Source organism: Euprymna scolopes, chromosome 36, assembly GCF_053919585.1.
Source record: "Euprymna scolopes isolate OS-2025 chromosome 36, ASM5391958v1, whole genome shotgun sequence".
In the NCBI taxonomy this organism is placed as follows: domain Eukaryota; kingdom Metazoa; phylum Mollusca; class Cephalopoda; order Sepiida; family Sepiolidae; genus Euprymna; species Euprymna scolopes.
Genome location: NC_136517.1, coordinates 12,056,921 through 12,201,099, shown reverse-complemented (window position 1 = coordinate 12,201,099; position 144,179 = coordinate 12,056,921). Strand labels below are relative to the sequence as shown.

The window sequence follows — 144,179 nt, the reverse complement described above, 5'->3', positions numbered from 1 at the left end:
AAAATAAAAAAAGTTATAAAGTTGCTGAAAGTAAACCGAATGTCCACTTTCTATTCTCTCCAATTAATAAATTAATAAATATTTCATCAATTTCAATTTCTTTGACGTCTTTGAAATTGTTTTAGGAGTCATTATACACAAGGAGTCATTATACACAACCTGCAATTTGAGTGTTCAAATTTCAGATTTGCATTAAATTTGGTTCATCGTTATCAGACACTAATTAAGGAAGATTCCTTGAATTTCAATTTCTTCTTAAGACCTTTTAATCTTAAACCTTAAATTTTAGACACAAGGATTCTAGACATAAGATTTAGCATAATTTTATCTTGATTTTAATCTTTCTAAGGGGATATAAAAGTGGTGCTGAACTGTTGGGATCAGATAATTCATTTTATCTGTTCCTAGATTCGTATACTACTTATATTTAATTTAAAAAAAATGCAAGGAGGAAAAGTACAACAATTCGAATCGGTCATGTGGATTGCAGAAAGAACATTTCATCATATTAATATGGCCGATATAAGTAAATGGTGCATTACTTAATAAAAATAAGTATGTTTGTATTATACAACAAGGGGAGATAATTCCCACATCGTAATAAAAAAAAAACAATTTTTTTGTTTCAATTTTGTAAAAAAATGTCAAGGAGCAGAGTTTATTTTACTTTGTAATATATCATGAACTATTTTATATTGTTCTGTTCTTCACCATTTATTTATGGCAGCCATATTAAAAAATACAACTTGACAAGATGGCATTTTAAGTATTTTTGCATGTTCCGTGTGTTTTGTTATAAATTACTGTTTTTTTTTAACTTCCCAAAACATTAGATATAATATGTAAAATCGCAAATTTATATCTTTATCTACCTTGAACGTATATATATATTTTAGGGAAGAGGTATTGAAGAAAGATTCATGACTGAAACTTGTTGGACATGTCAGGCATAAACTGAAGTTTATTTGTACAAAACATGATTGGATTACAGAAATGATTTTGAATTTTATTATCGATTTCATGGATGCCAAGTTTTTTTTAGGGTGGAGAGTGGAGGGTGGAGGGTTGGTAGTTATGCTTAGTTATTTGTCATACATATAGACGTGTCTGTTTTACGATTATGAGTTGATTATCAGGGCATGAATTGACAAGCAATAAAGTGAAACATGGTAAACAAATTGATTGAATGGCAGATCACCAAGGTTATCAGTGTCAGGTGCGAGAGGATTACCTGGTCTTGCCCAGCTGTGAAATCAGCATAAGTCGGCAGCATCGTGTTGCACAGCATTTCAACTCTTAGATTCGCTCACACGTCTCTATGAGGTTCTATGCGTCAATCGAAAGATCTGTATGTCCATTTGTACTTCAGTTTTAAATAGCATTTTAATTGCTACATAAATCATCATCATCATCATCATCATCATCATCATCATCACCACTACCAGCACCACAGGTGTCACTACCGTCAACGTTATTGTCATCGTCATCAATATCATCAGCATCATCGTCAATATCATCATCAACATTTAAATGTCTGTTTTACAGGTTGGCATGCATTGGACAACTCCTCCATGTTTTCCTTGATCTTTCTCTGCTAACTGACTCTGCCACCTCAACTCTTCTCCATCTACTAACCCAAACACTCTCACCCATGGTTTCAATGTGACCAGAATAATGAAATCTCCTGTTTTGCATGCATCGTCTTCTACTGCCCAGTTACAAGTCCATTGTACATACTGGCATGTGTTGGGCGGCTCTTAGAAATTGACTTCCAAACAAACCTATCTTTGGCCAAGTCTTCCTTGGCTTTCCTCTGCAAACAGATCCTGATATCTAAACTGTTCTACATCCACTAACCCAAGAACATTCATCTATTCTTGTAAAATGACCACACCACCAAATTCTCCAGTTTTCCACACACATCTCCCCATACTGTCCAGGTTTAATCTTCCTCTGAGGCCATCACAGCTAAGTCTGTTTTTGAAATTTCCTCTAAAAGTCTGTCTTTAGCATTTACAGTACACATCCATCACGCTGCAATATTTCATAATGGGGTATGATCCCGCACAGTCGGGAGATTCTATTTATAAACGATGCTGCTAGGAACTGACAAATCAAATTAATTCACGTTCTGCTATCAACCAATCAGAAACCAGAATTGCTCCATAAATATTAAACCTTTCTGTAGCAATTTCGCATATGTTTTCTTCTTCGTGTCAACACAGGAAGAATCTTTTGCTCTGTGGATTACAACTCAAGAACTGTCTACTGCGAACCAGTCACCTCCAGGACTTGTGTAGAACAACTAACCATCGAAAACTGTTCTGTCTACTGCGAACCAGTCACCTCCAGGACTTGTGTAGAACAACTAACCATCGAAAACTGTTCTGTCTACTGCGAACCAGTCACCTCCAGGACTTGTGTAGAACAACTAACCATCGAAAACTGTTCTGTCTACTGTGAATCAGTCACCTCCAGGACTTGTGTAGAACAACTAACCATCGGAAACTGTTCTGTCTACTGTGAATCAGTCACATCCAGGACTTGTGTAGAACAACTAACCATCGGAAACTGTTCTGTCTACTGCGAACCAGTCACCTCCAGGACTTGTGTAGAACAACTAACCATCGGAAACTGTTCTGTCTACTGCAAACCAGTCACCTCCAGGACTTGTGTAGAACAACTAACCATCGGAAACTGTTCTGTCTACTGCGAACCAGTCACCTCCAGGACTTGTGTAGAACAACTAACCATCGGAAACTGTTGTCTACTGCGAACCAGTCACCTCCAGGACTTGTGTAGAACAACTAACCATCGGAAACTGCTCTGTCTACTGTGAACCAGTCACCTCCAGGACTTGTGTAGAACAACTAACCATCGGAAACTGTTCTGTCTACTGTGAATCAGTCATCTCCAGGACTTGTGTAGAACAACTAACCATCGGAAACTGTTCTGTCTACTGTGAATCAGTCACCTCCAGGACTTGTGTAGAACAACTAACCATCGGAAACTGTTCTGTCTACTGTGAATCAGTCACCTTCAGGACTTGTGTAGAACAACTAACCATCGGAAACTGTTCTGTCTACTGCGAACCAGTCACCTCCAGGACTTGTGTAGAACAACTAACCATCGGAAACTGTTCTGTCTACTGCGAACCAGTCACCTCCAGGACTTGTGTAGAACAACTAACCATCGGAAACTGTTCTGTCTACTGCGAACCAGTCACCTCCAGGACTTGTGTAGAACAACTAACCATCGGAAACTGCTCTGTCTACTGCGAACCAGTCACCTCCAGGACTTGTGTAGAACAACTAACCATCGGAAACTGTTCTGAAACTAAACATGGCTTACACTTCTAACCATCATATTATTCTTATATCATTTCTCTCCATGCAACGTATGTCCTCAACCCTCACTGCCTATGTTTCGTTTCCATATATCATCATATCGCATGCACATGCTTGATAGACTCTGCTCTTAGTTGACAACAGTAATGCTGTGCTTGTTCACTTAACTTATGTCATCCACTCTGAAGATAAGAGAATTAATAAATATGCATAAATACACATACTAACCAGGGATCCCAGCGACATTTTTTTGGATTCCTCAAGAATTAATCAGGAAAGTAAAAAAATTCCCAAGATTAATAAATAAAATAAAAAATAACCAAAATACTAACTTAATTTACATGCATAAAAAATACTTACAAAATTTTATTATGCTTCTTTGTTCAAAAAATTAAAGTATATTTAAAAAAAAAAACTTTCATCTTTGCTCGTTTTATTGCAAAAAGAAATGCATTTTTCATGTAGTAATGTGCATTGAAATATCGCCCGTGAAAGGAATTTTAATTTTTTAATGTCCATTTCTGAAACTATTAAAAAAATGCCCATTATAGAACTGGTTTTAGCTAGGTAAAGATATAAAATGGTAAGAACCAATCCAATGACTGTGTATATAGCATATTTCCCCAAAATCTCTGGCCTTGATAAAGAGGAGACTGAAACTTGTTGCTATGGTTTCAAATGATCTGAAATAACAGCAAGGGGAAACTTGATTCCAAATCTTTCTCATATGTTATATCTCCCCTCTTTTTTGGAAATAGGGTACAATTATGAATATCTCCAATATCAAATAAGAATTATACACTGTGAAATTTACTTTATGTATGAAAACCAAAGAGGGGAGATATAACATATGAGAAATATTTGGAATCAAGTCTCCCCTTGCTGTTATTTCAGATCATTTGAAACCATAGCACCAAGTCTTAGTCTCCCCTCCATCAAGGCCAGAAGTTTTGGGGAAATATCAGATATTTTGTCATTCATATGCAAAACTAGGAAAACAAATGACTTTGATTGAAATATTGGTAAAGGTGCAGTATCTTTCCACCCACAAAATAATCCTTTAAAAATACTACTATTAAAGGTTTTCAGGGGTGATGAAAACGAAAATAACAATTAAAATCCTAGGAAATGAGTAGTTTCCAAGATATGAAGAAATTATAGTTTTAAAAAGTGGAGGATCACTTTTCTATATTAATTGAACGAAAAATGGACACCCACTTTATAGCCACTCTTTTGGGGAGGGGCGTCTGCTATTTTTCTTTTAGAGGTAGTGTTTATTAGGTTATTGTGGTCTGGTAAACCAACACAAAACCTACCTTATAAAATTTGTTTTCCATTGGGTTTTTGGGTGTGCTGAAAACGATTATAGCATTTAAATTTTCTGCAAATAAGTATTTTTGCAATTATTAAGCAATGTAATTCTTTATGTTATAAGTGGTGGCCATTTTTGTATGCGCAAGTGTGCATATTTTTGCTTAATACCTGGAAACATACTTAGTTGTGGGAAATTTAAATGCGGTATTTATTTTCAGCCCACCCCAAAACCTATAGAAAACAAGTTTTTTAAGGTAGGTTTTGTATTGGTCTATCAGGCTACAATGAACACCACCCCTACAAAAAATAACTAACACCCCAAAAAGGTGGCCATAAAGTGGATTCACATTTTACGTTAAATTAATATGGAAAAGTGATCCCCCACTTTTTGAAACAATAGTGTACGGCCTTAAGGGCAAATATCACATAGCCCACTACACAATTCAGCTAATTAGCTTTCCAATGAGCTTTTATTTATTAAATTTTGATTAATAGTCGCTGAGATTTTGAACTTATAAAATTGCTAAAGGTGGTATATATATATATATATATATATATATATATATATATATAAAGCTGAAGGTCTGTGTGTGTGTCTGGTCACAAATAGGCTCCTATATGGTTGACTATTATAGAAAACTGATCACATATAATGATAGAAGATGTATCAAGACACAGGAAGGGGTATGTTTGATCTGGCATAATGATGATTCATAACAATTGTGGGGTCTGCGTACACGCCTGGTCCACAAAGTATGGAAATAAAAAATTAAAAAAAAAAAAAACGTTTGCAAGTGTTTTTGATATAGATGTACATAATAATCCTTTGATAAGTATGTTTTAACTTAATAGGGATGGTATAATAAAATTGTGGGGTCTGCGTTCGTGCCTGGCCTCCATAGAATGGAAATATGTCCCAAAGTTTAACAAATTTTTTTAATATAGATCCACAGAATATTGTGATAAGTATTTCAGTGTGAACAGGTATGGTATAATAAATTATGGGGTTTATCTATTTTATTTTTGCTTTCATCATATTTTGCTTTGGTTTTGATTCCAATCCCCAAATTCGAAGCTATCTCTTTACAACCCTTCCTTTTCATAACCTATCATACTTTCATAAATCAGAATCCATTTTCTGCAGGCTGTTTTTGAACCCAGTCAACGACGGGTACTTTTGCTAGTCTATGATATAAAGCTGAATGTCTGTGTGTGTGTCTGGTCACAAATAGGCTCCTATATGGTTGACTATTATAGAAAACTGATCATATATAATGATAGAAAATGTATCGAGACACAGGAATGGGTATGTTTGATCTGGCATAATGATGATTCATTTAAATTGTGGGGTCTGCATATGTGCCTGGTCCACAAAGTATGGAAATAGAAAATTTAAAAATTAAAAAAAAAAACGTTTGCAAGTGTTTTTGATATAGATGTACATAATAATACTTTGATAAGTATGTTTTAACTTAATAGGGATGGTATAATATAATTGTGGGGTCTGCATTCGCGCCTGGCCTCCATAGAATGGAAATAAGCACAAACTTTAATAAAGACTTTTCATATCTATCTGTGTAAGTATACCTTGATAATTATGTTTCAGTTTGAAGAAACATGGTATAATAAAATTATGGGGTGTTCGTTTGTGCCTGATCTCCATAGAATGGAAATATGTCACAAAGTTTAACAAGGTTTTTTAATATAGACTCACAGAATATTGTGATAAGTGTTTCAGTGTGAACAGGTATGGTATAATAAATTATGGGGTTTATTTATTTTATTTTTACTTTCATCATATTTTGCTTTGGTTTTGATACCCCCAAATTCGAAGCTATCTCTTTACAACCCTTCCTTTTTATAACCTATCATACTTTCATAAATCAGAGTCCATTTTCTGTAGGCTGTTTTTGAACCCAGTCCACGACAGGTACTTTTGCTAGTATATATATATTAGTCCTCACGCAAAAGAGCAGGACACAAAATGTTTTAAATAATAATAATAGAATAACAATAACAAAGACTTTCGCTCGTGAGGACTACTATTGAGCGTAACCAGTTATACAGTCCTTTTGAAATTTTCATCTCTATTTTTCTCGTTATCTACTGAATATTTTTAATGAAACCTATATGAAATATGTTCCTTATTAAATTGTAAAGATTTTCTATTCTGAAAGAAGTTTTTAAAAATTTAATCTAAAAAAGTTATTTTAAAGTTTTTGTTTAAAAAATTCAGATTTTCTCATTATTCAGACGTATGGCAAAGAAGGAGTTGCAAAAAATGAGTTATGGTCTGAGGAGAAATACAAACTGAAACAGAGAATATTCAGACCTGTAATAATATAAAGAGAGGGTTGCAAAAATGAATTGTGGTGTGAGGAGAAATACAAACTGAAATAGAGAGTAGGAGAGTTTTTATAAATACATGCAAAACCACATTCATTTTTTTAAAATCCAAATTAATAAATTAAATGAAATATAATCTTAAAAAGATACGATACAAGTTAAAAAAAGCATTTCATCCAAGCCATGAAAATTGTTAAACAAAATGTTTTTACTATAGGCTTTAAAAATAAAGGTGAAAGATTCAATTTGAAATTTATCTTCAAAGTTCAATTTTATAAATTTTACAAAGTAAGGTATTAAATTTTTATACCTTACTTTGTAAAATGTATAAAAGTGCACTTTGAAGATCAATAAATTTCAAATTGAATCTTGTACCTTTATTTTTAAAGTCTATAGTAAAAACATTTTGTTTAACAATTTTCATACCTTGGATGAAATGCTTTTCTAACTTGTATATATTATGGCAGTAGAGTTTAGTTTCCTAGAAGTACATCCAATGAAACAATATGTGTCTACCAAAAAGTTCTCAATGAGTAAACAGAGCAGGTATATGAAATTTATTTATACAAACATTGATGACTACATATGTGCATACATGTTTCTGTAATCACCCGTTATTGGGGAGATTACGTCTTCAGGGTAATTCTTGGCCTGAGGACGTAATCCCCCCCCAGCAATGGGTGATTACAGAAACATGTATGCATATATGAAATCATCAATGTTTGCATAAATAAATTTAATATATATATATATATATATATATATATATAATCTTGCCAGTGTGTGTGCAAAAAGTCTCTACCAAACTCCTCTCTGAATAGTTGGTCTACAAACTTGAAATTTGATGTATAGGGTATTTGCACACTTTGGATTTGTTTTTTATCTGGTAAAATAACTGCTGGTCAAAATAGAAAAAAAAACATTGACATTAGTCTGGCGTAATTTGATTGTATGAGTTTTTTTTTCTATGCATGCGCTAATTAAAAATTACAGGTTAAACAATATTATTTTTTGTGTATGTATGCTAACGGTTAAGGCTAGAGAGCTATATGTTTTGATTTCGATTCTAGCTGATGGCAGACAAGTATTTTTTTTTTACTTTTGAAATCATTACTATATATTACAATATTAGGTTCAATATAATAATCGATAGAGAATTGACGCTATAATAATAAATATAATACAATATAATAATACAATATAATAATACAATATATATAATAATACGATACAGTATAATAATCATTAGAGAATTGGCTGTATAATAATAAATGCAAAATATGCATTAATTAAAATATAATATTTTAGCGTATTTTATGATCGGGAAATGCTGGGCAGTCTGCTAATATATATATATATATATATATAAAAATGTAACTGTTGGTTCGTTTGGAGTTAATTGTCTAAAAAACCACTGGACAGATGGCTTCCACGTTTTGGTATAATATGTTTACTATATCCATGTGTGTTTTTATATATTCCTTTTTAATTATAACATTATACTTAATTTTTCTATGATAAATAGGTGGATTTCTTTGTACCGAGAGGCCATTTTTTTATTTAGGGACAATTATTTATTACCGCTTCCTGTCACGTGACCAGTGTTACAATTTAGCGGTTTTTCTGCTAGATCTGGAGATTTCGTTTACAATCTAGCGGGAAATTCTAGAAAATCTGGAGGTATTTGGCACCCAGACACCCGCATTAGATTGCTTGAAAATACTTTAAAACATAAAATAAACTCATTCATGTAAGTAAAAAAAAGTAGCATTTATTGCCTTTGGTAACAATTATTTATTGATTATTTGTTTTGTTTTTCACCTTTTTTCGACTAACCATTCTTAAATCTCACTATAAAATCGATTTTTCCAAGTACATATTAGGTGGGAGGGGGGCATTCCAATCTCCCCGAAGGGGTTTGTATTACTGTACACGGATTTGTATTACTGTACACATAGATTCGAAAAAGTTGTCAAAAAACAAATATATAACAAATAAATGTTATCAAAGGCAAGATAAGTTACTTTTCTGCCAAACTGGCTAGCGATTTTCTGGACATTTCTTTCTCCTGATCTCGCGGGTTTTTTTTAAATCTCAGTTGACAACATTGCATCACTAAAAAAACACCACAGGCTTAATGTAAACAGAATGTGTTTACAATATCGGTAAATTTTCAATGGGTTTAATTACATGATTATTGATAATGTAACCATGTGATTGAACTTTAATTTAAATTAACCACACGTGATCGCACAATGAATGCCGACGCTCAAAGTGTATACACATTTTGACTCCTGCCTTTACTTAAAAATTCACCAAAAAGCAGGAAATTAACGAATTTTAATGAAAATTGCAGTATTTTTCAAATAATGATCGCAGAATATAATGAACTAATTATTTTTACTTAACTCTTGGTGAAAATGTTTTATTTTGTTTAAACAAAAAATACCTTTACTAAACTTATGGTTTTCAGTAGTAAATAAAAAACGCAAGAATTTATTTTTGCTTTTTTTAAAGCATCGTAATTTGTAACAATAAAAAATAATTTTAAAAGTAACATTACGAAAAAATCCCCTAAAGTCCGTATTAATGTATTAGATATAACTCGAAGAAAAATGAATTATCGGATACCATTCAGGAAATTAAAGATTCAATTAGATTCCTATTTCAGTCACCTAAATTATTTAGGGTGAAATGAGTTTAGGAATTTATAGCCAAACCTAAATATTTTTTTTTTTTTTGGTAAATATCCAGATACGCTACTACAGAACACCGACCACTCTTTGTTTGGGCGGGGGGATGTGATGTTGGGGCGCGCGTGCACCAACATCACATCCGCTCCCCCCCCTTCCCACTCGCGTCCCCAATGTACAAAGTAAAATCTTCGGAAAATGTTAAATGGTGTTCCAATTGGTAAATGTCGGTGCGTTACTTACAGAAAATTTGAAAATTCGATGTTCCAGGTAAAAAAAAAAACAGATAAATTACCCCCCCCCTACTCCAACTTGGTGTGCTTTCCTTTTCTTATTTTATTTCTTTTTCAGCTAATTTTAAATTTTCCACCCAAAAAGCGCTATAATGTATTTTTGAAAATTAGAAAATTCTATGTCCTGGAAAAAAAAATCCCCTCCCCCAACATAGTTTGCTTGGTGAAGCCGTCGTTTATGCTACAGCGTGCATGCGCGTAGCATAAACGGATGCTGCAAAATGGTGCAAAGAAGTTTGTGGGTTCAGGGGTAAATACCATGCAAACGGTAAATTTGCCCCAAGTTTGACTATCAGATTCGTTGTCAGCGACCTCAATTAGCTATAAAAAAACAAATTAGAGTGGTCGGTGTTCTGTAGTAGCGTATCTGAATATTTACCTTTTTTTTTTTTCTTGCTTAAAAAAAATAGCATTAATACAGTAAGTTAGGTAAACTGACTTTTTCGTTTAAAAATGGAATTATTTCCCTTTCGTTATTAACTTTTTTTTTTTTAGTTTTTTTTTAATAAATATTTTGTGTTTATATACATAAAGTACAATTGTTGAATGTTACTGTTTTGATTATATTCGTTTGGGGGGGCACAATTAAAAAATTAAGAAAGATTATATGAAGCAAAATTTAAGTTTCCGTTCCATTTTTACAACAACCGTAAAACAGTGCATACTCAGCAAGTTTTATCATAATTTATAAGCATATTGAAACACTAAATCAACATTTTATTTATTTTTTTGCATAATTAATGATGGAAGTATTGTTCTGTTTATTTTCTTAACATCTGTTAAAAAAAAAATAATTTGTACATTCTCTTGAAAAAAAGAATCACACTTTTCTCTACTTTCACATGTGTTCCATTTTAACAAACTGAGCCACAGCAACGCATGGCCGGGTACAGCTAGTATATATATATATATATATATATATATATATATATATATATAGTAAGTTATCAAATGTATATGGCGATTAAGCTACACTGATTATTCCGCGTTTCATCCACTCTAGGATTCTTCAGGCTTTTGCGCATAAGCCTGAAGAGTCCTAGTCTAGTCGCAGAATATTCAGTGTAGCTTAATCGCCATATATATTTTATAAATTACTAACTAGCTCTACTTACGTATTGAGCACTTTTGAAGTATATACTTAAAGTTTATGCATAAATCTATACTTTCGTATATTAATTTTATGTGAGTAAATTAAGTAGTTATATATATTTATATATTTTTACAAGGTGGTCACCACTTATCAAGGCCTGTAAGCCACTCAGGGATTAGGGTTATTACATGTACAGTACGTTAGTGTTGAGATTTGATAAAGTGTCTACTCAAGGGGGCGGTTCATCAGGAATTTGTTTATGTTGGACTTGAAGACATCCAGGTTGTAGTCATGTAGTCATATATATATATATATATATATATATATATATATATATATATATATATATGATTCTCGTTTTTTTTTAAATATGTTTTACCAATTATATTTCTCAATTTGTGTATACCAATCTTTTTTTGCTTAGAAGCTCAATGTATGTTAAATATAACAATAGAGCATAAAAAACGGATAACAGCATATCTAAATTCCAAGATCCAAATATTTATTTTTCATGCAAAACAGCTCTTTCAGCATGTTAAAATTTTGGTATATCTTTTACAGATCATTTCGTTATGCAGAAACAATCAGTTATTATTATGTCACTGCCGACTCTTCTAGTGCATATAATTTTCAGAAAAAAAGAGAAATTCTTTGCTTAGAAAGAAAATATAATATTTCTGTGATCTGTTAACTAGGGTCATATCTAAAAAGGGTCTACTTAAGTTGAAAATACGAAACTAATTCTTTACATTTTATAAGTTGTATTTTTTTTTTATTTAATGCTCCCTAGAAAGTTAACTTGTTTTGTAATTTACTAATATTTATAAAGTTTATGTATATATGTATCTATGTATGTATGTATTTAAAAGCAAATTGTATATCAAATAAATCAATATACTTTAAGTTTATATGGCCTCAAAAAGTTATTTTGTATTTAATGTTAGTAAATTACTAAATAATTTAACCTTATAGGAGGCATTAAAAATATAATTTATAAAATATAAAGAATTAGTTTAGTGTTTTCAACCTATGTTGACTCTTTTTAGATATAATCCTAGTTAACAGATCACAGAAAATAAATAAATCTTAGCAGCCCAGGCAATATTTCATGCCTTCTCTCAATGCAGTCTGACGTTGGTCAGGTTGCATGCAGTCATATCATTTCTTAGACACTCAAACCAGAACTTCTTCGGCCTTCCCTAATGCCTAGGACATGGTCAATCCATATGTATCATTATTTTTATAGTAGGGGCTCGACTGAGCTCTAATCCCTGCCCTCACGTTCGTAAAACACTCACAGCAAAAACTCGTCTTTCTACAACCATTGTAAATAATTTTCCTTTCTCCCTCTGCATACCTAAGACTAAACAGAACTTCCATGAGCAAAATTTCTTTCTGAGAACTGCTTGTCTGTAGAACACAATACTGCGAGGCTGTTTCCCAGCTGACTATAACATGGTCGCTTCCAAGTCCAAAGATGACAAATTCTTGTTGAACTCGTCTTTTAAATAATCAAATTATTCCCAATTTCAACCATCATTACCAATCATCACGGTGTTGTTTCACTCTTCAACTGACACTTATTAAACCTTATCCTCGAGTGGCCTTTTGGCTTTGATAAGTGATAGCTCGGTAGTACATGAATCAAGATAAGCACACCTGTTAAATTGTAGTTTTGGCTTTGAGATTTCTTGATGCATAAAACTGCCACTTGACACTCATAATCATCTGATTTTAGGTTGTCTGTAATGAAATAAAGAATTTACCTGCAAATAATCGATGTTAAATGACTCAGGTGTTAATCAGCATTCTCTCACCTGCATCAAAATCAAATTATGAGGATATACTTATAAACCAGGTGTAAGGCAAAGGCCAATTAAGAGCTAGGAATGTTAGAACAACACATGATCGTCTCAGAGTAGAAAGAAAATGAGCTCGAGAAAATAATGAACCGATTTTGAATTATGAAACAATCATCTCTATTTCCGTCCGTTACACGTTCGGAACCCTACATCAGTAGCGATTAAGTTAGCTAGTGTGAATTGTGATAAGAGTCACATTTAGTGTAGGTCACGATAACCCAGATCAGTGAAACAAAATCGTTGTCAGAGTTAAAAGAAACGTGGATGACAAAGCAGGGGAAATTTTGCCCAGATTCCCGAGTTCGACAGAAACAGTCCCACGTTCAACAAGATATACCTGAAGAAGGCCAAGGGTTACATCGACCAAAAGATTGTGAAAATGATATTCAAGATGAGAGCGGTTGTTTGAGAAATACAAATAATATGAAACGTAAGTCAGCACAAGTTCAGCTCTGTGAACTGGATACGCCAAACCAGATATGAAACAGACAAAGCAGACACTTTAAAAACGCATATTTCCAACTTGGTGAAGCATTTTCTTTCTCCCTCCCTCCCCGATCATGTGATTTAAAATAAAGATTTAAACGTTTTACGCAAGGGGCATTATCAGTCATAATTTATCATGGATTTAAAGAAAATGCGGCAACTTGACACCATGAATTGTCTCATGGATGAAGCAATATTGAATTAGAGAAATTTCAAGATTGATTTGAAATTATCAGAAAATCATATGCATTTTATTGAGTGACTAATTTTATGGTGTGGTCCTGGTTTTGGTAGAGACCATTTTTATTTGTTTTATCTTATTTTCTAATGGGTTCATCGTGATATTCAAAATTCAGTCATAGGAAGAATTACTTTATGGCGTATCTCCTAAACGATGGATCATCAATTTGTGGTGTGGTCCCTGGCGTTGGTAGATCCCGTCTTGAACAACGATAGGGTCTTTGTATATTGCCAAGAACCACACCAATAGTTAATATAAATTATTTATAAAAGTCTTTTATTGAAGGAAGCAAATGTATGATATATACGGAACATGCAAGCATAATAAAATGGAAATAAAATGAAACTTTAAGAGGATAAAAACGGTCACCAGATAGCAAGTGTCATCTAAAAAACATAAATAGACTTTTGTAAATAAAAAATGGGAAAAGAAATTTAATAACAAAACATTTTTATACAAGAGATAAGAATATAAAAGTTATTTTCATATAATTAAATGCTCATAGTGTTTGGTAAAGAAAGTTCAGTAAATAATCACAAAGAAATGTCTAAGTCATTATATTTATAGTGTGAATATGTGTGTATAAGTGATATACATATGTAAGTGTTCGGCAGCGTGGCATTGTGTGTGCGTGTGCGTTGCTTTTAGTTGTTCTTGTTAGTAGGTGTATAAATGTACACAAGTTGCTGAAGATCGGTAGGTACAACCCTTTTCTTTTGTGACTTGCTTAAGTTGGCTCAAAGAGCACGACGGTTTTTTTTTTTTTTCGTCCGGCTGGTGTCGTCTGTGTTTTTAGATGTTGACTGTTTGTTTTATAGAGGTTTCTAACTTGGCATTGGCTTACCATTTTCACATAGATTTGGCGGGGGGCGACAAATTTCATTGGGTGAAAATACTTTGAGTTAACACGCTCCTGTGAAAACTTACTTGATTTAGGAAGTGACAAAAAGAGTGCATCAAAACGAAGCAGAGAAAGAAAGAGCGTAGCAATTATAGCCCTTTGCTTTTTAGTGTTCTTAGAAATCACTTCGAGATTAAATCATCGAATTTTATGCAATAATTTGAAAAGAGGATTCTAAAATATTATTAACTGAACTGTTTGCTTCCATACACATATTGTTGATACGATAAACATTTCTGAATGCTTGAAAAATAATTCATCCTTATTCGATGGATTACCAAATAAGCATATAGCCATCTGCACCATTCGATTCACGATTCACGTTCTCCATCAAAGGGACTCTTGCTGCAGTACACATTGCACACGTCGGCGTCTTCAGGCATCGTCTCTTTCATTTGCTTTCGTTTACGCTTGCTTTTCAAATAGTTTCTTTTAACCCCGGGTCCTTATTTCCCTTAGTCGTTGAAATCGTATTTCATTCCACATTAATAGATCATCCACTATAATGAGCCAATTATTAGACAAAAAGATTATTTGTGTAATAGGACACAAGGAACACCTAAAATATTACTTATCATACTTTCGCTTATATATATATATATATATATATATATATATATATATATATATATATATATATATATATATTTATATACACACACACACATACACATGTGTGTGTGTGTGTGTGTGTGTGTGTGTGTGTGTGTGTGTGTGTGTGTTACTCACGTTTACCAATGTTACATTTAAAGTTCTGCATATCAGTACAGCCAGCAAAGCAGGCAGCAGGAAAAGTCTACCTACTTGAGGGAAGAAATTATTAAAGTAGAAAGCTTTCTGGTATTAGGGATCCCAACAGAGAAGGGTTGATATTGTGTTGCTAAGCGGGTTTGTCGGGGATATGTATGTCGAGGGGGCACAAGTAGAATGAGTTCATCAGAGCACATCCCATTAAAATATTTGTAAAACAGGCACAGAGATGCAACACTGCGGTGATGGGACAGAGGTTGGAGCTTACTTGACAAAGTGGGATCTATTAGATTAAAAACTCTTTTTTGGACCCTATCCAAGAGGGAAAGGCTAGTGGTAGACACACCGGCCTAGATGTGGCAACAATACTCCTGCATGGGCGAAGGGTGGCCTTGTAGAGGTACACGTATCTCTCATGTTTGAAAAATCTTCTGGCTCAGAAGAGAGAACCCATTTTCTTTGCAGCAGCCTTTGCAATGTCCTCATAATATATATATATATTAACGAAGATAAATTCTTGAAGAAGGATCTTACTTTTTATGCAGTTATGTGTACCATCTTGTCACTAAGAGAAATTTATAAATTTTATGTAAAATGATCCCCCATTTTAAATTCTAAAAAATATTTTTTGTTTTTTTTTGTTTTAGTCTTTTTCTTCTTTTAACAAGATTTTGGGGAGTTTTTACTGATTATCGTCTAAAAAATAAAATCTCACTTTTTAGAGAGGAAGTGGGGGGGGGTGATCTACACGTTTACTCATTTAGCAATCTCATTAACGCTTATCCCGAAGAGATCAAAGTGTAGTATCTGTTCTTCAAATGCTACACTTCAATTTCTTGTTCTCTCTCAGAAAAGGAGGAGAAATTCTTCACAACTGAAACAATTTTTAATTTTTGTTCCTTTCTCCACGTTAAAAAACGACCCTGGTGTCTAACTCTGTCCCGTGGGGAGGCATTGTGAATAGGTACCCTTATCCTCGAGAGGTTTTTGGATAAAAATGATCACTCATTAAAACATTCTTTTTTTTTTATGTAAAAATGACAAAATATTTCTAATTAAAAAGCACACCAACCTCCCCATGTTGAGAACGGCGTTTGGAATAAACAACCCGGATGGGGATTTACTCCGAAAGCCGTTCTTAACATGGGGTGGTTGGTGTGTTTATACTACGCTGGGGCAAGTTGTAAAAAAATACCCAAAATATTTCTAATTAAAAAATTTTTCCATGTAAATCAGAGGATATTATTAAAAAAGAAAAGTTTGAACTGATATAAACCGAAAGCTGACTCATATCGCACATGACTAAAAATAAATACCTATCCGCCTCCCCCCCCTCTCTCTCTCTCTCTCTCTCTCTTTCCCTCCTACTCCACTGATCATTTTGTTCACTTTCCTTTGCACGGCATTCAATATTATTCAGAGCATGTTTTTTAGGACAATGTGCGATACATACCGTTGTAAAAGCATCCCTTACCCACCCATCACACCCGCCCTCTCCACTACCACCGCCACCACTACGTCACATTGTTAATTTTTGTCCGGGTAGAGAGCCAGAAATTCAACGCTCCCATTTTCTCTCGGGCCAACATACATAGCTTCATTGTCTTACCTGCCCACCCACAGGTGACACAACAGTTGTTACTAACCCCGTCGGCCCGTCCGATGACATTATTTACTATTGTAAATAAAAGAATAACTCCATCATGCACCCTCCCCCGCCGCCTCCGTTCGCATGCGGTTTCTAGTTGTACCTATTTACTATGCCTCCCCACGGGACAGAGTTAGACACCAGGGTCGTTGTAGTAAACGCCACAGGAGTACGTACGTTTTTAGGTGTTTTTTGTGATGCGATTCAATCTCTAATGACGACCGTTTGTAAAGATTTGCGCTGACCAGACATTGACCGATTACAAAGACGAACAGTCCTGGGTCGTTGATATTTACTTTTCTCCCACCCCAGAAAGGTGTGACACAAGGTCGGAAAGTAGAGATTGAAAAGCCAGCGCACTAGAGGTAGTGCACTCTGACCTACAAAAAATGCTTGAGCAGCCCTGTCGGATTTATTTATTATTATTATTATTATTATTATTATTATTATTATTATTATTATTATTATTTGTTTTTACTCCTTTTCACCGTAAATAAGGTATATTGCCACTTAGAACATAAGGTGACTACTATTTGAGATCATGTCTAATCGGTAACTACGGTGAGTTGAGCAGCGAGATGTCTGTTCATAGTACATTTAAACTTCTGCAGGTTAGTACAGCCAGGGAAGCAAGCAACAGGGGAAAAATTCCAAAGTTTTGCAGTCCGAGGGAAGAAACTATTATAGTAGAAGGCTTTCTGGTGTCTAGGAACCTCTACAGTGAAGGGGTGATTTTTTTGTTGCTTCTCGGGTTAGTTGGCAATATGCACATTAAGGGGGCACAAGTGCTATGAGCTCATCAGAGTTTTCTTGATAGCGTGCATCAAGCAATTAGCAATAAACTAGCCCCTTTTCATAGGATGAGAAGGTACAGCCTGGGAAGGTTGACCTCCTAGAACTGCACAGGACCATACCTTCGATCAACGGAAGCAAGATCATCACCAACTCAAAAATGACCCAGATTATCGAAATGATTGTCAAGAATGTATTCTCGGCTTGATTGTGATTTGCACCAACCCATCACTGGCGAGCAATGATAAATGAATTTCAGATTTCAGAAATAATAATTTAAACTTATTTTTAACCGCAGATCTTTTATGTTGAATGTAGAAAACAAAATTTGAAAATTTTTTTTCGGTATTAGCGTCCACGTTTTTTCGATGAATCAAATCAAACATTCACCTAAAAATGATTGATGGTAGAAGTATTAAAAATTTTGTCCCACCTCCTTGCAACTTTTGTGAGTTAAAAAAAAATGTCTTCCTGTTTTAAGTACAGTCCTTAAAAACCCTATCTGGTCAGGAAGTGGGTGATCATTATTGCCTCGTAGCCCAAACGTAAATTATCATTTTACATTAAATTTATAGGCAAAAGTCATCTCCCACTCTAAAGTCCAAGTTATTGTTGGTGCCACTTTCGTTTGTTATCTACAAGGAAAAAATATCTACACCATATCCCTCAGTTTATTTCTCTTTTGTTTCATCTTAATTCAGTCAGTTATCACAAAATCAAGGGGTCCCTTCCTAAGAGCTAACACTTGATTTCTATATGAAATACATAGAAATTTGAATATTCCATTAAATTTTCTTCATGTCTCAAATGTTGAGTTAATAAGAAGTTAAGAATATTAATTTTCTCTCCCCAATTATGGAGTATCCAGCTTAATGCTGTTATTATAAGCAACATCACTTGAAAAAGATGCACGATTCCTTGTATAAACCAGTATGTCTTAGCCATACTGAGAAGATCTTATTTATGACTAGCCTGGGTGCCTGGATTTGCCCGGGTATTTGGAAGTGTGTGTTGAGCAAAAAAAAAAAAAAAAAAAAAAAGAAGTGGTAGTAGGCAAGCAGGCAGGCTTGAACCTGTATTCTGCAAAGGAGGAGAAGAATGTGAAAAAAAACAAAAAAAAACGTCATGTGCTTGCTGTTGCACCCATCGCCAAACCGGAAGTGACGTAGGTTTAAAGCTAGCCAATCAAAAAAGATGCGATGACTTTCGAAAATATCGGCAAAAAAAGCGACCCCTCCCTGTAGAAAAATGCCCAGTTGAGGGTAAAGAAATTAATGTTTTTGGCCAATTTTTCGATATTTGTTGTCCAAATGATCGAGCTTCAAAATGATACCGATCTCATGACAATCCGTCGCCTCTATCGAAAGTTTTAAGCAGACATACAAACATACATTTAAACAGACAGGTGAGATTTATATTATAGACTGGTCTGGGTGCCCGGCGTTGCCCAGGTGTTTGGAGGTGGTATTAGACAGGCAGGCTTGAACCCGTACCGCGAAGGACAAAAAGAATGTGAAAAAAAGTAACATCTTTGCTGTTTCACCCATCACTAAACCGGAAAAATGTGCTCAGTTGAGGCTGAAGGAATTAATGTTTTTAGATAATTTTTCAATATTTGTTGTCCAAAGGGTCGAGCTTCAAAATGATACCAATCTCGTGAAAATTCGTCGCCTCTGTCGAAAGTTTTAGGCAGACATACATACATACATACATACATACATACATTTAAACAGACAGGTGAGGTGAGCAGGGGGTACCCGGCGTGGCCCGGGTGTTTGGAGGTGTAAAAGAAAAAAAAAGTTTTAGTAGGAAAGTAGACTTGAATCCCGAACCTTTGACGTGGAGGTGGAAACAAAATGGAAAAAACCCTGGAATCTAACCATCTCGGCCACGAGAGAAGAGGAATGAAAAGCATCTTAATTTAACGTCTATAAAATGAAATTGACAGGTGCGAGAAACTTATGTTGCGTGATGTTTGATCTTGAAACATGACGCGGCTGCAAGCTAGTTTTCGTTTGTTTTATACTGAAAAGCGAAAGAAACATGCGGCGATCAAAATATCTGAAAAAAATAGTGCGTGAAAGTCGGGCAAATTAAATACACACGCGACCCACGTTCTTAAGTCGTAGATATTATCATTTAGACGTGATATAAAAAGTTTTAAGAAGAAGCGAGCCAAGCGAGAAGGCCGATGAAAAAAGCCTTTTGCAGACATACACAAAAAGCGAACATAGATACATACATACGTACATACACACATTTTCGCTTTTATATATATAGATTATCGCATGTGATTTGGAATAGTTAGGGTTTAATTGTAGGGAAAAATATCCTCATGCAAAGTTGTTTTGACAAATATTCAAAATATTCTGTACAGGGAGATCTTAGACACTAGAGTACAGTATCTAGTAGGCATTCATGTTCTCCTCTGTAAACATTTTTAAAAAGTTTTCTCCAGTAGGAATTCAAAGAACCTTTGCATCTAGCCATGATATTTCAATTGCTTTTGCATGTGTCTTGGTGTGGGAATGGACAAAATTTTGCTGATGACATAAGGAAAAATTACAAAAATTGAGTTGGTTTAAATTAGAGTAAATAAATTCTCCATTCATCCAAATATATAACTGAGGCTTCAGCGACTTCTGATAAAACTTAGGTCAGCTCAAGACGTTCTTCTTTACTGACCTAAATAGAAACAGGAGCTTAAGCATTTCATAAAAATTAGCATTTCACTATTTATCTTCATACTTCGTCTATCATATAACCAATTACATGTGTTCCCCGGAAAGAGCTTGAATTTCTACTAGACGTCATCCGCGAGAGTCTAAGGTTTCAGGACAACTTGGCATGAGGATACTTTCCTACAAGTAAATCTTGATTAAATATTCAAAATCCCATAGTATTAGAATTTAGCAGGCGTAAGTCGACTAAATTTATTTGTATGCATACACAAATGTATAGATTTATACTTTATAGTTGGTTCATTTTTAACTATTCCTTATCCATCTGATGATAGCTCAAACAGTTACAACTAAGAATGGAACACTATATGTTTTGGTTTCAATTCTAGCTGATGGCACCTAAGTTGTATATATTTTTTAACTTTTGAAAGCACTACTATATATTGGGTACAATATAATATATAATAATCGATAGAGAATTGACTCTATAATAATAAATATGAAATCTGCATAAATTAAAATATCATCTTTAAGCATATTTTACAACCGGGCAATGCCAGGCAGCCAGCTAGTGTGTATATATATACATATATATATATATATATATATATATATATATATATATATATATATATGTATGTATGTAACGTCAACCGTCTCTTCATTATCATCTTTTTTTTTTTCTTTCCGCCTCTTGTGTGCATAATCAAGAGAACACACCACATTAAATGACGGACTCGTGTTTCGGAAAAATAAGCATATGCATCGCTATTACAGTAATCTTCCCTCTATCGTTATTCTCAAGGCAAGTGCTTATGCCCCCCCACCCCCAACCCCTCCGCAAAACATTCGCAACAAATACTTATCTATCTACAACTGTTAATAATTTCCCTTATTTTCTATCTTTCTGCCTAAAACTAAACGAAAATTCTATGAGCAAAGTTTCTTTCTCAGAACTATTCATATGTAGAACACATTACTGCAGGGTTGCTTTTCAGTTGTCTATAACATGGTCGTTTTTAAATCTAATGTAAATAAGTTCTTGCTCAGCTGTCCTCTTAAATACTCAAACCCAATCATCATCACGGTGTTGTCTCAATATTAGATTGTCCGAAGACCCATTAACCCTTCTTTGAGTCTTAACAAGTGGTGATCCCTTAGTAAAAAGAAGAAAAACTTAGAATATCCAATATTCAACTCAATAAAAATTTTATTCTCATGAAATCTTTTAATAAATAAAGGTGAAATAGTATTGCACACATGTTTTTTTTTTTTATTTCACGAGTTATCAAGGCCTGATGCCACTCAAGGATGAAATTTAATTAGATGAAATGATTGTAATGACCAAGTTCAAATACTTGTGCAGCTACTTCTAGATAGGAATCTTTTGATATTGGTTTTGAAAATGACCAAGTTGTAATCCACAAGGAAGCAGTCATGTGGCACTGTGTTCCACAGACGGGAAGTCCTTCCAAAAAAACTTGATTGTATTTGCATGATTATTCATTTTTCTACTTATTTTTCCCCATTTTGTCAGATTTGATCCAAATTATTTCTTTTGTGTGTGTATGGATATGCGTTTTTTTTCCTTCTAATTCAATAATAAAAAAGTTGTATGTTCTTGAATTTTTTTAGATGAGGACTGATAATAGTAATATATAAATATATATATATATTTTTTTTTTCAGTGGAAATATGTTTTTTTTTTTACAATTATATTTCACCTTTTATTTATACCACTCTTATATGAAGCTCAGTGTAATTACAGAGTATATAACAAATAAATGACAAAAGTCTATATTCCAAATTTCATGATGTTGACCATCTTACAATTTATTCCTTTAAGCACATTGGCATTTACAATTTTTGACATCACCTGTTTTGTAGTGCAAAATCATTCATTTAATTATTATATCAATAAATGAAAATCTATTCTGCCCTTAACTCCTCAGGAGAAATTTTATATATATATATATATATATATATATATATATATATATATATATATATATATATAAATGTAATTCTTGGGTCGTTCAAAGTTTATACAACCATATTTCTACATTACCAATTTAATTGAAATTTTCAGAAAATCTATCTGTAAAGTCAATGAATGTTTGCATGTTATTAAAATAATTTAACATTGCGAATTATAAAAATATTACTTAAAACATAAATATTTTTCGAAGTCGTTTCTGCGAGACTGCCCACTTTTATTTCTGGTAACTTCCATTTCAACTACTCTCGAATTACAAGATAAAAAAAAAACAAACAAACTTACTCATGCAGAGAGTGATCCGTGCTGAAATAATAACGTTATTATTTAAAAAGCCATTCTTAATATGGGGAAGGGAGGGTGTTTTGTACCTATTCTGTACTTTAACCTTACAATTGAATAAAAACATATCATAAAAATTTAATTAAACGTGGAAATACGATTTAAAAAATAGCGCGGATCACTCTCTGCATTAACACAAAAAAACAAAACAAACAAAAAAAACCCCATATTTTAAAAATTTAAATTCATTTATGTACCTACCAATTTTTTAAATTTTAAATTCCTTTATTTATGTTAAGGCTTTTCACTCATGAAACGAAACATTACGTTTTAATTGTTTAGTTTCTTTCACGGCATTGTTTGCATAAAAAAAATTGTTTTAACTGTTTCATTTTTACGACATGCCTCAACGTATTATAAAGACCCTAACCTCCTCATGTTAAAAAAAAAAACACGCCTATCCATAAACCTCGAAAACCGTTCTTAATATGGGGAGGTTGGGGGTGTTCATTCCGAAAGCCGTTTTAACATGGGGAAGTTAGGGTGTTTATAATATGCTGGGGCGAGTCGTAAAATTAACGAAGTTGCTATCTATTATTTATTGCAAAAATTGCTTGAAATTTATTTATTTGACAAAAAAAATTACATTTTAGTACTCCTTGGGCGTTGAGTTCCATATCGACCAGCAGAAAAAAAATAATAGTCGCTCCCTTAGTCCCCCCCACCCCACCCCGCACGTAACATCTTTTATTTACTGACGTTGCCGTAACTAAACGATTATTTGTCACATTTCCAAACATTTATTTATTTTGAAAAAAAGTTTTATTTTTTATGAATATTAAAAGAAAAATGGGTACTCATGGAGAGAGTGATCCGTGCTGAAATAATAACATTATTATTTAAAAAGCCATTCTTAACATGGGGAGGGGAGGGTGTTTTGTACCTATTCTGTACTTTAACCTTGCAATTGAATAAAAAAAAAAAAACATCATAAAACTTTAATTAAACGTGGAAATACGATTTAAAAAATAGCGCGGATCACTCTCTGCATTAGCACCGAAAAATGTTACTAAACATTTATTAATAATTTCTCACTTTTACAAACATTTGATTTTAAATTTCTTTTTAAATGACAACTTTTATCGACTTTTTTTTTTAAAAATAGTATTTGCGGATGGGTATGTTGACAGCAAATATCAGTTAAATTTTGTAAATATCCCCCCCCCAATGGTGTTTATTCCGAAATCCGTTGTTAACATGGAGAGGTTTAGGGTGTTTATTCTGAAAGCCGTTCTTAAAATTTGTGGAGGTGGACCGAATGTAAAAAAAAAAATAATTAATTAAAAAAAAAACTAAATTATTTACTGATAACTTCTCACTTTTACAAATATTTTTTAATTTACATGCGCGGATGAACAAATTGTTGAATAGTGCGAAAATAAAACGTTTTTGTAATAAACTTCGGGATAATTTTTTGGGTAAATACTTACATTTAGGTCCACCTCCACAATTTTCTTTTTTAAATGACGACTTTTATTGATAAATAAATTTACTTCTCCGCAACTTTTATTGATAAATAAATCTACTTCTTTGCAACGGGCACTGAACCCCTCCCCCCTTTTTTTAATAGTATTTTCGGGTGGGTATGCTGACAACAAATATCAGTTAAATTTTGCAAATAGTCCCCCCCCTCCAAAAGTGGTGTTTATTCCGGAAGCTGTTCTTAAGATGAGGAGGTTGGGGGTGATTATAAGGTGGACCTAATCTAAAAATAAAAAAAATAAAAAAAGTTTTTTAAATTATTAAAATAATTTCTCACTTTTACAAGCATTTTTACATGCGCACATAAGCAACTATTTTTTTATTAACTTTTTTTTACTTTTTTATTGAAAAATTAGTAAATTTCAATGAATAGAATAATAGATCATTTATCATTAATATGTGTTTTTGGTTTTGTGTTGAATGAAACTTTTTTTTTCATTACAACAATAATGAACCAATTTAAATCTTCCGGCATGCGTTTAAGGGTTACGAAATTATCAATAAATCGTTTAGTTACTAAGCCAACGTCAGTAAATGAAAAAATCTTACATGCGCATGCATTAGCCTTGACTAGGGGGGGGGGCTAAGGGAGCGACCATTAAATAATTATGCTGGTCGCCATGGAACTCAACGCCCAAGGAGTACATAAAGTGGCACTTATGCACTTATGTTATCGTGCTATTTTTTAAAATAGTATTTTCATGTTAAATTCAAATTTTACAATATCTTTTTCTTTTATTAATTTGTTAGGTGAAAGTACAGATAACCCAGTCGATTTCTGATGTGTGAAAAATCTAGCCCCCCCCCCAAAAAAAAGGGGTACTCTGGATAGTAACAAAAAATTAAAATTACCTCAGTCTCGAAAGATTTCTTTACTGAACGAGGAAAAAAACCTTCTGTTTCTCTCCTCCTCTCTTAATATCTCTCTCTATCCATCTCTCCCTTTCCCTCTCTCAATCTATCCTTCTCTCTATATTACCCTCTCCATCTCTCGCTAACTCCCTCTATCTCTCTCCTTTCCTGTCTCATCCCTCTCTGTTTCTAACTCTCCCCCTCTTTCTATTTATCTATCAATCCCTTTATCTCCTTCTCTTTCTCTATTTTCCTCTCACTTTCTCTTTTCTATCTATATATCTTCCTCTCTATCTGTCCATCTCTAATCCCTCATCCTATTTTAGTTTCCTAAATTAATTACCGTGAATAAGGCATTGTCAAAACATGGATAAATCCTATTTTAGTCACCTAATTTACTGACTGTGAGAATAGAAGTTATTTGGAAATTACTGCTACCTTGAACAGCACCAGAAGTAACTGATAAAACCTTTCTAATTAAATTGATTTTGGCAGCCATTTGGTAACAAAATGACATAGCCTTAGCCCTTGCTGCATGAGTAATACCTGCGACCTTGCTGCCAAGTAGAAGAATTATTTATTCTACTTTAAAACATTCAATTTATCTCCAAAACATCCAATATGAGGAAAAATATTGCAGAAATGCAAACTTATTGTTTAGGATGAATGCACAATAGTACGCAAAAAAATCACTTGAGGCTCTTGGTCGATCCTTGCAAGATTTGCATGATAATGTCAGACCATTTGGGAATGTAGTAATATTGCTTGCAGGAGATTTCAGACAAATGTTACCTATTATTCTTCAATCAACACTAGCAGATGAAATAAATGCTTGCCTCAAATACTCTATTTTTTGTTCCATGTGAAGACATTAAACTTAACTCAAAATATGCATGTCCAGTTGCAGACTGTTCGATCCGCACAAAAATTTTTGCATCACTTGTGGGAAATTGGGTACGAAAAAGTGCCAACTGATCAGAGTTAAGGGCAAAATTCTTTGACTTTTAATTTCTGTAATTTTATTTCATTAAAAGAAGAGTTAGTTTAAAATGTTTTTGCAGATATTCAAATTATAAGAATTCCACTTGACTGAGTGAATGAGCTATTCTTGCAGGTCAATACAAAGACGCCCATGAACTTAACGCTATTATTCAATGTAAAATTCCAAGTGAGGTAGTCAAATACAAATCCATCGACTCTGTTGTGAAAGCAGATAAAGTGGTTAATTATCCAATAGCTATATTTGCCAGGGATGCCACCGCATGTATTGCAACTGAAATTTGGCGTACTAATTATCATGTTGTGAAATATAAACCAATCCAAGCTTTGCAAAGGCAGATGGCTTGCAGTAAAAAAAATTAACAAACAATATCATAGAAACAACAATCATAACAGGACCTTTCACAGATAAATATATCTTCATTCCATGCATTCCTATGATTCCACCGGATACATCATTACACTTTAGGAAATTGAACTTTCCAATTTTATTGTCATTTGCAATAACCATCAACAAAGCACAGGGAATAATCTTTACAATCGTGGGTCTTACAGTTACACACTGACTTTTTTCACATGGACAATTTATGTTACGTATTCAATAGTCACCAAACCAGAAAATCTCTACATCAGCTAAGAAAATGGAACAACAAAAACTGTGTACCCATACAAAATGGAAAATTAAACCTATAAGAAACATGCTTTTTCTCATTTTGGAACTTTTTCATTGTGCCAATTTGAGCCACAGCAACGCGTGGCAGGGTATAGCTAGTATATATATATATATATATATATATAACCTTCTTAGTGACACACAATATGGTTTCCGCTCTGCAAGATCTACCGCAGATGTGCTGACGGTTATATCCCACAGGATTAGTGAATCTCTTGACAAAGGCTTCCTTTCTAGGGCAATTGCTCTTGACATATCAAAGGCCTTCGACAAAGTATGGCATAAGGGTCTACTTCACAAGATTTCCAGCTACGGTATAACTGGAAATGTTTTTTCAATCATTAAATCATTTCTCTCCGATAGGCTCATAAGAGTAGTGGTAGATGGTCAAAAATCGGAGGCCTCCAATATAAATGCTGGAGTCCCTCAGGGGTCAATCCTGGGCCCAACTCTCTTCCTGATCTACATCAATGACCTCCCTAAACACATACTTAAATCATTCGTTGACATCTATGCTGATGACACGACCATCTATGGCAACACATCAAAGGCTGTAAATGACGAAGTTCTATCTGATTCTCTCTCCTCTGATCTCGAGCGCGTGGTTCAGTGGCGGAAGATGTGGCTAGTTACCTTTAATGCATCCAAAACCAAACTTCTATCCTTACATCATCAACGCTCTGATCCCCAGCTGGCATCAATTGTGATGGATGGCTCTCGTCTGGGTGAGGCCCCGTGTTTTGACAAGCTTCTGGGTTTGACCTTTACTCCTGATCTGAAATGGAACACGTACATCAAGTCTGTTGCTAAGGTCGCTGGAAAGATGGTGGGATCCTTCTACCGCTCCAGAAGATATCTCACTACTGATGCAATTCTCTATCTATATAAAAGCCAAGTACGGCCAAGGATGGAATACTGCTGCCATATCTGGGCAGGAGCTGCCAAAAACAGCCTATCATGCCTTGACAGAGTACAAAATAGACTTCGTGGTTTAGTGGGGGATGCCCTTTTCTCTACCCTGCAACCCCTCTCCCACAGAAGAGACGTTGCAAGCCTATCCTTGTTTTATCGTTATTTCCATGGCAGGTGCTCGTCTGAACTCCAATCCCTGGTCCCCCCTCGCCAATCTTTCACAAAAACACCCGTCTAGCTGAATCCACTGTGAAAAATTTCCCCCACTCTATATCTGTGCCTAAATCAAAACGCGGATTTCATGAACAAAGCTTCTTTCTTAGAACTGCACGCCTGTGGAACTCTGTTCCGTCTGCCTGCTTCCCTCCGGACTACAACTTGGATGTCTTCAAGTCTAATGTTAACAAATTCCTAATGAACCGCCCCCTTAAGTAAACACTTCATCAAATCTCCTCACTAACGTAATGTACTTGCAATAACCCTTATCCCTGAGTGGCTTCCGGGCCTTGATAAGTGGTGATCTCTGTGTAAAAAAAAAAATATATATATATATATATATATATATATATATATATGTATTATTTATAAGAAGGTAAACAGTTACATTTGGTCGCTACAAACAACCATGTGTTTCAGTCAAGAGACTTCATCAGGTGACCCTGGACCCTGAACCATCTGACGCTAAAGAAAAAAGTTATCTAACAACCTCGTTGAGTTCATTAAGTCCTACTTTTGAATATCTGAAGCCTGGATATATATATATATATGTGTGTGTGTGTGTGTGTGTAAGTAGTAAAGTAAATACAGGAAGTAAGTTCTTCTCTATGCTTCTTTTTATCACATCATTACATGGTCAAACATTTTTCTTTCTAAGAAAATTTCTGTTTTTTCCGATGACTATACATAAGGAAAAATTCATTGTTAACATAAACATATTGATTGTTCTATGTCCCCGAAACAGATCTGTAAAAAAGTATACCACAGTTTTGATTGTTGAAAGAATGTTAAGCTAAATAAAACCTTGGTATTTAGAATATAGCGAAATTGTTACTCATTTATATATGCTCTGTTGTTATAGTTAACAAGCATAGATTCCCGCGTTCAGCAGAAAGACTCTTGGCACATCTGAAGAAAGTCGGATGTTACATCGGTCGAAATATTGTGAAATAACACTAAAGATGAGAGCAACAATCCAAATATTAAAAAAAAAAAAAGTTTTATTATTAAAAGTTAAAAAAAAAAAGTTTTATTATTAAAAGTTAAAAAAAAGTTTTATTATTAAAAGTTAAAAAAACGTTTTATTATTAAAAGTTAAAAAAACGTTTTATTATTAAAAGTTAAAAAAACGTTTTATTATTAAAAGTTAAAAAAAAGTTTTATTATTAAAAGTTAAAAAAAAGTTTTATTATTAAAAGTTAAAAAAAGTTTTATTATTAAAAGTTAAAAAAGTTTTATTATTAAAAGTTAAAAAAAAGTTTTATTATTGAAAGTTAAAAAAAGTTTTATTATTAAAAGTTAAAAAAAAGTTTTATTATTAAAAGTAAAAAAAGTTTTATTATTAAAATTTAAAAAAAGTTTTAATATTAAAAGTTAAAAAAAAGTTTTATTATTAAAAAGTAAAAAAAAAAAGCCACGGTAAATAAATACAGATTCCTGGAATTTGTTGCTTTTATTGTTTTTTTAACTCACTGATAAAAAGGAAAATGTTGGTGACATCATTTTTAAAGAATCGTGTCAAAGGAATTAGGCACTTGAATAAATCCATTTGATGACAAAGGATTGGTGATTTTGCTGTAATTTAAACAGATGACTTTTGTTGAAGGCGCGAGAATTGTATAAAGTAGATGATTAGAAATTTGATTTCAAAGGAAGAAAATATAATTGTAATAAATATAATAATACCTTTTGTTTCTCTCTTTCAATATCTATATTGCCATTTTTTTATCACGAGGAATGAATCCAATATAACTATGTTGCTGCATATGGTGTTTAGGTTCTTATTTAGAATTCAACCTAATAAAAAAAATACAAAAAATACAGAAAAATATTTATGATGTACATACCTATCACGGAATGAAGATGTCATATTCCAAAAATCACATAAATTGATCAAGTAGTTTTATTTTTAACTAAGAAAATTAAATTTTATGAGTAATCAAAAAGGGATTGTCTCACATCGCTATCTTTGAAAAATAACAATCTCAGATAAGTCCACAATAATTCTAACTTACGAGATCAACCTTGTAATGCTAACGTTTTCAGATTAATCGCTTTAAATCATTTAAAAATGATTTTCTTTGTAAAAATAAAACTACTTGATCAATTTATATGATTTTTGGAATATGGCATTTTCGTTATGTGATGAGTACGTACACCACGGGAATTTTTCTGTAGTTTTTTTTTTTTTTTAAATTAGATTGAATTCTGAATAAGAATTGGAGATTTTTTTTTTTTTTTTTTTTTTTTTTTTGTCAGACTGCAGTGTAGTGACAGATCCAGGATTCTGTAATACAGACTCTGACTTACCTAACACATTAGGTTGGAAGATTTGCTGAATTCTAAGAACGAATCGTTTGTGCTGGTATGACCATGTGACACATTCAACCGTTGTAGAAAGTTTGGAATTGTAGGAATACTAGGAAGCAAATGATTCGACAAGACCGTACAGAGTTCAGCTTGGAAATAATCAACTTTCTGAACTTTAAAGACTGAAGAGTACGCTTGTAAAATGTGAAAAAATCCTGATTTCTGGACGAAGGAAAAATTATGGTAAATGAAGAGAGAGACCGGATAAGACCACTAGACATTCACAAAAAAAAAAAAAAAAAAAAAAAAATATCTAATCACCACAAACATCATGTTCGGTTTAACATCAGTTTTACATGTAATATTCTTAGGAAATTCTTAGAATTATAAAAATAATGCATAATTTATATCAGTGCTTTTTTTTTTCTTTCAAACAATTACTGATTTCTTTCACCTAGTCTGATGGAGTATCAAGATTAGTGCTAATTTTTTTTTCAATTTTGACCACTTCGTAGCTATTTTTACCAGCTAAAAACCCATAGAACAACGGTTCACAAAAAATGTAATCATTTGACCAGCTTCTTGTCACTCTGTGACCTTGTGTCTCGGAGGAGATGCCCTTTGAAAAAAAAAATGGAGACACACACACAGTGAGTTTTATAAATTATATTTATTCTTACATAAGCAGTTTGTTAGGAATCTGACAAATGTACAAGGAAAATACAAGACATAAGAAAAGAAAAGACATAAACACTATAGGGTGAAATACATCTATATATTAATACGATAGCGTGTGTGTTATTTTGTGTGTCACACTTACATCTTTTTTCTTCTGAGTGACTGTCGTTTAATTGTTATGACCTTTCATTTCTTGTAATAAATAATTTTACCAATGATTCTTCATAAGTTTTGGTTTCGATTATAGCTGTAGGAACTCATGTTATATATATATATGTATATATATATATTTTTTTCTCCATAAGTTTTGGTTTCGATTCAAGCTGATGAATCCAAGTTATATGGATATATTTTTTTTATTTTTGAAATAACTTTATAATATATAAGAATCGATAGAAAATTGACTCTATAATAATAAATATGAAATCTACATAAATTAAAATATCATATTTAAGTATATTTTACAACCAGGCTATGCTGGGCGTCCCTGCTAACTTAGATAAATACTTTTGCAGTTTTAGCAAAAGAGCTACAATAATATCAGGGCATCTCCATTTACGCTGAACATCTACAGAATGCCAACATCACCTGCTGTGGAATTTCCACAGGTTCCGCTAGTTAAAGTATTAATACAATAGAGAAACACATGTGTTGCCAGGGTTAGAAGAGAATGATGCAAGGATAATCTATGCATAAATGTGACTTGCATTTTCTTAATGATGTCTTCTGAGAGTTTAAGACTACTGCAAGCAGTGTTAATGGAAGACATACTAACATGGTAATCGGTCGAACCACATCTGATTGCTGTCAAATCTGAGTCAGAAAGGGGATGATATTTTGTTTTATATTCCCAACATGAGTGAAATCGGAGTTTTTTACTTTTCGGAAGAGGGGGAGTGGATGGCGTAAGTTCAGACAGAGGCAATGACACCCCTGTATGAGTAGCTGCGTGTGTAATTGTGAGGTAAGGGTTGCACAATCCTCAACCACACTTCTCCTGAATCGGTACTGCTTGTGTCCACTAGCAAAGAGAGGCCCAAGACAGACTGGAAACAATACCGAGGTAAGAGGAGAACACATACGGCACCTGAAATTTACATAATCACTGCATAAACATGTCGAAAGACTGGTTCCCATCAGATCACCGAAGTTAAGCAATGTTGGGCCTGGTCAGTACTAAAATGGGTAACCATTTAGAAATTTCAAGTGCTGTATATGCTCAACATGTAAGTTCAGATAATGTAGATGATATTCAGCTTCCTAAAAAAGGGTCAATCTGGATTGGGACAAAAATAAAAAAAATTGCCTTAAAGAAAAAATTTTTCCTTCTCTAACTAGGACAGAACAGATACTACAATTTGATTCCAACCTGGAAATATTTTAGCTATTGCAAACAAAACAATTTTGAAGACAATAAAGAATCCGACTTTCAATGGTAAGATAAACGTATTTGGAATCAAGCAGCTATGCTCCAAAGTATTACCTTCTCCTTTCTGATGATGCTGGTGGATTTACTGCCTGCTGCCTGGAGCATCGTCAATCTTGAAGGAGTATTGATGAGATTATACATTTTTTTGTAATATTTAACCCATAATACTCTTTTTAAGGAGCTGTGTTTACCCTCACATTAAAAAAAACTTACCTTGTATTTAGCTTTGCCCTCATGGGATGGAGGAGGGAAGTACACCGGGTGGTTGAATCATTCTAATGCTCCAAAAATACCTGATTCCTGATAATTAATGCTATTACCTACCTGTATAAGAGTCAGATTCGGCTCAAGATGGAGAAGTGCTGCCACATCCGGGAAGATGGCACTCACAGCTCTCTTTCTTGCCTTGAGAAAGTAAAAAATCGACTTTGCAATCTAGTAGGAGACAATTTTTTTTCTTACTTGCAGCTCCTTTCACAAAAAAGCGATGACATTAGTTTTTACCAATTCTATTGATATTACCATGGTAACGGGTTGACGAAGCTTCAAGCTCATTCTCCCTTCTCTACCACAAAACCTTCTCAGCAAGAATATGTTCTGCTAACGACACAAACAGAGTTTCTTTCCAAGAACTTCTCACCTGTGGAACACATTACCATGGGAATGCTTCCTTACAAACTACATGGTCGTTTTCAAGTTTAATACATACAAATATCTGTCATATCGCCGTGTGAATTAATTACATTTCTCCATCCTTTAATAGTACTGTTCCATCATCCCTTTGAAAGTTTCACTAACTCCTATCCTTAGGTGGCTTTTGGCCTTTGTAAGTGGTGATCTATTAGTGCATATAAAAAAAGAATGATGATTAACCTATAAAAGAAAACAACTATTCAATATTTCGGTTTTTCTGATAACCAAATTATGAACATAGTAAGTAAAACATTATCTTCTCTGGACTTTTAATACTTGATATAGATACTCAACCGATTAATTTCAGAAATACTGATAAAAAAATTTTATGCAATATTAGTGGGCTTGCAAGTTGCATGGGTAATTTGGGGCAAAGTTTGCCTTCTGGTTAGAAGCAAAGTCTGGTATCTGTTCTTATGTTGCACTTCATAGTTTCTGTTCTTGGTCACTGAAGGAGAAATCCTTCTAGATTGAGGCAATTTTTTTTATTTTTTGAAAAAAAAAAAAAAAAAAAAAAAAAAATCCAAGATGCCCTTTTTTAGGTAGCTGGATTTTCCTAACATTAAAAACTAGTCTTGATACTGATCTAGAACTTCACCCGAGGCAGCACCGGCGTTCTCTGGCAGTTTACGGTATGCAGTCAGAGAAGTTACTGGTATATGACGATGTGAACACTGCCAGACGATAAATTCTAAACTATGAAAGCAAAACTTTTATGAAAAAAATTTAAAAAATTTTTTTCATAAAAGTATATCAAAATTCTTTTTCAACAAATGTTTCATTTCAAAGAAATTTATTTTCTTAAAGGGAAACCTGGAAACAACTATGTAACTTTTTTTTATGAAAAGTATTTAAGTTTTCTTGTGTTTTTTTGCAAGAACAATTTCAATAAAATAAGATTTTTTGTAACGAGAAAACATTTTCTTTTATAGAAACAACTAAGATTGAAAAATATTTTTTTTAAATATCAGATAAGTGATTTCTTTTCTCCTATTAATGAAAATATCGTCTGCTGACTGCCAATTGGCTAATCACATTGACTTTTTTTGGCTGCTTTACTGGTAACTAATCGGAATCTGCTGGAAGATACTGACGCAACCTTGTGTCAAGTTCTGCATCAGTACCAAATAATCATTATAAATGTGGATGGGTCGATTAGGGCCCTCTGACAGTAATCTTTCAGAAATAATAGAAGGCTCCTATCGCTCTGGGGATTTGTATACAACTGGCCAACTAGTAGATGGTCTGCAACAACAAAAAAAGAAAACTGGTTTTCATCAAATGGAAACAGAATCATGCCATCTTTTCTATGGTAACAATTTTATCATTCCACCCTGTATAGATGATGACGTAAGGAAAACCTTTTTTCATTATTAACCACGGAATTTCCACAGGTCTCTCTGGTAGTGATAACAATAACAATTTATACAATGAAAAGGATAGTAATAACAATGGCAATTCATCGTGTGAAGTAAAATGTCGGAATTTGTAGCAAAATGCAGGTGGCAAAGTAGTTGTAAGCGAACATCTGGTTTTATTCTTCTTTTTGGAAGATCTCGTATTGGTAGATAAGGCGAATAGCATTTGGAAATTGCATGGTGGCATCAGGGGAAAAAAACGGAAGACGTCTTTTGTTTAACCGCCATTATTAGATTACCCAACCCCACTCTCTATTCAATATCGTTTCTTTTCTTTTTCTTTTCTTTTTTTCTCCTTTTTCTTTCTCTTTTTTCTGTGCTGTCTTTTCACTTGTTCTTCCCTTTCCTTTCTTTTTCCTCTTCTTTCTTTTTCTTTTATTCTCCTTTTACAATTCTCTCTATCTTTTCTTTCTTTTTTATTTCACCTTCTTTCCTTTTGTTCTTCATTTCTCTTTTTCCTGTCTATCTTTCCCTCCATCTTTCTTTATTTTCTCTTCTTTCCTTTCCTTTTTTTTACTTCATTTTTTTTTCGTTTTCTTCTCTTTCTTTTTCCCCTCTCTCTCTCTCTCTGCTCTGCCGACACTTTTTCTTTTTTTCATAATTTCGCCATCTTTGTAATTAGACAAAACCGATTTTTCTGTCTAGTTTTTTTCAATTATTTACATAAACAGCCGAAGATGTCAAAGCATTTATCTAATTAGAAGGCAAGAAAAGCAAATGACAAATTAAATTGTAAATTGGCGATTGTCAAAAAATTTCCAACAAAGAAAAAAAAAAATAAATAAAGAGATGAAAAACAAACAAAAGCAAAAATAAAAAAAAAACAAATCCAAAAAACTGTTACCAAAGGCAATAAAAGTATGTTAGGGTTAGGTTAGGATTAGTTCAGTGTTAGGGTAAAAAGCAAACGATTCGGGGGGGGGGGGTTGTTTGATTCAAAGTTGAACCAGTACCCCCCACTCCCATCAATAAACTGGTCTCATTATTTATTTTTTGTCACAAAAAAATAAATAATTTGACAAGCAGAAAAATCTCATCTTTTCACCATAGAGATCCTTGGATATTGGAAAGCCTTCTACTCTAATAGTTTCTTCCCATAAACTGATAGACTTTTGAATTCCTTCCCTGTTTCCTGCGTTCATGACTGTACTATAGAAGTGTAAATGTACTGTGAGCAAATGTCTTGTTGCTCAACTCCCTACAGACCTGTTAGACATGATCCCAAATAGGAGGCCCTTAAATCCAAATATCACTATGCCTTGTTTGGTGTGAAAAAATGCATACAAATAACCATACGATGATTGAGGCATTCTTGCTTTGACTGTTGCTTCATTATTTTGTTGGAACACTCTCTCGTTTTGATTTTAACGCTGGCTCATTTTTATTTGCCTATTTCCGGTTACTTAATTCTGCATTGTAAAAGGTCAATTTTGTCTGATTCAAAAGCTGTACGGGTTTCATTATTTCTTTCTCTTCACCTTTTCTCATCCCCTCAAAAAAAGTGTAACTCATGTGATATAATGAATATGAGTACATCCGGGTTCTTCCTCACAAGAATATGATTGGCTGGTCAAGTCATAAATATGGACTGGTAAAGCCAAAGTCAACAGCTGCCTTTTTGGCTGAATCTTCTCCTGGTTAGAGCTGTCGGGTTTGCTTTGATCAGATCCTGACAAATCTGTTTCTGACAAGCCTCAACAGGCCACCAGCATTTTGTCATCTTAGGATGCTCAGCCATGGCTACTCTGTGCAGAGGATGGCCATCTTTAATGTGACATGCCATCCTGTTGACAAGGACTGAATCTGTGCTGTAGACCGCCATTACTATCCTTTTCCAAAATGAATTGTACATGGCTCATATGGAACTGGGAGCATGCCTTTTCTACAAGCACTGACAGGAGCTCAGCAAATACTAGGCAGACAGTGGCGATCAGGCTGGCTTTGGTGTTGTGGGAGGTCATGTTGGTGATGTTCTCGATATATGATCAAACAGCCACCTGATTGCACCAAGGGATCACCACACTCTTCGGCACCCCCAGGTATACTTTAGTGTTTACTTTCAAGCGGACTTTGAAGATGTGAGGTGGGATGATGTGCCCCTCACTTTAAACCACACCAAAAACCATAACCGTGGCCAGAAACGTTATTTTCATCACCCTGGGCATGTCCCTGTTATTTGTGACAATCCAATGATGCATTTTGAGGGTGCTGGCAATGGTCCTGTTGTTATAACTTGGATCGGTAGAAAGCATGAAGTGTACAGTGGTGCATTTTTGAGCTTGCTTGTTGAACGTTATGTTACTTTTTCAGATATGATCGAAGCTCCTATCGCTCTTGGGATTTGTACATAACTGGCCAACTAGTGGATGGTGTATGATAAAAAAAGTAAACCGGTTTTCATCAAATGGAAATGGAATCATGTCATCTTTTCTAGGGCGACAATTATTTCGTTCCACTCTGTATTAAAATAAGAAGCGAGCATGTAGCCTGGCAACATCAGTCACCTCAACTGATATCAAATATGAGACTCATAAATGAGAAGAACGCATTGTAACATTGAGTTGATTCCAATCTCACATGGACATCATCACATAAGTTATAATCACAAAGTCTTAAAGTATTATGGTTCATGTTTCTAAATTTTTGAGATGACGATTAATTATTCGTATTATTTGGATTCTTTCAAACTACTGTTCTTATCTTGAATGTCATTTTAATATTTTGGTCAATGTAACCTCTGACCTTTTTTTAGGTGTGTCTTATTGAACTCGGGAATCTTTCCGTGAAACTTGAGAATCTGCACAAGATTTACAACTATGATTGAGTAAAAGTCTTAAGTAATTCACAATTTCCTGTTGACTGTTTTCCTCTTACCTCGTTGGTCTCATTTCGAGACTAAGGCCAAAAGGTATCCCCTGTCTGTACGATGATCATTTTTCGTTCTCGCTAGCTTCATACATCAAGTTGCTTCACGCCTTGTCTGAGTGACTTCCATTACAAAAAAAAAAAAAAAAAAGTCACAATTTATCAATTTTCGTATGAAATCAAAATAAAATAGTGACAGTGGTTATGACCCATCGGGTTACAAGTACGTCTAGTGTAATACTAAAACTTTAATGATCTTGCTTTTCACTTTGCAATTTCATTTGTACATAGGTGGTGCGAGAGATGGCGAAAGAAGAACCGATTATCAAGATATAGTCCAAAGAAGCTTTATATCTGGAAAATAGATGACGTCATAAATGATCAGAGGTAGCTTTATGAAGTCATCAATTTTCAAGTAAATATAAGAGGGCAAGAGAGGGAGAGGGCGAGGGGTCTCCCCCTCTCCCTCTCTCTCTCTCTCTCTCTCTCTCTCTCTCTCTATATATATATATATATATATATATATATATATATATATATATAACCACTTAATTTACTCACATAAAATTAATATACGAAAGTATAGATTTATGCGTAAACTTTAAGTATTTACTTCAAAAGTGCTCAATACGTAGGTAAAGCTAGTTAGTAATTTATAAAATATATATGGCGATTAAGCTAAACTGAATATTCCCCGTTTTATCCACTCTAGGACTCTTCAGGCTTATGCGCTGAAGAGTCCTAGAGTGGATGAAACGGGGAATATTCAGTGTAGCTTAATCGCCATATATATTTTATAAATTACTACTATATATATATATATATATATATATATATATATATATATATATATATATATATATATATATATATATATATATATATATATATATATAATACTGACTTAAAGGACCACAGGTGGTTTAGTAATAAAAGAATTCAATGTGTATTTATCAACATTATGTGTAGGTGAGAACTAACTACACTCACACGAGATCTTGTCTAACAGTTTTATTAATCAAATATTACTATTTTTTAAATAAACAAAATATATTACTTATAATTTTGACAAGCGTTTGTTGATTTAAAGGAAATTTTTAAGAAGTTTGTTTTACTTTTCTTTTACATATTTCTTTGGATTTTTTTCTTCTCTTTTACTTAATTAACTCCCCTCTCTATTCACCTATTTACCTATCTCTCTCTATAAAGCTATCTTCTCCTTGCTTTAATTATCTCTATATCCGTTTGGCCTCTCCCGCACACAACTCTTCCATCCCTCTCTCTATATATTTACTGGAATCTTCCCCGCCCTCCGTCTTTATATATACATATATTTACCGGGATCCACTTCTCCTCCTACTCTATATATTTCTCTATACCCCTCCGCCTCCGTCTCTCTAGTTATCTGAGATCCTCCTCCTCTGCGTCTCTAATTATCTGAGATCCTCCTCCTCTGTCTTTCCCCCTCTCTATTTAATCGATCGCCTCTCCTCCCCTCTATATATTAGTACATATAATTTTCCTCCGCACCCCCCGTCCTTATTATACCTCTTCTTTTCTTCATTTCCTTCTACCCACCTTCCTTACATTGTTAATACACGGGAGCGAAACTGCCGCTTCCAATAGTGTTATTCTTTTTTTTTTTTTTTAAAATTCTCTGCCGTCGTTTCTGTCTTTCTCTCAGGAGGAGGAGGGAACGAGAGCTGTGACACACCGTTTTGGTGGAGTGAAACTCGGCTTATTTGTTCACCAACTTCGACATTTCTTCTCTTGATAATAATAATAACAACAAATAATAATTATTATCAACTCGTTGGGCAACCATGGCCTCTACACAGGCACCTACAGTTGACGGAGATCTTCGAAAGAAACCGCCACACAAAAACGGCAAAACAAATGGCTTTAGTAATCCGACGAAAAATGGACATTCAACTACTTCGAACGGAATATCTGTAAGTCCTTCTTTCACTGTCATTTTGGATAGATTTTATTTTTCACTGTTCGGTATTATTGTCACATAAAAAATATTTTCTTAGTAGCACGAGATTAGGGCGTGGATGCGTAACATTATCTGCTTATTTTTAAACTCTTCATACTTGTGGCACTTTATTTAAATCTGTTTCTTCTAAGTCTGACTTGAATCGGATCTGATCTTTCCACATTTCTTGGCTTTTTATCCTCATTTCCCCTAATTGTATTTACGTACCTGTGGCTCGGCTCAATACACGCGCTACGCCGCTACACCCAGTTTAACTGGCTGCCGTATTGAACGCCGGCACCACTTAAATTCTACGCACTGGTTACTATATTGAACAAAACGGCTAGCCACTACCTTGCGTTTTATTATTTTATTTATTTTAAATAGTTTAATACATAAACAAATCTATTACAAGTTTTAGCGTATTTGTGCTGTTTACGTTTTTTTTTTTTTTCCAAGTTAAATTCAATTTTCACAATATTTTTTGTTTAGATTATTAGGTGAAGGTACAGAATATTTAACAAAACTTCCCCCCTCTTCATGCTAAGAATAGCTTTCTAAAATAACATTTCAGCATGGTCCGTGAACTGAACAAGTGCCAGTTTTAGTGATGATACACTGCACTTAAAATAATATCAACTGTAAGCCACATTTTAAAAAGCGTTATTTAGATCATTCGGACTACTATTCTCGTCTTGGTTGTTAGTAATTTATTCACATTTCGGCCGATGTAATCTCCGAACTTCTGTTTTTTGGTCAAGTTTTACGACGTGCCCCTGCCCCGGCGTATTATAAGCACCCCCCCAACTTCCCCATGTTAAGAACGGCTTTCGGGATACCTCCCAACCTCCCCATGTTAAGAACGGTTTTCGAGGTTGGGGGTTGTGTTTATTCCGGGGAGGTTGGGGTGCTTATAATACGCTACTGGGTGCTGGGGCACGTTGTAAAAATTGACTTTTTTTTTTTATGGTAATCTAGTTGAAATCGGTAAACCTGGACGGAAGTAGGTAGTTATCACCAATAGTAATGATCGAACCTTCAACCACCAGAAGAGTCTTCTGGTGGTTGAAGGTTCGATCATTTATTGTCACTTATAACTGGCTAACCAACGCTTATAACCGTTACACTACGAGTCCATGTGAGCAATTCTTAGTGTGAATTTTGGGAGCCTTAAACCAAATCTTGTTTTAAAGAATAGTAATTATATAAGTATTAGTAGTAGTACTACTACTATGTAGACAAGATTAGGTTGAAGATGTGCGAAGGGGGTAAGTTATCCACAAGTTGTAACAATTAAAGCGTTGGTTAACAATTAGTTCGAATTGACAATATTGTGACGGTTCAGTTCCTATTATGGGCGAAAATGACTAAGAAAGACAATTCAACACTTCTACCCTGTCATGGCTGGCGAATGGTCATAATTTACTTCCATTGATTTTAATAAACGGTTCACTGTCCAGTGTCCAAGTTCCCGAGTTCGACTCGAAAATTCGAATAGAAGCATCCGAATAAGGTCGGAGGTTACACGGACCGGAACGTTGAGAGTATAACGACCAAGATGAGAATAGTAGTCCGAACAATTAATATAAATTATTAATACTCCACAACATTCCCAAACATCTAGCTACCACTTTGTCTTTAATTGTTTATATTATTTAACGAATATACAAATTTAGTAACGATATGAACTCGTTTTCAAAATATGTACTGCAAGTTTTAACCACACCTATACTTTTTTCTTTTTCTTTTTGTATATATTAAATTTATCCAGCAATTTTCGCAAAAATATAAACTCGCGTATCGGATATCCAATAAAAAAACAAGCCAACGAATCTTTTACTTAACTTTTGCACTAACTTTCTTATTACTTTCACCATACTTATTATTCTGTCACTAAAACAATACTTGCTTATGCTTCATATTTATCAGGTTAGTTATAAAATAAATAAATTTATAATCTGTTAAGTGTTATTTTTCTATTTTATTAATCAGGGTGTGTACCAACCAAACTATCTATCTGTTCTATATTATAGCCAGTGGGTGTGTGCAAATCTTACACGCGTTCTACGTTATAGCCAGTAGGCGTTACACTCAACTAAGTGAAGTTAGGTCGGCCCGACAATTCCCCCCTCTCTCCCCGTTTATTTTATTCATTTTGTCGCTAGACAAGTAATTCTGTCTTGGTGACATATCTACATTTTTGTGTATACTTATCCTAACCCCCCCCCCCCCCCAGGTCTGTGCCTTTTTTTTTATACCAGTCATTCTATCGAATCGAACACCACGCAGGATGGGTGGGTACCTATTTCAATTAGACATGTGTTTAGGAACAAATTCCGGCGTGAAATACATTTTTATTTAATACTTAAAAAAAAAAAGTGGAATTTTTCACGTGCAAGTAATTATTGTAGTATATTTTAACATTTAGAATATGATGCCGTTTAGACTATTCGGATTACTATTCTCATTTTTGCTATTTTCGGCCACTTAAATATTCTACCTTTTACTGTGTATCTTTCTGAATTTGGAAATCTGATCGAACCCACGAGAGTAGATTATTCTCATTCCGACAGCGACCACAGAGTAGAAGTTACAATTTTAATTATTCTTGTAATTATTGCCTGTAGTAAGGATTGAACTTTCAACCTGCAAAAGACAGTCATCTCCAACTGATTACAGCAAAAAGTAGACATGAGATCAGTTTATAGCGGAGAATCCAGCCCCCCCCTCCAAAAAGAGGGCGCTTTGAATGGGTGCAAAATTTACTGTGATTGGTTTTGTCGGCATTCTCTGTTGGAGGTACCTCGACGATCGGTAATACCTGCCCCCGCTTCCAAACAAAGAGGTAATACCTCTGAGCTCTTTGACTGAATAGAATTTATATTCTATTCTGATATAATCCCAGAGGCCAAAAAGATCCCCTCTCTCATATTCGACTAGAAGTTCTCAAAGTTTGAAAAGACACCCCTAAAGAAGGTCGAAGGTTACATCGACCGAAATGTTTGTAAATATAGCAACAAAGATGAGAGCTGTAACAAAAAAAATCCGAAATATATATATATATATATATATATATATATATATATATAAATTTTTTTCAAATCAAAATTTTTTTAATATCGCTACTTAAATTTGTAAAAGAAGGAACTTGCATCACCTGAGGAGGTCATTAGTTATTTATAACTAATCGATGAAAACATTGTCATAATCATGTAGCGACATTAAAAAGATGTGTGTGTGTATTTTATTAATATTTTGGTACTTATACAGAATACAAACCGTGCTGAAATAACGTTATTTAAACTCCCTTTAACATAGGAAGGCGAGGGGGGGGGTAGCTTATTCTGTACTTTCACCTTACAAGTTAATAAACAAAAAGTACAGTAAAATTTGAATTTAATTTGGAAGAATACATAACATAATTAGATCCTTCTTAGATAAGAGAAAAATCCAGGTTGTCCTTGACGGTCGTATATATAAACAATATGATATAAACGCGGGAGTGCCTCAGGGGTCTATCCTTGTTATTCCTAATATTCATAAATGACCTCTCTGACAAAATTGTCTGAGCTGGATATGTATGCTGACGACACCACGCTCTGTAACAGACACGACAGGAAAACAAATGAACACTTATCTAAAGAAATAATAGGTCCTGAACTATCATCCAAGCTTCAGCCTCTGTCTCATCGACGCAATGTAGCATCACTCTGCCTGTTCTACAAGTACTTTAATGGTGAATGTTTTGACGAGCTGCAAGCACTTGTACCCCCTCTACGTAAATACCCCGACAAACCCGACAAGCAGCAAAATCCCACCCCTTCAGAGATCCCTAGATGTAAGAGAGCCTCCTACTCCAGTAGTTTTTCCCCAGAACCGCTAGACTTTGGAACTCCCTGCCAGGTTCTTGCTTCCCCAACTCTACTGACATGCAGAAGTTCAAGTGTAATGTGAACAGACATCTTACTGCCCAACTCCCCACCTAGTACCCCTGTAGCCTGTCCCTAATAGTAGCCCCCTACATCAAAGTGGCAATGTGCCTTGTTAGGGGTGAAAATGTAATTAAAAAAAAAAAAAAAAATGGCAGAAACACTAGAGGAAGACCTCCGATCCGTAGTGGAATGGGGACAAAAATGGATGGTCACCTTCAATGCTGCCAAGACTAAACTTGTTTCCTTCAATAATTACAAGAAACCTTCCCTACCGCCAATAACAATGGCCAATGACTCTTTTTCTAGTACATCTTTTAAACTCCTCGGCCTAACGCTTTCAGGAAACATGAGTTGGAAAAATTACATTGAGAACATTGCCAGGACCGCTGCAAAGAAGGTGGTTTCTCTCTACTGTACTAGAAAGCTATTAATGCCTGAAAGTATCCTATACCTCTATAAGGCCCCCATTCGCCCATGTATGGAGTATTGTTGTCATATTTGGGCTGGTGCATCTGCCACTAGTCTCTCGCTTCTAGACAAGGTTCAAAAGAGAGTTGCCAATCTGATAGGTCCTGAACTGTCATCTAAGCTTTAGCCTCTGTCCCATCGACAAAATGTTGCATCCCTCTGCTTGTTCTACAAGTACTTTAACGGTGAATGCTCAGACGAACTGCAAGCACTTGTGCCCCCCTCGACGTAAATATCCCCGACAAACCCAACAAGCAGCTAAATCCCACCCCTTCACAATGGAGATCCCTAGATGCAAGAGAGCCCTCTGCTCTGGTAGTTTCTTCCCCAGAACAGCTAGACTTTGGAATTCCCTTCCGGGTCCCTGCTTCCCCAACTGTACTGACATGCAGAAGTTCAAGTGCAACGTGAACCGACATCTTGCTGCCCAACACCCTACACAGTACCCCTGATGCTTATGTCCCTGATAATAGCCCCCTACAACAAAGTGGCAATGTGCCTTGTTCGGGATGAAAATGTAAAAAAAAAAAGAAAAAAAAAGTCCTATCTAAAAATAACACTGCCCTTAAACTGCATCAATATCAATATTTTTAATGAGTGGGTCTAGGTGGAAAACGTTAAACTGAAGGTGGCCGATGGAAATAATAATAATAAAAAAATAAGCTCCTCGAAATGTTTACAATCTTACAACTCTCCGTCGTCATAGAGACGGAGGAAGCCATCCTTTTCAGCAGATTATTTTGTGTTAACCTCGTCAGAGCAAGGCTAAATTAGATAAGGTCGGTTCACTCTGAATGGAAACAAGAATACCCTAGTTTCATCGGTATACCAGGGTTCCTAGAACAACAAACCCTCTTACATCCGAATGGAAGCGATAATGATGGGGAGGATGGTTTCAAGTTGAATATCCCCATTATATATATATATATCTTTACTAAGAGATTCGCTCACTTTTTTTTTATCTCATAATTTAGGACGCTCAAATCATGATATTTTTTATTAAATCAAAATATTATTAAAAAGAAAGCTAGGGCGATTGTTTTTTATTATTGTAACAAAATTTAGGACGCTAAAACCAACAGAACAATGACAAATTGTAAAACAGCGCCGGAATAGATTGGGTACTTATGCAGAGAACGTACTGTACGTTTTTTATATAGGATTTTCAAGTTAAATAAAAATTTTATGGTATCTTTTGTCTATTAAATGGTTAAGTAAAAATACAGTAATTAAAAAAAAAAAAAATACATCGGTGCTTATGCAATATTTTGCTTATTTAATTTTTTTTATTTGATTAAAAAATACTTGATCAAATTAAATGATTTTTCGGGGGACCTGAACGAGAATCACCCCCCTCCCCCAATTTTAACCGATATTCTGAACTTGGTATTTTTTTATGACCTAACCCAGTATAGTATAAATACCTCCCAAACTCCCTATGTTAAGAACGGCTTTCGGAATAAACACTCATAACCTCGAAAACTATATTACATACTACAACATAGAATAAAAATTGTACTTGAAAGTACTTCTTTCAAACTCCTCGACTTAACGTTCACAGGAAACATGAATGTTTCATGAGAGCATTGCCAATGCTGCTGCAAAGAAGGTGAGCTCTCTCTACTGTGCTAGAAAGTTACTTATGCCTGAAAGTATCCTGTACCTCTATAAGGCCACCATTTGCCCATGTATGGAGTACTGTTGTCACATTTGGCTGGTGCATCTGTTACTAGTCTCTTACTCATGGACAGGGTTCAAAAGAGTTGTCAACCTGATAGGTCCTGAACAGTCATCTAAGCTCAACCTCTGTCCCATTGACGAAATGTTGCATCCCTCTCCCTATTTTACAAGTATTTTAATGGATGCTCAGAACTACAAGCCCTTGTACCCCTTTGATGTAAATACCCCCAACAAGCAGCAAAGTCCCACCCCTACATAGTAGAGATTCCTAGATGTAAGAAAGCCTTCTACTCTAATAGTTTCTTACCCCCAGAATTGCTAGACTCTGGAATTCCTTTCCAGGTTCCTGCTTTCAAACTTTACTGACATGCAGAAGTTCAAGTATAATGTGAAGACATCTTGCCACTCAACTCCCTACATAGTATCCCTTCAACTTATATCCCTGATAGTAACCTCCCACATCAAAGTGGCACTATGGCTTGTTTGGGGTGAAAATGTGAAAAAAAAAATTGTTCCTGTTGATTTTTATTTTTTTATATCGCTTGTACTATAAAATGGACCTTCAACTCTAGGCGATTGTCGTCACTTAAAACTAATTGTGGTGCTTATGCACTTATGTTACCGTGTTATTTGTTAAAAAATAATTTTTTCAAGTTTAAATTTAAATTTTGCGACATCTTTTTTATTAAAGTGTTGGGTAAAAGTACAGAATAATTACAAAACACCCTCCCCTCCTCCATGTTAAGAATGGCTTTCTAAATAACATTATTTCAGCATGGTAACATAAGTGCATAAGTACCCTAATTGTTAATCAACACGTTTAACTGTTATGTCACGAGTCTGACCGAAATTCCGCATGAGCTCGAGTTGGATAAAATGCATCTGCAGAAGGTCGAAAGCTTCATCGGCCGAAACATTGCAAATATAACAATCAGTATGGGAAAGTAAAGTAAATAATTAATAAATATTATATTATATTGATAAATAATTTAAGTGACTGAAATAGGAATTAACTATTATTTACTTAGAAAAACATTTTTTTTTTTTTTTTTTTCCTCGGGTTTTTGCCTTCTATCTGGACAGTTAAACTACAACTGCTGCCTTTCTACTACTGGTTTGGATTTAACAACCTGCCATCCAACTGTAATTATGCAAGTTTAGAAAGAAGTCTAATTAATTATTCAAATAAACGCTTTATTTTTGTTTAGTCTGATCAACCTAATTTCTTAATGAATTAGATGTGACATATTGCGCTCGGTGAACCCAATTAATTTACTAAAGACTTGTTATCACATGCGATTAACTTTAAAATTTTACTTTTGGGCTAGTCCACTCTTTGTTTTTCTTTATTACTATGGTGAAAATAACGATGATTGTTGAAAACATGCAAGCAGAAAATGGGGGAGGTGGGAGGAAACTTTTATTAACTTGACTTTAATATGATTATTTTATTATTTCTGAATTTTTAAGATGAAGCTTGATTATTCGTATTCATTTAGATTCTTCAGACTACTGTGCTGATCTTTAGTGTTATTTTTCACAAGTTAGTTTTGGTCGATATACCTCTAACCTTCTTGAACCATGTAATATCTTTGTTGAACTTGGAATTTTAAACGCAACCCTTTATTTAGTCCATGGGGATAGCATTCTTTTTTCTATCAGCCATGACTGGGTAGAAGTCCTAAGTAATTTAGTTATATTTTGAGTGTTACCCACACTGAGGAGTGAACGTTGAACCTCCAGAAAGGTGCAACTTACAACCAAATTTACTCAAGTACTTTATCCACTACGCCACACATCTACTCCCCCCCCTCTATTATTGCTGATATTCTCTTGTTTCTATTCGACTAGTCCACTCTTTACATACTCTTTGACTTGGCCTTTTGGTCAAGATCAAAGTGTAGCATCTGTTCTTCAGATGCTGCACTTCCATTTCTTCTCTTTCGGTGGAGGAGAAATCCTTCACGACTGAGACAATTTTTTATTTTTGTACCTTTTCTCCACGTTAAAAAAACGACCCTGGTGTCTAACTCTGTCCCGTGGGGAGGCATTGTAAATAGGCACTCTTTACATTTTTCCTTTAACATGTTGAAAGCATACAAGCATAAAATGGGAAGCAAAAAAATGTTTAACTTGATATCTAATTTACTATTTTGCAATAAAATTTGTGATGCTTGTAAGATTTTTTTTTTTTTTAAATACTGAAAATCCACCCCCTCCCTACCCATAAAAAAAGTGTCACTCTGGATGGGGAACATAATAAACTGCATAATACCTCAGATGATGGCAACATATCTTCCTCCAGAAGAAGGATATAATGCTGGGGAAAATTGCCTCCAATCAAATATTGTGGGTGTCAACTGTGAACTGTTTACAATCGCCACTCCTTAGTAACAAATCTGATAGTGTTAATTGACATGACCTTCATCTTTTCTGTTGAGTTGGCCTATTAGTTCTTAGAACTGCTAAACAACTTCAGCAGTGACTTAACAGAAAATTGCCTCTACCAGCTACTTGGCACATATTAGTCAAAATGAAAGTGTAATACCTGTTCCAGATATTACACTTTCATTATAAGAATAAGAATTCTGTCAATTGCATTTGAGATTGTCGTCTCGTATTTGATCTGCTGCCCTGGGACCATACTACTGACCTGATTTATTGTCTGGCAACCGAACTTTTGTCCGAGTTTGACAAACTAAACTAGGCCACATGGTCAGGCGCTAGTTATGGTTGTCACAATTTTGTCCGGTTGTTAACTAGCATCGTTAGTCCAACTATTGATTCAATCAAATGGTTCTGCAGATGATTTTGTTAACTGTCTATTTCCATTTGTCCAGCCAAGACATCATCTAACTTCTAAGTTGCATCCTGGTCATCACTCTACTGCCTTTTAACCTAAACCATTAATATTTTGTCCTGACAAGATCCTTGCAATCACTCTGTCTTTCTCCAAACAAATTCTGTACTTTTGAGGACAATCCAAACACTTTGATCTACCTGTCCATTTCAAGACAAAACCTTGTCCTTTTCAGGACAATTTCTCTTTTGGTCAACAGTTATTTTTCAACCTTGATATGACGTCCACACCCGATCAGCATCTTTTGGAGAAGTGACTAGACATGCCAAGCTGTTGTTCCACCTTGGTGTGGCGTTCACACTTTAACCAGCAAAAACTGGTTTATTTTCATATTCACTTAATTCCTTCTTTGCTCATTGCTGTCCATTATCTCTCAAAAGTTGTATGGATGACCATTACAACCCTCCACCTTTGCAGTAGTCTATTTGGGCTATACTATATTTACTTATGGTTCCCAAAATATAAGGTGTTTTTTTTTTGTTTTTTTTTTTTATCCAGGCGGCGAACTTTAAATTGACAACTCTAATAGCAGCTTTGGCAACTATCGTTTATTTTAAGTTTAGCTTGGTTTGGCAATTCATCATATTGTTTCAGTAGGACTGAGCCACATATCATACAGCATGCGATACAATCAATTTACTGACAGAAACATTTGAACAAATAATTTCATACAACGAACCTTATCAACAACCTCAAATTTGTATAATAAAAATAGTTTGTTTTTTTTATGATTTATTTTAAAGTTTGATACCTCTAAAAAGAACACCCTGTAGTAAATTTGCAATCTATGCTCATATTTTAGTGAATTAGACTCTGGTTTTGTTTTGTTCCCCTTTACTTTTTCCCCATAAGGGTAAAATTAGATAAAGTCATCTTTTTATGTGGGGGAAAAATCCAGAAAAAATATTTGGAGGCAAAAATACTTGTTCTGTCAGCACTCCCTTATAAATAATAGTACCTTAAGCGATAGGCAATGACACCCATCTTCCTTCCATGAACCAGAAAGAAACTACACTTTGATCTTAAGACAGCTAGGCAATATTTTTTCTCTGAACTATGCTTAAATGGCTACGAAAGTACCTAGTGAATTCGGGTTTGTTGAATAATCCTGAATAGTATTAATATTTGAAATTAGAAGCTGGTATCAACTTTTATTTTCCGATATGCACCTTCTCACAACTTGTTTCAGTGTTTGCCTTTTTCTTCATTAACCAAAACACTAATCCTAATTCTCGGTTGATAATACAAGAAAAACAATCTAAAATAAACTAATAGTTTTCATTAAAAAAAAATTAAATAGTAACCACTTTTGGTTCCGTCCTATGCAATGTGGTCAAGAGGTGGGTGATCCTTTTATGTTAAATTTAGATAGTAAAGTAAGCCCTGCTCTAAAGTTCAAAATATTTTATTTAAAAACATTTTATTTCATGTATGTGTGTAATTACACACATGCAAACAAAAAATCTCATTTTTATTTTTCTGTTAATATGGGGGCAAAGAGTAAAATTTAGACCATGTGTTCATCCAGAAAGTAACTCGTGTTATAATCTATATAACCTATGCTGCAAGTGATAAGTGCGTCCGTTACATAATCAGAATCTGAAGAATTGTGTATACATTCTTTCCCTATAATCTTTCTTTTCACCCACCTACATGCCACTGGAATTCTTTTGACGAAAATGTCTACACGTTCTGGTTTTAATAAAATATTTCTACAGATGGCTGTTTTCCAAGTTTTCTGCCTCTCCCCTATTGAAAACTTGTCTTTAGGAATGTCCGATTAAAAACACTTGCTAAAAACAAGTGAGGTGCTGTTGTTAATCTGGTCGGATTTTGACTTAAAGCGTTTTTATTTAAAACTTTTTATTTAGAAAATCTCTTTTTGACTCAACCCTTTTTACAAGGGCAAAGTTAGACACAAAGTCAGTTTTTAATGTGGAGAATAATCCATCTCTCCCTCCTCCAAAAAAAAAAATGAGGCAATTTTTATTCAAATTGTCTCAGTCTAGAACAGATACTATCCTTTGATCCTGGAACAAATAGCTAGTTGTCTCTTTTCTTATCTTATGGGGTGTATTTGACACAAGGTTTAGCTCTCTTAAAAGGAACAAAAATAAGTTTTCTTTTCTTTAAAAGGATTCCACCTGGGGTTAAAATAGATACTACACTTTGATCCTAACCTGAAAGGTAGAAAAAAGGTCAGATGTCTGTCATCAAATTAATATGAATAAAAAATTGAATTGAATTGAAATTATAATGCAATAAACTGTGCAGAAATATGTTTGCTTGGTGTGCATGCGAGTAGGGGGGGGCATCCTCTCGAGCATTGTCTCCTCTTTTTGAAGTGAATGGGGAGGCATTGATATAGTGCACTAGTTACATGAAAATTTGGTCAGGAGAAAAGGAGGGAAATCAATTGGACAGGTAACAAAATGAAACCACTACAAAACACAGGAAAGGAAGAAAATTTAACTGTAAAATATTTAGCTACATAAAATCAATGGCGTATTTTTTTTATTTTTCTTGTGGAATTATAATTTTATACAACTTTGATATTTATTGACGATTTAACGTTTGCTGGCATGTGTTGAACAACTTTTAGAAACTGACTTCTAAATTAACCTATCTCTGGCCAAGTCTTTATCTCAAAGTCATCCTTATTATTCCCTCCCCTATTTTCCTTAAACCTTTCCCTATTAACTGACCCTTTTACCTCAATAGTTCTAAGTTTACTAATTTAAACATTCTCCTCCATTCTTTCAACGTGGTTGAGCAACAAAGTCTCCTTTTCTGCATGCATTTCTCCGTACTGAAAAAAATTATTCTTCCTCTGAGGTTATCAGATCCAAACCAGTCTTTAAGACTCGCATTATTCATCCGTCATATCATTCTCATATTTCTCTACATGCAACGCATGTCCTCAACCCTCATGTCAACTTTCTGTACACATGAGTGATAGATTCTTCCCTTGATTAACCTTGGTAATGCTCTGCTGCTTTGTAATGGCAAAAGTTTCTGAATTTGCTCCATCCACTCTTAACTCTTGTAATCGTACCATCCTCAGCTCCAATGGCATCACAAATGCAGCAAAACGTCCGAACATTTGCAACAGCTTTTCCATAAAAATATACTTCCTCCATATCCGAATGTTCATCCATCTCCATTGCATTACACTTCTGGCACATAAACTGGTTATCCTCTCCTAACTTACCAGTAATTTCAATGCACATCTTGTTGTTCTTGTACAGTGTTTACCCTAGGTGGGTTGAATCGGCTTCCTTTGAAGGAAAAAGTGTCAAGGGAATATTAAATTTACATGCGACCCCTGGTCATGTGGAATGTTTGGTGCATTTTTGACGAGGAAACCAGTATCTTCAGACAGCCTCATCTGGTAGCACCTCTGTAATCTATTATATAAAAGTCAAAATGTGTGTATGCCTGCCAAAAACTTTCAGCACACACGACAGATCCTCACGAGATTGGTATCATTTTGAAGCCTGATCCTTTGGACGACAAATATTGAAAAATTGGGGAAAAAAACATTCATTCCTTCACCCTCAACTCTGCCGTTTTTTACAAGGAGAGGTCGCTTTTTTGTCGACATTTTCTCAAGTCATCATTTCCATTGGATTGACTATGCTTAATTTCAATGCTCTCAACTTCCGCCTGCGCCATGGACACATTGACTAAAACGTTACGTGTTTTTTTTTTCTTTTTTCCTCCTTCGTGTTACAGGTTTAAGCCTGCCTGCCTAGTATCTCTGTTTTTTTTTTGTTGTTTTGTTTTCACACCTCTCTTCACCCAAACTGCCTACTGTTGTTTTGATTGCCCCCTCGCTGCTACTACCACATTTTTATTTCCTCCAGTGGTTCTTTACTACACCACCTCAACGCACCGGAGCAACATCTGGTACCCCCCCCCCCGCTAGTAATAACTAAGGGGCAACTCCACATTCCTTACAACCCCCAAATGAGACCTCACCACTTCATGTCTTTTAAAATCTTATCCATTATATATTCATAATATATTCATGTGGCATAATCACGTTTGACACAACAGTTCCCATCAGATCACACAAGTTAAGCAACAATGAGCCTGGCCAGGACCAGATGAGTGACCATTTGGGATTTCCAGGTGCTGTACGCGCTCTTCACTTATCTCGGCATTGTTTCCAGTCGTCCTGAACTTCTCCTTGCTACTGGATTCAAGCAGTGCCGATTCAGGAGTGTGGTTTGAGATTGTGCAAGCCTTCTCGCACAATTACATGTCCAGCTGACCTTATAGGGGGGGTATCCTTTGTCTTTTGAGACTGAGCGGAGGCATCGATAATACATTCAATTCTTACAATTGCAAAAAAAAAAAAAAAAAAAAAATATTGTAAATGTGGCATCAAACAATAACAAAGTACCAACACTTTTGACACAAAGTATATTGAAAATTAAAAAAAGTTATCTAATTTTGTTAAATGCCATGTAATATAATTGATTAAGCATATTTTCCCCATAAACGTGTGTGTGTGTGTGTCATGAATTGCACTGACAGTGAAATTGAAAAGCTAACTTATTATTCATGATAATGGAAGAAAACCAGCTTTTGTACATAGTTATGTCCATGCAAATAATGTCCAAAGGTTAGCTAATTTGCATATTGCTTTGTGAAATGAACTCTCATTAATTAACTACTTTTTTGTGTTTTCACATTTGATGATTTGTTTTGTTTTTTGTTTTTTTTCATGTCTCACAGTTTGATGTACGAATATTTTCAATTAAATCTTTCCGGTCCATCCCACTTTTGTGGGATTGCAATCCTTGGATTTCTCAATTTTACTGGGCAATGTCAGCATGTGTGCATGTATACTATTGAAGTAAATATTAAAAACTGATACATAAATGCGTAAAGTACTATTTCATAACAATTTATGTAGATACATAAAATAATTATATATATTAGTGTTGAGGCAATTAATTGGAATCAGAAAAATTTGTGCCTATTTTCTGTCTAAAAGCGATTTAAAAAAAAAAAAAAAAAATATTGTTGGTACTAATGGTAAAATAAATATTTACTGATTTTTAAACTACGAGTAAAACTAAAATCTATAGATCACCCTCCCTCCACCTCACTAGTTTGTTTTTATGCGTGTGAAAATATATGCATGTTACATAGATTTTTACAGTAATCCAAGACTTAAAAATAAAAAAAAATAGCAACTCTAAAGATTTTGCAAGGATCTGAATCGATCATTGTATCAGAATAAGGGAAAATATTGGAATAGTCCCATCACTATAGTATAACATATATGTGTGTGTGTGTGTAATATATATATATATATATATAAATGAAAGTGTCTGTCTGTGTACATTTCCCTACACAATAACTCTGTCAATTTTCAGTCTACAGACTCGAAATTTGATATACAGGGTACTGAGATTTGGGAAAACCTTTGTAACCCGTTTTCGGCCAGAAATTTGGCGGTTAAGGGGTCAAAGTTCAACGATTTGACCTTTGAGAACTCTACCAAACTCCTCCGACAATTTTGGGTCTAAACACTTGAAATTTTAGATATAGGTTCCTTGGACATGGATCTAACTTAATAACTTGATTTGAGCCCAAAACAAATGTTAAGGGGTCATAATAGGGGTCAAAGTTATTAAAAAAATTGACCGCATTTTTTTTTTTTTTTTTTTTTTTGCTCAACATACACCTCCAAACACCCGGGCAACATCGGACTCCCAGGCTAATATATATAAAGGAGAAATATTTACAGGCACTGATTTGTAGTCCGATGGTTAGTTAACAACTGTTAACACAATAGTTATAGGTTTGATCCACGACTGAGGAAAGATGTATGTCTAACTGCACTGATGAGTTGGGATACAATGAAGCAGTACTCTATGTGGATGACTATATATATATATATATATATGTGTGTGTAATGAAAATTTTGAATTAAATTATGTAGAATCACAATAAAATTTATTGTTTGACAAACGAGTACAAATAATTATTTGTACTGTTTTGTCAAACAATAAATTTTATTGTGATTCTACATAATTTAATTCAAAATTTCGATATCTATAACATTTTATGAGATAGTATTTTATGTATCAGTTTTCAGTATTTACTTGAATACTGTTGAATACATAAGTACAGCTAGGTAAAGTAGTAAGTTATGAAAACATATGGTGATTAAAGCTATATAGGCACTTCTGCGTTTCATCTCCTACGAGGATGAAATGCGGAAATCTCTGTGTAGCTTAATTGCCATATATTTACATAACTTATATATAATTAAAAAAAAAAAATTCTCTCTTTGGCAATGAAGTACTTTTTTTGCTTTGGCAACGAGAGTGACTTCCTGTTTGTTTGGTTTATGGTAGCAAATTGTTCTAACAGCATTTGAATGATTTCATGTGTGCGCATATTAATATACATATGGGTTTTGAAAAAAACAAAACAAAAAAAAAACTTGTTTTTAATGACATTTAAAAACAAGAGTCTAAAACTAGCCTTCTTGTTGAACGAATTCTTCCAATGGCATTTCTCAATGGAATAAAATCATTTAGAACATTAGAAACCTGAAATGATGCATCAAATGCCAACTGACCAAATCTGCTGCTCTGTTTATAAAACAACTAGCATGCTGCCTGGCATTGCTTGGTCATAAAATATGCATAAATATCATATTTTAATTAATACAGAAACTGAGACATGTGCAAGCAAGTATTTTTTTTTTTCTAAACAGTTCACTTCTTGTAAGTAAAAAAAAAAAAAAAAAAAAAAAATGCTCGAGCTGAGATCGAAACCAAAATCTAAAAACCTTGAGTCAAGTACAATAACAATTACACCAGCTTGACACGATTTTACCAAGTGTTTTCAAAATATGTCATTCTTAACATAAAGAAACTCATGTTTTTCGACTGCTCATGCACAGTCATAAAACAGTTTACAAACAGATAAAACATCCGACGACCCCCACATACCAATTTGCTGAGTTTTACTCCGTTACAGCCATTTTTTTCCTGGATTAAAACGTCTTCCACATGTCTAAATATCCTATATACCAAATTTCAAATCTGTAGATCAAAAATTCAATGAGTGTATAAGTTGAGAAGTGTCCTCTTACACACACATTCTCACTTTTCTAGATATATAGATAATGGCTTTCAGCATTTTTGTAAATTATTTTTTATCTTCCATGATTAGTAAAGCACGGGAAGGGGGGGAGTGAGCACGTTTTTTGCAAGAGTCCGGAAGAATCAAGTTTTAAAAACAAATTTTTTAATTTAAAAAATTTGTTTTTAATTTTGAAAAAATTTATTTTATTTATTTTTTTTTTTACTCTAAACAATGCATATTGCCACTTGAATGGGATCATGTCTGACAGCGACTGGGGATTTATTTGGGGAGTTAAGCAGCAAGATGTCTGTTTACACTTGAACTTCTGCATGTCAGTACAGTCAGAGAAACGGAGGGAATTCCAAAGCCTAGCAGTTTAAAAGAAACTATTAAAGTACAAGACCTTTCCAGTATCTAGGGATCTTTACAGTGTAAGGGTGGGATTTTGCTGCTTGTCGGATTAGTGAGGGGTATTTACGTTCAGGGAGTGTGGAACAAGTGCCCTGAAGTTCGTCGGAATCATTGTATTAAAATGCTTGTAAACAGGCACAAGGACGCAACATTTTGGCGGTGGAACAGAGGTTGGAGTTTGGTTGATAGTGTGTGACCTATTAGGTTGGAGGCTTTTTTAGAATTTCTCTAAGAGTGAGAGACTAGTGGCAGATGCACCAGCCCAGATGTGGCAGCAAAGCCCTATGGATGGATGCATTGTGGCCTAGTAGAGATATAGGATACTCTCAGGTGTGAGCAACTTTCTAGCATAGTAGAGAGAACCCAACTTCTTTGCAGCAATCCTGGCAATGTCTTCAATGTATTTGTTCCAATTCATGTTATCTGTGAATGTTAAGCCTAGTATTTTGAATGAAGCTCTTTCAAGTATCATATTATTAGTCATGACAATCAGTGGTTGAGAAGGTTGCTTAGTCTTGGTGGCATTAAATGTTACCATCGATTTACGTCCCCATTCCACTTCAGACTGGAGCTCTTCATTTCAGGTTTTAGCCATTGCTTTAGATATGTGTTGATTCATTTTCCTTTTGTATCTGTTATAGAGTGTAGGTGTCTCGGAAACAAGTCCTTTATGAATATCGTGAATAATCTATCTATCTATATATATAAAAGGCAAAATGTGTGTGACCATTTCATGTATGTCTTCAAAAGGCTTTTCTCGCACATGCTCCCGGGTTCGTTACAATCGCTTACAACTGTTTATATAGGTCCTATATAATAATATCTAGGATTTAGGAAAACGCATAGCGTATAGATTTATTTACATCGACTTTTACAAAATTATTGCTATTTTGGCTTCTCGCGTGTTGATTGGGCTTTTTAGTATAAATAAAGGTAAACTAAACTCAAACGGACGTATTCTCGGCATTGCGCCGGGAAAACGTCCAGAAGCAATCAGCTTTGATCAATCTTGTATATTATATAATTGCTATTCAATCTGGACAATTGGGAGCTGTTTTCCCCCTCCCCAACATCTGTTGGGGGGGAAAAACAGTCGTTTTTTTTTCGTTTTTTTTTTCACACATTAATTTCCAACTCAAGGGTATGGGTTCGATCCTCATACTCACCTACCAAAACATTTTTTTTATTATTTAATTATTTTTATTATTTCAATAACGATAAACAAACTTTCTAACATTTATAGTTTTATCATTAAACCGGGGTTAAAAGATTTTTAAACTTGTATTTATTTGGCATTTTTTTTTTAATTGGCGGTTAATTAAAACAAAACATTTTTCTTATTTCAAGGATTATGTAATTTTTTTATTTTTTTTACATCGTAACTCTTTTGTGTTTTTTTTTGTTTTTTTTTTTTGTTCTTTTAATAACTAATCATTTTTATAACGGTTATTTCAATTAAAACAAATTCTTTGTTGTTTTTAAAACTGAATTATTTTCAGTTTATTTTTGTTGCAAAAGACTTAAATCTTTCTCTACTGAGGCAGCATAAAATAAGTTCATTTAAACTGGTATAGTCATCAAAAGTGCTTAATATCCAGAGAATAGCTTATTTTCGTATCCTTTCTGTCGAAATATCCATACTTATGTTGTACTTTTTTTTTTTGCGATTACATTTTCGTGTTTTTATCCATTCTTTTATTTTTCAAATTGTTATGGGGGTAACGATGGAATAAGCAGCTGTGCCCAAACCAAATTTCACATCCACCCAGGCAACACCAGGTGTCCATGCTAGTAAATAATAAAGATACGAGGATATACCTCTGTGGCACACCTGTATTTATATCATGTTTTGACGTATGACCATCGAGGACAACCTGAATTTTCTCTTATCTAAGGATTTGATTAAGTATTTATCCAGTAATACCATATGATTTAATTTTCAAGAGATCTTTGTGCCAAACCTGATTAAAGGCCTTAAGTATATCTAAGGTTTCTGCCCTAGCCTCTCTTGCCTTATCCAGTGCATTATATATACGTTAAGAGATTAGTTAGAATATCTGCAATAGAACGAGCTTGCCTAAATCCATAATGTTGGTAGGAAAGAAATGTCTCTGAGGTTGACTAGTGCTTGATTAAGTGCTCAAAGATTTTGGCAAAGAAAAGGCTAATGGGTTAAATGGGTCAGTTCTTTCACCAGAATTCTTGAAAACTGATATCACAGAAACAATTTTCCAGCAGTCAGCAAGATTTGGTAAGACATTTGTTGAGAAGTTTGGGGTATTTTTTTAATAGTATAGCTGAGATGAGAGATATCTAGGTTTTTTTTTTTATATATATCACAGACATGAGGAGGAGTAATTTTCGAATCGAGTGTAGCTTTTGTTCACAAAGGAAAATCAGGGAGAGGGTGGTTTGTTAGGTCTAAAATGGAGTTTGAGGCAAACCACTGAGTAAACAGGTTAACCTTCTCGGTTGCTGTGTAAACAACCTTGTGGTTGTTAGATAGAAGAGGGAATTGTTGATTGAACTACAATGCTATAACTTTTCCAGAACTCATGAATTCAATTTTCTACAACTCTATGCATTTTCTGGTGATTTCTCTTGGCTGTGGCTATTTGACACAGTTATTTATAGTCATTATTATTTTGTTTATTTGTACTTTATTTGTATTCTACTTATGTTGGATGAATCTGTGGTATGCAATGGCAACTGCACAAGTAGAAGTGAACCATTGGAAAGAGTAGGGTTTGCTATAAAATTTCCATGTGGGAACATGTGCGTCAATTGTTGCTTTGACCTATTCAGTAGCTTCATTAGCACATTGTTCCACAGTAAGAGAAAAACTACTGTTCCATGTGGCATCTCTGATGTGATCTCTGATGGCTTCACAATCAGCCTTCTTGAAGTACTTTATAATTTTGAGTAATGGCTCTTCAACTTGAAGTTGAGAGTTTAGGGTGGTTTCCGAGTGGGCTCTGGGTTAAACAACCCTTAGAAACTATGGTCCGAAATAGGCCTAGAAGTGAGGTTTGCTGATTCTGATGATTTGGGAAATGGGTCGGGAACTTAACAGTCTGGATAAATGAATAGGATATAGACAAACTATGTATGATGGTAAAGAAAATATAAGTAACTAATGCTATGTTGTAAGTTTAGTCTAACGCATATGAAGCCTGGTCATCTGATTCTAGTTTGAATTTTCTAGTCAAGGGGAGAGTGTGTTACAAATATACTCGAAATCCGTGCATATGTGGGTGTCCTTGCAGCAAAGTGGGAGATAACCAGACATGGTTAGAGGGAATGGAGGAGTATAGGTTAGTTTCATTTAGAGCTAAGATATCCGGGGGAGTTTGTTAGAAATGATTTTACGTCGTTTAAGTTCTAAGTTCACAAATATTTGAATGTGAGCCTCAAGGAAGAAAGCAAGTTGGTTTTGTTTGAATGTGCGTCTAGTTTGATCATATTTTTTTGTGCTGTTATTTAATTTAATAATTTCAATTTTAGGGTCAGAGATGTTGGACATAGTGAATGTGCAGAATACCAAACATGCACACATAAGACCATCAGCTGACTCTTCATCCACAGCATTGTGGTCTTGGGAGAAAACCCACCAGAGATGGGACATGGCACTACAACCATCCCGATATTATACAACTAATGATAGAGCGGCTATCTAAGAACAACCAATGAGTTAGGTCTCTTGTATTGTCAGTCTATTTTCCCTCTATTGAGCTAATCATATATCTGCGGTATTCCAAGTGACTGGTTTTAATCCATATGCTCCATCCTACTTCATCACCTTCGTTCAGTCTTGAAAGACAATAAATACTCCCTGTAAGAGTAGTTGTATGCGTAATTGTGAGGCAAGAGTTGCATAATCCTCAATCACATCTCTAAGTCAGCACTATTCAATTTCAATGGCAAGTAGAAAATTCAGGACAACCCGAAACAATGCAGAAATAGCCGAAAACACATACAACACCTGGAATTCCAAAATGGTCACCCATTTTAGTACTGATGAGGTTTAATGTTGCTCAACTTTGGTGATCTAATTGGAACTGGTGTGTCAATGTAATTATGCTGTATATACTTCATAAAGGTTAACTATATAATTAATTATCCATTGTTGTGGCTTCAAACCATTTTCTTATATATATATATAAATTATAAAATATATATGGCGATTAAGCTACACTGAATATTCCGCATTTCATCCACTCTAGGATTATTCAGGCTTATAAGCCAGAAGAAGCCTAGAGTGGATGGAATATTCAGTGTAGCTTAATCACCATATATATTTTATAACTTACTAACTAGCTCTACCTACGTATTGAGCACTGTTGAAGTAAATACTTAAAGTTTGCACATAAATTTATACTTTCTTATATTAATTTATGTGAGTAAATGAAGTAGTTATATATATATATATATATGTATATATATATATAATGATCTTTCCCCATCAATTATTCCTACCAAATTTCACATTTTCTAGATTTAATTGCCTTTAATTATTTTAGCCAGCATGCATCAATATAGAGCTGCATTGACAATTACATAATTCATCTTTTTTTTTACGTACTGTATCTTTGGATGTTTATAACCCGTGGTGCAAACCAATCGGTAGTCAAGGAAATATTTTTTCTTTGTTTTTAGTTACCGCGAATGTTATTTATTGATTGGATTCTTGTGTCGACTGTTGTTGCTCTATAAACTAATCAGAGGGAGGAGGAGGGGTGTGATTGATTGGTTTCCATTAAGTGAAATCACAAGGAAAGAGATTTGCTTTTTTTTTTTTTCTGTTTGATCAGCGTTTAAAAACTGAGACCTCTGAGGACACTAAAGTTCTGCAAAAACAAGTTAATATACTAAGGCTTTTTTGTTTAAATTCACGTATGTGTGAAATGGATGAAGAACAGTTAAAGAAACTTCTATCATTACTAAAAAGCAGTGTTACCACTCTCAACCAAGAATCTATGAGGCATATGTGTGAAGTGTAATGATGTATGGAAGCGAAACTTGGTCAGTGAGGATTGAAGACATGCGTTGCATGATAAGAAATGATTTGATGGGTATGTGATCTGAATCTTAAAGACAGCTTGGATCCAATGACCTCAGAAGGAGATTAAATCTGAACAGTACGTGGAGATATGTATGGAACAGGAGACTTAGATCACATTAAACCGATTGGATTAAAGTTTTATGTAGAACAGTTGAGCTTCTGAATACTCTAAATTAAATATTTAATATGAAGAGACTTTCCTCCTCCTCAACCAAGCATTTTTAAAGATAGAGCTTTGTTGGTTCAGCTATGTGCTTATGCCACGACCTAGAAGAGTTAATCCACTAAACAATAGCTTCAGAACCACTCTAAGATTGGGGAAGATGCCCAGGAAATCAGCTGAAAATGTGGTTGTTCAAATCCGATGTCCAGATCTACGGTGTTCGGCAGTGATCCCGGGACTGGCTGGCCATTACTATCTTGGCCACTGAACCGTTACGCATTGTCTGTTTTTTTCGGGACACTGTGTTCTATGGGAGGAACTAGCTCAACCCATCCTGGGTGAATGTCGCCTCAAGTCAAATCAAGATTGATAGAAACTTTATATTTGTTTTCTCAAAGTTTGAACAAATGTTGAGTTTTACTGAACTTCGTTTTCTCCACCGCCAAATATGTCCAAACGGTCAAATGAAAGTGTTTGTTTACTGTCAGTTTCATTGCACTTTAAATATTGTCTAAAGTATAATTAATTGAACTACATTTGATAACTTAAATCCAAAATGTTTTCTAATTGTTTTCTGTAATCTTCAGTTCAATATTTTTTCTTTTTATTTATTAAGTTTTTCTTTTTATTTATTAAGTTTTTCTTTTTATTTATTAAGTTTTTCTTCATCTGAATTTCAACAAACTCTTAGCCCCGGGAATGGGAGTAACCTTTGTTCATCTATGGGTCATATTGTCTTTAGTTTGGCAACGGACTAAAGCTGTTATTGACCGATTTACTAAATATGTATTCATCTATCGATTTTTTTGTCTTGTTAGTATTCTGTTATTAGCAAAAATTTTGGAAATTTGGTCAACTGCAAGCTTATTCATTTTCTGGAAAGTCTGGCCCTCTTTAGTGATATGTATGGCTTTAGTGTTTTTTGTTCAACAACTGATCTATTAACTGCTGTAACTGACGGATCTGTCTGCTTATGCATACTTAAGGAGAGGATAAGGTCATTGTGCTTAACATTTTGACGGTGCTGCATTCTGGCCTAGATAATCTTAGAGGTTATGCTATTGGTGGTAAAGTTCTTGACATTAGGTTTTTTTTCTCTGATCAAAGCTTGCTAGGAACACTTAATGGTGTATCTTTATTTTCTTTTATTATCAATGCCAGTGTTCCTCAGAGCTCTATTCTATTTCTAGATCCAACACGATTTCTTCTTGATGTAAATGATCTTCCAGAAAATGAACATTTATTCTGATGCCACCACCCTCTCTTCTGATGCCACCACCCTCTTCTGATGACACCACCCTCTCTTCTGATATTGCTTCTTGCTCATCTTTCTCAGATCAGTTGAAATATGCAGAAGTTGAATTGGGGTTCAGTTATAGATTGGGGCAGGAAAGACTTGTTTCATTTAATCCTGTTAAGACTCAGCTATTGTTTTTCAATCATAAGCATGTCTCTTTTTTGAAATTGTTTTGGGTGGCTCTGCCCTCAATGAGAAATTGACACTAAAACTTGACCTTTCTTCCTAAATCCTTCTTGGAGTTCATATATCAACTCTATTACTCTTTCTGCTTCCTGTAAAATCCAAAGAGATTTTGATTGTTTCTGGGAGATCATTGATGAAGAGTTGGGCCCAGAATGGATCTTGTGAAGCACGCTAGTGTTGATGCTTTAAGCTTCGGATTTTTACCCAGCTATGACTACTTGTATAAACTTATTGAAAAGAAAGGATTTGATAGCTGAGAAGACATTTCTAAATATTTCATAGCTGGAAATCTTGTGAAGTAGACCTTTATGTCAAGAGCTATTGCTCTAAAGAGGAAACCTCTGCTGATAGATTTGCTGATCTTATGTGAGTTGTAGATTTTGCAGAATGGAAACATATTGCTTGTCACTGAGTGTTTTGCTTTTGCTGAGGTGGATAACAATTTCTCTGTTTAACATAGATTCAAGTAACTCAGGACACATCGAAGAGTAATTGGTCTGTACTGAGATGCAAACTTATCTGGTATTTTTAAACACTGGGCAAACTAATGTATGGAAACATTTCTGCTTGTGGTATCAATTGAACAGACATAACAAGAATGGCTGCTAGCTCCAGTTGCAGTTTCTTGAGTACTATGACTGGAATATTGTCAGAACCATTTGTTTTGCTGGAATAGCATTAATAGCTAAGTAACAAATAGTAAAATATAGCACAAAGACTAGTTTTCAAATACTTAGAAAATTTATCTTTTTCTAAGTAATAGCTACAAATATCAAAGATACGGAGTAGATAAAACAATGGCTGCAAGAGTAACAAATAACCGATGCCTTATTTTTTTATTTAAACTTTCTTTCGCACCACTTGGAATACCTTCTCATGCTCCAAGGGGTGCGTCACTCCTATTCTGGATGAGTTAAGTATCTGAGAATATTCATCTTGTCACCATGCACACTTTTCATCTATAGTTGGAATGTTTTAGTGGGAAGAACGGTGAATAAGGTAAGTGAAAAGTGAGAGAAATTAAATGATGTAAAGAGGAAGGTGGGTTTATTATGGCATCACCCGATATTTTGAAATCCTTTGATATATATTTTTTTTTTAATAAAATTATCTGTATATAATGGCTTCACTTAATGTTTAAAATGCAAAAGTCTATTATTGTTCAGTTGTGTTCTAAACAGCAATATTCATTTCAAACGCGCCCCTGTCGTATCAAAGAATCAACTGTCGATTTTATGAAATTATTTTTACATAATCACTTAAATTAAACATACAAAACTCGATTATCATGGTTCAATTGTACTCTAAAAAGAAACCTTCATTTTGGACGCGCCTCTGTCTTATAAAGGAATTTACAGTTGATTTTACAGGCTGAGCCCTTCTGCTTGTGTGGTGATAAAACTTCTCTAATGCACTTGATGTTATGTTGTATGAAAGTGTTAACTTTGGGCAAAATCGAACTTTCTTCTTTAATCAAAATTATTTGGTTATCAATTTTTGATTCTTAGATGCATTTTAATATAAAACCTACATAAGAACACTCCCAGTCACATCAAATACCTTCATGCGAAAAAAAAACTCCACCCAGTCATTTCCAAGTTAATAGGAAACTAACTTGCACACACAGTTATTATATATGTGTGTGTGTGTGTGTGTGTGTGTGTGTGTGTGTGTGTGTTAAAGGTATTCAAGAGTGATAACTAATACATTTTAACAAGCTTATTAAGAGTGATCAATAAAAGAGAAAGGTATATTTTTATTAATATAAACAAATTTTAAAATTTAAATAGTCGCGACACTGGACATGTTAATGTTTTGAACAAATGGTCGGTTAAAACCAGAAGTCTTCGTCGGGTGAACAAATGGTTGCCTTCCATAAAAGAAACCAGTCCTCAAAACTTATATATATAATTCAGTGTTTAAATATGTGGTTAAGTGTTAGTTTTACTCATTTAGAACTGCTTTAAAGTTTCATCGCTCACTCACTTTGTGATCAAATTTCAAACAATTTTTACAGTTCATAGGTCATCTTCTCAGCTATATTTTGCAATAAAAATTTTCAATTTTCATTCCTTAAAATAAGTTACAATAAAATTACTGGTGTTCAAAAATCTTCAGAATAAGTAAGGAACATGAGACGATTTTTTCTGATTTGCTGTTAATTACCATACCAACTTTTTTGGCGTCAACACCTTCATAAATCATAGCGGGAATCTCGCACACATGCCATCTTATTTTGGTTATATAGAGAGTTAACAAAAGTGATGCTCTTTGCCATGCTAGGGCTGATAATCTTTCACTTACGACGTCGCCCATTAATTCTGTTTTTCTCTTTTTTTTTTTTTTGTCCCTTCTTTCTGTATATTTACTTAATTACGTCTTTTATTTGATTTTTTTATTTAGTCAATTTAAGTCTGTAATGTTTTTTTTTTATGGATTGTTGACAATGTGTATGATATTGAACACAAAAAAGAAAATATCATTTCAAAGCAAAGCCTGGAAAAATCATGGATTACATAGAAAAATACGAGCATGAAAAGTAATATGGTTACGATCAAACTTAGAAAAGTAAAAGGACTAGTTGTTAAAACTGGAAAAGAAAACAAGATATTCTAGTATAAAAAAAATATAAATTTATAACTTTAAATATTGCAGCATTAAGAATTTTTAAAAAAATTCAATTTAACATTATATATAAATTCTTAATGCTGCAATAGTTTATTATATTTTTTGCTAGAATATTTTGTCTTTTTCTTTCCCAGTTTTAACAATTAGTCCTTTTACCTTTCCTAGTTTAATTGTAACCATATTACTTTTCATGCCCACATTTTTCTATGTAATATATATACGTGTGTGCGCGCACATCTAGATATATATTGTAGATATGAGTTGTGAATAAAATTACTTTTCTAAATGATTACTTTTATATCATTTAGTTGAGAAACAGACTTTACAATTCTCCTCATTTGTCTACCGATGTTGAACAATAGAAATAAATCCACTTTACAACAGCTGTGAGTGTTTCAATATAAAATCACATAAAATGTCGTAAAGGAGCGAAGGTTTGTATCATGCATCGTTCATGTACGACTCAAACGTGTATCAATAATTAATAATTTAACCATTGCAGCATTTTCCACCCTTTCTTTTTTTTTTTTTTTTTTTTTCTCTCGGTGAAATTTTAAGTTGATGTCTCTTTTGCAAGATTTTTTATCATGGATTCACTCTTGATTAAAATGCAAGTTAAAAAATGTTAATTTTCCAAGATAACTAATCAAACAAAAAAGGGTTGAAAAAATAGATGCATAACAAAATAATGTGGAGTTGCTCTTCTACCTATCTATATTTTTTTTATTTTTTTATTTATTTATTTATTTTTTTTTTTTTAGTGGTTTCTAATTAAAAATAAAGCTAGTGTAAAGCCTGTTAAGTTACAACAAAAAACAAAATTGTAGTCTGGTCAAGCCTCGATAATTGCTCAAAAATTAAAAGTTAAACAAAATACTGGTAATCATCTTTCATTCTTTTTAGCTCTTTATATCAGGTGGCTTCATGCCCGGTCTGGAGAGACTTCCATAAAAAAAAAATGGTCGTCGTCAATATCTGTTACATATTAAAGATCCTATTTCAGTAGCAAGTTACTGTGAATTTTTATGAGGGTCACATTAGTGCATATCGGGATGATGTGAAATGAAGTCCTACAAATGAGACCCGGTCAAACAATGTAGAGAACTCATTATCTCAGCGAATGTTACCAATGTCTCTGTCTACGCCACTCATTTCTTAAGTTAGAAAGTAACTAAATTATTTATTTATTCTCTCCAAATCCCTGAAGAAGACTCGGCGAACGTCTGCTTGTGTTTTTACTATATGAAGTTTTTTTTATTTTTTTTTTTTTTTATTTTTTTTTTAAGTTAAATAGACGACCTCCTAGCTGCTTATGGAAAATAAAAAAAAAAGCAACAATGAAGAGAATAAAAAGAGCATGTACAATCACCTCGTGCATTTATAAAAAGACATTTGGTTTATTGAACACTCGTTGATAAAAACCTTATATGACAAGATACTCATCATTAACTGTACCCGCAAGTAATTACTTTGTTCCATTCGTTATTTTCAATCTTTTCATAATATTTTTCATCGTTCAACTGGAAATCCATTCCATCTCATTAACTCTTATCCTCAAGTGGCTTTTGTCCTTAATAAGTGGTGATTCATTACAAAAAAATGTTTTCTAGTAAATTTCATGTTCAAATTCTGGGCAAAACATCTGAAGGGCAGAGGTTACAATGGCCAAAATGTTAACAGTCACCATGATTAACGAATTAGGTGGTAAAAGCTGCTGATTCTTTTGCCTGAGCATGCCAGTCGACGGGACATTCTCGATGATCAGTTCAGCAGAGACTAAGCCAATTGTGAATGCTGTGGCTTTTTTATTTTTTTCTGTCTGGTTGTGATATATGTTCTATTCAGCTGTAGATTCACCCTCCCAGGCCTTGCTTTCTCTCTTTGGGAGAGAGTTTCCTAACAGCCTGAGATACTCTCACCAGAGAATGTCGACAGGGCTGCTCAGACAATTATCAAAGGACCAGAGTACACCACCTCGTGCACTGATCTTCTAAATCCTACTTTCCAACCTTATCACATTTTTCCATGATAGGAGGGAAATAAATACCCTGATGAAGAGAATTGTCAAAAATATATGAATATTAATAACAAGAGGCCATTTTGGAAATATTGTCTGAAAATACTTTATAAGATTTACGATTTTTCATAATGTTTTATATGAGGATTGATACTTTTTTTATATTTTATATTTCTTTATATCTAAATATATTTAGATTATGCGGTAAAAACTGTTCATATCCAATTTGTGTGACAGTCTTCTGGAGGTTGAAGATTCAATCCTAACTACAGACGATAATAACTAACAATAACATAAAAAAAATTACACTTCTACCCGGTCGTGGCTGAAGGAACGAGAATAATCTATCTCCATAGATTAAATAAGAGTTCAGTTTGGAATCTCGTCTAGTTTTCTAAAGTTTGATATAAATATTCCAAAATTTGGCTAGAAGTTTGAAGAAAAAAATAAATATGTACATAAAGTTGGAGGTTACATAATTCAAAACGTTTTGTATAAAGCAACTAAGATCAGAATCTTGTCCAAACGATCCAAATAATAGAAAATGGTATATGTGTTGATTATTATTTTTTTTTTTTTTTTTTAACATTTGTTAATTGAGCTGGTATTTGTTTTCGGGCCTCTTGTAAGCTAGATTGTTGAGTTCACATTTCATTCAAACGTGATATCATATGAACAGGAATTTTCTTTTTTTTTTTTTCTCTTTAGCAAACTAGGAAATGATTTCTTTCCATTTTTTTTTTTTTGTTAATTTTATTTTATTTGTTTTTTGTCTCTTCAAATCTCAAAGAAAGCCTCCCTCTTCCATTATATTTTACTAGTTAAAAAAAAAAAAAAAATGATTGTCAAGCTTTTATGAGAATTGGTGTCAATTTGATTAACGTTCAGGTTGGATTGACTTGAGAGTTTTCAAGTTATGAATTCCTTTGAGCTATCAACCAAGGGAAGAATCTGATATGTGTGCAGTGTTTTATTTCATTTTATTTTTAACTTCTATTCGCCTCAAAGAAGGTGCATTGTCACAGAGACGTTAGGAGCTACTGAGAATTAGGGTGTTCCCTCAAAATTTGACCCTGAAGTGAAGAGTTGTGCTGTAAGATCTTGGTTCACATTACATTTAAATTTCTGTAGGCCGGTTAAGCTAGGAAAACTGAGTAGGGAGGGAACTAAAGTTTGAGAAAATAAACTGAGGATTTCCATGAAGGGGTGGGATTTTGTTGATTGTCTGGTTGGTCGAGTGTATTTACGTGGAATGGGTAAGTTTGAGCAAATTCTATTGAAGTACTTGTTTTGAAAGCACAGGGATGCAACATTGCAGTGATGCAGTTAGAGATCGATGGACAGTGCGGAACCTTTTCTTTTTTTTTACAAGGGAGGGAGATACCACATTATCAAGGCTCAGAGGCCACTTGAGAATAAGGGTTGATGGATGTACGGTAGTCATCAGGACAACAATGTAGTAACTGTTAGTTGTGGGAATTTGGTGTAATTTGATCATTTAAAGGGACGATGCGGCAAATCTTGTTTACATTAGACTTGAAGACAATCGTATTGTAGTCGGTTGGAAAGCAGGCCAGCAGAACGGAGTCCCACAGGTGGGCAGTTTTAGTAAAGAAGCTTAGTTCATGGAATCCACGTTTAGATTTAGGCACAGATAGTGAAGGATATTGTTGATAGTGGTTGTAGCTAGACGAGTGTTTTGTGAAAGTTTGACGGGGGGGGGCATAGATTGGAGCTCAGATGAGCAGTTGCCATGAAAATAATGATGGAGCAGAGACAAGCTAGCAACATCTCTTCTGTGGGAAAACAGTTTCAGGAAAGAGAAAAGGGGCATCACACACCGGGTTTTGAATGAATTCTGTCAAGGCAGGATAAGGTGGCCTGAGCAGCTCCAACCCAGATGTGGCAACAGTACTCCATTCTAGGATGTACTTGGCCGTTATACAGGTGGAGGACTGCATCAGAAGTGAGATATCTACTGGAGCGGTACAATTATCCAACCATTTTTCTGTCTTTTTTATATATTTTAACTTTGTAATCAAATTATTTTATGAAATTAAAAAAGTTTCGTATTACTTGGTACTAATTGATAACTACAGGTTGGAACGATAAAATTGTCACCCTGAAAAAACGTGATCCCATTTCTATTTGATGAAAACTGTTTTTCTGTGTTTTGTTGCAGGTCGTCTACTAGTTGGCCAGTTGTGTACAAATCTTGAGCGATAGGAGCCTTCTATCATGTCTAAAAGTGATACAATATTCAACGAACGAGATCGGAGATGCACCACTGTACAACTCCTGCTCACTACCGATCCAAGTTATGACAACAAAACCATTTCCGGCACCCTCAAAATGCATCGCTAGATTGCCATGAATAGCAGGGACATGCCCAGGTTTATGAAAACAAAGTTTTCGGCCATGGTTATGGTTTTTGGTGTGATTTCAAGTGAGGGTCACATGTCACCTCGTATCTTCAAAGTCGGCTTGAAAGTCAGCACCAAAGTGCACCTGGATGTGCTGAAGAGTGTAGTGATCCCTTGGTGCAATCAGGTGGCCACTGGCAGACCCTGGGTGTGGCAGCAGGACTCTGCACTGGCCCTTGGCTTCAGGAGTGCTTTCTCTTACTGCCCTCACTCCCCCCCCCCTGTTAAAGAACAGTCGCCTGTTCTTGTAAGTAAGTAAGGAGATAGGATAGTCCGAGAATTCGAACCTGGGAAGCTAGGTTTGGAATTAAGATTCAGGAGAATTCCGAAGTTTAAAATAAATAATACAGATATGTTATTGAAAAGGAATGCGTTGTTAGTAATGTTATTGAAAAAGGAATTTGATGATTCAATTCTGTTTATGAAAATGAAATGAAATTAAAATAAGGAATTTGAAACGAAAATAAACATATTTGTAAAATAGGTTAGTCGAAAAATTAGGTTAGAGAATTCTTCTTTGCAAGCATGTGTGGACGATGCACATGTTTTGGGCATGTTTTAGACAACGTGAGGCATGTCAGGCCACGGGACCATATGCACGTTGTTTGGTCATGCAATGACGTCATGACTAAGAGATGAGTTCTCAATATAGTTAGAGCTTTAGCCATTGACTGGTCAAAAAATAAAAGGACGTCATAATCCTTTTGTAGCAACTGTCTTGAGTTATGTCATTCAATAACAAAAAGGTATTGTGAATTTGTATTATAAGAACTTTGTGCATAAACTCATCAAAGAATGTTTCTCCCCCCCCCTCAGCTATTATAAGTAATGACTGTTTCCTTCTTTATGATAAAAGAACTGAGGATCATCATCTCAAAAATATGTGTTAAAGATAGATAATGTTTATAGAAACATTCTCATTCAGAACTGTCAAACTGTATAAATGTCAATCTCTCTTCCATCTCTATCTTCAACATTCTTCACCCAACCTGAACCCGCTGGACTACTTCGTTTGGTCATATGTTGAGAACAGCACCAACATGACCTCTCACAACACCAAAACCTGCCTGATCACTGCCATCTGCTAAGTATTTGTTGAGCTCCTGCCGGCGCTTGTGGAAAAGGCATGCTCCCAGTTTCTTAGCCGGAATAAGTATTTTCAGAAAAAAAAACTGAAGCAAAATAAAATCCTACTTATTCAATTGCTAGAGTTTTGCCAATGTTTTTCTTTTTATATACTCATGGTGAAACTGTATAGGCTTGCCAAACACAACTTTATATTTAAGTGAAGACACTTCTGGTTGGTTTAAAATAAACATTTTATTTATCCTATTAATTTTCATCAGTAATTCTGCCTGGAATCACTTGCATATGTACCATTTTTAAGCAATTTTTATTTGACTGTCACAGGGTTAACATTCAATTCTCCAGACGACACTACATGTGATAGTATATCTATATCTCAAGTTTAGATTAATAATCTGTTTGAATTGGCATCGTTTCTTTCTGGCAGACTTTTTAGTCTCTTTGTCACTCACCCAATCAACCTTTTTTTTTTTTTTTTTTTCTTGAGTAAACATTCATTTTTATCCTGTCGAACTATTTTTGAACTCTGGCACAACATAATTCTGGCTATGATTTTGTTATTGACTGACAGAAATACTTGGCATTGCCCATGTAACAAGTTTATAAAACTAAATTTATGATTTGAATATTCGCAATGGCCCTTTTCTTTTAGAAAGTGATGCAGATGCAACTTCAATGGAATGTGAAAATCTGTCACAAATATTCATGCAACAAAAAAAACTTGTATTACTTCCACGCCATCTTTTGAAAAAAAAAGTATGAAGTAATCGATAAATCTCAAAGATGTTTTTTTATTAATGAATTACCACTTATCAAGGCCAAAAGCCAATCTAGGATTAAAAAACGAATTGGTTGGTCATAAAATGTTTAAATATATTTTTATTCTTGCAAATTTCGTGTTCTCTATTGAATATTATATTGTACCCAATATTTAGTATTGATTTCAAAAAATAAATAATTTGGGTGTCATCGGCTAGAAATGAAACCAAAACGTTTAGTGTCCAGCCGCCTTCCCTAGCATTTGAGCTATCAACAGATAGATAAGAAAGATTTTAAATTAAAGCACTTCTAGCTATGACTAAATCTGTACATGCGCAGAAAGAAATAGAAATATGTCGGTAAATTGAAATTTTTACATTTCAACTTGTTGATATATTTCTGTACGTGATAGTCATCCATTCAAAGATTTTACTTGTTATGAACCATCCTTGATGTATGATTATTATTTTCTGTTAATTTCAGTGTCATGTGACCAGTAGTTTAAGAATTTATCGGTTAAATATTTTTACACACACGCACACATCTGTTTTATTTGTATAGAAAATTGCAGACAAGGCATGAAGTCACTTTATGTAAAGAACTTAAAAATATACTGTTTCAAGATCAAAAAACTAATAAATTTTATATGGGCAGATTCCAACCCAAGAAAGAGCAATTCTTCACTCTTTGTCAGAAACCTCACTCATGGAATGTGAGAACTAAACACAATTAGTTTTGAGCCACTCAAAATTCTTGCCAGAATTGTTCACATGTCTAAATTTTGGACATATTGCTAAACTGTTAAATGTTAGGATTAATAATCAGTTCTAATTGATCGTCTTCTAGAGGCTGAAGGTTCAATCCTTGATACCGGTGATAAGAAAAATTAACAAAGAATGATAACAATCTTCCCATGGATTAAATAAAGTGTTTAGTTTGAAATTCCATTTCTAAGTTTGATCGAAAGGTTCTTAGCATTTGAAAAGATGCACCTGAAATAAGTTCTTGTTGAGACGTCCTTTTAATAACTAAACTCTACCAAATTTCCACCATTACTGATCATCACAATGTTGTCTCACCATCTACTCGACACTCATTAACTCTTATCCTCGAGTGGCATTTGGGCCTTAATAAGCGGTGCACTCCCTCCCCACTTCTGGAAAAATGAAAAATAGAAGTTAAAGGTAACATCGATCGATGATCCAACTTATTTAATTTCTTCATGTTTCAATGAAGATAATTTCGTCTGCAAACCGGTAATGCCTAATTAATTTTTTTTTTTTTTTTTTATAAAAAAATATTTTAACTTAACTCAAAGATGGATTAAATTTAACGATTCTGAAATGAACTTGACGCATTTCAAGCCAAATTTCGACCGATAATTTTGTTTATTTTTCTGTAAATTCTGCTGGCACAAACCTATTGACAAACATGTCAACACAACATTTTTCCTTTTTCTAAAATCAAAACATTTTTTTGAATGCTATTATTCAGAGAAAAAAAAAAGTTGATTTGAAATTTGAACAAGTCTGACTTGAAAATAAAAAATGTTCACATTTCTTTTGAGTTGAGTAGAGATGAAATTCAAACATGAAAAGGAGCCAATTTTACTCGTAATTCGGTTCAGCGGTTAAACACAAACCTTGCCACCATTCTATCGATTAGTGTATGCATAAAATGATGAATCAACCATACTTTTGTTAAGTATGGATGGAGGAAAGTGAAATAAAATACTTGTGTGTGTATTTAATCTGCCTACTCATCTTCTCTTTACATATAGGAACTTTGTGAGTTTGTTCCCTATGAACTCCTAAATGGCTAGGCCAATTTTTAAAACATTTCACACAAATGTACTTCATGTGCTTGGCAGTGTTCTTAGATATTCTTTATACATTTCCTAATTTTAAATGTATATATTTTCATCCTGTTAAACAAAAATTGGAGAATTGCCTTTTTTTTTTTTTTTTTTTTTTTTTTTTAAGTTCCACAGCAGACAAAACCGCTTTAAGTGCTGAAGGAAAGCGAGAATGCAAATAGCAAATTGGACAACTACTTTAGATTTAGTCCATTGACCGAAATAAATTCAGAAAGAAATGCCCTATAGTAAAATGTTAATGGTGGATATTATTTTTCTTTAGGTCATCAGAAATGCTAATTTATATATTAAAAATGAAATTGCTGACATTCTGGCTTTGTTTTCTTTTTTTTTTTCATTTTTTAATAAATATTTTGATAATATTTAGATAAATAGCAAGTGAATACTGAAGCATATATATATATATATATATATATATATATATATATATATATATTTACTATTTTTAATGGAGAGTGTACACTAGTATATAAAACATTTGTATGCTTTAAGTGAACTTCACTTAAAAAAAAGTCTTGAACACTATCACTATTTAATGAAAAAGATTTTGATATTTTTAGTTTGTCTAATTTTCATTAGCATCATTTTCTGTCAGTAATCAGACTTTGTTCAGTCTGCATAGCCCGAGTTACATTGCAAGATCTTTTTAGAATAGTATATAACTTTATTGCATTGCTTCGATCATAAAATACTTTTTTTTTTATGGTTTTTATTACTTTAGTCCTTTCTTATAAGCTTGTTTAATGTATATTTATGAACCTGCCTATTATTAATAGGCAAATTTTTAAACTTCACTGAAAGTTTTAATTTCAATGTTTGCTTTCTTGTTTGTTGAACACCAACTCTGCTCTATTTATTTCTGAAAACTTTTTGTGCTTAGATTTTGTTTCTGCTCCGTTTAATTCTACTTTATAAAACCCGCAGAAGTGTCTACTGCTATGTTTTCTTTTTCTTTTCAAGTTGCTAATGGGTCAATTTGACTAGCAATCATACTTTATTACCTTTTAATTTTCAAACGAATTACTTGTCTAAGCAATTGGTGTCAAGTGGGTTGATTTACTGCAACCATGTAATTATCTCCCCTTTCCTTGCACACCTCGCGTATGCCTAATTGAGGGAGGATTTCCTTTGGCATGTGGAATGTTTTGCATTCGGTAACCACTTTTTGTTTTTTTTTTGTTTTTTTTAAGATTCTTTTTAGTACCCTCTCTAAAGTTAAACACTTTTGTTCTATCTGAGCATTAAATATTTTTACTTTATTAATAGTTTGTTTTTAGTGTTTTTTGAAAATATATGTAAAATTGAGTTTTTACACTCCTGTGGAGGTTGAAGGTTCATTCCTCGGTGTGTGCGGCACTCCAAAATACAATTGCAAATTACTTAGAACTTCTGCTCAGTCATGGCTGATGGAACGAGAACATGTTACACTCATGAATTAAATAAAGGGTTCTGTTTGAAATTCCAGAAAGATTCCAGAGTTGGCAATGTCAGAAAGATTCCAGAATTCGTCAGGATATACCTGAAGATCGGAGGTAACATTGTGAAAATAACACAAGACTAGAACAGTAATCCATAGAATCCAAATAATTTGAAAATAAAACATTTGTAGATTAGAATTGCAGTTGTTCTAGAAGTGTTCAGACGTGGATTGATAATTTGCATTATCCGTACTATTTTTGTCTTGGTGATTCTGTTCACCATCTTGATTGCTGTTATCTCGGACTTTTTTCAGATGCGTCTTTTCAAACTTGAAAATCTTTGACGAACTTGAAGAAACCATACAAAATTTCAAACTGAACTTTTTACTGACAATTTAGGAATACTAGGTGGTGTATGTGAGAGGACAACACTGGTAAAATTAATTCCTCAAATGGAACCTACTTTTCCGCGTATGACACGTTTATTTAACTTCCACTTATGACGTCACATGCATTTTACAGATTTCTTAGTACTGTTGGTCGATCACGATGTTATGCTGGATGTGATTATAATCTTAACTCGCGCATTGCTGGCGTCTTATGCCTGCAATGGTCGTGTTTGGCGTATTAGCAGCCAATGTATAATGGAAATTAACTTATCTAAATATACATTTCAATTTGCTTTTGAAGAGGCAAATTCTTTTTTGCCAAAAAATGATGAAATAACATTGTGTAGGGAGAAGCGGCGGGGGGGGGGGCTCAAAAATGAACTAGGGACTTGTGGTTGTTATGGAGATGTTGAAAAACAAAAATCAGTTGATAAATGCAAATTCTTTGCATTACTTCCTGGAATGAGGCCAACAGTCTTGAGTGGCAAGCTTACTATAAAACATGGCTTAGAAGTTGGAGGAGATGGGAAAGAAAGAAAAAAAATGACTGACCTCCCCCCCCCTTTCACCCTTTCTCAACAAAAATAATTTAATCTTTATTAAATGATGGATATTTTTACAAATTTACTATTAAATAACGATTTAAAGAGTTTGCTATTTAGAAAATTATTTTCATCTTGTTACTTTATTTTATTTATTTTTTTATTTTTTTACACTTTTTCACCCCAAACAAGGACGTAAGGGACTATTATTTGGGACCATGTCTAACAGAGGAAGGTGGCGAGATGTCTTTTCCCATTATTTCCAGAAAGATGTTTTAACTTGAAACAATAACTTTTTTTTTTTTCTTTTTTTTCTTTTTTTTTTTTTAATTAGGACTTGAATAAAATTTAAATTATTTATATTAATATAATTTTGATCGATAAATTAATGTAAAAAAAAAATTGATTAAAACTTAATGTAAACTGGGAATAAGTCTCTTATCACATAATGAATAAGCTGATAAAATCTTTTTCATTTTTCTGAATTGCAATTGAGAGCAATCGTGTTTGAAAGAGAAACTCCTTTCCTCCAATGGGTAATAGGTTGAGGGAGATTGACATTATGTATATATAATATAAATTTGAAAAATAAATCAACCCGACGGAAAAGTTGATAAATTCTATATAATGTGTTATTTATCATTTTCACGACTGCTGTTATTAAAAAGATAATCAATAGAACATTTTATGAAAAATTGAATTTTAAATCTCGTAAATATTTTTGTTGTAATCTTAAAGGGCTGAGAAAAAAATAACAGGAACAGACAATTAAAAAAATTCTTTGTGTCACTTTTTTTTTTTAACCTCAGTGCCATATATTATTTTGGTACTATCACGTTGACACACCGGTTCTTGCCACATCACCGAAGTTAAGTAACAATGAGCCTGGCTAGAATCGGATGGGTGACCATTTGGGAAGGCTAGGTGCTGTATGTACTGTGCCGAATTGTAGAAATTTCCAGGTTGGTATCTGGGGGTGCGTTTAACTCCCAACCTTTTCCATGTTGATTGTGGTATGATGCTGGCCCTGTGCAATTCTAGGAGACCAACCCTCTCAGATTTTGCCTTCTTAAAGAGAGAAGGGATCAATTTATTGCTAATTGCCTGAGACGCCCCTATTGGAAAATGCTAATTGGGCTACCCAAGCATTTTCTTTTGCGGATCAGTGCTCCTCCTTGGGAATACTTTTCAATTTCACTTTCTGACCTATGTCACATTTTTGGAAAAGAAATAAATGCCTAACGGAAAGTACAAAAGTAATGGGTTGACAGGGGCTGTTTCGTCACTTCTTACTTCTGTTTATTAGTCATAATGATTCTATAGAGCCAGGAAGAGTCTATTCTATTATGTTTCTAGGGTAGATCACCATAACAATTTTAGAGTTTTTTTTTCTTTTGATAATGAAATAGACATAATATGAAATGTATATTTTTAAACAGCTGTTGCATGCCGGTCCTTTTTATTCTTATAATTTTTTTTTTTTTTTTTTTTTTTTTGTGAAGTTTAATTAAATTGAAACATTCGATCATGACATTAATAGAATAAAATTGTTTAAAATTATCACATACTTTTTAAAAAAATTAATTCCAAAAGTTGTTTTATTGCATGACATTTATGAATTGCATGACAACTTGTTGATCACTTTTATTTATATGATTTATATAAGTTATATTATTTTTATGATTTATGTACATTTATGATCTATATTGATTTATATAGATTTATATGATTTATATAGATTTATATGATTTATATAGATTTATATGATTTATATAGATTTATATGATTTATATAGATTTATATGATTTATATAGATTTATATGATTTATATAGATTTATATGATTTATATAATTTATGTAGATTTATGTAGATTTATGATTTATATGATTTATATGATTTATATAGATTTATATGATTTATATAGATTTATATGATTTATATAGATTTATATAGATTTATATGATTTATATAGATTTATGATTTATATAGATTTATGATTTATATAGATTTATGATTTATATAGATTTATGATTTATATAGATTTATATAGATTTATATAGATTTATATGATTTATATAGATTTATGATTTATATAGATTTATATGATTTATATGATTTATGATTTATATAGATTTATATGATTTATATAGATTTATATAGATTTATATGATTTATATAGATTTATATGATTTATATAGATTTATGATTTATATGATTTATATAGATTTATATGATTTATATGATTTATATGATTTATATGATTTATATAGATTTATATGATTTATATAATTTATGTAGATTTATGATTTATATAATTTATGTAGATTTATGATTTATATGATTTATATAGATTTATATAGATTTATATGATTTATATGATTTATATAGATTTATATGATTTATATAATTTATGTAGATTTATGATTTATATAGATTTATATAGATTTATATGATTTATATGATTTATATGATTTATATGATTTATATGATTTATATGATTTATATAGATTTATATAGATTTATATGATTTATATAATTTATGTAGATTTATGATTTATATGATTTATATAGATTTATATAGATTTATATGATTTATATGATTTATATAGATTTATATAGATTTATATGATTTATATGATTTATATGATTTATGATTTATATAGATTTATATGATTTATATAGATTTATGATTTATATAGATTTATATAGATTTATATGATTTATATGATTTATATGATTTATATGATTTATATGATTTATATAGATTTATGATTTATATGATTTATATAGATTTATATGATTTATATGATTTATATGATTTATATAGATTTATGATTTATATAGATTTATATAGATTTATATGATTTATATGATTTATATGATTTATATAGATTTATGATTTATATGATTTATATAGATTTATATGATTTATATGATTTATATGATTTATATGATTTATATAGATTTATATAGATTTATATGATTTATATAATTTATGTAGATTTATGATTTATATGATTTATATAGATTTATATAGATTTATATGATTTATATGATTTATATAGATTTATATGATTTATATGATTTATATAGATTTATATAGATTTATATGATTTATATAGATTTATATGATTTATATAGATTTATATGATTTATGTAGATTTATGATTTATATAGATTTATGATTTATATAGATTTATGATTTATATAGATTTATGATTTATATAGATTTGATTTATATAGATTTATATGATTTATATAGATTTATATGATTTTATATAGATTAAAAAAGCCAAAGTTTTATGTGTTTGATTCTTTAGCTTGCAGCATACCTTTTTATGTGTAATTTTATGTCTGAATAATAACAATATTGGAATGCCATGCAGTAAGGGTTAGCAATGTAGTAGACTTTCGATCTAAAAGTAATTGTCTATACAAGGGGATGATGCTTAAGGAAGCTTATCATTGCATACAGAATGCATATGGCGGCTATTTGAAGGTTTTGAGTGAAATGACATCACGATAAAGAAAAAGAAGCATGTTCAAAACAATGTTTGAGAGGTCAGAGAGGAGGAGTACGATCACTGTTTAGTAAGGGAAAGTACCCGGGAATAAATCCTATTTTTATAAAAATTGGAGTCACGTTATTACTTATCCTATGTTCCTTGCGACATACTCTGCTACAAAGTGTTGGGTTCTGTAAACGTGTGTGACGTTATAATTGGTATAGGTATGGCAAGCTTGTTTACTTAGAATAGAGGCTAAAGATGTTGACTGAAGTAGTCACAGGTCAAGAGTAACCAATGGAAACTGATGTAGATGGCTAAAGATGTAGAACCTTCCCCCCTACTCCTTAGCCTATATTCACAGTTAAGTAGAAAAGAGAGGACCTTTTCTACTGAATGGTAAATAATATAAAAAAAATCTACAGAATTTAAGAATGGGTGCCAATTTGGTTTCCAGCCAAGGGGAGAAAGGTAAGAACAGTAATAAATCGTTAGTTGATACATGTTAGAACTAAAATTTTCCAGGAAGAAGAATTCTTGTGGAACATAACAAAAATAGCAAATATTGTACTTAACAAATTGTTGGATATCTGTTGAGACAGCTTTATAACAATAAATAATAATTGAGATTTCTCGGCACTGCAGTTTCACAGAAAATCCAATCATAAGAAGTGTATTTCTATCTTGTACATTTGTTTACAAACTGAAACTATTATAAAAGAATTTATTCAATTTTAATCTTACAAAGTTGATTTGTATTCCAGAGTTTGTGTTCAGATGTTGACAAACGTGTAAGATAGTATTGCACTTTCATTTGACAGGAACGTATAAAACCTTTAAACACCTACGTTATAGTTAAACACGGGTTGTTGACTGTCGGTCAACACAAAGCAACTCTAGTGACAATGTTCATGTTTTTTAATAAGGATTTAGAACAGAAGAACAGTCGCAATGGGTGAAAGTATGTTACCAATGCTGTCGAGGAAGGTATGAAACCAAAATTTGTAAGCCGTAAAATAACTTTCATTCAATTAATCATAGACACTGGATCGTTTACAACTGGTATATTTTGGCATTAAATAATCCCTTAAAAGGGTTGATATGCCATTAAAACAAAGCAAATCAGATCTTGGTTGTCATTAAGTTCGTAAATCATCAGTAAAAAAAAAAAAAATCTACATTTTTGAACATATTTTGAGGATTTAACGAAGAAGCCAACAAACAAAAAAAAGGGGGTAAAAAAAAAAAAAAAATCAAAAATACAAAAAAATGTTAACATAACCAATAAAAATTATTTTTCTACCTATTTGCTCATTTGTGTTTTTGGAGTAGTTTTAAATGCTCCTTATTTCATCTCAAATATTTAGCTTTTACAAGTTATTAGCTAACAAGATGGCGTCCGACTTATTTCTCATGAAGAATCATCTCGGCGGGCATCTTATTGGCTGATAGCTTGTAAACGAATATTTGAGATGCAAAAAAAGAACATTTAAAACTATATAATAACACACACCAATAAGTAAAGTAACTTTTATTGTCTATGGTAACATTTTTAACCCTTTAGTGGTTTGTTAGCTTAACTGCACAATGTCTGTTCTTTTAATTACTATATTTTATGAATATATACTAGCGGGACTTGTGGAAATTTTACAGCAGACTTTTTCATATGTAATACGTTTATGTTGGCATTTTGTGGATGTTCAGCGTAAGTGGAGACACCTTGATATTATTGTAGCTCTTTTGTTAAAACTGCAAAAGTATTTTTCTAAGCTAGCAAGGGACGCTCGATGAAGCCTGGTTGTAAAATATGCTTAAATATGATATTTTAATTTATGCAGATTTTGTATATATTTTTATCGATTCTTATATATTATAAAGTTGTGATTTCAAAAATAAAAAAATATATATCCATATGACTTGGGTGCATCAGTTTTCTTTGAAACTGAAATTGAAGAGAGAGAAAAAAAATGTGATATATATTAGGTACGTGCAAAATGAATGCCGATGCTCAAAATGTATAAACATTTTAATCCCTCCTTTTACTTAAAAATTCACCAAAAATTAAGAAATTAACCAATTTTAATGAAATTTTTAGTATTTATCAAATAATGATCACGTAATATATTGAACCCATTATTTTTATTTAAATTTTTGTAGAAATGTATTTTGTTTAAACAAAAAAATACTTTTACTAAAGTTATGGTTTTCTGTAGTAAAAAAAAAAAAAAATGAATTTATTTTTTGCTTTTTTTATGAAAATAAAGCATCGTAAATTATAACAATTTTTAAAAAAATATTTAATTTTTACAGGAACATTACGAAAAATGTCCCTAAAGTCTGTATTAATGAATTCAATATAACTCAAAGAAAAATTAATTTCTCAAACTATCAATATTATCATTGAATTAAGCATTGTTTATTTAATATTTTCACAAAAAAATTATAATAGCAAAAAATATTTCTACTTTTTTATTTTTAAATTATAGTTTTGCATAATTTTTATAAGTAAGATTTTAATATTTTGCTTACTTGCATGAAAGTGAAACTTTCGGCATAACATAATTTTTATATAATATTAAACAATCATTACAAAAAAAAAATTTAACATAGGAACATAGAAAAATAATTAAATTAAAAAATGGTAAAAATGATACAAACGTTCAGGGTAGGAATGTATGGATGCACGTCTGGGGGGGGGGGGTCTAGCACCCCTCTTCCTCCCTTTTAATTACATGACGTCATTTTCATAGTCTTTTGACTGGCTGAAATTTTGGGCTTCCGTATATTCCATGTTTACAAAACTTCCATTTTTTTGCGAAGAGCAAAATCGCTTGTTTTTTGTCTAATTAAGCTATTTTTTGTACAAACAAGGTATTTTTTTTTCTTTTTTTTCTTTTTTTAAATTTAATTCAATATATTAGGACTTTACTTTACTAATTATCTTTGAAAAAGACCCAGGAAACTAATATTTATCTTTTTTAAAGGATTTTTACAATGAATTTATTTAACTTCAAAATTCAGCTGAATTGGCTAGCTCGTCGTGAAAACATTTTTTTATAACTTGTTTTTTTTCCTTTAGGAAATTAACTTTAGTCTTTAATCTTTCAAATACAATCAAAAAGTAGTCGGAAACCTACAAAAAATTGATACATCGGCTTTCAAAACTAGGTCCCTTTATTTGTCCATTTTTGCCCGTACCTAATAAATAGCTATATATTTCAGTTAATCACATAAATTAATATACAAAGATATACTTTTATGCGTAAATTTTCATTATTTACTTCAACAGTGTTCGATACATACGTAGAGCTAGGTAGTAACTTATGAAAATATATTTGGCAATTAAGCTACATAGAATATTCTGCGTTTCATTTGTGTGAAATACGGAATATTCTGTGTAGCTTAATTGCCATAGTTATTTTCATAACTTGCTATATATATATATATATATATATATATATATATATATATATATATTAGTTCCTTCAGCTATAACCAAAACTTATGAAGAAAAAATTATTTATTACAAGAAATGGAATATTACAATTAAACGACAGTCACTCAGAAGAAAAAAAAATGTAAGGGTGATACACAAAATAACACACGCTATCATATTAATATATATTTACAAAATAAAGTGTCACAATCGCACATGTACAATATTTGAGATGGTGTTTTTGTCATTTTAATTTGTTATAAAATTATCACCTATCCATACAAAACGGTTTAGAAGTCTCTACTAAGAGTTAAGTACAAGTTTAGGAAGATGGAAGGAAGAAGAAAACATGGAACTAAAAGAAACCGTTACGAAAATAACATTTTATCAAGGAATTTTAATCTTGGTGTAACCCTTATGAAGTTGACCTATATATTACGTGCTGGGTTTTTTTTATATAATTGTTTGTTGGCATCAAAAACATTTAAGTGAAAATGTTTTACCCTCGCCCCCACCCCAGTACAGTTATTGCATTAAAAGGGAAAGAACCTTGAAATGGATACGAATGGGATTTGGATGGGGTGTGGTTAGCAAGTAGTATTCCCTCTTAATGCTATTTTGTAAACTATCAACTTACAAAACGTGTGGGTGAACACAAGTGGTGTAATGGATAGCCTCACAGACTATGTGATCAGCTTGGAAGATTTCAGATCCACAATCTCTGTTAGAATATTTTAGACAAAATTGGGTGAATTCAGAAATAATGGTAAAAAAATCCATGGACACTTTTGGGCACTATCAGATGAAATGTTTAACAGAATTTGATATGTATATTGATAATGTATTATTATTATTATTATTATTATTAGTAGTAGTAGTAGTAGTAGTATAAATATTTTTTTTGTAATTATTTTTAAGGGTTAACTTGAAAAGATGCTTAAAGAGTTATTTTCTATGAAGGCTAAAGCTCATTTGAGGATAAGAGTTAATGAGATAGATATTTTGACAGTTGAATGATGAAGAATACGATGAAAGGATTGAATACCTGCATACCACCCAATGAAAATTAAAATAATTTGGCACAATCTTGTTTCCGTCATTGTCATTGCAGTTTTTAAAAATAATGCGATCCACAATTGGACATTTTCTCTCCCACTTCTCTATTCTCATTTCAAAAATGGTTGTAGTTCATTGATTTTTTTTTTTTTTTTTCGGCACAAACGCTTCTTCCTTCCCTTGTCGACATAATTCAGCTCTATTTTATAGTCTCTTGTTGCATGCAAATTACATATCATTCAACGACTTGGCATCTTGAGATTTCATCCACGAACAATATATATATATATATACACGCATATTTTACTGCACAGCATCGCCACCATCTTAAGGCCCGGGATTGAATCGCGCTGTAGCTGGATCTGTTTACGCTCACGCATAATGCATGTCACTGACTGGCAATTGAGATGGCCTCCCAGCATCTTTGCCACAAAAAAATAATAGCCAATTCAGAAAATGGCAAGTCTCCTTCCTTTGTCAGAAGCCTTGTTCATGGAATGTGAGAACTAAATGATTAAATATGGAGAGACGTGAATTTACGAGGCTGACGAAAATAAGTTTAGGATCCATTTTCTACTCTTGGTATCCACCCACCTGTATTCACCGCAGCAACTAAAATAATTAATCTTAGTATCTTTTTGATGGAAAACAAAAACTAATTCCTCTTTCCGTTGAGCAATTAACAACAGAAGTTGCGATGCTCATGTGTTTTACTGATAAATGTTAATGACGAACTTTTATTGTTATAATGATTTGCTTTGGTATGCGAGTAATGTGTTAATTAGAATTGCATCTATTTATATCTGCTCATAATTTCATTTTGCTATTGTCATTAGCACCAAGGTTACAGACTGACCCAGATGGAGAGGCATTCATCTGGATTTTGAATTTATTTCACAAATTGCAGTTGATATTTAAAAAAAAAAAAGTGAATCTAAACATATTGATTAAATACAGGATGAGGATGACTCCCCCCCCCCTCCTCAACTTATGGAAGCTGACATAAGGTTATCTTGTGAGATTTAAAAAGTTGCACCTAAATAACATTTAAGCTGATATAACATTTTTATTCTGATAATTGTCATATTTTATTGTTGTACGATTTTAACTGTCACTGAGTTTACGTACCTGTACCTGGGCAGCAACATAGGTTCCATGGAGAGAGATCGAAATTTGCATCTCAAAAGCATGGGCTGCATTGCATGGACTTCATTATGGCTAACTGACAAACTGAAAAGGTATTTCTTCAGAGCAGTAGTGGAGTCTGTCCTGGTTTATGGTGCTACAATCTGAACATTCACCAAAAGATTGGAAAGAAAGCTAGACAGCACATACGCCCGTATGCTGCGAATAGTGTTAAATATATCTCGGTAAGATCATCTCCTGAAGCAGCAACTGTATGGTAACCTACCTGCCATATCTACTACCATTAGGGAGCAACGTCTATGATTTTCCCGTTACTGCCAGACGAGCAAGCAAGAGCTTGTGAGAAATGTATTGCTGTGAACTCCACAGCATGGGCGCATAAGTATAGGACAACCTAGATCCATGTACATCCAGCAAATTGCACATCACGCTAACTGTGATCCTGAGGATTTGAGGCAGCTTGTGGAAAGCAGGGAGATCTTGAGAGGGAGGGTTACATTGGTCCAGGCAAGGAGCATGACCAGATAGTGGCTGTCCTCCTAACTAAATTTTGCCGATTCCATATCTTCAATCCTCGCATAGTATCCTCACGTAGTATTGTTCATCATTCAACTGACAATCTTATATCTGAACAACACTTGACCTTAATAGCAATGTATTAATATATAAAATTTAATTTAATTTTAAAAAATTACTTGGCTACATGTTTCAAATTTTTATGTAATGCTGGGAAAATAGATTCTTCAATTACAACAAAAAAAAACAGTGCTGAGTCAGGACAGCTAGTTATTAATAACATTGACAATTCTTTCTACAATCAAACCATATTTCATACAAGGACCTATGATGTAAAATTTAGTTTCAAGTGATAATCTTTTGAAGGTTAAAAGTTCAATCCACAGTGCTATTGATAAGAATACAATTGCAATTTACTTTTCTTTTTTTTTTTTTTTAATGGAAATCGCTCCAGACAAAGCATGAAACCACTTGATTTAAGGAACTAAAAAAATCAAATGCAATACTATTTCAGGATCAAAAGCTAGTCAAAAGGAAATATTAGCTGGATAGATTTTGACTCGGAGAACAGTAATTCTTCTCCCTTTGTCAAACATCACTCATGGAATGTGAGAACTAAAGGACAAAATAAGGGCAGCAAAAATTATGAGGCTGTTGAAAGTAAACCCAAGATTCACTTTCTGTTTTCCATTACTTGACTTCTACTCATTCATGCCTGGTGGAATGAGAGTATGTTACCTTTGTTGATTAAATAAAAGCTTCCATTCGAAATTCCAAGTTAGATTTTGTCAAATTCAGAAATCTATCTGAAGGTCAAAAGGGTTGCATGAGCCAAAAACTTGAGAATAAATAACATGCAAGATGAGAATAATAGTTTGAAAAATACAAATCATTCAAATTATCAATCCTCATCTAAAAAATTCAGAAACAAAAAGTTCAGTCTGTCTTGCACATCAAATTTCAGTGTCCAGTCCTTTGGCGCTCACTGATCTGCTTCATATGTGCACCTCTGCATCAATTAATACTGAGCACTATCCAGTGGTCAGTAAGAAGTTTTAGACAACTGAAGAGAAGTCATGAGTGATTTCGGCAGGAGAGGACAACTCTCCACATGTTAAAATAGCTGCAGGTCACTTTGGTGATAGTCTCATCAGTAGGAAAACTGATCTTGAATCAGCTTCAGTCATTGTGGGGTTCTCAAAGATGTCTATCAAAGTGATCCACAGACTATTGCTGAATTGAAGAGACAAAATCAGGACATACCAAGGAAGGAATGTAAGATGGTATTGGAGGTATTTTGTATTTTAAACTTTTTTTCTTATTTTGGAAAAAAATTAAAATTACTGTGATTCTATGCAAGAATGTAGGTTTTGAAATCAACGTACACAACACTCCAGTGTACATAACTTCTATACCATGAATAAATCTTTGAAAAAACATGTTCAAATGAAATGTTGATCCTCCAAAATTGTCAACAAATCCAAACGGGTCTAAACAAGACCTGTTGATTACAGATGGTCACTTTTATCAACCAAAAATGATCCGATTATAAAATTCTGCCACTGATCATAAAATTCTAGATATGATTAACTGGTAAAACTCTTGTGTAAACGTTTTTATTTTCAGCTTCATTTTTATTTACCAAGTTCTTTCTCTCTTCGACAACTCTAAGCCTGGGGATTGTTTTGTTACCCCCCCCTCCCATCCCAGTGAATATCAGAAATTAAATATTTAACTAATTTGAAAAATGGCGGCAAACTAAAGGATTAAAAACTTTTTTATGCTAGTTAACCAGGATGCTGCACAAATGTTAGCATGTGCAGAAAACATCAAATTTTATTTGGAATCTTCCCCCCCCACACACACACACAACTTTGTCATCTAAAAACAATTATGTTTGAACTTTTGTAATGAGGATTAATAATTTGGATTAGTCTGACTACTAAGTACTTTATACACTACGTCTCGGGTCCTCACATAAGTAGTAACATTGTACATCTAAAACCAAAAATAGATGTGAAGCTGTCAAAATTCACACTAGAATTGTCTGTGGATGAAGTAATTGTTTAAATTGTGTTGTAAATTATTCTTCTCGAGGTTGAAGGTTATTGCAATTTTTTTTTTTTTTTTTTTTTTTTTTTTTTAATAAAGAATTTCACTAATATTTTGTAATAGGCATTCTATAAACCTTATTGCACATAATTAAAAAGTTTTTTTTCATTTTTTATTTTTTTTATTTTTTCAGGAAACCTACAAAAAAGATTTTTACGAATCTTTCGAGGCCACTCCACTCCTTGCTGCCATTATGACCTATTTAAGCTACATTCTTCTTAGTCTTGTTGGGTATTTCCGGGAAGGAATACGCTATTATGGCTTGGAGAAATCACACACTCAAGATGAACCCAAGAAAGAGGTAAACATATCTATATATAATATAGTAGCAGGCTGCCTGGTGTTGCCTGATCGTAAAATATGCCTAAATATGATATTTCAATTTATGCAGATTTCGTATTTATTATTATAGAACTAATTCTCTATTGATTATTATATTGTACCCAATATATAGTTATTTCAAAAATTACAAGCAACAATGACTTGAGTGTCATCAGTAAGAATCGAAATCAAACCATCTGAACTAACGATGCATGCATATCAAAACTTTACAAATTAATGCAGTTAATTGTGTAAAAAATGTATATTTGTGCATGCGTAGAACATCAAACTATGTTCTTTGTCTTTTCATTTTTATACCTTAGCATTTTTATTTTATTTTATATTTTTTTTACGGCTAAAAACCAAATCTATTTTGTTCCACAAAATACCCCATATATCAGGTTTCAAGTCTGTAGACCAAAAAATTTACAGTAGTTTGGTAGAGATCATTCTGCAGACAGACAGACAGACAAGGTTACTTATATATTTATACTAACAGGACCCCGGTATTGCCCAGTCATAAAATACGCATAAATATCATATTTTAATTAATACAGAAACTGAGACGTACATGTCAGTGTCATGTTTTTTTTTTGTTTTTTTTCTAAGCAGTTGACTTCTTGTAAGTAAAAAGAAAATACTCTAGCTAAGATCAAAATCTAAAGATGGTGAGTCAAGTACGATAACCATTAGACCAGCTTCCCACCTAATTATTCTTAACATAAAGAAGCTGTTATGTTTCACGACTGTGCATGCGCACTCATGAAACCGTTGAAAAAGAGATAAAAATCCGATTACTCCCACGTAACAATTTTTCTATTTTGACCCTTTAGCAGACCCTTTTTTTCTGGGTGGAAACTTGATTAAAAACTTTTCCACATGTCTGAATATTCTATATATTAAATTTCAAATCTGTAGATTAAAAATTCGTTTAGAGAATTGTCCTCACACGCACACACATTCTTGACAACTAGTATGATTACCTGGTGTTACCTGGGAAGGGATGGACAACAAAATAGTTAAAGTGTAACAGCTTTCTTTTTAAAAAAAACAAACTTTTCTCTCAATTTCCTCTTCCTTCTACCTTTCTCTGTCCATAAATATAGGGGGGGGAGGGTGCCATTCTTTTTCCCAGGTTGCTTTACTTCCTGTTGATCGTCACCCGATAACGCTGTCTGTTTAGCATAAACGACCAATTTTTCAAGTTCCTATTTACTCTGAATGATTGGTTTTTAATGTGGACAAAACCAGCTCCCTTTCAAGAAAGGGACACTCTGGATTGAGAAAAAAAAATAAAAAACTGCCTCGGTTAAAAAGTATTTCTTATTCATTGACTCGAGCTAGAAAAGATGAAGTGTGGCATCAGAATAGCAAAAAAGCAATCTCAGTCTCCGAAGGTTGGATATAGTGGCCTAGTTTTTTTTTTTTTTTTTTTTTTTTTTACCTACATATATTCTACCCTTTTGATTTACCCTTATATTGTACCTACTTTTAATTACTATTTACCATTTTATTGTATTCCTTCATTCTCATTTCATATCTAAATGTCATTAAGCCAGTTTTTTTTCTATATTTGCATTTTGTATAATTCTGGCCTTTCTCATCTTCAAAACGCCATAGCCTAAAGAGTTTTTTTTTTCCTTAATTTTCCCCTATTATACTGATGATTAGGGCTATGACAAGAGCATATTCTTTTCCTTGCTTTGATTCTCAGGTATATATCCATTGATATCATGTGTTTTTATGTAGAGTGATGTGATTCTTGGTTGATTGGTCTGTGTCGGATATATACTCAAAAAACAATGAAAAGAATATATATATATATAAACTTTTATTCCTCATCTTTAGTTTAATATCATTATTTGCTCCTCTTAATAGTGTTGAGCTTTACTTATCTTGATGTTGGAGATGCCCCTCCATGGGATTAATGGATTATCTCATGACATCACTTCTATTGGTGACGTCACTTCCGGTATCGAGACCGGTGCCTGGCAGTCTGAGATTGGCACGCGACTAAGCTGGACGTGTGCAAACGTCCTACCGTTGAGGAATGGATTTGCTCAACTCGCCTTGCCTGTAATATTTGTGAATACATGTTTCGTTCCTGAAAATCCTGTGTTTCTTTGTTTATTACCATTTAACCCCATAACACTTGATAAGTTTTGCTTTTTTAAAGATTTGCTCGTTGATAATTTATATATATATATATATATATATATATGACAAATATTGAATAGCACGGAATTATTCTGTTTTTACAATTTTCCTTTTTATCTTCTCCAATCTCCGAATAGTCCTTTTTGTGTTCTTCTCGAAATTGCACATGTTGGATCTATAATCGCGAGCACTTTCGACAGAAGTACTTCTATCATCCTCAGGCATATTGTAGAAATAAGTGTAGAAATTGTTTTTTAATTTGCTTATATATACATTTTTTCCTAGTCACATAGTAATTTGTTACAAGTTAGGTGGGCAGACTTTTTCTTTTTTTTTATACATATATTAAACACATTTCTATATACAAACACATATCCCAAACCTTTCAAAATTCTACAAGTAACTAAAATTGACAATAAAATCACCGCCTCTCTAGATGTTGAAAATCTATTTACAAATATACCAGTGAATGAAACCATTGAAATTATCATAGAGAACATATATAACAATCCGACTCTTCCTCCACTTAAAATGAGTTCAATAATCTTAAAAAAATTATTATATGGCTGATCTAGAAAACAAGGTATTTCATTTAATAGAGAAACCTTCTATTTACGTTCGATATGTGGACGATATACTAATTCTTGTCAATAACACAGAGGAAATAGAATATTTAAAGGGTATCTTTCAGAATAATTCAGTTCTTAACTTTACATATGAATTAAGTACTAATCATAAAATCTCGTTTTTAGACGTTCTCATTGACTCTAGTAGCGATGAATTTATCACCTCCGTTTTTAAAAAACCTATATCCTTTAATTCCTGTATTTAAAATTTTAAAAGCGAATGTCCATTCCGTTATAAAACGAATATAATAAGGAATCTTATACATCGTGCAAAGGTGATTTCCTCCAGCAAAAAAATATTCTTTAATGAATTAAAAAATATAAAACAAGTGTTAGTAAATAATCAATTCCCTAACTCTCTTGTAGATAAAGAAATAAAACTAGCCATTAGTAATTTGAATCAAATTAGTAATATTCAAGAAAATTCAATCTATGGTCCCCCCTCGCCAAACTTTCCCAAGAAACACTAGACTAGCTGAAAACATTATCAATAATTTTCCTTACTCTTTATCTGTACCTAAACCTAAACATAGATTCCATGATCAAAGCTTCTTTCTTAGAATTGCACGCCTGTGGAATTGTCTTCCGTTTTCCTGCTTTCCAGCTGTCTATAATATGGTTGTCTTCAAGTCCAACGTGAACAAGTTTCTGATGAGCCGTTCCACTTAAGTTAACAAATTTACCGAACTTCCATTACTATCGATTACTATATTGTCCTTTTGACTACTCTACACTCTTTAACCCTTATCCTTGAGTGGCCTATCGGCTTTGATAAGTGACGTCTATGTAAAAAAAAAAAAAAAAAAAAAAAAAAATTATCAACCTGTTTATATATATTACCGTAACCAGTTACACAAAAACTCAAAAATCGATGAGAGTATTCTTAAAAATATAATCCATAGATATGTGGCTCCCAAAAATAATAAAAATAAATTTATTATATATTATAAAAAAATACAAACAAGCCTTGTAATGAAAAACAACATTTCGCAAACAAAGGACCTGTTGGGAAGGACCAATGTAGTTTACAAATTTAGCTGCCCAATAGGAGAGTGCATCTACAATATCAGTAGTACATTGGTTCAACAACTAACACATTGTCGCGAAGATTAACTCTCCACCTCTCTGACTCTAGCTCCATATCACATTTGAAGGGACATGACTGCCACCATTCGGAATTTCGAAGAATTATGGTAGAAAATACAAGAGTATTGCAGAGTGAGAGAAATGTAAATAGGCTAAGAATACTCGAAGCATTGTACATTAAAACAAAGAAGCCTCAAATAAATAATATTAATTATGAGTGCAGCCGGAACGTTTTGAAATGTTTCGGATAAATGTTTGAAAATGTATATATGTTTGTATATAGAAATGTGTTTAATATATGTATAAAAAAAAAAAAAAAAAAAGTCCACCTACCTAACTTGTAACAAATTACCTCATGACTAGGAAAAAATGTATATATAAGTAAATTAAAAAACAATTTCTACATTTATTTCTACAATATGCCTGAGGATGATAGAAGTACTTCTGTCGAAAGTGCTCGCGATTATGGATCCAACATATACAATTACGAGAAGAACACAAAAAGGACTATTTGGAGATTGGAGAAGATAAAAAGGAAAATTGTAAAACAGAATAATTCCATGCTATTCAATAATATTTGTCTAAATGAGAAAATGCTGCCTAAATATACACAATATATATGTGTGTATATAAACACACAGGTTGGTGCATAAGTTACTTTACCATTTTAAAATGAAGAAAATTTTTTTATTTTTTTTCAATAAATATTTGATTTCAGTGACATTTTTCATGCATAAATGAAAATAAAATTCCAATCTTTAAACAATGTAATGAAAAAAAATTAATAAAGTACTCACTTACAAGAAAAATATTTTAAAATGGTTAAGTGTCTTATGCGCTACAGTGTGTGTGTGTGTGCGTGTGTGTATATATATATATATATATATATATATATATATATTGGGAGTATCGGAATCAGAAAAAAATGTATTGATTTTACGATGCCCCCAATTTTTTTTCTTATTTGATTTTGTTTAAAGCAAAATCTTACACTGCTATTAATGATAATAAAATAATAAATATTTATTAATTTTAAACTCATGAAACTAAAATCTACAGATCATCTCCTACACAAGTGTTTTTCTTTTATGCTTGAGAAAATATCTGCACATTTAATGTGTTTTTACAGTAATCTGGGGAAAAATAACAACTTTATAATTAGATATTTAGAGATTAATAAAGAATCGGAACTGATATTGGACTAAAAGGTGGGAGTAATTGAAATTGTCTCATCACTATATATATATATATATATATATATATATATGGCAAGTAAGCTACATTGGAACGTTTTTGCTTTATTCTCCAGAGGAATTAATTCATCTGGGTAAATTTGGAGATTTACAGTTTAAAATCCCTTTTATAAGCAAACAGTGTCCACATCAGTTTTCAACCAGTTGAAATCATTAATTTTATTGCCCACATTCACATGACTCCCCACCCATTCATCACAACCAATTTTTTTTTTTTTTTGACCTCCATTAAGATTTGCACATGCTTTAAGTAGGTCAATCAAACAAAAGTCCACATGTGCTGGCTCGGCTATTGATTTTTTTTTTTCTTTCTTTTTTTCATAATTTGTATATTTTTCATAAACTCTGAAAATGCCTGCGGCAAATAAAGCATCAGTTCTGAATTTTTGAGATGAGGATTGAATATTTATATTATTTTGATTTTTCGGACTACTGTTCTCATTTGCACAATGTTTTTGGACGATGGAACTTCTGACTTTCTTCAGGTGTATCGTGTTGAACTAATGAATCTGCATGGAATTTCGAATGCAACCCATCATCTAATTCACTGGGGTAGCATGCTCTCTCGAGGAACTATGGTGCAGTGGATAAAGTACTTGGTAAAATTCAGTTGTAAAAATTACACTTCTGGAGCTTGAAGGTTCAATCCTCAGTGTGGGCGACATCCAAAATACAATTGCGAATCACTTCAAACTTCTACCCATTCATGGCTGACGGAACAGGATCATGCTACCTTCATGAATTAAAGGATTCAGTTAGGAATTCTGTGCAGATTCCCAAATCCTACAGAAAGATTTCAATTTGACAAGATACATCTGAAGAAGGTCTGAGGTTATATCGACTGAAGATTGTGAAAATATCACTCAAGATGAGAACAATAGTCTGAAGAATCTAAATAACACAAAGCTTAAAAAAGAAATTCTGCCTAAAATGTAAATTTCTTTTATTTCTTTCAAGCCAGGAATCGTGTCTATTTTAGAAAATGTTGTACTCCTCTTCCCCACCCCCGTCCTTTGCAAAAGAAATGGGAGTGGAACAAAATGTTTATTGTTAAACGTGACATTTTATTTCAAAGTAGAATTCATACGTGCTTTATGCCCTCTTTTCCATACAGCCTCTTTCTCACAGAAGGTTTCTAGTTATTCTCTAATCTACCATTATTTTCATGGCAGATGCTCAACTCAGTTCCGATCTATGGTTACCTCAGTAATACATCAAGAATTCATCTAGCTACAACCACTGTAAATGGTTTTCCTTTGTGTACCAAAAACTAAATGACTTTCGTGAATAAAGTTTATTTCCAAGAACTACTCAGGACATGATAGCATGTGGCTGCTTCTCAGCAAATTACAATATGGTCGTTTTCAAGTCCAATGTGAACAAATTTGTGTTAAATTGTCCCCTTAAGTCAAATTTTGCCCAGTTCCAACCAAATTTTGCTCAGTTCCAATCCTCACAATGTCTTACTGTCCACCTGACAAATTCCTTAATCCCTATCTTTGAATGGCTTTTCGGCCTTGATAAGCAGTTGCTTGTTACACATAAAAAAAAAAAATCTCTAAAAAATTATACTTTCAATTTCTAACGAAGGGGGCAAAGAGTGGAGCTGGTGCTGATGTGCAACACAGGAAACTTTGTTGGTTTGGTCACCGTTTTTAAAAAGATAAAAAAAATAGATGAATGTTTGGGTTAGTGGATGTAGGACAATTGAGATGGCAGATTCAAGAGAGAAATACCCAGGAAAACCGTGAAGGAACTAATAAGAAAAGATTTGAGAGAAAGAGGAATAAAGACCGAGTCAGACGGAGGTTAGTTTTTAATAGTTGCCCAACACATGCTAGCATGTAAAACGAATGTTGAACTAACTTTGCTGAATGAATTTCTCTAACCAGTCACTTCTTTATTTACGTTATTCAACCCCTACCCCATCCCTTGCTACCTAAAATATTCATGTACAGATAAAATGTAAGTGAATTTACTTTTGTTAAAGCTGAAGATGGGGCATCCTACCGGATGCCAAACATTAGCCCACCATCTCATGTATTCCAACCAAGAGATCTTTTTAAAATTCTAATCGTCTCTATAAGCGCAATTGTTTGAATCTCTCTTGCACTTGGTTCACTGGATGTATTTGCCAAAGTTTTTTAAATTCTTTTCAATGAATCCAGTTGTTTCTATAGTTACTGGAATGATGTTTTGCTATAAAATATTGTTTTGATGCTATTCTTTTAATTAAAAGCAAGTTTTTTTTTGGGGGGGGGGGCAATTAGACCTTGCTGATAAGGATAAGATATTAGTACGAACTAGCAGAACCATAAATTCCATGGTAGTTGAAAAAATTTTTAAAACGTGTAAATAAAATGACTAAAAAAATAAAATAAAACGAATTTAAAACAATTTTTTAGCAAATTCTTTAACCTTTTAAAGCTAAAAAGAATTGATTTAAATAAATATTATTTTTTATTTTTTTTTTTATCAAATAAAAATCCAACACATTTTTTTTCTGAATAATTTTTTATATAAATTATAAAGGAACAGATGTCAATTCACTTGCACATTTTTTTTTTAATTTTAAAAAGAAACTAAAAAAAATTTAGTCTCTTCTCAACATGACATCTTTAAAATTTATGAAATGAAATAGCCAATTTGAAACCGTAAACAGACAGCCATGTTTTTAAAATTCTTTTTTCTTTAAAAATTATTTAAAAAAAGGCCTAACTTGTCGACAAACTCTTTCAGAAAGACACTAGTGTAATTGGAGAAAGGTGAAGACAAGATCTTGTAAGTGATGTCAAGATGAGCGTCTTACTACTCATGAAAGACTTAGTTGCACATTAGTTGTGATTAATTAACTGCTGTTGCTGATTATGATGATTTGTTATTCAAGCAACTTAAACTCAGGCGATCTGTGCCCATCAGTGTAAAATATAAAAATTTCTTGCAGTATTATTGAAATAAACAATAAAATTAGTCACAACTTTTAGCCAAGTGTTTATTTTTAACAAATATCTTAAGTCCGTATCTAAAAATGTATTTACAAAGAATACAAAGTATATAGGAATTATATACATCGAAATCAACATTTTCAACACATTAATATGTACATTCGTCATGCCTAATTTAGTTGTACATAAATACTCTTGAATTGGAAGCCATGTTTAATTTTAGCAGAGTTTCCAATGAGTAGCTATTCTATACAAGTCCTGTATGTGTAGAATTTTCAGTGGGTTGCTGTTCTGTACAGATTCTGGACTTCATAATTTTGCAAGCAAAGAGCAAAAGATCCTTTTCGTGTTGACACAAGAAAATTATATACTGGAATGTTAAGATTCAATTTTTATGGAGCGATTCTGGTTTCTGATTGGTTGATAACAGAACGTGAATTAATTTGATTCGTCAGTTCCTATCCGCAGCGTTCATAAATAGGATCTCCCAACTTTCAGGGAGGATACTCCATCATTAAAAATATTGCAACAAATACTAAAACTGAGAATCTGCTACCAGTGAATGGTCAGCCTCTTTCCCAGTGATATGAACTAGTATTGTGGGCATTTTTTTAATTTTCAGCTTGCGTGGAAAATAAGAAAAGAAGAAAATGTCTGTCTTGTGGAAATTAAAAAACAAACTTCGAACTGTCACTGTGTGAATCCTCTTCTCAATGCAATGAAGGTACAGATGACACACACACACACACACACACACACACACACACACACACACACATGTGGGATAGTTGTAGATGATATCAAAAGCAAGAGTGATGCTGCACAAGGACTCTTGAACTTCTTTGAGATAATTAACAAGATTTCAGTTTAAATTTAAGGGACACAACTCTAACATCAATAAAAGTAAAAATCTAACATTCATTATTTATAAATTTACTAGCAGGGATTGCCCGGCGTTTTTTTTTTGGGGGGGGGCAGGCATATTCAAACCCATGACGCGAAGGCAGAAAAGAAACTGATATCTGAGATTTTACTGCTACGCTAAGACACAAGAGGAAGGGCAAAGCGTTCAAATTTATTGATGTCAATCTAAAAGTTGACTTGAAGTGAATAAGTTAAGAATCACGCAGGCGTAGAAATGAAGGTTGGCTACAGGTCAGTTTCTGTTGTATTTTGCTTCCCCACGATGTTAGGGAAACCAGCTCCCCCAGAAAAGGGGGGGCTCTCCAAATGAATAGCAATTGTTTGATATGAAGGGTTTCCCCAACATTCATCAAAGCTAATTGCGTTTCTGGAGGTCCCAGCCGGAAAGCCAGTCGGCCTACTTTGCTCCGATTGGTTTCGCTTTTATATGAAAAAGATGAACAAACACACAAAAGGAGGGAATAGAAGAATTTTTTAAAAGTCGATCAAAATAAGTGTAGAGACAACGTCCGTTCACAAATCATAGACATTATAATCATAGGAAGTATAAGGAAAGACATTATAAAAAAAATAGTAACGTATTGGGCCCCCCCCCCAAAAAAAAGGCTTTTCGTGGACATACAAAAACACGCATGCCACTTTTGCCTTTTATTTATATATATACATATAGATATATGAAGTTGCATTTTTAAAGTCAAACCCAAATAGTATTTAAACTGATACATCAAATTTTGCTTTTGACTTGAGAATTTTCATTTATTATTGTTGTACTATGTTATTAGTACTAAAATAACATAATTTGCTACAATTTGTTTTAAAAATTAGTTTAATCCAAATCGTTATTAATGAAACATTTTTTTTTTAATCATTGAAAAATAAAAATCAACAAAGGAATAACCTATATTTTAATTGAAGAATATAATAATAGTTGTATATCTTCAGTTTAAAAATATGCAAACAGCAAAAAAAAATTTAAACTAGGATAACGTCACCCCATCCCCATCCCCGAGGAACATTAAGTAAGTGCAACTAGTTACTGATGACTTTAATTTATGCTTATGCTTGATATTTTGTACGAGTTGAGAAATAATTTAAAATGAGTCTGATTTTTTTTTTTTTTTTTTTATCAGCAGACATTAGTGGGAATTTTTTTTTTTATTTATAATTTGAAATGTTACATAATTTTTTTTTTTTTTTTTTTAAGCAAAATATTTGGTTTAATTCAGTAAATATTTAAGCCCCCCCCCCCCCGCACATTCCCCAATCATTGTCCTGATTTTTATCTGGTTATTTTGTACTTTGACTATTGAATGCATTATATAATACTGATTTGATATTCTGGTATTGTTTACTCTTTCTCTATTTTCTCTCTCTCTTTTCCCTCTGTCTTTCTTTCTCTCTCCTCCCTCTGTTTCGGAGAGTAGAAAGAAAACCTTGAGTTTACTTTCATTAATCTTATAATTATTGCTAGCCCCACCTCCATATCTTGCCCTTTTAGTCCTCACATTTTGTAAGCAATGTTTCTGATATAGGGAGAAGAATTGCTGTTTTCTAAGTCTGCTGGGTTTTTGAACAAGTGGTACATAGAGATTTTTTTAATCCTCTTATAATATTCACCCTTAACTGTCAGTCTATCCATTTCATTTTTCATCCTCGAGTGGTTTCCGGCCTTGATAAATGGTGACTCATTAGAAAACAAAACAAATAAAATAGAAGCACAATAACTGGAGTTCAATAAAATAATTTATACTAGCGGGATTTGTGGAAATTCCACAAGGGATGCATTCATATGTAATATGTTGATGTTGGCATTCTTTAGATGTTCAGTATAAATGAAGACACTCTGATATTATTGTAGCTTTTTTTGTTAAAACTGCAAAAGTATTTAAGCTAGCACGAACGCCCAGCAAAGTATGCTTAAATATATTTTAATTCTTGCAGATTTTGTATATATTATTATAGAGTTAATGTTCTATCAATTTTTATATATTATAAAGTTGCGATTTCAAAAATAAAACAAAAATATATCCATATAACTTGTGTGCATTAGCTTGAATTGAAACTTAAATAAAAACTTATGAAATATATATATATATATATATATATATATATATATATATATATATATATATATATATAACTTGAGTTTCTTCAGCCATAATTGAAACCGAAACCAAAATTTATGAAGAATTCTTGATAAAATTATTTATTAAAAATAAAAAAATAGACTACTGGAGTGCCATCAGTTATAACCAAAACTTATGAAGAATTCTTGGTAAAATTATTTATGACAAGAAATGGAAGTACATAACAAACAACCCGAATGTAAGCGTGGCACAGAAAATAACACACATTATTGTATTGATATATAGATTCAATCTTAATCCTCAACAAATAACAAACATTTTAGCTGGCAATGCACTTCCAATGAAAAACATTATGCTTAAAAAAATGCTTAAACCTTTTTCTAAATTGAAAGAAACTATGGAAGACATTTTTTGATTTTCATTACTAAACATTAATTTAATGATATAAAAAATTATTTTGTGAACTAAGTTGTTGACCACACCCAAATCTATGGAATTTGAGCAATTTTTATGCTAGTTGACATCTTACACTGCAATTAGATATTAATTTTATTTTGAACGATTTTTTCAGTGTTAATCTTAATTTGTTTTTAGTACTTGCTGCATCTGCATAGTACTGCCCAAGAATTGAATTACTGTTAAAAAAAAAAAAAATTATTTAATAAAAGAATGTTAAAACAAATCAATTTTACAATAGATGTCTTGCAAAATGTTGAAATTTAGATCCCATAAATGCTTTTTAGGTTTATTTTTAACGACAAAATAGACTTGTTAATTTCGGAAACAGATAAATACTCAATTATAAAATAGGTTACCAGCTGTTTTACTCCTTTGTTCCATTCTAAACAGGAACATAAGGGCTATTATTTGAGATCATGTCTACCAGGGGACTGTCAGGAGTTGAGGAGTGAGATGTTTGTTTACATTACATTTAAATTTCTGCATGTCGGTATGGCTGCGAAAGCAGGGAGGGGATTTCAAAATCTGGCAGACTGAGGCAAGAAACTATTAGAGTAGAAGATTTGCCGTCATCTAGAGACCTCAACAGTGAAAGGGTGGGATTTTGCTGCTTGTTAGGTCGGTTTGAAATATGCACATCATGGGACACAAGTGATAAGAGTTCATCAGAGCAAATTCCATTAAAGTACTTGTAAGATGGGCACAGGGATGCAACATTTTGGTGATGGGACAGAGCTTTGAACTTGGCTGATAGTGTTAGATTGGAGACTTTTGGATCCTGTCGAAGAGTGAGAGACTAGTGGTAGATACACCAGCCCAGATGTGGCAACTATACTCCATGCATGGGCAAATTGTGGCTTTGTTGATTGTTATCAGCGATAACCCAAGCTGTTGGACTACTGACTCTGACTCTTGAGATTTCAAAAATTCTAACTCTATTCAATTCCATTTGTAATAATTCATATATCTAATATATAAAATTATCTTATTAGATTTTTCATGTTCAACCTAAACAGCAATAGGTTTGACATGTTTATATTTGAGTCTGATTAGCAATTTCTTCCTCTTTATCCTTGCAGTATAGAAAAGTGTGATTTGTTTCAGTTTATTTTTCATTCTTAGTCCAGCAAGGAAGATTAATACAATGAAGACATTTTAAATAATGACCTAAAAAGTTCAACATACAAGGGAGATAATTTTCTATTTTAACTTAAATGTAAAAATGAGTTATCTTCCTTAAATGTTTAGGAGATCAGCTCTTTGTGAATTATACTTTTTTTCTTTTTTTTTTAAATAAAGAATTAAACTAAAACGACATGAAATAAATCCATGACAATACTGTGTAGATGCTACTAGTAAGACATACTTGGTTAATTTTTTTTCAATTCCTAAAACAATGAATTGACACTGATTCTACAGCTCTGTTGCTAACAAGCTCTATATTAATAAAATATTGCATTGAGACCGCATGTTTTCCCACTTGACAACTGCTGACCCCAACACTGTTTTCATGTTTTTTTTGTTTTTTTTGTTTTGTTTTTTTATCTCTCCTTCACCCCATATAAGGCATATTGTCACTTGGACATAAGGGGCTACTAATTGGGATCATGCCTAAGAAAGATTAACAAGATGCTGGTTTACATTACATTTGAACTATTGCATATCAGTACAGTATGGGAAGCAGGTAGCAGGAAGGGAATTCCAAAGTCTAGCTTTTTGAGGGAAGAAACTATTATAGTAGAAAGCTTTCTGGCATTTAGGGACCTCAACAGAAGGGGTGTGATTTTGTTGCTAAGCAGGTTTGTCAGGGATGTATACGTCGAGGGGGCACAAGTGCAACGAGTTCATCAGACCACATTCCAGTAAAATATTTGTAAAACAGGCACAGAGATGCAACATTCCGGTGATGGGACAGGGGTTGGAGCTTATTTGACAAAGTGGGACCTATTATTTAATTATTGGGATTCTTTTGAGCTTAATAATTGTATATTTTATTTATTTGTGGACTATTATTCTCATCTTTGTAGTTGTTGTTTCACAACCTTTTGGTCAACTATTCCTCTGGCCTTCATCGGGTTGTTAACCGTGACTGGATGGGAATACTGAATTTTCAACTGTATCTTTAATTACTGCCTTTCATAGTTGTCATCTCACCATGTTTTGGCAAGTAATCCTTTGGCCAGCTTTGGGTAGGATTGAAACCGCTATCTTCAGACAATGCTCACATAAACTGTAGAGATTCAATGTCTCTATCCATTTTGAAACAACTACAAAGATGAGGATAATAGTCCTCAAATAAAATGGGACCTATTAGATTGGAGACCCTTCCTTACTTCTGGCTATATCTTCATCTCTCGCATTGGCAACTGACGAGCGGGGGTATGCACAGGTTCACAAGTATAAAACACAAATTCCAACTCACTCTACAAATATCAGTTGCACTCTGGGTATGTGTGTGACACCATTGCCCCTCTACATGGTTATATTCCCAGCTACATAGTCGTCTGCCAAGATCATGTTTGTCATTTGCCGTTAGCTCCTCTTTAATTGCTCTGAGCCACAAACTGCATTTCACTGTGTCAGACTGGCAACTATCTTTGACTATTGCAAACTTAAGTCTATCTGTAAACTGTGGCAAAAGTCATTACCACTCCTAAAACAGCTTGTAAAGTAATTCTAACAAACATTTTAACCTCCATTGTTCAGTCCTTTGTTTCCATTTATTGCCACACCTTGATTAACAATCCCATTTTAGTTCCCTTTGTGTGCGTTGATAGGGGACCTTTGTTTTTTTTTTTGTTGTTTTGTTTTTTGAACTCTCAATTATTTATGGGAATGAAAAATGCAATAATTTAAGTATTTAAAAAATCTAATTTAAAATAAAAATTATGGAATTAAATCCAACAGAATGCATTTTTATTTGTGAACAGGTCAACTATTTTAATCTTTTAATAATTGGGGGGAAAAATGTATTACCTTGTGACCCTTTTGAAATGTGAAAAGAAATTTAAAGCATTTAAACTGTCAAATAGCCATTTTTGTCTTGAAAAGCTTTTACTAAATCGTCATGTGTTAAGATGAAAAGTTTTTGAAGCCTTTCCATTGGATAATTTTATAATACTTCTGCTTGAAACAGCATCCACCTGTGCAGCAATGGTGAAAATGTTTTGTCTGAAGAATTTTTTTTTTTTTTTTTTTTTTCTGATTTCACGTAAAATTACGTGGCAATGACAACGTGAAGTATGAAAAAATTAAAATATGCATAAAATTGGGAGCTGAAAATTATAGACAAATATCACACACATCCTGTATTTGCTAAGGCATGGTGAATGTATAGTCTTGCAAGTTTCTTTAAAACCTTAAAAAAAAAAAAAATTGTCCTTTGTTGGAACATTATTTTGTCAGTAAGTCAATTCATCTCCTGTATTGCTGAATAGTTTTACATGAACAAACAATAATGCCAGTGTCCTTAAAGGGATCATCAGTTGTTTACCATGAAACACTGTTTTGGGGGATTTAAAAACAAAACAGTATATTAAATCATGGCTCCCCAGCAGTTGATCAAACACTACCTCCCTTCAAACACATGAACAAAATTATTTTTAATACTGTATCTAGTTTTTTCCTTGAGATAAATTTAGGCTAACCAATTCATATCATTTAAAAAATATTTCTTATTCGTGTCCTCTGTCCCTTTCTCCACAAATTTATGTGCGTATTTACAAACTACTATATATATATATATATATATATATATATATATATATATATATATATATATATAGTGTGTGTTGTCTGAAGATTAGCCATTTTTGAATATTTTTTTAACGAAATAATGTTTAAGCTTGTTCAAATGGTTATGAAACGATTGTAACACTGAAGAAATACATTGTATGATAAACATGTTTGTCGTCTTGGTTATTGCGAAATTATAATATTTATTTACTAATGAAAACTAAAAGATTTGATAAAGAAAACTCTCACCACTTTATAATAAACATTTTGATATTTTGTTTCATATTTGTTGCGATTGAATGTGCGAAAATTCATTTATTGAAAAAACTAAGTTGAATTCATAGACCCTTGAAAAACACCATTTTAGTTTCGGAGATAAGAATTGTTAATTTTTATTCTTTGGAATATTCTGACTACGGCTTTCGTCTTCAATGTTATTCTCACATCATTTCAAATGATGTATAGCCTTCGATCTTCTTTGGGTGCATCTTGACAAACTTGGGAATATGTATCAATTAAGGATCCATGGCACAATGGATAAGTGTCGAGTGATAATCAGTGGTAAATAAGTCTTCTGAAGGTTGAAGGTTCAGTCCTCAGTATGGGTGATACTAAGAAGGCAATTATACTGGAGACTTCTTCCCAGTCATGGCTGAAGAAATAAGAGCAAGCTACCCCTGTGTTTGAAATTGTGTACAGATTCCAGAGTTTGACACGTACACCTGAAGGTTTTCACTTACATTGACTGAAATATTGTGAAAATAATATTCAAATAATCTGAATAATCCAAATGACCTCCATTTTTTTAAAGTTGGGACTTTATTACTTTTCACTGACTCTGGCTCCTTAAACAATGTTAACTAGAACTCTGACTCTGCTTGTAATCAACCAAATTTCAATCAAGTCTCTTTCAATACATTGTCAGATAAGGTTTATAAATTGCTTCATCACCCATTGACAAATAGAGGTCACCTTGCCCCACCCCCAATCTCTCCAATTTGTCAACTGGTTTATTGATAAAAACTGGATTTAGATATGTTATGGACAAATCAACTGATAAACATCCCGTCCTGTTTCCTCCTCACAAGCCTCCCTCCACCAAACACACCTGCTAACATGTGAGTCATGTTTGTTTGTGTATACTTTGCACAATTACCTTCCACCCACCCCTCCACACACCCTGTCAATATGTCTGCTTGCCTTTTCTAATGACATAGCTACAAGCAAAAAGATTTTAAGAGTTTTACATTTGTTAAATATTTCGATGCATTCTTATGAGGGTTGAGGATATGTGTGGCATGGAGAGAAATGATTTGAGAATCATACGATCGATGTGTAATGTGAGTCGAAAAGACCGACTTAGGTCTGATCTCAGAGGAAGGTTAAATATGTTTGCAAAAAGTGAGACTTTAGCTTTATTACTTGAAAAGATGGGAGTTTTTGGGTTAGAAAATGTAGAACAGTTGAGGTAACAGGGTCGGGTTAGCGGGAAGAAATTAAGGAAAACATAAGAAGGAAATGGTAAGGGTTAATTTAAGATGAGGAATAAAGATCTAGCCAAAGAATGGTTTAGTTTGAAAGTCACTTTTTTTTAAAAAAAGTTGTCAACACGTTCCAGTGTGTAAAATGAACTTGAAATTGATTTTACCCCTCACCTCTAGTTATCCCCTCTCAACCTACCTGTAATTCCACTGCATTTTTTGTAGACTCTTGCAAGTACCACAAAAAACTGAGTCGCTCACAACTCACTTTCCACATATTGAGCAGCATAACATGGCTCATTTTTGTACATTGCATGAACAAGCTTCAACAACTACTCATTTGGCCTTAAGTTATGCAAAACCTACCAGACAATTTCTCTTGTCACTCTTGCAAAATTTTTTTCCAAATCCACAAAAAAACAAAATAGAGGTTCTTCTTTTTACCAACATACTTTTCTTGCATTTGTCTCTGGATAAAAATGGTACTATGTCCAGGCATGAAACCAAACTGAATTTGGAAAATGCTAATCTCGATTGTACTCAAACTAGAAAAACAATTTTTAATTAAAAAAAATTTTTTTTTCTTTGTTATTGTTACGATGATGTGTTGGGTGGTTTTAAGAAATTGACTTCCAAAGTAATCTTTCTCTGGCTAAGTCTTTATTTATCCCTCTTTCTCTCAAGTTCATCTTTTATCGCTTCCTCTAATATTTCCCTGTGAACTGGACCTGCTACCTCAATTTTTCTGTCTATTGAACTAGAAACTAAATTTTAATTATGAGTTGAGAACAAACAGGTGGGGGGGGGGTAAAAAAAAAAAATTGAGTCTTGTTGCACAATGTTTACAAAAGATGTTTTTTGTGTAAATCCAGTAAATGTTTGCATAATATGTAAATTTGGTGAAATGTTTGATGTTGCTATATATATCTATCGGTTTTCTAATTCACATCATATCAAGTATCAGCAGCAGCTAAATTGAAGTATTAGTAATGTTTGTAAAATTGTGTAAAAAGATTGTTCTTCATGAAATTTACTGTTAATTCTCGTGCTATTTTTAAAACTGTTTTGACCTTAATATTTTATTTTGCATTGGTTCTGTCATTGACATTGAGGACTGTTGATCTATTGAATAAGTATGAGCCCCCACCCCCACCCCACCCCACCCACCCAATTTTTTGTATTTGCGTTCTTAGAATACAGGTTTCTTACCTGAGCTGTTGACATTTGAATTGTTAGGGAGAAATTATTTGAATTTTCTCCCTAATTTGAACTGTTACATGCAAAATCTAATAATAAACACAACCTATAAATACAGTAATGGATTTTTTTTTTTAAATCTACTTTTAGGGCTTTGTGCCACTTTACCAAAGTTGGGAGAGTTTCTACACAAGAAATTTATACCGTAGAATCAGTGACTGTTGGAATCGACCTGTGGCCACAGTTCCCGGAGCTGAGATTGACATTTTGGAAAGAGTCTCTCCAGATCATGGTTGGACTTACAAGTAAGTGAATTTATGAATTTTAGATCCCCCTCCCACCTTTTTTTTTTTTTTTTTTTTTTTTTTTTTTTTGCCAAATTTTTTTAGATTTTTTTTATCGCTCTTTTTCTACACTCCCCCCCCCTCTCCTGTGATTAACATACACATTAGGGTTGTTTCAATACCAGCTATTTTAATTTCAATGCCATGTTAGCATTAAAAAAAAAGATAAATCTGTAATACATTTTGCTATGAAAAGAAAAAAGTTCTATAAGTTGCATGTCACAAACTGAAGGAAAACATGAAAAAACAAAAAATAGAGAGACATGAGGTTGAGCTGATCAAAACTGTAATGAACATAGTGCATTAGCCAGGTTTAAATCCAGTCAGAAGAGATCAAATGGATAACCCAAATAAACGAATGCAAAAAATACACAAATGAAAAAAGGAGCTGGGGGGGGGGGGGATATTAAATCATGTGAAATTAATGTCACTTTTTTTTTTCTTTTTTTTTTTAATGGGGCAAATGTGTACAGATAATCTTCAGCATTATCGATTAGATGTATGTGTATTCTCAGATTCCTTGAAATCTTGAAACGGTAGTTATGAAATCTATTTTATTTCTAACCTGTTGACTGCTTAAATAAATATTAGTATTTTAAGTATAGTTTTATTGATAAATAATTTTATGTATTTATATAATTGTACTCAAAAAAGTAGCTTTAGTCTCTATTTAATATTTGGCTTGACTAAACTTGAGCCTTTGTGCTTTAACTGCAATATACATGATGCACCCATGAAGCCAGAAAGGTTTGAGTATAAATAAAAACTTAAACGAATAAAATATATTTTCTCGTTTTTGTGGCAATTAAATAGCATCACTTATTTTTCAAGAAAAAAAAAGACTTCATCTTGGAAGTTGAAATGTTATTTTTTTATTTTCTTGTTTAACAGTTGTCAACAGATCATAAAGTAGACCATAAAATACTTTTAAAAAGTCTGAAAAAAAATATTTAAGATAAAATTCCAGAGACTTGGCTCGCTGGTGATTTACACTGAAGGTAAAGTGAAAAATAATTCAGTTCCATTCTTTTTAGAATTCCAAACATTTTTTTTTTCTTTTTGACTAGTAAAACCTTTTGTAGCTATATATATATATATATATATATACATTTTTTATTTCTAGTTTTATTTTAAGAATGGTCTGTTATTTTAAAGTTTTTAACCAATCTACCTCCTCTTCTGAGTCAGCTGCATCCAATTTATTTTAAACTAACATATAATATAACATATAATATATAACCTATAATATAACCTATAACAGGAAGGTGCCCGGTTTTGCTCAGTTGTAATATACGCTTAAATATATGTTTGATTTTTGCAGAGTTTGTATTTATTACAGAGCCAATTCTGTATTATTATATATACATAGTACTGATTTCAAGATTTCAAAAACAATGACTTTGGTGCACGCAGCTAGAATTGAAACCAAAACATTTAGCATTCCAGTCATGTTCCCTACAGTTTGAGCTTCGATAGGTAAGAAAGATTTAAAATTAGATCACTTCAAGCTATGAATGAATTTGCGCATGCACAAAAGTAATAGAAATGTCAGCAAACTGAAATGAACAGTTTGCATTTCAACTTGCTGATATGTCTGTACGTTTTATTCATCCATACAAAGATTTTACTCGTTATAAACTATCCTTGGTGCATAATTACTATTTCCTGTTAATTTCAGTGTTTATGTGACCAGTAGTTGAAGAGTTAATCGGTTAAATAATTTTACACACACACGTACATACATCTACTGTTTTATTTACATACGTTATTTTAGCAATACACATGGCCGTTAAAACGCTTTGGATAATCACAGATTTCAAGGGGTTTCTGCTAAAATAGTCATATTTTAAAAACCAAAGCACTTTAAGTCTCCAAAATACCACCGTTTTGTTCAGAAATGAATATATTTTCAAATGAATTAGTAAATAATAACATACATTATATATTTTTAGAGTTTTAAGTGAATAAAGTGATAAAAATGTGAACATCATAAAACGGCATTTTCAGTAAGTTTTTGTAACGACCCTCCCCCCTGATTTCTAAACATTCGTATCGTGTTTCTGTAAAGAACTTTTTAATGAAATTTGGAAATTAGCCAAAAGATGTCATTTTTAATAATTTTGAGTGTCCGAAATTCATTTTACCACTCGTTTTTTTGTTGTGTTAAAAAAGATTTCAAAATGGTGAGTATTGAAAATTTTGAAAAAAAATTTCTTCGGACACTCACTATTAAATAAAACAATCTTTTTACTATGTTTATTTGTTAAGATGATTGGACAGTGTTTTCTATAGTGGTACGTAGCAATATAAAAACATAATATCCGAAAAAATCGTTATGAATTTGAATCAAGACTTCTGTAGTATTAGTGATAGTAGCTGTTGCAGCAGCAGCAGTGATAACACGCCGTAAACACATTTGTTTTTGTTGTTTATTTTTATTCCAAATCGATTTTTTTTTTTTTTTTTTTTTAATTGAAAATCTGGTTATAAAAAAAATTCTTACATGTTAGAGCTATTTTGTTATGAACCATACAAATATTTTAAAAAATTGGGTATTAGTAAATTTTAAAATGTTTTAACAAGCGAAAATGTGAAATATGATGTTTTGGTTCATGTGTACGATTATGAACGGTAACACACTTCTAATTTTCGTCTCTTCAAAAATGTTTTCAGTGAATTATTATCGAATATATCGAATTATTATCTACCCGATTATTAAAAAAAAAAAATAAATAAAAATAAAAAAAATAATAATCAATATTTAAATATTTGTAGGAGGTGCTCAGTTAAAAAATAACGGTAGGAAAGGACATGAAATGTAATTAAAAATCAAAATAACATTAATTCAAATTTTTTAACAATTTGTCAGCTTTAGCAAAAACTTTTCTTTTTTTATATTTAAATAGAATTTAAATACTTGATATTTTTCCAAGCATCATGTTTTCTGTTAGAGGGACGTCACTTTTTTAAATAAAATTTATTTTTGTCATAATTCTTGTAAAGTTTCACAATGGGTATCAAACACCCTCTTAAAAAAAAAAACGCTTAATTCTATGTTTAATCCTAGGTACGAGTGGCAAGCCTCCTCCTAAAATCTTTAGCCTTAACAATAACGCTAAGTACAAGTGGCAGAGCTCCCCACTAAACAAACTTCCCCTGTGAGCTCATATAAATGTAAAAAAAAAGTTTGAAAAGTGCACATGATTAATCCCCCCCCCTCTCCCAAAAAAATAAATTGGTCAATTGTCCTAAAACGCTAGGATCGTCTTGAAATGGTGAATTATTTTACATTTATGTGAAACCAACCCCTACTCTAAATTCTAAAATTGTTTTTGTTTTGTTTCTATCAAGTCTTCAGGATGTTCACACATAATTTTCCTTAGCCCTATCATTAATCCAAAGTCAGTGGCAACCTCCCTACCTTCTCATAATTGCACAAAGACCCTCTTAAAACCACGCATAATTGCCTGTTAGGAAACAAACAAACAAAAAAAAAAACACCCAGGATTTATCTATCATAGGAAAAGCGCTCAAATAATTAAAAATGGGAAATCATTTTACATTAAATTCTAAAATAATTTTTTTTTATCTTTTAAAGTTTTTCAAGTTGTTCACATGCAATTTTCTATAAAGGTAGAATCACATATTTTGAAGAGGTGGTCAGATGAGGAGGGATAACAGAAGGTATTAATCTACAATAATACCAAAGAAATATTGCAATATATTCATTTTTAACCAATCCTAGATTTCGATTTCAGTTTTTGGCACATAAAATGCATTACAACTAAACTTTGAGTTCTCTAACTTTTCTTTTAATGAATACATGGCATTTTTAAGCAATCGCAGCATATTTATGTGAATTTACTGCAGATTATTTGGAAACCATTCATTTCTGGAGATTTTCAATAACATATTCAGATTCCTTGCACAAAAATACACTTATATGGCAAATTTCATTGCTTAGTCTTGTGTTTTAACAAAGATATAGCATTTTTACTGAAAAAGTAGTGCAAGAAATGTAACAAAACGCATATGGTCTTAAAGAGGGGAAATATTCAAACACACAGGGCATAAAAATAGTCATAACTTCCTTAATTTTAATTGGATTTAAAAATTTTTTTAAATATTCTTTCTTAGCTTATCAAGCTCTTATACCAATATTGAAATATTTTAAGCCATTTATATTTTTTCATGTGTATTGCTAATTATTTGTATTCTTCTGACCATTCTCATTCTGATTGTTGTATAACATTTCAGCCAATATGATCTTGAGAACTTTTGAAATACATCCTAATATGGAGTATTTTTAGCACATCTGAGGATGTGTCGCTTGGAGCACTTAGAGTGCAAAACCGAATTTGAAATCTTATCGGAGGAGAGGGGGGTGCTTCTTTCTCACAGAAGAGCTGCTGTTAGTCTTTCTCTGCTCCATTCTTATTTTTATAATAGATCCTAGATTAAGCTCCAATCGATTATCCTTATAAAACATTTACAAGAACTTGCTTATCTACAACCAATGTAAACAATTTTTTTTTTTTTTTTACCTCCTAAAATTAAACCGGACTTCCATGAGCAAAGATTCTTTCCAAGAACTACCTGCTTGTGGAACACAATACCATGTGGCTACTTCCCAGCTTAATACAGCATGGTCATTTTGAAATTTAATGTTGACAAATTTTTGTTGAGCTGTCCTCTTAAATCAAATACTACCCAATTTCCACTATTGTTACCAATCCTCATAGTGTTCGTCTCACCATACACCTAACGAACACGTTGGCGTTTATCCTTGAGTGGCTTTTGGGCTTGATAAGCATGACTTGTTAATACATAAAAAAATTAAAAATCATATTTTCCACATAAGGTTAGAGTAAGCAGAGAAGTGGAAAATTCTATTAGAAGTTAAAAAATAAACCTAGGACTACGTGACGCCACAGACTGGAAATCCAAAGTGTGACATGGTGAAGAAAAGATAAATTCTTCAATGTTAACTTTCGATTCTGACATTTTTCCTTTTTTTTAATTTTATTTCTCAGATTGACTGGCAATAAGATTAGAGTGATGAACTTTGGTTCCTACAATTATCTCGGCTTTGGAGAAAATACTGGTAAATGCACAGATGATGTTGAAGCCATAATAGGAACTCATGGAGTTGGTTCTTGCGCAAGTCGACATGGCTTAGGTAAGTTTTATTTTTTTAATGCAATGTTCAGCTCTTCTTCAGAATTCCTCCTATATTTAAAAAACAAAAAAAAAAATAAAGAAAAATCTGTATAACATACATACTCGTGAGGAAACGAAAGATATATTCCAAAATCCATGTAACTTGATCAAATAGTTTTATTATTATAAAGGAAATGGGAATTCATAGGCATTACAACATAAATATTGCAAGTTTTGAATTGTTGAGTTATCTCTCCTTTTTTTTTGTCTTTTCAAAATGGCAGGCAAGACAGTCACTCCTGATACTCATAAAATTTATTTAAAAATAAACATTCTCTATCAATTTAAGTGTTTTTTTTTTTTGTTTTTTTTAGTATATTTTCGTTTCATCATGGGTACATACATCATGCTGATTTTTCTTTGTTTTTTAATATTGGGGGAATCCTGGACATAAACCGAACATTTATTTGAATTTTTTTTTATATTAATTTACAAAACATGACTCTATTTTTAATTGAATATTCACTATTTAAAAAAAAATTAACACAGTTCTCCCTCATCCCTCAAAAAAAAGGTTAGTGCGACAAAATGGCTATGAAAGGTTGAAGGGATGAAAAGAGACAAATGTGCAGACTTTGAATGTACTTAAGAGTACTGGAACTTTGAGGAGGCTTATTGTCGCTAAAATTCCCAAGATATGCAATGGTTGTTATCGTTGAAAACTATGGTAGATGGCTGTTGCAAGAATGCAAAATGATTCGCAATGGTGGTCAAGAGAAATGGAGAGTGCTAGAAATTTTAGAAAAACTTGTCTCTCCAGGGAAGCTACTTATTTTTGCTGTGATTACTGATAATGAAAAATGCGAGGAAAACTTTGTATGATTAAATGACTACACACAGTTATTCTAATTTGACTCTCATTTCCAGAAACGATTTTTGCTATTAATATTTTTTTTATTTTAAACTTAATTTACTAATGCTGATACTAATGATAAATATTTACTGAGTTTTCAATTAGCAGTAAAACTAAAATCTATAGATTGTAGTAATGAATTTGGTAAAAATATGACACTGGAAAAAGTGACTAAGTAAAAATGGCACAAGTGGATAGAAGGGAAAAATGGCACAAATGGAAATTTAAGAAAAAAAAAAAAAGAAAATTATGTTTATATCTAAAATTAGTAAGTTTCTGCTGAATCTGACAATTCAAAAAAATTAAATTCTACTTTATCGATTTTCAAATAAGAATCTGTAATTATATCTGAATTGACGGGGGGGGGGCAATATTCGAATTGTCCTATCACTGTTTGGGAACCTTATTGCTTTACCCAGCAATCTATCCAAATCACTATGCGTGCGTCCACAGGGATTTCTCACATTCTTCCCTGTTTCTCTTTCCTAGGTTACCTTGACATTCACAGAGAACTAGATTTACTTGTCGCAGATTTCCTCGGTACTGAAGCAGCTGTCACTTTCCCAATGGGATTTGCCACAAACTCAATGAACATGCCCTGTCTTGTTAGCAAGGTAGGTAACTCGTCTATAATCTTGCTGTAATATCACCTTATTTTGCTAGACATGCAACTTTAATAAAACAAAATCTTTTTGTTGTTTTTAATTTCTTGTGTATGCATAATAAACGGTTTTATGCTTCATTAAAGCTCTAACATTCAAATTTATTAATAAGCATCAAATGTTTTCTTTTTAATGTATCCAATAGAATTGAAATGATTGATTCAGTGACTGTGTATTTGTTTAGTATCAAAAAAAAAAATACCTTAACTACAATGTTTTGTTGTGAAAATCATTATTTCAGTAAGAATATATCAATACATGTTTCATCAAATAAAGATCATTAGTTCAATCCCTAAAAACTTTCTTTTTCAATCAAACCCAAAAAACGATTTCACTAAACAATATCCAAGAAGAAACTGGTGATATAAATTAGTTGATTGTAAATAAATTTTGTGTGCAAAAACATTTTCTCTAAGACTGTGATGATGGAATGAGATATATCTTGTGATGAAGGTACTGAGGACATCTCTCTTGCCAGTTGCCAAAAGAATTTGTGTTGCAACATACATCACATGTGGGCATAGGCAGGCCCAGTTGCAATTCAATCTCGGGCCTCAAGATGACATCTTATGTCTAGAATCCTTAATCCAAGTGATGTGTGTACTATATTTTTATTTATTTATTTTTATAAAACTTTTTGTTTCTTGATCGTACCAAAAGACTGGAATTACCAATTTCAGTTTGTTTTTCATTTTTATTCATTTTTATAAACATTTGACAAATACTTTTTTGCATTTTATGACTACTGTCATACAATGCAGTTTCATACAATGCTAAAACCAGCAAATTTTTAGCTTTGTTATATGCATAAATTTGCTAACATATTTCTTTCCTCTTAAGAGAAGAATTTTGCATTCTTTGAAACCCGGAATAAGGATTAATTATCTTTGTTTAAGGTATTCTGTTGAAAAATAAATTGTGCATATAAATTTTATGCTTTTTGTGTCAAGCTCTATTTCCTATTGTCATTGTATTGAGCTTTAGTTGGTTGGGATAATTATATAAATATTTATATTAGATTGAAGTTTACATTTGCTTTTGTCTGTTAAACTTATCGACTGCCAGATTGGAATATGTGTGCACACACACACACACACACACACACACACACACTATAAGAATGCTCATTCTAGGACAGGTAAAAGTAATTCCCCAAACACAACCATGTTGCACCACTTTTATGTCCTCATACAAAAATTAAAACCAAGATATAATGCTACTAAACCTTATGTCTAGAATCCTTAATCCAATTTTGATCAAAATCTATTACATGATTTCGATTCTAGAAAATGTCTAAATTTGAAAGCTTAAGAATTTTTTTAAATTTGTCTAATGATTATAAATCGGAATTGATGCAAATCTGAAATATTTGAATTTTCAAATGGGAAATTGTATTCATATTATGCTTCCTAAAACTCTTTAAAATACTCCAAAAAAAAAAACTGAAATTTTAATTAATTGATGTTTAATTCTTATTAAATGTCACAAAAAATTGCAAGTATTTGAATTTTTGCAAAGGATTTGTACTTTATACTTTTGTTTTTTTTACTGTTTGAGCTATCGAGAGATGGATAAGAAAGATTTAATATTAAACAATTTGAAGAAATGAATTTGGGCACAGAAAGAAATAGAAATATGGCGGAAAGTTGAAATAAACATTTTGCATTTCAACTTGATATATTTCTGTACGCGATATTCATCCATCCAAAGATTTTACTTGTTATAAAGCATTTTTGGTGTATGATTACTGTTTCCTGTTAATTTCAGTGCTATGTGACCTGTAGCTTAAGAGTTTATAGCTTAAACACCTACATCTACTGTTTTATTTATATAGATAATAGTTAAGGATAAAATAACGATTGAATTTCAATTTAACTTGATCCTATTTTTCCTTTTTGTCATTTCTTTAGGGTTGTTTGATTATCAGTGATGAGCTGAACCATGCGTCTTTGGTCTTGGGAGCACGTCTTTCGGGTGCCAGCATTAGAGTCTTCAAACATAACAGTAAGTATACATTTTTTTAGCAGTATTGTGCAGAGCGTCATGTTATCTGGCAGCAAAACCCTCTTTCACCTGACTAGTGCAATGACAGATCTATAATTAGATGAATCTGCAATGTGAAATCTCGCCAAACCCGATGCATCAGGTTGGAAGATTCTTTGAAAGCATTACATTTACCCAGCATAGAGGTCATCCTTCGGACATATCAGTTCCATTGGTATGGTTATATGACACATTCATCCTCCCAGATAAATCATTACAGAAGCATGGATATCGTATATTGCAGGAAGGATTGTCAATAATTTTCCCCCACTCTTTAAACCGTGCCGAAATCAAAACGTAGATTCCATGAAAAAAAGCTTCTTTCTTAGAACTGCACGCCTGTGGAACACTCTTCCACTTGCCTGTTTCCCACCTGACTACAACTTGGATGTCTTAAAGTCCAACATAAACAAATTCCTGATGAGACCCCCCCCCCTTAAGTAAGACACTTTATCAAATCTTCAGTACTAACGATTACTACGACACTATCCCATTGATTACTGTACACACAATAACCCTTATCCCCGAGTGGCTTCCGGGCCTTGATAAGTGGTGACCTCCATGTAAAGAAAAAAAGGGGGGGGGGCCCAGCTAAGGAAAATTTGGAAGCAAGACTTCACAGCATGGAATTTTGTGATTGCTGAACCATGAGAAATGGCGAGTGAGCTTGCCTAATATCAGAAAACATTCAACCTCTGAACAAAGGAAAAGTAATGTTAAATCAAAGAAGAAATGGTCATATGCTTAGTAGTTAATTAGCGAACTGCCATCGCTCATATTAGTATAGATTGGTCTTATCATAATCTATACAAATGAGGTGCGTGTGTGTCTGCTAACAACTTTTAATCTATTAGACATAGGAACTTGCAATTTCTAGGAATAATAACTGATGTTGATACCATAGTCAAATTGCATAAAATGATGTGGATTCTCACAATTTGATCAAATCAGAAACAAAATTAGTTTTTTATTCCCATAACTTCAGTTGTGTGCATAATCTGTCTGCATAACAATTGTGAAGGTTGTTCAAGCAATGTACAGAAATACTGTTGTATTAGTATGGGTACCAATACAAAATATGGAATCATCAACGCCAACTTTTAGATTAAAAAAAAAAAAAAAAAAAAAATTTTATACTCGTTTTCACCCCTAACAAGGCATATCGCCACTTGGACATAAGGGGCTACTAATTGGCACCATGCCTAGGAAAGATTGTTACATTTAAACTTCTGCATATCAGTACAGTCAAGGAAGCATGTAGCAGGAAGGGAATTCCAAAGACTAGCTGTTCAAGAGAACAAAATATTAGAATAGAAAACTTTCTGGCATTTAGGGACCTCAACAATGAAGCGGTGTGACTTTGTTGCTAAGCGGGTTTGTCAGGGGATATGTACATTGAGTTGGGCACAAGTGTACTGAGCACATTCCATTAAAATATTTGTAAAACGGACAGCGAGATGCAACATTGTAGCGCTAGGACAGTGGTTGGATCTTAGTTGACAGTGTGGGAACTATTAGATTGAATCCTTTTTTTTTACCCTATTCAAGGCGGAGAGGCTAGTGATAGATGCACTAGACCAGATGCGGCAACAATACTCCATGCATAGGTGAAAGGTGAACTTAGAGATACAGAATACTCAGGTGTGAGTAGTTTTCAGTACGATAGAAGGAACCCACCTTCTTTGCAGCAGCCTTTGCAATGTCCTCAATGTATTTGTTCATATTGCTCGTGAATATTAGGCCGAGAAGTTTGAAGGAAGAATTCTCAGGTAGGGTGTTATTTGTCATGGATATCGGTGATTGGAGAGAGATCTTGTAATTGTTAAAGGAGAACAACTTAGTCTTACTAGCATTAAATGCTACCTTCCATTTGCGGTCCCATTCGACTTCGGTTTGATCATATCTATTATATTTGTCTGCACACAAAAACCATTAGATAAAGATATGAACCCCAATTGAGTTGATATGCAATAAATACAAGCCTGACAAAGACCTGAATGTTATTAATTGCTTATATTCTTTGAATGAAGAGATAAGGAATGTATATGCCATGCTATTGCCAAAATCCAACAATTTTTAGAATCTGACGAAGTAGTTTCTCTAAAACAAGGGGATGTGAAGGTGTTCTAATATAAACAGTGCGTGTAATAATAGGTGCTAATGTGACTCGTCAGGAAGTGATGTCAGAAAATGGGAGTCTCTTCTGGAAGAAAGAAAAGAGTAGACCTGCTTGCCTTCTTTATCTCTTTTGATTTTCAGACGGGTTGCAACAGATGCACAATTCGAAAACTCGGGTGAGAAGCTCTTACCAAGAACATTACAGGTAATTGAAATATATAACACACAAGGTATAAAACAACAAAAAAAAATAATTCTATAAATCTAAAACGAATATATTGTTTTTAGTTTTCTGATTTTAATATGTATGTAGTCTACTGTATTTGCCCATTTAAGAAATTCTGACAACCACTACATGTCGTTAATCCAAGACCTCAGCTGTTTACATTATGAACCAATGGAGATAAGGAACTGGTTGACTGCAACACTACAAGAGTTAATGTGTCTTTTTCCAGATGAATATTTTATTTAGATTTGTCTTGTGTGTATATAATGTGTGTGTGTATATAATGTGTGTGTATATAATGACAAATGTATATAATGGTGTGTGTGTGTGTGTGTGTGTGTGTATATAATGGCAAATGTATATAATGTGTGTGTGTATATAATGGCAAATGTATATAATGTGTGTGTGTATATAATGGCAAATGTATATAATGTGTGTGTGTGTGTATATAATGGCAAATGTATATGTGTGTGTATGTATATAATGTATGTGTGTATATAATGGCAAATGTATATAATGTATGTGTGTATATAATGGCAAATGTATATAATGTATGTGTGTATATAATGGCAAATGTATATAATGTGTGTGTGTGTGTGTGTATATAATGGCAAATGTATATAATGTGTGTGTGTGTGTGTATATAATGGCAAATGTATATAATGTGTGTGTGTGTGTATATAATGGCAAATGTATATAATGTGTGTGTGTGTGTATATATAATGGCAAATGTATATAATGTGTGTGTGTGTGTGTATATAATGGCAAATGTATATAATGTGTGTGTGTGTATATAATGGCAAATGTATATAATGTGTGTGTGTGTATATAATGGCAAATGTATATAATGTGTGTGTGTATATAATGGCAAATGTATATAATGTATGTGTGTGTGTGTGTGTATATAATGGCAAATGTATATATGCTTGCTTTTTCTTTCTCACGTGCACACATTTTCATCCTCAGTCAGTTGTGACTATGCAAATGTCTTTTGATAACACCTTGTTTGTCTATGAATACTAACCCTTTCTCATTCCATTTACAAAAATTTTTAAAGATATTTTCTTTTATCTTTCAGATATGGCATCTTTAGAAAAACTTCTGAAGCAGGCTGTCGTAGAAGGCCAGCCGAGAACACATCGGCCATGGAAAAAGATTTTGATAGTTATTGAGGGTATTTATAGGTAAGTATCTTTTTTTGATTCGGTACAGTTGTGTTGAGTTTTAAAAATATTTTGCTTCTGGAACAAGAATTTACAAATTTCAAATTGACTTCTGGGTTGTTAAGAATTCTGAGTGTTATTGTATTTCTTGTGAAAAGCGCTGAATATAAATACTTGGTGCTTCCTTGAAACATGCATCTTGAAAAGGCCTGAATAATTTTCTCATAAGTAAAATATCTAACCCATGTCTTATCCCTTAATTTTATTTCATTTTCCGTATACGTCTACAGGTACTTGATGACTCATAATTAGAGAACTAATTGTAAGTAGAGAAATTCAGAAAAAAGTGATGCCTTCTTTAAATCTGTGTTCTAGCCCAGGGGTCGGCAACCTACGGCACGCGTGCCACAGGTGGCACGCCAAGCAATTCTAATGGCACGCCGAGCCTCCAAATCTTTTAAACTTCATACAGCCAAAAGGAAACAGTTCTCCTTGGAATTATGAGGATATCTGCGATCTCTTGCGTACTCTTGCCACCTAAGTGCATGCCCACAACAAGAAAACGCGTTTTATTTTTGTCCGTGCGAACCGTAGGCGTTAGATGCTCCATGCTCGTTCAAAGTATGTTCTGTCAGATACTATAATTTTGAAATGCGTTTTGAATTGAGTCTGGTGACTCAGTCTCACCGACCCAGATGAAATACAACGTAGCGTGAGAGAGTTGCAAATGTAAAATTTAGTCAAAAATCATAATAAAAAAATCTAATAAATATATAAAAAGTAACTTATCAGACGAAAATAAATGACCATTAAGTAAATGAATGATTCCTCTACAAAAATCAACAATAAAAATAATCAAGAATTCATAAATTTGGAAATTAAAGCAATATTTTCAGAGATAGGTTGATAAAATCCGCCCAAAATTTCAACGAATCGCCGGAAGTTTTGTTTACATCAGCAGCAGCGCTGACATTTGAAATCTACGGATGCCTTGAAGTGTATATAAAATTTAACTTGAAATTATAAAAAGTGTATATGTAAACCAAAAAATCTTTTGACTATGATTATCTTAATTAAAATAAAACACTTACCAGTGATAATAACAACACGTGTAACATGGAGTTTATTTGTTTTTGTTTAAATTTATTTTAATATTTATACAAATAAAAAAACAATGCCGGAAAAAAAGTTAAGAAAAGTATATAAATTTTTATTTGTAATTATAAAACTTTTGTTTTTAGCTTTTTATTATTATTTAAGTTTTGTAATGAAACTAAGTATATGCTACCATATTCAAAATATGATAAACCTTATTAGGAAACAAATTATTTTTTGGTAGTCATTTTTTTTTCAATATCTGTCTGGCTGTCTGTCTGTCGTTCGTTTAGCAGAAAGAGAGAGAAAGAGTGAGAAATGATTATAATGTTCTGGAACAATATGTAAAACCCCTCCTTTTTTCACACTAAATGACACTATTTACCATCCCTTGTGAAGAGACGATGACTGGCAATGGGTCATTTTGGGGTTAAAGCTTACCAAAACAAAACAAACTTCCATTTTTGTTATCTCCCTATACTGTAACTCTCTAACTTACCACTTACCCTTTCTTTCACTAAGCTTGTCATAAATCTGTCATCAGCTCTAAGAGAGATTAAAAACACGTGGACTCTATTTGAAAAAAGGAGAATGTTTGTTGTGAGTACTTTAAGCTTTAAATAATGATTATAAATAGAAGGGATAACTTTCAGTTTATATTTTTTTTTTGTTTTTAAATATTTTTACATGGTTTTTTTTTTTTTCGTAACATTTACTAAGTGTTCCGATACAGATAAAATAGCTATTTTAGCAGATCTTCGAAAGAGCAAATTTAATTTTAAGGGAAAGACTAAAGAAACTTTAATTTTTTTAGCATGATAAAAATAAAAAAATTACACAGCTCATAAATCTTTTTTAAAAAATAAAAGAATGTACATATTTTAAACTTTAGCGTTTATTTTCAAAATGAAGGGATAAAGGTTTAAAAAAAAACAACACATTATTTTATTCATTTTTTTATGATCTTTAAATAAAGATATAAATTAGAGTGTTCCGAGACGAATTTTTAATAGAAATTCATACTTTCATACTTTTAGACAGAGGGGGGGTAAAAATAAATAAAAGAAGTATGAAAATGAATTTTTCAGAAAATAATTTTATTTCCATTCGAAAGAGCGTAGAATTTTACATAAAATCTGAAAAAATGAAAAGGATTTGATGAATAGAAAAAAAATTATCGATTTTTAAAATCATAGAAAATTTTCAAGAATTTACAAATTTACAAATTGAAATTGAAACTATTACGTGAAAACGCTCACGCGCAGTAAGGAAGCTTTGACTTTTTTGTGATATTTTTTACGATAAAATTAATTATATGAGATTTTATTTTAAAAAGTTTTACTTTTCTTTAAGAAAAATCTTTCCTAAACACAATGAGCTAAAAAAATTTTGAAAATTATTAGTTTTAAACATTTTATTTGCTGTTTGAAATTGAGGGGTGTTAAATTTAGGAAGGGTGCTAGAGTTACAGAATTGTTCAGTGGTCAGAATATGAATACAAGATAAGGTATAATTGCCTTTCAAATTCTTGAAATTGTACTTTTAATTTTCAAGCTCGTAACTGGGATTAGAAGAGATGAGCAATTTCGATCATCTTCATACTAAACAAAATGGTATGATTGGAGGAATACGTGGATGAAATATTTTTTTTAAATTGTGAATGCCACGCACGAATAGGATCATCGCCCATTTCAAGACAATTGGACAATAGAATATGGATTTGTGGAACAAAAGGATCGTGCTGTTTGTGCTTTCTGTTGCGAAAGTGTTGTGTGTCGCACATCTAGTGTACAAAGGCACTTTCAAACCAAACATCAATCTAAGTTTAAAACTTCAGAAGAAAAAGGTGAAGCCATCAAAAAAGCTATTTCTGGTTTCAAAAAACAAACTGTTATTTTGAGCCAAGCTGTTGGAATGAAGAGTAAAGCTACTGAATGTAGTTACAAAATAGCCCAGTGTGTGGCTTTAAATGGTAAACCTTTTACAGATGGTGAATACATCAAAGAAGCTTTTTTGAGTGGTGCTGAAGTTTTGTTTCGTGATTTAAAAAATAAGGACATTATACTCTCTCGAATTAGAGAAATACCAGTCTCTGCAAGATCAGTTGAGAGGCGCATATCTGACTTGGCTGAAAATGTGACAACTAAGCAAACAACTGGATTAAAGCAATCCCTTGTATTTAGTGTCGCTCTTGATGAAAGCACCGATGTAAACGATGCGTCTCGCCTAGCAGTGGTTGCAAGATATCTCGAGAATAATCACATTTATGAGGAGTTGTGTTGTTTATTACCCCTTCATGATACAACCAAAGCAGAAGATATTTTGTGTGCATTTACTGGTTATTTTTCTAAACAAGACATTAACTTGAACAAATTATTCTGCGTAACAACCGATGGTGCTGCTGCAATGGTTGGCAAGAAGAAAGGATTTGTAAAACTTCTGGAAAATCATGTTGGACGCAAACTGTTAAGTTTTCATTGTATTATACATCAGGAGGGCTTATGTGCAAAGACCTCGTCTTTGGATTTGGTCTCTGTGATGAAAACTGTTGTTGAGATAATCAACTTTCTTATTTCTCGCTCTTCATTGGTTCACAGGCAATTCAAATCGCTTCTACAAGAAGTTGAGTGTGAATATGGAGATCTTCTGTTATACAACAATGTTCGCTGGCTTAGTCGAGGCAAAGTTTTAGCTAGATTTGTTTGTTGTCTTGAGGCTATTAAGATGTTTCTTGATGAAAAACAGAAACGATTCCCTCAGCTGAATGATGAAAGCTGGTTGTTGAAGTTGATGTTTATGACCGACATAAACACACATTTGAATGAGCTTAATTTGAAATTACAAGGACAGGGACAAACAGTCCTTGATCTTTTCAGCTATTGGAAAGCGTTTACAATGAAACTTGACATTTTTACCCGTGACATCAACATCAAAGCATTTAAGTACTTTCCAAATGTGAAAAATCATGCAAATCAATTCGAAGTGAACACAGATGAGCTTCAGGAGTACGTGAAAGCACTCAAAGCAGAATTCGAAAAACGAAGCCAGGACTTCTACATTCATGGATCCTTATTTTCATATCTGATTAAGCCCGACATGCTTGATTTGACAAATGCCCAACTGGAACTTTTTAGCTGGATGGACATTGATGATTTTGAAATGCAACAGATTGAATTTAGGTCTTCAGAAATATGGACATTAAAATTTGCTGAACTAAGAAAGTCTCTGGAAGATGAAAATTTTGAAAAGTCTGGTGCTATTCTGAACTGTTGGATCTCCCTCCCAAGCTCATTCATCTGTTTGAAGAAAATTGCTTTTGCTCTTCTCTCAGCTTTTGGTTCAACTTATTCTTGTGAGCAAATTTTCTCTCACATGAAAGCAGTGTTGTCTCCACGTCGAAGTCGTCTAACACCTGAACATTCAGAAAACTGTGTTAAGCTCAAAGTTACAAAGTATGTTCCCGACATTGAGGAATTGGCAAAGACCATGCAAGGACAAGGGTCCCATTAATAATAAAAACTTTTCAGAAACAGTTTTTTCACATTATTTATAAACTTTGACATTATTATATATTTTATGAAATAAATATAGAGAACAGGTATATTGACCTTGATCGTTATAAATAATAAATGTTGGCACGCTGAATAATTTGAAACCCTAAGTCGGCACACGCTAAACAAAAGGTTGCCGACCCCTGTTCTAGCCAATGAAAAGAAAATCTAAGTCATCTTTTATATACAAGAAATGAGTTTGACTATTTTATTTATAACTAGCGGAGGGCGTTTGGCCTTGCCTGATTGTAACATAAACTTACGTTTTTCTTAATCCATACAGATTTTGTCTTATTACAGTCAATTCTCTGAATATGATATTGTACCTAATATATAATACTTATTTCAAAAGATTTAAAAAGAAAATGACTTGGATGCCATCAACTATAATCAAAGTCAAAACGCTTAGTGTTCTAGCTGTATTCCCTATTATTTGATCTATCGACAGCGATATAAGATTTAAAATTAAAACACTTCAAGCTATGATTGAATTTGCGAATGCGTACAAATAATAGAAATATGGTGGCAAGTTGAAATGAACAGTTTGTATTTCAACATGCCAACATATTTCTGTATGCGTTATTCATCCAAACAAAGATGTTACTCATCGTTGGTGTATGATTACTATTACTTATTAAATTCAGTGTTATGTGACCAATAGTTTAAGAGTTTATTGGTTAAATATTTTCACACACACACATCTGTTTTATTTATATGAATTAGCTCTACTTTGTATTGAGCACTCTTAAAATAAATAGTGAATTATATGTCTATAATGGTTTAATATATCATGTTGGTATATACAGTAAAAAAACAAAAACAAAAAAACATGGTCTCTTAAAGAAATAAACATTATACCAGTTGCGATAGGAGCAACTGGCCTAATAAAAAAGAATCTTTAGAAATACTTAGAAGCAATCCCTAGAAGACCAAACTGTAATGAAATACAAATAGCAGCCATAAAGGGAACAGCGTCTATTCTTAAAAGAACCCTCGGATATGAATTTAAATCATAACGGAATCAAGAGTTAGTTCCAGGAGGAGTTAGCTCCCTTGCTTTCTTAAAACTTACTGAAGTTAAATAAAAAAAAAAAAAAAAAAATAGACAGTCTTATTATTAATAATGAAGACTGCTGGCATAAGATCTTCAGAGATCTAAGCACGATATTATTTTCACTCACTGAGGAATTGGACAATCCCTAAGTTAACACTGGAAAATGGAATCCAGAGGTTTGCAACAATTTGATGCTGATTAAGTCTACCTTCATATTAACCTATGATAGGGCTCCTCACAAAATTCTAATGCTTCTTTGGTTTGTGCCATACTTAAATGGTGCTCTGATATGAAACAAAAACTGTCAATTACTATAAAATGTTGATATTTTGAATCAATATTCGATGTTGTAATAGTTCTAGAACCATTCCAAGGTTAGCGTAAACATCCAGGAGACCATCTAAAGGCATCAAACTAAGCTCTGGTTCACAGGTTTATAGTGTTCACCTCTGATCTCAGGATTGACTGCTCATTACCATCTTGGCTGCTGCGGGTCATCGTATATAGTCTGCATTCATCCAGGACGCTGTATGTTCTACAAAAGGGACCAGCTCAATCCATTCTGAATGAATGTTGTTTAGAGTTATGTTGATGAGGAAAGCAAAAATTTTAAATACAAATAATTTTTATTTGAAGTTGATTTACTTTCAGAGGTTTACGTTTCGAGTGAAACAGTCACATTTGTGATTTTTTTTTTTTTTTTTTTTTCCAAATGGTGATTAGAAGTAATAAAATGCCTATCTTTTGTTGATTGTTTTGTTTTTTTTTTCACTGACAATCTTCCAAAGCTCATTTACTCGGTAAAAAAATGTCTTTTCCACCTTTTATATTTTTTAATAAAATAAACAAAGTAAAATTATTTAAACAAAAGACTTTTTAACAAAGGCTGTTTAAAAAAAGCATCTGAAGAAATTCAAATGTTTATACCTTCAAATCTCAACATAAAACTCTGTGAATTTAGAATTACACTTATTTTAAAAAATACAGAAAAATCTTTCTGATGTATGTACTCGTCACGGAATGAAGATGTCATATTCCAAAAATCACATTAGTTTGGCTTGGACATTTCTATTTATCTAGTAAATGAAAATATTTTGTTGTCAAAGGTCAACTAAAGATAAATTTGGCCGTATAAGTGAGTTTAAATATGAAATAAAGTTTGTTCATTAAAGATTTAAAAAAAAATTTCATTATTTGTATTTTTCCAGTATGGAAGGTTCCATTTGCCGCCTCCCAGAAATAGTTCATCTAAAGAAAAAATACAAGGCGTATTTGTATTTGGACGAAGCCCACAGTATTGGTGCACTTGGAACCCATGGACGTGGAGTTTGCGAATATTTTGGTATTGACCCACATGACGTTGATATTATGATGGGGACGTTCACAAAGAGCTTTGCATCTGCTGGTGGATACATCGGAGGGTCAAAGGTAATCCCTGTCATTGCTTTCGGAAAGTTCCCCTGCTAAATTTGTGATAAGGAAGTTTGGTGCACTTCAATCTTTTGTAGAACTTACAGGTATTGGGTATGGAAGAAGTGGGAGTGGGATTACGGGCAGATTGAGAGATAACCAGTTTATGTGCAAGAAACGCAAAACATTGGAGACTGATTAAAACTCAGATATGGAGAACATATATTTTGATGACAAAAGCTATCAAGATTGTTTAGAAGTTTTATCTTGGTCATAACACTGGAGCACAGGAAGGAGCGAATGCTAGTGTGTCATGAGTCGATGAAGTTCAAGGAATTTTTGCCATTACTTTGCAGCAGAGCATTACCACTTCCGGCTAAGGGAAGAGTTTTATCGATCTTGTGTATGCAATATAATAATATATGGAAATGAAACTTGGCCAATTAAAAACATGCCAAAAAATGATATAAGAATGGCATGATGGATGTGTAATGTCAGTCTTAAAGATAGGCTTGCATTTGATGACCTTAAAAAAGGAGTAAATGTGTACAGTAGTGGAAAATATGTGCAGAAGAGTACACTCATGATATGGCCTCATTGAAAGAATGGATGATCCTAGGTTTAGTTCACAAGGAAAACACAGGTGGAGATATTGGGGATAAATAAAAACCTGTCCAAAGATAGTTTAGTTTGGAAGTCAATTTTTTAAAGCTGTCTAACACATGCCAGCATGTAAAACTTGAGTTAAACTGAATATGATGATGATGATGGCAGAAACTTTGATTTTACTGACTCGTTTGCAAATGTTTAACCATTTTTACTGTAATAGTTGATACGTTAAAATCCAATAAAGAAAGTGAGATATGTATATATAAATGTTTGGAGGTACAGAATGTATAAATAAATTTTATGATAGAAAATAAGCGGAAATCTCTCTTTTGGCACCTTTAATTTATAAAAGATCCCCCATTGCTCTTTTTTCGTCATTATTTCAGTACTATTGACTTCTCCTGATAAGATGATGGCTGAAATAGCTCGAGAAATTTCCACTTATTTTCGTGTGTGTGTGTATATATATATATATATATATATATATATATATATATATATATATATATATATAAAAATGCTGTTGAGTTTACCCAAGAAAGAAAAATGAAATAACACATTTTATTTATTTTACGAGAAATTTTACAAATGAAAAAAGTTTTCTTTCGTTGTTTCTTAAAATTTTTGTTCATTATTTTTAGGATTTGGTGAACCATTTGCGATTAAACTCTCACACCTCGATGTATTCTAGTTGCATGTCACCGCCAGTTGCCCAACAGATTATCAGTACGATCAAGATCATATCCGGCGCAGATGGAACTAAAGAAGGTGCAGTATTATTCCCTTCTTTCCCCTCTCCGACTGCCACCCAGATGCACTTAAATTATTTTTTCTTTTCTAATTAATTCAATGCTATGTTCTTATTTTATAACAAGTTTCAATTGACATCATGGGGGGGGGGGGGGGTCATTACCAACTTACTTTCCAAGCTGCATCCCAAGCACTTTACTATCTTTTTCGCATATAATCCTGAACCACTTTTCCCCACTCCTCACCTGGCATGTGAAATCCATTTATTTTATTTACTTTTTTTGTGGAATTTTAATAATAGGTGTTAGACATCACTTAATAAATATTCCCCGAATAATAGTTTTTGATCCCCCGACAAAAGGAGTGTGGACCTGTAAATTCACCCTTGTGTTCGTCTGTCTGCACTTCTCTCAATAACTACACCTTGGAATTTTTGGAAATTTTGCACAAACATTAAACATGATACGAGTAAAAAGTAACAGAACAGATTTTCCGGGAAAACTCCAGCTGCCCCCACCCACCCAGAGGGTGCCTTTCAGGTTAATATGGCTAAAATTGACACTATTGTGCTTATTAAAAAAAAATTGATGCCTTGGATTTTATAAAACTTTATTAAAAGTTGTAACTAACTGATTTCTATATAATTTTGTTTGTCTCTACTTCGCGATAACTCTTGGCTGTGTTCCAGGGGCACTTTTAGGGCTAATGAAAACATTCTATTTTTGGGACTATTTTACCATATTTGTCCAAAAATTTTCTGTGTATGTCTATTTAGCAGTTTTGCATGGTGCTGAACTCAAATTTAAATATGTTAAGGCCTTGAGGACTTTTGGGGCTAAATTGGGGGGGGGGGGCAAATGATAGTTGGTCTTTTTTTTTTTTTTTTTTTTTTTTTTTTTTTTTTTTTTTTTTTTTTGCATGGTGCAGAACTCAAATTTACATATGTTAAGGCCTTAAACTGCACTGTTTGTTCATTTTTACCAGGATTTGCCGTTCCTTGGGAACTCTTGGGACTAAATAGGTGGAGGGGGGGGGCTGAACTTAGTCATTTGTTTTTTATGCCTTATTCACTATGTGACACTGGCACAATTGAAACTGGAGAGGAAAAAAATTGCATTACCAAATTTTAATGTACTGGAATAGTTTATCACCGAAAGTGATCTTAACCAGTCTTCAAGATGTACAGCACATCCCTGGTCACTGCAATGCACGGTTTCCTGTTCGCATAAGCATAATTGGTAATTTGGTGGCATTCTCATATCCAACATCGGATACTGTAGATACAACAGCTAAACATAGTTTTTGTGTCTGCTTTGTCACGAGTTGAGATTTTAATTAACTGCCCCAATGCTTTTATAATCTGGACATGGTTCAACAACCGCACCATTGCATATTTCATTTTCTTTGTACTCAAGCAATGAAGGCTTTTAATGGCATTTAGGGGAAGAATATCTTGATATCAGATTGAATAGCGCTAAAATATTTTAGATTTCTGTAGAACCAAATGTTATTTAAATTGGTATATAGGCTCTCCTATTGCTTCATGTTTATGAACTGCTCCCCTCCTAAAGGATGACCGTACATATTTTGGGAAGCTCAGATTGAAAAATGTATGCATTTTAATTTATAGCAAGTTCTCAGATTTTTTGTCATTTTAATAAAAAATGTAAACATTGTTTTATTTTTTTTATGTTTAATGAAATGTTAATAAAACATTTAAAAAATGACTGTTGTTGATGATGATCTTAACTTCCAGCTTTCAAAACTCTCTCTTCAGGTCAGAAGCGAATTGCTCAACTGAAATGGAATGTGCGTTATTTCCGTCGCAGGCTTAATGAGTTAAATGTCATCGTCTATGGCAACAAAGATTCTCCTGTCGTCCCTATTCTTCTTTACATGCCGTCAAACATCGCGTGAGTTATGGCATTTTTTTTGCAAATAGCTGTACAGAATTTTCATATGAACTGCATTAAATACATTTCTCTTTTATCCTAACATTAAAAAGTTATCCTGTCAGGCTTTTAAAATCACACCCAAATAGCATTTAAGCTGACAGCTCCAATTTTGCTTTTCATTGGTCAGTTTTTATTTATTATTGTTCTACTATGTTATTAGTAATGTAATAATGCTACAATTTATTTTTAGAAAGTGACTTAGTCCAGCCCAAACAACTTAAATAATCACTAAATGTAAATCAGTAAAGAGAGATAACTCTTTTTGAATGAAAGTTTTAAAATGTGTAAACCAATAAAAATTCAAATGATTTTACTACATCCCGGGTAACACGAGGTATGTAAAGCTATTTGAAAATGAATTGTAAAAAAATCATTTGGACTACTATTCTCATCTTTAGTGTTATTCTAACAATGTTTGGACAATTCAACTTCTGACCTTCTTCAGGTGTATCTTGTTGAAATTTGGAATCTGAAGGGAATTTCAAACGGAACCCTTTATTTTAATGCACGGAAGTAGCATTCTCTCATTCTGTCGGCTATGACTGGGTAGCATTCTTAAGTTATTTGCAATTGCATTTCTAGTATAGTCTACACTGAAGATTTAACCTCCAACCTCCGGAAGTGTCATGTAGAATTGAATTTTATCTAGTACTTTATTCGTTACGCCATGGGTCCTTGTCACAACATGAGAATAATATTCAAGATGAGTAACCTAAATACAAATTATCAATAATCTCAAAAATTCAGAAACAAAATAAATCGTGTCGGTTGTGTAGAGCAATTATGATAGCTGTTCTTGAATGTTGCCATTCTTCTGAACAATATTTGCTGATGTAGGTTTGTTATTAATGCTATTATGGAAGCAGTAAAACAATTCCATTGTATTTATTATCTCTGCTTTTGCATGGATAGCATTAACAATAGCCATTTTTGTCCACATTAACATGGAAAACAATGTGATAATGTAAAATGGTAAACTAAATGATTTTCACATTGGTATATAGTACCACAATGATGACGAGAATTGAATAGTCTTTTCTTTTTGTCTTTTTAATAATGGGAACTAACAAGATTTTGCAGAACTCATATATATATATATATATATATATATATATATATAGTATGATTTGTTGTATAAACGTTGGCTATACTCACTTTAGTTTTTATCATGTATTTAAATTTTCGATTTGGTGTCTAATCCCTGTGCTATGAAGAGACTTTATTTCAATAAAAATTTGTATCGTCTCAAACGGTCGTATACAGATTGATTGTTGATGTTAAATTCTTGGAACTTACATTAATGATTATTCCATAAATCATATTATCTCATATACATATATACAACTCTTACTCTTACAGATTAAAGGTAAGCTGGCTATATATCTGTCAGAGTTGTTCTTCTACATCTGCTTCCAGACTTTTCTGGATCTCTCACACCCACCCACACACACATATATATATATATATATATATATAATGAGACAGATAGATGTAGCTAATAGTATGCTGACATACGACTAACCATTGAGTCATATCTGATGAATCTCACATGTCCTGGCAAGATGTAATAAATTATAATGTGAAATGGCTACAATGTTGGTCTGACTTTATTCTTTTTTGCTTTTATTCTTATTCTGTATTACATTGAGCTTTCCTACTCAAAATCCCCCCCCACATATTAATATATATATATATAGTGTTTGTGCAACCCAAAAAGTAATTAAAATAGTTTACTTTAGAAATTCATGTTTTATTTTATTCCTGTACATCCTATTTTGTTTCTTTATCTGCCGTCTATGTTCATAGGAAACGTTAATCCTGAATACATTCTTATGACAACTTTTGTGTTATGTGTTTGATAGCACGTCTATGTGTATTTTTATTTTTTTAAAATTTTTTTTATTACATTTTCACCCCAAACAAGGCACATTGCCACTTTGGTGTAGGGGGCTACTATCAGGGGAAACATCTACTGGGGTACTATGTAGGGATTAGGGCAGCGAGATGTTAGTTCACGTTGCACTTGAACTTATGCATGTCAGTACAGTTGGGGAAGCAGTGACCTGGAATGGAATTCCAAAGTCTAGCAGTTCTGGGGAAGAAACTACTGGAGTAGAAAGATCTTTTACATCTAGGGATCTCTACAGTGTGGGGGTGGGATTTTGCAGCTTGTCGGGTCTGTTGAGGGTGTTCACGTCTTGGGGGCACAAGTGCTTGCAGTTCTTCAGAGCATTCACCATTATAATACTTGTAGAACAGGCAGAGGGATGCAACGTTTCGATGATGGGACAGAGGCTGAAGCTTAGATGCCAGTTTAGGGCCTATCAGATTTGCAACTCTCTTTTGAACCCTGTCAAGGAGCGAGAGACTAGTAGCCGATGCACCAGCCCAAATATGACAGCAATACTCCATACATGGGCGAATAGTGGCCTTATAGAGGTACAGGATACTTTCGGGTATTAGAAGTTTTCTAGCACGGTAGAGAGAGCCCACCTTCCTCGCAGCGGCCCTGGCAATGCCCTCGATGTAATTGTTCCAACTCATGTTTCCTGTGAATGTTAGGCCAAGGAGCTTGAGAGACGTACTCTCAGATAAGGAGTCGTTGGCCATTACTATAGGTGGTAGAGAAGGTTTCTTGTAATTATTGAATGAAACCAGTTGTCTTGGCGGCATTGAACGTGACCATCCATTTTTATCCCCATTCGACTACTGATTGGAGGTCATCCTCTTGTGTTTCTGCCATTACTATAGATATATGTTCATTTGTTTTCCTATCGTGCCTGCTATAGAGTGTGGTGTCATCAGCATATATACCCATCTCAGAGGCAATTTTTTCGGGGAGGTCATTTATGAATATCAGGAACAGCAGAGGTCCAAGTATTGTCAAACATGACCTCAATAATTGATGTCAGTATCTGACCGATTTCCCTTAAAAATGAAAAATAAAAAATAAAATTTCATTCAGTTCTTTGCAAAAAATGAATGTAGCCAAATGATATTTGTGTAAATAAAAAAAATTTTTTACTAATATATATTTACACAAATATCATTTGGCTACATATTTGCAGATTGTTTCAGCCAAAAGTGTGTGTGTGTGTGTGTATATATATATATATATAATGTGTGTGTGATTGATAAAAATGAACTTAAATTTAAATGTTTCTATATGTATTCTTTAATGTTTATTTTCAGTGAATTCGCACGTAAAACTCTTGAGAAAGGCCTTGGAGTTGTCGTTGTTGGTTTTCCTGCTACTCCCATCATTGAATCAAGGGCTCGGTTTTGTCTGTCTGCTTCGCACACAAAAGAAATGTTGGATCGGGTTGGTATAAGATGTTTTTTTGTTTGTTTTTTTTTCACTTTAACAAAAATATCATGCAATTATTTTTGCTTTTCATCTTTTATTTGTTCTGTGGCATAGTATGTGGAATTGTCCATTTTCTTCAATAGAAACAACTGTTTTTCTTTCATTGATTTTATAGTAGACGGCTGATTGGAGAGTGACATCTAGTAATTATGCATTTCTTGGCAAAAAATGAATTCGTTCATATTTGAAAAATAAAAACAAATATTGTCTTATAGAAATCCAAAGTATGCAAGTTAAAGATGTTAATGTAATATCTCAAACAGTATGCTGTTCTATTAAAAAAATGTATATTTTGATAAAAATTAATATGAACTTTATGAATAACTAGACACTAGATATATTTAAGAATTGTATTCTAATTTAGATATTATTTCTTTGAGCTTATTTTAACAAATCCAATTCTAACTTTGAACATCAAAAAAGTTAATATTTTAGTTTTGAAATTAAGCTTGAAAAAATTCAGTTTTGATTGTGCTAATTAGCTATGATTAATAACAAATCACTGATAGCTGTTTATGTATTTCTCTTGCTCCCTTATAATCAATGTTGCTTCAAACACTAATATTTCTTTAATGTTACTGTGAACATATATATATATATATAATTATTTTTTTACTATAATAATTAAATACCTACAGACACTAGTGTTTCATCCTTTCGGGAATCTTCAGTGCAAGATGTCACGATTAACACCAGTTGAACGATTCGAACTTGGCAACACGAGACATCTCTGGCTCGAATAGCAAAGACCGTATCCATTCGGCTACCATTAACCACGTGAAATAACGTTGAATTTAAACATTATAATTTTAAATGTTCTTTACATCAGGCAGACAGTGATCTAATGGTTATACGATGATCTATGCATAAGAGCTAAATTGACAGACTTTAATTCAACTGAAAGTGCTCAAATGGTCCTGGATATGACCTTAAACTATATTCAATGGTGAGGCTCCAGTTTGCGGGCTTTGGGGAGTGTGGAGCAACCTCTTAATTGCCATTGCTCCCAGGTCCACTCTGACCCGGAGTGGTAGTACCTGTTAGGGTCCCAACTATGGGTTGAATAGAAACTGACTTCAAAAAAACAAATATACTCTGTTAAAAAATTGTTCTTCAAAATCACTGGATTTGGCATTAAATAACCTGAAAAGGGTTGATATGCCGTAAAACAAAAACAAACTAACAGAAAGTGCTCAACGATAAGAAACGAATTTCTGAAAATATATAAGGCAAAACGGCTACGCACGTTTTTGTATGTCCAAGAAAGGCTTTTTTTAGGGGAGGGGGGAGAACTTTCCTTATACTTCCTAGATCATAATATCTACGATTTGCAAATGGACGTCGCCTCTACGTTTATTTTGATCGACTTTTATAAAATTCCCTCCATTCCGTCCTTTCGCATGGTTGTTGGTCTATACGTCTTGAAGGCAATCCGCTTTGATTAATGTCGGGGAAAACCTTCATATCAAACAATTGCTATTCATTTGGAGAACTCTGTTCTTGAGGGGAGCTGGTTTTCCCTAACATTGTGGGGAAGCAGAAACTGGCCTGCAGCCAACCTTCGTTTCTGCGCCTGCGTGAACTTATTCACTTCAAGTCAACTTTTTAATTGTTGATTTTGAATGCTTTTCACTTCCTCTCGCCTTGTAGCTTAGCAGTAAGATCTTTTTTTTTTTTTTTTTTTTTTTTTCTACTTTCTTTCCCCGCCTTTGCGTCACAGGTTCGAGCCTGCCTGCCTACTAACTTTTATTTTTTCAAATACCCGGGCAATGCCGGGCACCCCCGCTAGTATAAGAATAAAAGATAATAAAACTTCCCTATGATAATAACAATATAATAAGGATACTACAGAAGTAAAGAAACTTATTGTTATACAGAAAAAGTGTCTTGACATGTTACAGTTTATGAATTGTGGATGAAATTGAAGTGTGACAGCTATTGTGACCCATCCAGTCACGGATACATCTACTTGTAGTATAATAGTAATATATGGATCAAATTTGTTTAAATATTTCATCAGATAGACCTCAAAATATCCTTGTGAATTCATTCTTTTAACTTAATTTCTTCATTCATCCAATTAAACATTTCCTACAAGTGTGCTATTAAATTGGTAATTTCTTTCTAAAATAAATTATTTTATTAGAAAAAAATGTTATTGTATTTGACAATTTTTACTTTGTATTTTACATGAATAAATTTTCTTTTTTTTATCTTGAAAAGGCTATACTAATTATTGACGAAGTTGCAAATCATCTTGGAATCAAATATTCTACCAAGAAAATGCCAATTTTCAGTGAAGATGAGGTGGAATTAATAAAGGTAAGTGTTGGGGGTCACAAATTCTTCATACATCGAATCTCACATCGCACTAAAAGATCAACCATTGGTTAATGTAATTATATGATCTTCAATATGAAACATTTGACTCAGAAATTCACTGTCTTTTGGAGCTGACCTCTGGAGAAGGCAAAATGTTTGTCATGATCCATCTCTCTCTCCATTTTTTTAAAGTTTAGTCATTTAACTTCCTGTTTTGTCTAGCTCTTTAACATACACTTGTCTCCTCACCACCAAACTATATATATTGGTAAATACTTCTACGTATTATTTATACGCATTAGAAATTTGTGACACTTGTTAAACCTTTTGTATCTTTACTTCTTTAAGTAAATAAATCGAGTTATATTGTTATAAGCACGGTTTTTAGACAATTTTGTTTACCGACCCTTTGTCATAATAAGAGTTTGATAATGGTCTAGGAGACCAAGGTTCAATCCTTGGCCAAGTCCTGGCAAAAACTTTAAAAATTGTACTTGATACCCCTTAGCTAAATATTCTGAATTATGAGGAGAAGATCTAGGACAAGTGGAGTAATCCTAGGAATTGAGTGCCCCCCCTCTCCTACATCTTGGTGTAGCAGTTAATGAAAAGGAAACCTTTTGGTTGCCCTCTACTATAATTGGCCACTTTGTTTACATGCAAGAACAGTTAAGAGATTGATAACTATCAGAAGTTATATATATACCACTACTTCTCCATTTTTGAAAAAAGAAAGTAATCACTGGGAGGATCATATAAGCACAAAACAGATACTACACTACTTTCCCAGATAAGAGGATGATATCATGACAACAGAACTACATCCTTTTAAATTGAGCAATTCAGTTTAATCAATGAAATGATGAAAATTGTTTGTCCAAACAAGTTCTGTGATATGTGGTCCTTTCCTACACATTTTGTTAATTCCATTTTTTCATATTTTCACGTCGTAGGAATTTCTGACGTTTCTTGAATGTTTTGTACATTTACTTGTGAACATAAATAAATCCACTTATATCAGCACATTTTTTAGTCTTATTTGTTGCCTCTGTTCTAACCTCTCCTTCCTTCCCTTCAAAAATGCAGTTCATGCTATTGTTAATAGCATTCACAATCCTTTCTGCAATTCAACTATATTTTGTACAAATAAATTTCAATCTATGTTCGACTTGTCCAACAGTCTTTGTTTCGTTGCTGTTTAATGATTCATACTCAAATCAAGAATAGGCTGGAGATTGTTTTGATAAAGTTTAGCTTTTGAGATAATCCGACAGATAAAAAAATAAGCATGAAACCTATTCAGAATCACACCTCCTGATGAGACCATTATTAATGTGCTCCCTACATATTATTAAAGGTGATAAAATAAAAATTGCTGGGTTTTCGTCGCTGAAATTTTGTGGGCAAGTAAAAACATAGATTGAAGTTTGTTTGTACTAAATATCGTTGAGTGGCATTCTTATGTTTTTTTTTGTTTTTTTTTTGAGGTCGGGGGAAGGGGTTACTGTCTCTGGTGAGGTGCTGCGTCTTCATTATGTCCAAGTAATTTTAACATAGAGTAAAGATTGTGTCTAATGCTATTTATTGAATAATTCTATACAACTCTGTGAAAGTAACTCTTCTAACGTGTTCTCATTCTCTATTTTTCTCCAGTGACCTGTGCCGTTAAAACTCAGCATGTCCAAACTAACAAAATGCTGACTGATCACCCGAGAAGTGTACGTACCACAATGGATAAAATCATCATCAACATCGCATTGAAATCTTTATGCAAGACACGCAAATCATGTTTTTTTTTTCTTTTTCTTCTTCCCCTTCCTCCTTTACCCCCACCCCTGCTCCCTCAATGCTGTCAAGAGCATAGAGAAAACCATGACCATGACTGTTGCTTGATGATTAAAACTCTCCTCGCCCCTCCCACTCCCTCCGCCGCCACCTTTTCCTTTTCTACCAGTTAATTGACTGATACAAACAATTCTCAGTGGATACTGGTGTTATACTCCTCCACTTATATTTTAATGAAAAAAAAAAAAAAAAAAAAAAAAAAAGAAATGAAGTCACTTGTTATTCCACTAAAGTGCTTATTCTTTGTACATGGAGTTATCTCCCTTTACTTTTTAAAAATTTTATTTTGTCCATGGAATTATCTCCCTTCCATACGCGTTTCTATTTTTTTTTTTTTTTTAACTTGAGTGTTCTATTTTTTACAAACAATATTTATCTTGATTGGTTGAGGAAGAGCATTTTTTTTTTCCTACCAAACAAAAGAAAACACTTTGCCTCCATGAACCAAGTAGCCAAGCCCTCCCCCCTTCCCATCTCATTCCATTTCACTGATGTTGGTTGTTTATTAGTGTTGTGAATCTAACATACGTTAACATTTGTTGAATTGTATTCAGGGACTGATGTGAAATACAAAAATTTGGTGATAAAACATTGTTTGAAATTGGGTTCAAATTAAAATTCTATCGTTATGTTGTAAATACTTTCCTGTAAATCTTAACTCCATTATTGTATACAGTAACACATTAAATCGTCTGTTCCTTTTTACTCCATATTTTTTCTTTTACATATTTTTCTTTACGCTTCCACACGCACACATATACAACTGGTTAGTTAGTACCGCAAACCCTAACCTATTTTCTACTTGACCGGCTGTACTTTTTTTTTATTCGATGGTTCAAATTCTTTTCAGTTTTTTAATTTTATCTCTCAAAATCTGATTTCTTAAAGATTGACTTGTATTTATATATGAAACAAGAATAAAGAAAGTAGATGAGTGATTTCTTTTTTTATACCATATGTTAACATACGTGATATAATTACTATTACAGCATCTCTTAAACGTGTCAGATATATATATGTTTGTAAAAGTTAATATCAATTTTATTTAAATACTATATATTACATTACCTGTGGGGATATTCAAGTTTCAACTATCTGCTCTTCCTGGGATAAAATCTAGTTGATCATTACACCAAAGAGGGACTGAACTGTGATGACCATCCAGATTTTATCCTACATCCAGGATGACTAAATTGATGAAATCCAGGTACTGGAATGTAAATAGTGTGTGTGCATATGTTTAAGTATATTAACATGAACTAAAAACCAATATTTTTTAAATATTTATTTATTAATTTTTTTTTTTTTCAATTCTCAATACGTGTGTAGAGCTTATATAAATAAAATTATATCAATATTGTAAGGAGTCTATGAGAATTGATCAAACATTTCGACATTTCAAGGTCATCATTTTGTGACCGAGATTCATTTTAGAGTCCTGACAACATGGAAATGTTGATCGATCAACGTAGGCGTATTAAAATGTTATATATTAGTAATTCTAGATAATTCAATTTTAATTCATTTATAGAAGCTGCATAAATGAGTTTTTATATCAACCTATCACATAAGAAGATAAGTTTCTCAAAGATGTTAGGGCTTATATAATTGTACATGTTGTTTCAGAAAAATGTGACACCAACATTTCAAAATTCCAAATTATTTTAATTAACATATTAACGCAAGTTTCAGAACAAAATGTGTCGGTTTTTTGACAACCTTATTTTTATAAGATTTATTCAGAGTTGAGCTAATAAATTTATTAAAATCACTTGGAGTTCTGAAATTTTTGTATTTTTTTTTTTTTTTTTCAAACTTTTTATGATAAATAAAAATTAAATTGGGTATCTTACAGCTTAAGATTAAAAACGATTTTGCTAGCTCAGTATGTAGGATACCTTAATATTGTATCTCCTGTTGAATATCACCTAAAACTTTTGAAAAAACTTTATAGACAAAATAATAAAAAGATTTAATATATTTCTTGTTTCTCTCTTGATAGTTAACTGTTCGTTATGTGTGTGAAAACTAATTTAGTGCAAACGTGCCTATATATCACTCTGGTGAGCAAACTCAGTGAGGTGGTTCAGAGGAGTAACTAAATGGTCTGTAGAGATTAAGAATGTTGGCAAAGGTCGTGCCTCAAAAATAGAAGCAAATCCTACATCACAAGGATTGGGATCCTACAAAAGTGACTGTATTTTGGATGTGGCTTTGAAATAATTGGAAAAAATTGAAGCAGCAATTGAATATGTAATATCATTCTAGACTTTAATTTCTATGAAACCTCTACTATTATATAAAAGTCACTTTATGCAAGTTCCTTCCTCACAGTTTACAAAACGGCTGAGCCTACCTTTTGAAAATTTCACACAAAGGTAATATATATTTCTGGCAGTGTTCATATACAGAAATTCATTCGATAAGTATTGAAAATCAAAAAAATCTGTTTACAATATCATGACGGCTGATATTTGGGCTTGATAATCTTAAAAATAGTTTTTCTTCTCTTATAAATAAAAAAGAACTTTTACAAGGGAATATTTGACGTTACACTGGTGTAACCTTGGCCAGTGTAATGTAAAATATTCCCCTGTAAAAATTCTTATTTATAAGAGAAGAAAGACTATTTTTAAGATTGTCAAGCACAAATATCAGCTGACACGATATTATAAACAAACACAGACATAATTTGATGAGACATTATCATTTTTGTTTTTTTTTCTGGATTAGTCCATTGGGCAAATTATTGCTCGTAATATATAATAATCAATAGAAGATTGTGTATGAATTATTATAGAATCAATCTGCATAAATTAAAATATCATGTTTAAGCGTATTGTATGACCGGGCAATGCTGGGTGTCTAGCTAGTGTATTATTAAACTAGCAGGAAACCCTGGCGTTTCTGCAATATTTCTGTTATATTTCTGCAAGGGTACGGTTTTTATGTCTACCACTGAAATAGTTTGATACTTGTTCTGTAAAAAGATGTTTGATGGAATATGTGAAAACCTTCACTTTGTGATATGTTTGAGCTTTGTTTTTAACGCTTATGTATTCAAAAAGAAAAAAAAAATCTTTACATGTCATCAACGGCATTAAAGTTACTGTTTTGGTGTGATTAAACATGGTGATCACACCAATAAATTTTAATTAATAAACTTTGAAAACATAGATACACTTTCATATTCCAGAACCATTTCTTTAGAAATTCTTTAAATACATCTGGAATCATGATACATATCAAATGTATTGTAGATCTAACATGTGATATGTGTTTATTATTTAAATATTTTCATTATATAAACTTTTTTTTTTTTTTTTTTTTTTTTTTTTAATCAAAATTTGCTTAAATAAAAAAAATTCCTAAATTTGATATTTTCTGCTTTTACAAAAATTTGCATATCTCCAAAAATAAAATTTCTCCATTCTTAAAACTTTGAACTTTTTTTTTTTTCTCTGTAAATAGGTATTCAATATAATATGTGAAAAAAAAAAAAATGAAATTTTGTGTTCAGATTATGATTCTCATCTTGGATGTTCTCACATTGCATTTAATGTAACCTCGATCCTACTTCAGGTGCAGCTTGTTAAACTTGTACAAATTTTTTTTACACAAACACATGAGTAAGTTGTTCTTGTTTTGTCAGCCATGACTGGGTAAGAGTTTTAAGTAGCTCCTAATTTGACAAAGATTCCAGAATTCTATGAGACTCGCTTAAAGAAGGTCGGAGATCATGTTGGCCAAAATGTGAAGATAACATCCAAGATGAAAATAGTAATCCAAATAATCGGTCCTCATTTTCAAACATTCTGAAACCGTTATTACTTACTTGCCTCCCCACGAGGGCAGAGTTAGACACAAGGTCAGTTTTTAACGCGAGAGAAAATCTAGCTTCTTAAAAAAAGGGGAACTCTGGACAGGAACAAAAATAAAATTTCTCAGTCATGAAGGATTTCTTTTCCACTGACCGAGGACAGAAAAGGTGAAATGTAGCATCAGAACAGATACTACACTGTTATCAATGTTTTAAGTAAATGAAGACTGTTACATCTGCTGAAAGGTGAGAATAACATCCAAGATAAAAATGATAGTTGAAATAATCCAAATTATCAATCCTCATCTCCAAAACCAAGTTAAAATTGGTAAAAAAAAAAAGTGTTTTCTAAAAAGGATGTTAAAGACTGGGTTGAGTTGTGTTAAAAATAATTGCCAAATTCTTTTGAGTTTTATTTTTGATGAAATGCCTTTACTAAATTTGATACTAATTATAAGTTAATTTTATTTATTTTGAGCACTGTTTAACATGTGTATAAAGATAACTTACACTTCTGCATTATATTGCCTTCTGTAACAGATTGACACAAACTGAAGCAAATTAAGTCATAACGTTGGAACAAACTATGCAGATTCACCTTTTATTGATAAAATGTTTTTTTTTTTTTTTCTTTTTTTTTTTTTTCTTTTTTTTATACTTGCATCGTATGACAAAGATAAGTTATAGACCACTCATTGTATTTAGTAGAAACTACTGGAAGAATACCCATCCTTGAACGGGTTTGTACCCGATTTGTAGCGTTTGTCTTTCTTGAATTGCTGCTGAAATATTCTTGATCTGCTGCTCAAGTTTACATTCGTTTTACGACTATGATAATAATGTTTATTTCATTACTGCCCCCCCCCGTCTCCAACCATTTTGATTTTTCTATTGTCAAACCTTGTCAGATATTGTCTCTTTATTGGGTAACATACATCATATTTATGGCAATACATTTTTTTATCGCTTCCTTTTAAATTATATTTGGTCTCGAGAGCTGGTGGGGTGAGCCAAAAGGGCCATTTTTAAAAAATTTTTTATTCAGTTTACTTAATTTTCATTTCTACCCGTTTTCTTCATGTCCGCCATAACTATCACCAAATCTTGTCTATAGATCAGTTTTTGGTTTGTATTCTACACTTGCACTTGTCCTAGTTTTGTACAAGATTACTGGCCCTGAGCGCTCGTTTTATGTTCATTATACGACACCATTACTATCATAGTCCAAACAGAAATGACCGGATCATAAGAAGCTTCTGTCAGAGATGCATATTAAAAAAAAATTACTTGTGACTTAGAGGTAGTGTTGGCATACATAATTTGTAGTACTTAGTTTGGTTGGTGATATTGTGAGGAGTCAATTTTATGTTTGCAAGCCTTCATGTGTGTGTGTTTGTGTGTCCTTAAAATATGGGTTGATAATGCATATGTAAGGGAGGAAACTCTCCAAGGCTCAGGGGAGCTAATTTTACCAGTAATGCAGTTATTGTTAAAAAAACAAAAAAAAACAATTACACACCTCTACATATATATTTAAGGTTAAAAATATTCAAAAACAAAAACCATTGAATTTCATGAGGTTGTTGATCGTGCTCAATAAAAAAGAGCAATATATTGTTTTATTCAATGTTAGGTAAACAAAATTACCATTAGTCACAACACTAAATCTACTATTTCAGTTTAAAAAAGATTTCATCAACCTGTTTTTATACAGCCTCTGGTTTTAGTTGAGGAATCTACTTTAAAGATCCTTAATCAACTAGAGGTTGTTTTTTTTTTTTTTTTTTTTTTTTACTTGAAGTATTTTTAGACTGAAACAGTAAATGTATTGTCATGACTAATGATAATTTTGTTTACCTAAATTAAATAAAGTAATATATGTGTATATAGTGATCACTATCATGACTGCAGTTTCATGTAGGGCAAGTTTCCTCAAATAGACCAATATTACCTAGTTTGTTTGATCATATAATTTTTATTGTTTATTGATGCCTTGCGTACAAACACACACACACACACACAGTAAAATTGTTTTACTGAGTGCTTTGAGTGAAATTGCAAATATGCATGCTCCAAAGAAAAGTTTGTTCACAACAATTATTTTTGGACTTATTCAAGGGAGATCACTCATTCATCTGTTCCTCTATATTAAAAAAAAAAAAATTCATGAATCCAGGTTGTGACCCAGATTTTTTTATTAAAATCAAATCCATTATTATTTGGACTCCATCCTCCAAGAAATTTAGTCAGAATTTCTTAACTTTTTTGATTAACCTTGTGGACAAACGAGCATGGTGTAAACATTTTAGATGACAATTTGTATGAAAAACTCTTCTATTTCTCCAAATGATAGTAAAATCATAAAGCCAGAAAAGTCAACATCTGTTGTTGGCTTCAGATACTTCAATTCTTACAGGATGAACCACGTGAATATTACCAACCTCCATAAGTGAAAATGGTGCTATGGAATCCCCAGGTCACCAGTCTGGCTCGGTATCCACTTCAACATTACTACTTCCCCCAAATCCTGATAACGGTTAATGGATATAAGACTTGATATCAGTTTTTATCTCCTTAAATCCCGACCATCTTCACTTGTCCAAAGTTGAGGATTATAAAGTCAACTTATTCTAATTTTTAATTTTATCATTTATTTTTGCTCCCATTTACAATACAAAATGAAAATAAAATCGTGACTGCTCACACTAAACTGTTAAGTCCGATTTCTAGTTTTTAAGATTATTTCCCCCATGTAGCCAAGTATCAGGGGAGGGGGTGCTTATATGGCTGCTTTATGTGTTTTCGTTTTCTTTCTAATCATGGAGGGAAGTGAAAGATAATTGTTGTCTCCCTCAACCAATCATTCTCTCAATCAAAGCGCAAATTATTTGTAGCAGAAAAAATTGACAAGTTTTTAATGATGCTCATCTTTTTTGATCGCTTTTCGTTGAAACTATTTTTTTGTTTGTTTTTATTTGTTTTTTTGATAAAGGGAGATAATTTTGCTCGTCTCCTACAAATTTTCATTGGGCTAATACATGTTTTTAATTATTAAATGCTGAAACAAATTTTGTATCTAACATTTTGTTATGACTTTTTTTTGTAAATTATTGTTAAAATGTGTATAGGGCTGTGTTTTTGTGTGGGAGGAATGGGGAGGGGTATATAACTTTTGTCTACATTCCCACTGATGAGCCTTTAAACCTAATCTTGTAAAGAAAATTTAAAAAATATTTTTTACATCATCTCCAAAAGTGTAGTCACACTTTCAATAACACCTTTATTTATAATCACACGAGTGAAATGGAATAGCTCCAAATACACAAGATAAATGTAATTGAAGAATCTTGTTCGTAAATGTTCAAATTGATGACCATTATTGTCCAGACGATGCTGATAAACAAAGTGTAAGCACATTTTTTAGGCACCTTGTATGTGTGTGTACATATATACATATGTACACGTGTGTGTGTATATTAACATATATTCATTTTGCTTTCATATCGGCTTAATTCTACATATAATTCAATATATGAAGAAGCCTTTATGAAATAAACATATGAACTATTTCTTGCAGTTATTTCCATTCTGCTGAATAATATTTTTCTTTTTTTTTTTTTTAATTTACTTTATTTTCCGATGATGAGCAAGAAACAAATTTAACCGCTACCTAATTTTGTTGTGGGAATTGGTTTCTCACAGAAATTGGCAAACACTTTTTTCTGATGAAACAAAAGAAAATGGTTATTTTATGACATTATCTTACCTATTATATGAAAGGGAATGGGTAAAATAGACTTGAAAGAAAGATGGATAAAGACCTGGTCAGAGAGAGGTTAGTTTGGAAGCCAATTTCTAAAAGCCGTCCAACACATACCAGCATGTTAAATTGATTACGATTGTAGAAATTCAATGAGATTTTCAATCACAGTTACTTTATTTATATATAGCATAATTGATTTTGTTTTGTATCAGGCAAAATTTATTGTTGCGGAATCTGTTGTTGTGAAGCAAGTCTGACTAATGCACAGAGTTCACAAAGATTGTGCCTCAGGATTGTCTGATCTGCACAAAGTCCTTCCCATTAGTTGCAGCTATTTGTTATATCTACAATGTTTTCACCCT

General features: G+C 32.8%; 1 protein-coding gene across 1 annotated transcript; it reads left to right on the top strand.

Annotated features, from left to right (window-relative positions):
* Positions 1 to 38,711: 38,711 nt before the first annotated feature.
* LOC145260342 (serine palmitoyltransferase 2-like) lies at positions 38,712 to 137,172 on the top strand. Its single transcript, XM_080118260.1, has 13 exons — positions 38,712 to 39,264; positions 87,510 to 87,677; positions 105,798 to 105,952; positions 111,025 to 111,170; positions 112,554 to 112,678; positions 114,637 to 114,730; positions 118,192 to 118,297; positions 125,185 to 125,404; positions 126,637 to 126,763; positions 128,523 to 128,658; positions 131,893 to 132,022; positions 134,291 to 134,389; positions 136,043 to 137,172. The coding sequence occupies exons 1-13, from the start codon at positions 39,136 to 39,138 to the stop codon at positions 136,043 to 136,045; spliced, it is 1,638 nt and encodes a 545-aa protein (XP_079974386.1). The 5' UTR covers positions 38,712 to 39,135; the 3' UTR covers positions 136,046 to 137,172.
* Positions 137,173 to 144,179: the final 7,007 nt, after the last annotated feature.

Coding starts and splice junctions, on each gene's coding strand:
- LOC145260342 (XM_080118260.1), top strand. CDS start 39,136: ATGGCCTCTACACAGGCACCTACAGTTGACGGAGATCTTCGAAAGAAA. Junction 112,679..114,636: donor TGCCCTGTCTTGTTAGCAAG/GTAGGTAACTCG, acceptor TCATTTCTTTAG/GGTTGTTTGATTATCAGTGA. Junction 118,298..125,184: donor GTTATTGAGGGTATTTATAG/GTAAGTATCTTT, acceptor GTATTTTTCCAG/TATGGAAGGTTCCATTTGCC.